Raw genomic sequence first — 144,179 nt, forward strand, 5'->3', positions numbered from 1 at the left:
ATCATAGGGGAGGTACAGGGCAATTTCAAATCTCAACAGTTTCCGCAGAGCCTCAATGAAACATAGCGTGTACAGGAAAACGTGCACGTCTTATGAGAGCAGCGCTATGAGTTTTCACAAGGGGAACACAGCTGGGTAACCAGTACTCAGATCAGTAAACAGAACCTTCCTGGTGCCCTTTATTCTCCCTTCTGGTCACACCCCCAAGAGTCACTGCTGCCCTCACTTCCGACAGCCTAGATTAGTTTTGCCTGTGTGTGTACTTAAAATAAACGGACTGAAAATAAGTGGAATCGCTGATACTATTTTAAAGTTGTTTCCAAAGCTGTTTTCAAGCGTTTTCCAAAATGACACATGAACTTGGGAAGAGAGAAAGCACGAAGACGTGTTGTTGAACTAGTTCACCCATAGGAGGGGCTCCTGGTTACAAAGTGTCTTTAAATAAAGGGAGTCACCTACCACGTGATCTCTAACTCCTGAAGCGCGTTCTGGCTTTAGGAATCTCATTTTGTGTCCCCCTCCATTGAAGTCTGCCCGTTCCGTTGTTCAGGAGAAGTAGAGCATGTTTGGGGGTCTCTAAACCCTGAACGCCTAGACTGGTCCCCGTGGGTGCTTTGTACTGGCGAGTTTCACACTTTGTCTTTGCAAAGCAAGATGTAAGAAAAGAACAACCACTCAGTGTTTACTTCATAAATGTCCTAATTCATTGTTACCACAATGTTTTCAAGTAGACATTACTATTACAACCTGCGGATGAGAAAACCAAAGCTCAGAGAGGTTAAATAATTTGCTCGAGTTCGCCTCGCTGGGAAACCCCGAAGTCATTTTGCTGCTTTAACATCTACCCCCATCAAACGACGTCAGCTCAGCGCACTTCTTCCATTTCCCTTTATGGAAGGATGGCTTTTCAAATACAGAAAACAATGAGGTAGATTGCATTCATCCAACAAATGAGGCACTCCCTCTTCCGGAAGCCCCTCTGTGTTCTGGGTGGTGTCCCATGTATTGGAGAAAAAAAATCGGGAACAAAGACAGACGTGGTTTCCGTCCTTGGGAAACTTAGAATTTAGTGAAGGAGACATAACAATAGTACAGCGACACAACCAAATGTAAAGGAGAAACTGTGAAAAGTGCAAGGAAGGTGAGAGAAATGGATGTCAGGAGAAGCTATATCTTTTTCCTTCCCTTTCTATCCCCAAACCCTTTGGATGCGTGTACACGCGTGCACACACACACACACACACACACATGCACTTTCTTTCACAACAGGGATGTCAGAAAAAACTCTCTAGGGGCGCCTGGGTGGCGCAGTCGGTTAAGCGTCCGACTTCAGCCAGGTCACGATCTCGCGGTCCGTGAGTTCGAGCCCCGCGTCAGGCTCTGGGCTGATGGCTCAGAGCCTGGAGCCTGCTTCCGATTCTGTGTCTCCCTCTCTCTCTGCCCCTCCCCGTTCATGCTCTGTCTCTCTCTGTCCCAAAAATAAATAAACGTTGAAAAAAAAAATTTAAAAAAAGAAAAAACTCTCTAGGGAACAAATGCTTTTGAGTTGAGTCTCAAGGATGAATGGGTGTTAACAGGGTGAAAAGGGAGAAGAAAGTACATCCCAGATAAAGTGAAAAGCATGTGCAAAGGCCCTGGGGTAGGAGGGAGCACTGTATCCATAAGGGGGCGAAAGAAGAACAGTATAGTTAGATTGTATCCGGGAAGGCAGGACGCATTGGGAGAGGCAGGAGAGAGGCAAACAGGAACCAGACCTCTCTCAGGGTTTGTGAGTCTGGAAAAGAAACTGAAGCATATTTCATAATGAGTTTTCACAGAGTAGCTGGAAAAAATGGAACCCAAGTTTTCAGCTTCCTTTATCATCTCTCCTGTTCTAGAGAATGCCTTGCTGCTGCTAAGTGTAAAGTCCTTTGGAATTAACATTATTTGTTTCCTTTTGGGAAGTATGTTCATCCCCAGTGCTCTACAGAACCAAATTAAAAATAAACACCTAAACCAAATTAGGCTGCCTAGAAACCCCGATAATACGAGCCAAACTGAAGCCGAGTTGACATGCTGAGTTCACGTCAGGTTAACATCACTGTGAACCTACTGATAATTTACCATATTCAATTCTTAAAAAAAAAAAAAAAGCTGGTCGTGTCCATCAATCAAGGAAGCTCGCGTTACGTGCATCACACAGCGAGAGACGTGGCATCACCCTCCCCGGTAGACCCAGCTCACAGTTTTTGAGGCTTCGTATCTTGAAGGTGGACCACGACATTTCAAAACACGTAATTTCAGGGATGTTCATTTTTCCTGATGACACATGGCATTTTTGCTTTCCTTGCATAGAGCTGTTAGCAGTCCCTCGATCACATGTATCCTATATTACCAGTTTTTGGCCTGTGGGTGTCACACTTCCAGGAACAATTGGAATTACTGTAAGTGAAATCTGAGACTCCAAATGGACCCGTGTGTTTTGCATCGACTGATACAAGGCAGGTCAGGTGTGGGGCGCCTGGGTGGCTCAGTCCATCGAGCTGTTAAGCATCCAACTTCGGCTGAGGGCATGATCTCGCCGTTTGTGGGTCCGAGCCCCGCATCGGCTCTGTGCTGACCACTTGCTCGGAGCCCGGAGGCTGCTTCGGATTCTGTGTTTCCCTCTCTCTCTGCCCTTCCGCACCCCCCCCCCCCACTCGCACTCTGTCTCCTCTCTCAAAAATAAATAAACATTAAAAAAAATTTTTTTAAAAACAATACAGATCAGGCAGAAACTGGGCATGGATGCTTTTGTGATTATATAAATGTGTTCTTTTCCTCCTATTTAGTTTTAAGCAGTGGAGAGTCAAAGTATAACCACTCTGCTGGAGATGGTCCTGGCAGGTTGTTAACGTTTAAAAAGAGGTCTCCTACTCAGAGAGTAGGAGTAGTTCTTGCCCGACTAAGGAATCGGCATATTCAGATTGGATAGTTAGTGAGTGTCTAGATAATTGATCACCTTCGCAAGAGCTCTGGGATGCTGGCGTGAGGGCCCAGCAAACTGATGTTGGGGACAGCCATGGGGGGCAGCAGTAGAGGCAAATGAATCGTTCATGGAGATCGGGTAAGGGGGATCTTCGTGCAGCTCTGTCATTGCTAAGATTTACCCCTGGCAGCTATGTTTTGAAAGTGCCTACATCTGTGACTAAGTTCCCTGTCTTTGTGTGTGAATGTACATGCATGTATGTGCAGAGTGGGGGGGGGGGTGAAATTGGGCAACCTTACAAGTGCACCCAAGGGTAGACTGAAATCAGCTTCTAGACTCATTTTCGGCCAAACACGTCCAATATCCCAGGTGGGCGGCTAAGGATCTGCGTGAAGTAATCTTCCCCCAGGGTTGGGGGGGGGGGCAGCGGGTAGCTTGTGGTGCTGGTGGGTCCCCGACTTCAAACCAGAAAGGTATGTTTTTCCTTTTTTTAAAAAGTTCTAATTTAGGGGCGCCTGGGTGGCTCGGTCGGTTAAGCGTCCGACTTCAGCTCAGGTCATGATCTCACGGCTCGTGGGTTCAAGTCCCACATCAGTCTCTGTGCTGACAGTTTGGAGCCTGGAGCCTGCTTCGGATTCTGTGTCTCCCCCTCTCTCTGCCCCTCCCTTGCTCACACTCTGTCTCTCTCTCTCTCTCAAAAACAAAATAAAGATAAAAAATTTTTTTTAAGTTTTTATTTAAATTCTAGTTAGTTAACATACACTGTAATTTTAGTTTCAGGTGTACAATTTAGTGATGCAACACTTACATACAACACCTGGCACTCGTCACAAGTACTGTCCTTAATCCCCATCCATTGCCTAATCCCCCACCCCTCCCCCACTCGCCCTCTGGTAACCATCAGTTCATTCTCTGTAGTTAAGGGTCTTTTCTTGGTTGGCCTCTGTTTTTTTCCCCCTTTGTTCATTTGTTTTGTTTCGCAAATTCCACATATGAATGAAGTCACATGGTGCTGTCTTTCTCTGACTGACTTGTTTCTCTTAGCATGATACCCTCGGTTCCATCCACGTAGTTGCAAATGGCAAGATTTCATTCATTTTTTATGGCTGACTACTATTCCATTGTATATGTCCAACACATCTTTATCCATTCATCCGTCGATGGACATTTGGGCTCTTTCCATACTTTGACTATTGTCGATAGTGCTGCTATAAACATGGGGGTGCCTGTGTCCCTTCGAAACAGCACACCTGTCTCCCTTGGATAAATGCCTAGTAGTGCACTTGCTGGGTCGTAGGGTAGTTCTATTTTTAATTTTTTTGAGGAACCTCCACACTGTTTTCCAGAGTGGCTGCACCAGCTTGCGTTCCCACCAGCAGTGATGAAAAGTTCCTCTTTCTCCGCATCCTCGCCGATATCTGTTGTTTCTCGTGTTGTTGATTTTAGCCATTCTGACAGGTTGAGGTGATATCGCATGGTAGTTTTGATTTGCATCTCCCTGATGATGAGTGATGTTGAGCATCTTTTCATGTGTCTGTTGGCCATCTGGATGTCTTCTTTGGAAAAATATCTATTCGTACCTTCCGCCCATTTTTTAATTGGATTATTCAGTTTTGGGGGGTGTTGAGTTTTTAAGTTCTTTTTTTAATGTTTATTTATTTCTGAGACAGAGAGAGACAGAGCATGAGTGGGGGAGGGGCAGAGAGAGGAAGACCCAGAATCCGAAGCAGGATCCAGGCTCTGAGCTGTCAGCACAGAGCCCGACACGGGACTCGAACACACAAACCGTGAGATCATGACCTGAGTCGAAGTCGGTCGCTCAACCGACTGAGCCACCCAGGCACCCGGTAAGTTCTTTATATATTTTGGATACCAACCCTTTATCAGATATGTCATTTGCAAATATCTTCCCATTTCCACATTGCCTTTTAGTTTTGTTGCTTCCTACTCTCTGCAGAAGCTTTTTATTTTGATTTAGTCCCAATAGTTTATTTTTGCTTTTGTTTCCTTTGCCTCAGGAGACATATCTAAGCATGTGACTTTTGATCTCAGGGTTGTGAGTTCAAGCACGGCATGGAGCTTTTATTATAATAATTAAATAAAGTCCTGGATGCTCCCTTCATGCTGGAAAGGTATTTTTTAATGACTAGCTCTCTAATCATGTATACTTTGCATAAATCATTGCCTTTTGCAAGCAAGATTGACTTTTTTTTTTTTTTTTTCACCATCCTTGCTTGGCAAAACAGAACCCCGGTATTCTCATGTTTAAGAGACAAAGATACCAGGGTCATAAGGACACTGCCTTCCGCTCCTGCTCGGGCAGTCCTTATACCATGGTGACCTCAGAGGTAACCTATTAGAAGTGGGGGAGGGGGGAGGGAAGGTAGCTAGCATTTGAGCGTCCTATATATGCCTGGCTTTTTTGTGCTTAGTCTCACGTGATTCCCGCATCCCAACAAGGGTGGTATTATTTTCCCATTTTACAGTTGTGGGCACTGAGGCTCAGAAAGGCTACATAACTTCTTCAAGGTTATTAATCCAAAGGAGGAGGAGGGATCTGAACCCATGTCTGCCTGACCCCTGTCAGGGCTGTTCCCTGAACACCTTGCTACCTGGCTCGCAGTCATGCTCAAGCAATGGAAAATCTGCTTCCCCGGGAAATCTGCCTCACCTGGGGGTTTTCCTCAGCTAGGAGGGCAGGCACTAGGTCCTTGAGCGTGTGGTTGCTGGGGTAACAGTGGCTTCGGGGTGAGAGGCAGAGAGTCTCTAAAGCCCCAGTGTGAACTGAAGTGTTAGCTTAGGCACAAGCATGCATTGGGACATCCTTGTATTGAATTGTCCTTCCCAGAAAGCCTGCCTGCCCCACCGGCCAGAGCGTGGCATTAAAACCCTGGTTGGGTCACTAGCAGTGAAAATTAATTTCAGTTCCCATTAACTTGAATACGTGTGTGCATACATCACCCAGTCTTTTTTCCCCTTGGGTGATTTTCCAAACTCTGTCATAAAAACAAACGAAACCAAGGAAGGACAAGCCCAGACAGGCTGAGAATCACCGGGGTACCAATGAAATTAGGTTTTCTTGTTGGCAACCTTAATGCCTCCTGCTTTACATGGATTTGTTTCCACACCCCCCCCCCCCCCCCACACACACACCTTTATTTTCCCTTTCTGTTGCGGTCTAAGGAAATGGAGACTTATCTCCTCGGGTCCCCGAAGACTATTATGTGCTTCCCTGCCCTCCCTTCTTCCCTGGATTCAATAATCCACTAAATCCTTCCTCCAAGGCCCAGGCCCGCCACTCCCATCCCCGTCAGGAAGGCTCGGATTAAATCGTGCGTCTTCTGGAAGATGCCAGTCTGCATAGGGTCGGCCTCCATGCTTGTACGAGCTCTTTTTCCATTTGTCCTTTTTCTCACCGCTGTGTCTCCAAAGTCCTTTTCCTTCCAGCCCCCTTCATCTCCACCCAAATAGTTAGAGAAGTTTGAAGGAGGCCAGAAAGGTCCTCAGCAAGGATCCTGCCCATTTCCAAGCCTGACCTTGATTCTAACAAGGCCTCGGAGCGGGATGAAGCTAAGCCAGCTGGAAGCTTGCTGGTTTGGGGTGGACAGCGGCAAGAACGCAGTGGGGGGCCACCGGCTTCTCCCCCGAGAGACGAGTCCCACAACACAACTGTCCTGGGGACGGTTACCCCGGGGGAGCATCTGCCGCTTAACTCCTTTTCATTTCTGCCACCTTCATTTTCATCAAGGAAGTATTGTAGTTTATCGGAAACCGGCCATGTGAGGATTCTGATTTCACGTGGGGTTTAGCGACGACGAATGAAGATTGTCACATGTCACATGTGTCGCTAGTCAACCGGCTGTGCGACTAGGTGTGTGTAACTGCTTCGAACTTGTTTCCTCTTCCAAAAAAAGGGAGCTGGAAACACCCACCTCAAGGGCTTCTGAGTATGAAATGAGACGATATGACACGATGACTGACCTGCTTTTGGGGTGACCTTGTTCTGCAGGCATCGTGCGCAGGCTCGGGCTGCTTCGTGGAGCAGTCTAAAGGGGGTGATATCTCGCCAATACCTGGTCTGAGGCAGATGTTTTCCGTGTGCTTCTAAAAATAGACACCACCGTTTTCAGGTTTAACCAGTCATAAACCGTATAAAATGGAAACGAATGAGGATTCCCCAAGTGTCTACATTGTCAAAAAGTTGTAAATCCGAACAAAGCATTAGCATTCAGTGTTATCCTTTTTGGGGCTGCCTGAAAGGTTATAAAATGTTCTTATCTCTCGTTTTTAGAACTTTCATGGGTATGATTTCATTCTGGAGACTTGTGGAAAATATTTAGTTTTGATTAAAGCTCAACCATTATACACACACACACACACACACACACACACACAATGTGCGTGCCCACAGCCCCTCCCCCCCCATACTTTTTACTAACAGGAAAAAATAAAAACCACTGTGATAATGACGAGATGTGTCTGCGTGCCACAAGGGATAGCTTGTGCAGTGCCTGTCTGCTTCTCTTTCAGAGTTTAAATCCTCAACCGTCTGCGTGTATCAGCAAAACAAAGGTCCGGTGAATTTCATGTTCTAACTGGATGATGTCCTAACAGGTCTAATGAAGGATGCTCGGGGCCTGAAGGGGCCGGGACATTGCTCGCCTGTCTGCCGGGCCCTTTGTGGGGTGTAGAGTTCTCTCTCTTGTTGGAGCCAGCAACCAGACAGCTGGGAAACAGGTATTTCACTTCCTCGATGATTTATTTCACACCTCTTGGAAGGCTTGGTTGGGGCTTCTGTGTTTTCTCCCGGCCCTGTGCCACCTATGACTCTCAGAGGGCAGCTCAGGGAGAATTTTATTCACATTGACTTTATGTGCTGGGCAGAGTCAACATCCTGTAAACTTAGCATCAAACCTGCTATCATACAGCTTGTGCTTTCCGTTTTCCAAATGTTAATTTTTGCTGTCGTTGCCCGAAAAAAAAACCCATTTTAACAATGTCTGCCTTCATTCATTTTAGATCTTTCCACTTTCTTACTCTGAGGCAAATCCTAGCCCTGGCAATAAATCTGACCTTGATGTGGAGAAACATTGTAGTGCTGGATACTGAAGAAACATTTTTAGGCAAAATTGTCTCGTGAAGCGTAGAGATGGGTGTACATTCTCGTGCATTTCTTCCCATAATACAAGATGTCTCAACTGGCAATCTATGAAAGCACATGCCACGTGTGTATTTTATGCCCTGCATGCATGGCCTGTAGATTTATAAGAGCATCATGACAAAGGGAAAGGGGTAGCTAGTTTTCTTCTTTCATTTTAAAACTTTAATAAAGTAAATAAATGAATGAATAATGAATAAGTATGCCATTTGTCTCTGTTCAAAAATTAATGAATTGCTTTAGTGACAATTTCTAAATGTATAGATCTGATAAACGAGCTTTATAAATATTGCATCACTATGTTATGAGCTGGAATTCCAGAAATATAAGGACATGACTATTATCCCATTTTTTTTCGTTTTTTACTAACTTTGAAAGTAAAAGAAAAGGGGTGTGATTTACTTACCTGATGAATTCCAAGCCCAGCAGATGGGTCTGACTGTCACCGTATTCAGTGCTCTCGTGGGACCGTCAGGTCATAGGCACAACACGGTAGGTGAGCGCAGGTGACTAGGCAGGGGTTGGGGCATTGCGGACCGTTGCTGTCCACGCCTTTCCGCCAAAAAGGAGCAAAGGCAGACTCATTCAGCTTGTCCTTTTGTTCTCCAAGTCCCCTCACTCCATCCCCCCAACCTGATCATTCCTTCTTAGGGTCCCTATCGCTAATAGGGTTGCACCTGCAGGACTTCACTCTGCCGCTGTCTTACCTGTTCCTCCACCCGGGGGCTCCTTGATGGCAGGGGCCACGTATTCATCACCTTTGTGATGTCACCAACACTAGTCGCCAACACTAACATGGCACCTGGCAGGCACATGACTGACACTGAATCACAAACCGTACTTTGTTGAATGACTGTATTCCATTTATGATGTATTAGTCAGGGTTCTCCAGAGAAGCAGCACCAAGAGAATAGAGAGAGAGGGAGAAAGAGAGGGGGAAAGAAGGAGAGAGAAATGGAGAGGGAGAGTGATTGAGAGAGAGAGAGAGAGATTTTAAGGAATTGGCTGTTGTGATTGTGGAGGCTTGATAAGTCTGAAATCTGATGGGGGAGGCCAGCGGGCTGGAGACCCAGGAAAGAGTTGCAGTTCGTGTCCAAAGGCAGTCTGCTGGCCGACTTAGCTTCTGCTTGAGGGAGTTTAGTCTTTTGTTCCAGACAGGACTTCCACTGATTGGATGAGGCCCACCCTTATTATGGAGGGCAATCCGCTTTACTCAAAGCCCACTGATCTAAATGTAAATCTCATCCAAACACAGAAACATCCAGAGCAATATTGGATCAACTATCTGGGCACTGTGGCCCAGCCAAGCTGACACATAAAATTAATCATCACTCATGATTTAGCTGCAGTTTAACAGGCAAGGACTGATTACTTTCTAGGTGACTCTGAAGACATTGCTGCCATTGAGGAAATATTTATCTAGCTGTAATATATTTTACCTAGACAAACAGTCTACGAAAAAAATAACATGTGACTGGCAAATTTTCATATCAGAGCAATAATAGATTCCTCTTCTGTTTCAACTCTATTTCCAAAAATGACATATTATATAAAATTGAGACTTATGCCAGGAGCACGGAGTTATTTGTGTGTGTGTGTGTGTTTCAGACCCAGAGCAGGAAAAATCAGTATGGGTAGAAAGTAGAGAAACAACTTGATTTGGAATTTTTAATTAATTTTTTGATTATATGCGTGTATAGTTTGATAATCAAATATTATCAAGAATTCAGTGGAAACCCTCACTCATTCCTCTCCCCACATTGACTGAGTTTTCCATTCTACTCGCTATAGTTAGCTTTGCAGATTAGTTTTTGAAGTATATTTCGAGAGTTTCTTGGTGCAGCGATAAAGACAAACATACGCTTTTATTTTCCACCTTTAAAAATTTAAATCTTTTTAACTTAAAGAAACAATTTACTCATATATTAAGCTCAGACTGGGGCGCCTGGGTGGCGCAGTCGGTTAAGCGTCCGACTTCAGCCAGGTCACAATCTTGCGGTCTGTGAGTTCGAGTCCCGCGTCGGGCTCTGGGCTGATGGCTCGGAGCCTGGAGCCTGTTTCTGATTCTGTGTCTCCCTCTCTCTCTGCCCCTCCCCCCGTTCATGCTCTGTCTCTCTCTGTCCCAAAAATAAATAAACGTTGAAAAAAAATTTTTTTTAAAATAAAAAAAAAAAAGCTCAGACTAGTGAGTTTAATTTACTAAGTATAAGAAAGTGAAGTTACAATTTAATTTTACATTTTAAATGTTGCCTGAGAACTCAAGAATGAAGTGGGGAGGAAGAATAAGGATTTGTTGAGAATAGTCAAACTTTTGGACAGGAAAATATGGATTTTCTTGTGTATAAACTTCAGTTGGTTAAAGTTCTCATTGCAAAGCCATTTACTGCATTTCCGACAGGAACTTTTAAATATTTGCCTTTGCATTTTCATGCGAGACTTCATGTAAGCAGAAAGAAAAAGGACAAACATTTAGCGACAAAAGATGTGAAAGCCATTTTATTCATGTTTATGCTATCATGATTGAGCACATCTAAAGAATTAACTGATCAATACTTACTATTTGAGAAGGATAACATTCTTGAATGAATCGTAGTGGGGCAGTTTTTACAAAAATACTGTCTTAACCAGGTAAACATTGAGGAAATCCAGATTGTGGGTTAATGTCTCATTCAGGGTAAGAATTTATGCTCTGGATTCACTCCTTGGGAAAAGAAAAAAAAGAATGTTTTCTGGAAGTCATTCCCGTGAAAACATGGTAGCATACATTTTCCTAAGCAGCTACCAGGGAAATAATATTACCTGGTCACACAGCACAGTTGCCATCAAAAAGCATTTCTCACGTGACTACATGGAGGGGTAGCTTTTGACTGCACAGGGTCAAAAGCTCTGAGCTCTGAGAGCCCGGCTCTGAGCCCAAAGCTTTAGTTTGTGGTAAGAGAGGAAGAGGAGCTGGGATTTGGTGGCATATTAGCTGCGTGACCCGGAGATGGTAGGCGCCCGGTGGTCCAAGGTTTTTCGCTTGGATGCTAGATGAGGGTACAGTGATACTCCCTTGGGCGAGAAAGCTGGCTCGTTAGCAGTCAGACCATTCTATAGGTTTGCAGGTTGGAGGAGTGTACGTCGTGGTCCAGAGCAGAGTCTTTGGAATCAGGCGGACCTAGATTTGCATCCTCTCCTGCCCCTTCCTAATTCTCGGGCGCTGGATTGGCACCTTGAGCCTCTTAGCTGAAGGATGGCGATCGTAACAGTGCTGGCTTCACAGGGGTGTTGTGAGAGTAGATACAACAATGCATGGGACACCTTTAAACAGTGCCTGACCCAAGGCACCTGGTGGGTCCTCAGTAAACAGCAAAAGCAACTCACGATACATGCAACATATGCATGGGACAAGCTGTGCAAAAATAATGCTGGCTGCAGCCCGCAGGGACCCGTGGGAGACCTGGGGTCCAGGGACGGAGGTTCTGGGTCAGGTGGCAATGAAGCAAATGCTGATTCCAGGTCAAAACTGTGAGAGAGGGGGGCGCCTGGGTGGCTCAGTCGGTTGAGCGTCCGACTTTGGCTCAGGTCATGATCTCACAGTCCGTGAGTTCGAGCCCCGCGTCGGGCTCTGTGCTGACAGCTCGGAGCCTGGAGCCTGCTTCCGATTCTGTGCCTCCCTCTCTCTCTGCCCCTCCCCCGTTCATGCTCCGTCTCTCTCTGTCTCAAAAATAAATAAACGTTAAAAAAAAATAAAAATAAAACTGTGAGAGAGGCAGGGGGCTAAGAAAGGAAGCTTCTGGAGCCCTATTGCCGGAGTTCAAGCCCCTGTTCTGCTACTCCACAGAAGCGTGGTGGAGACCAGTCGCGTCACCTCCCTGCCCTGCGAATTCTACCAACCTCGTGGAGTTGCTGTCTCTCGGGTTTTTGTGTATTTAGAACAGCACCTGGAAGCACATAAGTGTCAGTTGTTACTGTTGCTATTTTTACTGGAGTGTGTGACATTTCTGCCTCTCGTAAATTTGCGGAGCATAAATCGGATGTGTGGTGGTGAATCAGTATCCCAGGTCCACTCAGAATTGCTGTCATCGTGTGAGTTATGTCGAACCTATTCTATAAAACAGCGCAGGTCAACATTTCGGGCCTCATCACGGATGGACAACTGGGAACGGTGGAGACAAATAATTGACAGGTTGGAGCTTAGAAGGGAGGTTTGTGATCATTCAGGCTGTTGGCTTTCAGGCTTTTGGGGGCACCGATGCAAAGAAGCCCAATTAGATGGATAAATAACCCTTCTAAGGTGTACTTCTTAGTACAAGGGAAGTACAAGCCAGGAATCCCTCCCCCCCCCCCCCCCCCGGGTCACATCCCCCTCCCGGCCGAACGGGACAGTGCCTGCAGGGGCGGTGTCCCTAAACACACACACCCACAGTAGTAGTAATAACCAGCCTTTACTCTGTGCTTCCTACTAGCCGGGCACTGGGCAAATGGCCTTCTTTCTATTAGCTCATCTAATTCACAAGTCTTTGTGAGACAGTTAAATGTAAACACGAGGAAACTGAGAGAGTACGTAAGGTGTACAAAGTCATTCAAAGAGTGGCTGAACTTGAATTTGCAGCCGGTTCTGGGTTGTCCCTGAGCCTATGCTCTCAGTCGTGATGCTCCAGTGTGCATCCGTCCCGAGAACAATTAGGTGACGCCACCTTGTTTTATAAGTGGGGAGACAGCCCGGGTTGAACGGCTTGTCACAGGTGCTTTCTGAGGGCCTTACTGGTGGAACCCGAACAGCAGTGACTTCCTCATTCATTGTCACTTTGCAAGAGTCCCCCAAACTTACCTCCGCCAGGGGACTGGCCTGGCCTCCAGCCCTGCTCCGCTTCCTTTGGGCTGAATCCCCAGGGCACACTGTTTGCTGTGTGGACCTTGTCCCCATGCATTCGTGCGTTCTCTAATTTTTCCAACAAGTACAAAGACTGAAGAGTATATTGGCACTAAGATGCAAAATTTTACAAAATCAATGATTTTCAGCCCAGGAATTTTCATGATGGACTCTGTTTCTGGGACCCTGGACTTTATGCCTTACTCTATAAATATGATGTATATTTCCAGCTGGAGAGCGAGGCACTGCTGTGCAGATGCTTTACCTTCAGCTTAACAGAGGCAGAAGGTGATGAGAAATGCCATTTAGAAACGCTGATTGCATACCGTGTATACCCAGGACAGTTACAGAGAAGAGGATGAGGACACTAGGCTTAATGTATTTTTAAAAAATTCAAATCACTCACAGTTATCAAAACATTGGCACGAGAAAAGACAAACAGATCAGTGGAACAGAATAGAGACAAAGGCTAATTAAGTTTTAGCAACAAAAAGATGGTTCTGGCAAAATTGTTATCCATCAAGAAGAAAAGAAAGTGGTACCCCTCCCTCACATCGTATAGAAAAAAAATCCACATTAAAAAAAGAGAGAGTAAATATTTCAGTATGCAAGGATGAAGATTTTTAGAAGAAAATATACAATAATATTAGGTAACTTCAGGTGAGGAAGAGACCTTTTAACGCGAGACAGCAGTCTTAAAAGCTGTAAAAGAAAAGTATGTGTTAGGTTACATTAACTTACAAGACAGAAACAGGCACATGATCAGTTTTATGCTGTGAAAAATATGAATGAAGGTCAACATCCATAATATATAAGTGCTCACACTAACTTATAAAAAAATTTAACATTTCAACAGAAAAACAGACAGAGGGCATGAATAGGTAATTTACAGATGAGAAAATCCAAATGGCCAATAAATCTGTGAAAAGGCGAGTGATTTTCCCATTAACCAAGAAAAGCAAATCGACGTGGTGGTGTAATGAACATTTTTTTTTTCCACTAACCTATTTGCCAAAAATTAAGAAGCAGCACTGACACCCAGTGCTGACCAGAAGCGGGGAGAAAAGGGCATTCTCACGTATAGCCGGTGAGAAGGGGAGATGCTAGAGTGTCTTTTTTTATTTTTTATTTTTTTAACGTTTTATTTATTTTTGAGACAGAGAGAGACAGACCATGAACGGGGAAGGGTCAGAGAGAGAGGGAGACACAGAATCGGAAACAGGCTCTAGGCTCCGAGTCATCAGCCCAGAGCCCCACGCGGGGCTCGAACTCACGGACTGCGAGATCGTGACCTGAGCTGAAGTCGGACGCTTAACCGACTGCGCCACCCAGGCGCCCCTATAGTGTCTTTTTTGAAAACAATCTAGTAACATCTGTTTCACTGGCTTAGGAAGGCCCCGTCTAAGAAGCTATCTTGCAGAAACCCAGACTCGACGTTGACCGGCGCCCGAAGGACATTTCAGCAACCCTGTTCCTAGTGGTAGTATTTGTACTGGAAATAACCCAGTGACCATTAGGAGAGAAATGATTGAATACGTTGAGGTACACCGTCCTCCCTTACCTAGGGTTTTGCTTTCTGAGGTTTCATTCCGGCCCCCACGGTCAACTGCAGTCCAGAAAGGGGTAATCCTCTCTCTGACGTTCCGTCAGAAGTTCAACAGCAGCCTGATGCCGCGTCACAGCGCCTGCATCATTCACCTCATTACATCTCATCACGTAGGCATTTTGTCTTCTCACGTCATCACAAGGAGAAGGGTGCTTACAGTACAATAAGACATCATGAGAGAGAAAGAGAGACCGAGTTCACGTAGCTTTTGTTGCAATATATTGTTACAATTTTCTACTTTATTACCAGTTATTGTTGTTAATTATGAATTAAACTTTATCATAGGCATGTATGCATAGGAAAAAACAATGTATATATAGAATTTGGTATACTCCACAGTTTCAGGCACCCACTGGGGGTCCTGGAATGTATCCCCCATGGATAAGTGGGACCACTATGCACATAGCCATATAATGTAATGCATCTATGGAAAAGAATGAGTTAGAAGTATATCCATTCACTAGGACAATGTTCATGATGTGTTGTTAAGTAAAAAATGTCAGAAAGAAGCCCATGTTGTTTTAAAAAATGTTTTAGCATTTATTTATTTTTGAGAGACAGAGAGAGAGCACGAGTGGAGGAGGGGCAGAGGGAGACACAGAATCCGAAGCAGGCTCCAGGCCCTGAGCTGTCAGCACAGAGCCTGACGTGGGGCTCGAACCCACGAACTGTGAGGTCATGACCTGGGCCAAAGTCAAACGCTTAACCTACTGAGCCACCCAGGTGCCTGTATGAGCCCATGTTTGGGGGGGGGGGGGAAAGTACCCAAAGGAAAATCCCTACGTATGTCTGCTTTAAGCATTTGTATGTGTTCGTACGACTGTGAATAAAGATGTCTTCGACATGGAAAACTGAGAGAGAGAAGGGAGGGGTGAGAAGCATAGATCACTGAAAAGGGGAATTCACTCAAAACACAAGCAAATAGGCAATCCTCAACTGTATGTACTGGAGAGACAGTTTACCTACAGGCTGTACGCAGAAGACCCCTTCAGAAGGATGCCTGCTGGTGGTCCTTAGTGCTGGGAATCCTTCGCCCACACAGGGCTTCTGGATGTTTCTATTTGGACATCCTACAGTGACTCCAAATTCCCATTCTCTGTATCCCGCTTCTCTCTGTACTCAGCACAGTGCTGGGCACAGGTGATCTCAGTAAACGGACTCTCTCATGGCGGAGGACCAGGACCCAAAGCAAGAGCGCTGAATGCAGATGAGGGGCATCCCCATGTGGCCCTGTCCTCCGCTGGCTGGGGCTCCGCTCACACACAGAGCCTGCTGGGCTTTCTGCCTGGGGGCGCCAGAAAGGGACAGACAGGCCATTCCTGGACACCCTCTCAATAGGTGTATTGAGTCTTTGGACAAAAAGTGAATTTGGAGCTGGCACATGCTGTGTCCAGTGGCCTGAACAGAATGAGAGGGGGTGACTGGGCAGCATTTTTTCAGTCTGTGCTTTTGCCACAGGATGCAACAGCTTTGGATTCGTTTCCAGGATGGGGAATCCTCGAGTACTGGCATGCCTTTTATGTGCGCTGTGGGATTCAGCCCCGGGGCCGGAGATGGAGGGCTGATGGAAATGACTGTTGGCCGAGGCAGAAACCATCTCTGAGAAGCAGCAGGACTGTACGGGGATCTGCCTCTGGCAACAAGGTCGGGGCCCAAACCTCCTGTTTCTATGGCATCGGCCCCTACACATCCCACCACCCCATCTCGTCCACCCTCTCCCTCCTCCACCCTGTCCTTTGTGCAGCGCTCTGAGCTCGTTGGCTTGGATTCTTTCCATTGCAGACTTCAATGCAGCCATCAAACTGAATACTACATGAAGAGGGGGGAAGGAAGAGTACTTCTGGAAAGAGAAATAAAACAGGAGGAAAAGGCTGATGCCATGGGCTTGGGGATCCCTTCAAAGAGCAACCACGCTGGGAGACTAATGGTCCGTGAAGCACCTCTCTTGCTGGGTATGGCCCAATCCTAAGCCCTTCTTCTTTTGATCTGGTCCATTTACCTCCTGCCGTTCCCAAAGAGTCATTCCCTTTGAGACCCCACTCTGGGGGCCAAGTGAATGAAAAAGGTGGTCTAGTCCCTTCCAGCTGTATGGGAACATACATACCTATGACACACAGGCCCGTATAGGTCACACACACACACACACACACACACACACACACAGTAGTGTTATTGATTATTGTCAGCGTTCCAAGAGAGAATGTGTTCTTATCTCACACCTGGCCAGCGGTAAGGCAGATGATGGATTGAAAGTTCTTGACCCTGTTTGGAGATGACAGAGATGTAATTATTCTTTGGGAAGATCTTTTAAAAATTCTGTGTTCTGACTTCCCGTGCTTGGCTTTGGGATTGCTTGCACACGCACTCTGAGGTGGTTCAACAGAAGCCGGGGTGCTGGCAAGGCCACGCTCCCTCCAAAGGCTCCAAGGAGTCTCCTTCCGTGCATTTTCAAGCTTCTGGTAGTTCCAGGAATTTCTTGGTTTGTGGCTGCACCACTTGAATCTCTGTCCGCAACTCCTCTTTTGGCCTCTGTCTTCTCTTCCGTCTTCTATAGGACACTTGTCGTTGGATCCAGGGCCACCTGCTTAATTCAGCATGATCCCAACTTGAGGGCTTTAGCTTGATGACATCTGAAAGACCCCCTTTTCTCAATAAGGTCTGATTCACAGGTTTCGGGGGGTTAGGTCTTGGGCATACCTTTCGGGAGGGATCGCCATTGAACCTGCTTCAACATTCAAAAGCAAGACAAGGCATTCTCCGTTCAAAACCCAGCCCTGGCTCACCATTAACACTGAGCATTACAAAATCCTTGGTTAATGAGGAATAAGATCTTGGTTACTAAGACCTTGCCCAGCCCGGCCTTCTCCATAGCTGTTCAATACCATTCAGTGCACTCCAGCCACACAGGCCTTCCTTCACTTTTTTAAGCACACCAAGCACTATCCTTCAGGCTCTTTGTGGGTCGTGTTCTTACCTATGCCTTGGATTCCCTCACTTCTGCGCTTCTTTGGGCTGGCTCCATTTCTTCTTTATCTGTCAGCTTAAATGTCATCTCCTGGAACCATATGTAAAGTAGGTTTTAACATTATCCTTTATAGTGACAACTTCTTGATTATCTCCTTGTCATTCTTTGTAAAGATTTATGTGTTAGTTTCTTGTCAGGGCATTCTATGAGCCCTATCATGCCTGGGCTTTGTCCAGCTCAGTCATTAGCACATAGAGAACAAGAAATATGTATTGAATGAATGAATGAATGAATGATGCTCTTGGTTTGGGAGACACTCAGATGGCACTCAGCATGGTTCTCGTACTTCATGCACACATGGACTGTGTCAAAGGCTGGGATCCTTAACCGTGAAGCCATTTCTTTCTTTCTTTCTTTCTTTCTTTCTTTCTTTCTTTCTTTCTTTCTTTCTTTCTTTCTATGTTTATTTATTTTGAGAGAGATAAAGAGACAGAGTGCAAGCAGGGGAGGGGCAGAGAGAGAGGGAGAGACAGAATCTAAAGCAGGCTCCAGGCTCTGAGCTGACAGCTCAGAGCCTGACGGGGGGCTTGAACTCACGGACTGTGAGATCATGACCTGAGCCGAAGTCGGATGCCCAACTGACTGAGCCACTCAGGCGTCCTGAAGCCATGTCTTACTACAACAGAACAGTGAGGTCACGGCAGCAGATTAGCAACATGTTGAGAGATTTCTGCCTGTGTTGATATGAGGTTGGAAGAAACCTTTCAGACAATGATGGTCGGTGCTAAAGGGTGGTATTCTTCAACGCTTTCCCTTGCCGTCTTTCACAGGAAATAAGGGGTTCGTGGTTTCTGTGTCCAGAGGGTTACCAAGAAGGCGCTGCATTCTCCCTCAGAGAAAAGCATTCCATTTTAGCTGAGCCAGAAAAAACACAGGTGGCAGAATAAACAAGGGGATGTTTTCTGTTGCCTTAGATTTTTGCCTAACACCCCAAGGCTGAGGACAATAGGCTCTGAGGACAGCCTGCCAGGATCCCCTCCTGGGTCGTGAAGGGTCTCCAGGATCACCCTTTCACCCTCACCCCCCCTCCCCCATGGAGCCTATTTAAACAAAGTCCTAGAATTCGATGAGGAAGGGAGTTAGGAGTAATGAGGCATCAGCCTAGTGGGGAGTGTTGGGTTCTGGAGGGAGGGGCTCAAGGGACAAGGCAAGGGAAGGAAATGCAGGTACGAGGTGGGGTCAGGGGCATTCAGGGGCCAGGCTGGGCTGGAGGGGGAAGGGAGGCCTGGGATTGGGTGAGCATTCACATGTTGACATCAGAAAGTGAATCCTAGCTATTAAAATTGGACTTGCCCTAAGTAGGAGAAAAAAAGCTAAGGGATCTATAGCCTGAGATGATGTCAAGGGGAAGGAGGGGGCATCTGAAGGGGTGTGTTTCAAGGCTGTGGTCAGGGAAGGAAATAAAAGGCATCTCCTGTTTATTCCCCATGGATTTGGGTCTGTTCAATAAACCAGTTAGGTTATTATAAAGATTAGTCTGTTCACTATAAATCATATGAATAAAGCTTAATTTTTTCAAAATTTCGTATAGACAACAATGATTAAGTTTTGCTGAGCATTGACATCAGGCACTGTCCTAAGTGTTTTATATACCGTGTGTGTGTGTGTGTGTGTGTGTGTGTAGACAGCCATCTTCTAGCACACATATGACTTCTCATAAATTCCCATGACAAATGAACAATGAACTGTTACCAGTTCATTGTAAACGAGTTAATGGAGGCACGATAGATAAAATAATTTATCCCAAGATCACCCAGCTAGTAAGTGGCAAGACTAGAGTTTGAACTCTGGTCTGTTTTATGACAGAGCCACAAGATTTGAACCACTGTGCTCTGCCATTAGTGAAAAAAAATGCACATATATATTTTGCTTCCTTGAAAGGGAGAATGAAGAGGGGAAAATATTCTGGATGCCTTAAAAGTAGGTATAACTTGTGGGGCGCCTGGGTGGCTCAGTCAGGTAAGCATCTGACTCTTGATTTTGGCTCAGGTCATGATCTCATGGTTCCTGAGTTCAAGCCCCACATTGGGCTCTGTACTGACAATGCAGAGCCTGCCTGGGATTCTCTGTCTCCGTGTCCCCCCACTCACGCATGCTCTCTCTCTCTCTCTCTCAAAATAAATAAACTTAAAAAAACAACAAAAAAAGTAGGTGTAACTTGTAATTGGGCTCTGTGCAAAATGCATGAGAGATCCTTCAAGTTCATTCAGCCTAACTGTGAAAATACACTGGTGAAGAGCAGCACTGCCCTCGCCGAGGGCCACTTATAATGTAGGAGGCCCAACACGAGCCAGGACCCGCAGGGTGGGAGGATTTCTGGAGACTGTCCAAAACGCAAGCTTGTTTTTGCTCATGCTTGTGGAAAAGCCGGAGAAGGATTCTATCCCATGAGATGTGTTATAGAGTATGCGGGTCACGTGGGCTTTAAAGTGCTGGGGAAAAGCAGGGCAAAGGTGAGGTGGGGGTGGGGTGGGGGTGCAATGGCCTGTAGGTAAACTGGATGGTGGTGAGGGCATTGTGGTGGAGGGGGTCTGCCACTCTCTAGAAGCGCGACCTTAGCCCGGTCATTTCTCTTCACGCGGCTGAAATTTCCATGTCTGCAAAATGAGGCGGTTACATCACAGGGTTCCCAAGGTCCTTCTTCAATGCTCAAGTCTATGCATCTGTGATTCTGTGACATAGTGGCAACTGGTTAGAGCAAGGGAGGAGTAGAGTCGGAGAACAAGCAAAGTATGTAAAGGAAAGAGGAGCTAAAAAAAAAAAAAAAGGAAAGTTAGCTTTTGACTTTCTTACCCCATTGCTGCTCGACCTCCAAAAAATAAAAAGCAGACTGGGAAAAGTTGCAGCAGCCGACAGTGGAGCAAAGAGACTTAAAATAATCCTGGCATTAAACAACACGATTCGTGAAACCCAGGGGTTCAAGTGCTTGTTGCATCTTCAAGGAGACCCAGCGTGCTTGGAAAATCGCCTGATAAACATACCACACCGCCCCGCTCAGGTTCAAACACATCCCTGGTCATGTCAGCACTTTGATGCTTCCTGGGGTCCTTCTCTTTCTCATTAGCATTTTCAAAAGGTTACATGACTCAAATCTATTAGTGAGATACGCTCCCCCCCACCCCCCCACAAGTTGTGAGGGTCTGGAACGAAAGAAGGCAGGGCAGTGAACTTGGAGGAGACTCACCCCCAGCCCCACATTCTTCGGGAAAATGGACAGGTCTGTGTCTTTCATGGTGAAAGAATGGGTCATGACCCGTTCAGACACTGTCTCCGGGAGGGCACAGTTCGCGGGCTGCGGAGTAGGGGGCACTCATTTGGAAAGACCCTTGCTGCCGACTCCATCGCTGTCCTTGAAGGGACTTTTTCTGCTTCTCTGGACACTTGCAGGCACCCTGGTGAGTTGACCCCAGGGACTCACATCTCAATTCGAGACCAGCTCTCTGGCTGTCACATCCACTTCAACATAACCCCTCCTTTCATGAGAGTGACCTAGAGGTGACCCTCTGAAGGAGACAGCGTGTCTGTGGGATTTGGCCGAACAGATAACTATAGGCTATTTTCAAGAACGGCGAGGAGAGATGGTGGGGAAACACAGGCGCATGGGTGCCCCCCTCTAGCTCTCCAGGAGACGTGGAACGAAAAACGCTGGTTTAAGAACAGAGTAGCTCAGAGGAGAGCAAAGCTCCCACCCTGTTGGAGACGAAAGTGAGCAGGAAACAAAAGGCTTTAAGTCGGGGGCGAATTTGAGTTGATGCGAACTGTTGCTCCTTTTGGACCAACCCATACGTGCGTTTGAAAATAGAGACAGATTTTTTTTTTTTTTTTTTCAGAAATCTGCTTAGAATAACTTTCAGAAAAGAACAGCCTGGGCTTGAGCCCTTAATGGAGGTACCAGGAGGAAATTAAGTAGTTATTGTCTCCTCTTTTGGACAAGGCTGGACAAGATATTGATTCTCTCTATAGGCAAAAGCATGTTTATCAGCATGAACTCATTTATACCATGTGCACACGAGTTGTTTCCTTTTATATGTAAAATGACTCAGTACAGGCTTTGGCATGAGGAATCCGGTGCTGGCCAGCCAACCCTGATGGGTTTGGGAGGGAAGAGGGGCCAAGAGAAGATCCTTAGGTGGCTCTTGTGGTGATTTAATATTAATACGAGAGCTCGTGGGGCACCGGGTGGCTCAGTCGGTTAAGGGTCCAACTTTGGCTCAGGTCACGATCTCACGGTTTGTGGGTTGGAGCCCCGCGTCGGGCTCTGTGCTGACAGCTCAGAGCCTGGAACCCGGTTCAGATTCTGTGTCTCCCTGTCTCTCTGCCCCTCCTCTGCTCACGCTCTGTCTCTCTGTGTCCCTCTCTCTCAAAAATAAATAAACGTTAAAAAAAATTTAAGATGAGACCCTGACCTGTAAGGTGGCATTAGACTGAAGAAGAATTTGCTACCAATCAACAAAGTATAGAATGATCTTTCAGAAAAGTCCTTCAATGAGAAAAGTAAAAATAGGCAAAATGCGGGGAGAAAATACTTACCACAAATATGATGGACAAAAGTGAATATGCTAAATATCTAAAGTGTGTATAGGCAAAAAAGACATCAACGCCCAGCAGCCATGTGGACAGAGAAAGTGGATGGAAAATTCTCATAGATGAAATATAAATGAGCTAATGAGACCTGTGAAAATGTTTAGCCCCATTAGTAGTTGACAAACTCAAAATGTAAACGGTGAATTTTTCAGCAATCACATTATTTATTTTTTAAAAATGGCAATATTCATACATGGATGATGTGTGCCCTAACTGGCATCATCTTTCTGGGAGGGGGTCTGCTGATGTATACCAAAAGATTCATAATGTTTCCACTCTTTGATTCACGTTCTACTTTTCAGTGACTATCCTAAAGGAAGAATGACCTCATTGTTCACACAGGCTTCTTTGTCAAGATGGTACTTAGATAGCAAAAGCAAGGAAGAGGGGGAAATGACCAAGTGTCCAATGTTGGGGATATGCTGAGTAAGTGATGATGATGACATGTTTTATTATCTGATGAGCTATTAAGAAATCACTAAAATTCGGGGGACCTGGGTGGCTCAGTCGGTTGAGTTTTGGCTGACTCTTGGTTTTGGCTTAGATCGTCATCTCAGGGTTTTATAGGTTCCAGCCCTATGTTGGGCTCTGTGCTGATAGCTCTCTCTCCCTGTCTCTGTGGACCCCACTTACGTGCTCCCTCTCTCTCAAAATAAATAAAACTTAAAAAAAAAGAAAACACTAAAATTGCGTTTTCTCAAAAGTGAAAATATTTTTATATAATGCTAAGCCATACTTTTATGTAATGATTTATACAGTTATTTCACCGCATATATACATATATTATATGCATATGCATATAATATATGCGCATATATTATGGTGTGAATGTAAATAAAAGGAAGATCTGATCAAAACAAAGCTGAATCTTCCATTTTCATCATTATATAAAATTAAGCACCGACACCATTACCAACCGTGGTAAATGGAGTAGAAGGACAGGTCTTGGTGTTTTATGAACTGCAGAATGTCACTGGGACTTTTTTTCCTGATCTCTGTTAACTCCACAACTAACCTGCCACCTAAGGAAGCCAATGTTCTAGACTGGCTGCTACAGTACGTGATTGTGGGCAAGACGTTTCACGTCACGAGGCTTCAGTTTCCTCATCTTCACCATGGAATCTGTGATAACACACAGTATTTCCATTTTTGGAGCTGTAGCAACTGACATTTAAATGACAGCGTGTAAAATGCTAACACACCATTGTTTTTGATTGCTCGACAACCGGGTGCCTAGAGACGATCTTACGTGGTGTCAGCTTGCATTTCCTCGATTACTAGTGAGGTTGATACAATTGGCACGTTGACCGCTGAGTTGTAATTCTTCTGTGATTTCTGTCGTTTTTTATGATTTGAAGGGGTGCTTTATACATTCTGAACGGCAATTTGTGTTACGTATGTTGGAAATACTCTCTGCTCCTTTACTATCCTTCAACTTCACCATGCACAAGTTTGTGTCATGTACAAGTTTAACGTTTTTATGCATTGAAACCTGTGTGTCTTTTTCTTTAAACCTGCTGGAGAAAGAAATTCTTTCTTCGTTTTTCTTTTAATTGTAATTGCTTATTCATTTTATTTTAAAGTGTAGTCGGCATACAATGTTGCATTCTTTTCAGGTGTACAACGTATCGATTCTTCTATCCGTTATTCGGCGACCACGGTGAGTGTGGTCACCACCTGTCACCATACAACATTGTGACCGTATTATTGACTGTATACCCTCTGCCATACTTTTCATCCCTGTGCCTTATGACTTTAGAAGGAAATTCTGAACCCCGCCCCATTATAAAAACGTTCTCTACATTTTTTCTAGTACTCGCCTAGTTATGCTTCTATGGATTTATGAATCTATGTGTCTAGACCCTTGCCATGCAGAGTAAATATATCCTTGCTACACCATCGAGCAACACATCAGCGTCAGCTTAGAGTTCCTCCTAAATTCAGAACCTCAGGACCCGTCTCAGGCCTCCTCGAGTCTGCAGTCTACAACATCGTCTGATGCACAGTAAGGTTTCAGAGGCGCTGGTCCAGGAAAAATTTTGTTTGTGTGATAAGGATATAATCTTATGTTTTTGTGTACCCAATGGACCCAACACCGTTTCGTTCTGTATTTCTCTAGATCGCTGCTGTTATGCCCAGAATTCGTGATCCCCAAAGACCACCAGGGAGCCGAGTCCGATGCAAAAGCAAAAGAGCCTTTATTCGAGCTAGCTCGAGCTCAGTCCCCTACCTGCACCGACACAGCGGTGAGATACCAGGGAGAGAGAGCGAGTTTCAAAAGCACAAAGGTTTTATAGGGGTCCAGGGGCAGTTGGTGAGGTAACGGCTGTGGGCTCAGCCGATTGGCTGGGGAAGGGTTGTGGCCTCGGCTGATTGGCTGGGGAAGGGTCGGCGTCCTGTTACGCAGGTCGCTGGGCGTGTTTTGATCAGGAAGTTTGAACGGGTGAGCGGGAGGTTACTCAGGGGAGGAGGTGCGGTCTGAGGTTTCTTCGTTTTCCCGGAAAAGGGGTCATGTCCGGGACATAGTCACTCAAGGTGGAGGACACAGAGCAAGATGGAGTCGGCCGGCATAGGCCCACCCTTTCAGCCGCTCTTGTCCAAAGTCCTGGAGCGCTGAGGAAGAGAACAGAAGCCTGAGAGGGGAAGTTACTTTTGTTCTTCCAGTATCAATAGATCAACTAGGTAAGTCTAAAAACTGTGTCTACCGCGTACATGAATTCTGAGGACTCAGAAGGCAGAAGGGTGCTGTGTTGGGATGCATGTAGTTTGGGTCTGGGAAAAATTTTATTTATTTATGCGTTTATTTATTGTTTTAAAAGTTTATTTTGAGAGAGCTTGCGTGCACAAACGGGCGAGGAGCAGAGACAGAGAGAGAGAGAGAGAGAGAGAGAGAGAGAGAGAGAGAGAGAGAATCCCAAGCAGGCTCAAGCTCTCAGCCCAGAACCCACTGTGGGACTCCATCTCATGAACCGTGACTTGATGACCTGTGCTGAGTTCATGACCTGACCTGAAATCAAGAGTCAGAGCTCAACCCACTGAACCACCCAGGCCCCCTGGTTTGGGTTTTGGGAAGACTTTTAAATACATTCTTACATGTGGGACAAACGTTTCTCGGCTAGTGGTAACAATGATACATTTTGCCAGTCGTGTATCATGTTACCTTTCCAAATAAATGAGGGTCCTCCATGAGCTCAGTTCGGTGGGCACCCTCCTGTTCTTATGCTGTCTTTTTGATATCGAAAATGTTAAAAATCATAATGACTCATCACTCAGTTAACTGTAAGGTGCCGAGCTAAATAATACTGACCCCAAGCCCACAAATACCTCTAAAGGCAACATGACAGGGAACTCGCTGCCAATTATTCCACACCGCTCTGCAGGGCCCGATCACGAACTAGGTTTTACCAGTTTAGATGCTGTGTAAAAACATAGAATCAATGATTAAGTGAAATACAAAATAATTTTTTGTTTTAGTAATACATCAGTAGTTTGGGGATAACTTTCATTCCTGAATAGGGTAGATGTTTTGCTCTCCCAGAGACCAGAACAAAGGAGCACGTGGATTATTTTTGTTGTTTTTTAGCCTGAAATAGCACTTAATTTGTTGAAACCAGAAGTTTAGGTGAAAAGATACATTGTATGTATGGAGTAACTTTACCTCAGGTGGATGAAATGACTCAAAATACAAAGTGTACATTATCCCAGGAATCTTGTTTATACTTGGGATTTTTTTTTGTTTTTTTTTTTTTTTTAATTTTTTTGGCTACTTTGGCACGTGGGGACAGGACCTTTCGGACCTCAGGGACCTGTGACCATGGGATAATAATAAATTATTTTCCCACTGTTCTAGAAGCTGGAAGTCCAAGATCAAGGTCTCAGCAGGTTGGTTTTCTCTGAGGCCTCTCCCCTTCTCCCTGTGTCCCCACATGGTCTTTCCTCTGTGTGTTTCTGTGTCCTAAGAGGGGTCTTCTTTTAAGGACCAGTCATATTAGATTAGGGGCCACTGTCATGACCTCGTCTTAATTACCTTTTTAAAGGCCCTATCTCCAAATATATTTGCATTCTGAGGTCCTGGGAGTTAGGGTTGCAACCTATGAATTTGGGGGGAGACACAGTGCAGCCTGTGACAGACAGGGGGTGTCCTGGGAAGGGCGGGGAACCCGGAAGCAGATCACCTGAGTTCATCCAACCCAGCCACTAGCTGCGTCCCTCGCTTTTGGTCTCAGATCTCTCAGCTTCTGCTCCTGCGTGACATCCTTTGCCTCACGCTAAGATTCAAACAATAATATCAGCCTTATGAGGGAGCTATTTTATATTGTCCTCATGCAACCCAGACATCTCCAATTTCTGCAAAGATTTTGTGGTCATCCTTTGGGATCCGGGCAAGACACACTGAGTCTCCACCTTACATGTTGCGGGAAGTAATCTCTGCTACTCCTTGAGTTTTCTGAAGGGCTTCATTCTCCCAGGGCCTCAGAGCTACCCTCGGTCATGGTCATCGCCCTCAGCTTCTGAGACCGCTCTCTTCCCAGACCAGTCCCTTCTGTCAGAAGCACCCTATGTCGACTTGAGAACAGAAATTTCCCTGGAGGTTTTAGGGAAAAGGGTACGGATGCAAGGGTGTTAACATTACGTGCACTGCAAGAAAACTCTTCGGACAGAATTGTGGACTCTTCCCCCTTTTAAGTTTCTCCAGCCTTTTCTTATTTCAGGGCATTTCCTGCTGAGCCACCAACACCCACTTTGGCTCCTGCTTCGTGGCTGTCGTTCAGGCCCCTTTCTTTCCCTCAAATGTCCCTTCTATTTTCCTCCTTGGAGTCTACCCTCGTCTACCCAACCCCAGTGTCTTACGCTGTCAGTGAACAACTCCTAACATCCCCCGTTATTTTCTTATGCAGAAATGTAGCTCGTCCCGGCTTCAGCTTTCCCTTGAGCCGACCTCTGGGAGAAGTAGGTGGCCTGGGGCTCACCTTCCTCAACCAAAGACCCATTGAGAAACAGTCCCCGTAGAGTCACCTCCCCTGTGGTGCATCATGCCTCCCGTGTGTTAAGGCTGATCTCTGTCTAAAATCAGATTCTTGTCCTTTCTTCCACCTACCCCTTTTAAAGCTGTACAATGGTGAGGGAAAAGAAGACATACTTTCTTGTCCTGGTTATATACTCCTGATGATGGTTTCAAGTAGAAACACATTATAGGGGTCATTTGTTTGACTCCTTCTCAGTCACGAATGAAGTGGGTCAAGCGAGAAGTAGCCCATTTCATGTCTATTATTGGCGGAAGGTGCCTCTTCTTTTCTTTCCCCCGTTTTCTGTTTGTTTTTATTTTTTAAATGTTTATTTATCTTGAGAGAGCGAGAGAGCGAGCAGGAGAAGGGCAGGGAGAGAAAGAGAGAGAGAATCCCAAGCAGGCTCTGCCCTGTCAGTGCAGAGCCTGATGAGGGGCTCGGACTCACGATCAAGAACTGTGAGATGCTGAACCAACTGAGCCACCCAGGCGCCCCTCCCTGTTATCTGCGTAAAACAATAAATAACAGCAAACCAGCCCTGAATCTTCTGAAAACTCTGCAGCTGTACTGATATTTCAGCACTGTCACCTTTGGTTGTATCTCAGCCAATCTCAGGGCCACAGAGGAGCTCCATGGCAAGGGCCCAGACTCAGGAGACAGAGCCTCGGGTTTCAGGGCTCAGTCTGTGCCACACAGGTTATGGGACCCTCTCCGAGCTGGTCTCCCGATCTGTAACACGGTGAGGGGTCTCACCCCTTGCTCACAGGACTGAATGACACCTCGTTACCTGGAAGCACTTTTTTGGCCAGAAAGTCTGGAAGCCAAGTGTCTGAGCTGGGGGGCCGCTGTGACTTCAGACATGTTCGGGCACGTCTGGATGTTTAATTGGCACACCGGCCAGGTTTGGGCTCGCCTGACCAGCTCAGGGGAGGCCCAGTGACTGCTTTTATTGGATCTGACAGATGGCCCCCAAGAGGAACCACTGGCACCACGTCTGAGGGGGAGCTGGAACGCAGGTGTTCATGCCGAGTCCAGGAATGCTGGTTGGAAGGGAGAGATGGTTGTGTGCACAGGTGAGAGGATGCCTCCATATTGTCTTCCTGCCTCAGAGAACCGGTGCCATGTTCCTTGAGAGAAGGAACTGGAATGAGGGGTGGGCCCAGGGGAAGAGACCTACCCCTGGGCACGCCCTAGAGTACTGAGACAGGGAGCAGTTCCCCTAAGGGACCCGGTACCTCTGGGTAACCCTAAAGCTGATTCAGTGGGGTTCTCCCAGTTGCATGTTGGGGGGGGGGGGCGGGGACTTGGGTTCAGTGAGGCCTGAGGTTGTGAAATGTTGGTCATTCCTTTTTTCTTTTTTTTAAATTTATATTTTTTGAGAGACAGAGGGGGACAGCATGAGCAGGGGAGGGGCAGAGAGAGAGGGAGACACAGAATCCAAAGCAGGCTCCAGGCTCTGAGCTGAAAGTACAGAGCCCAATGCTGGTCTCGAATCCATGAACCATGAGGTCATGAGAACATGCTCAACCGACTGAGCCACCCAGGGGTCCTGCGTGTTCTCTTTACGAAAAGAATGCACACTTGCGCCTGGGTGGTTCAGTGGGTTAAGCGTCGGACTTCAGCTCAGGTCACGATCTCACAGTTCGTGGGTTCCAGTCCCGCATCTGGCTCTGTGCTGACAGCTCAGAGCCTGGGGCCTGCTTCGGATTCTGTGTCTCCCTCTCTCTCTGCCCCTCCCCTGCTCATGCTCTGTCTCTCTCTCCTTCAAAAATAAATAAACGTTAAAAAAAAAAAAGAATGCACAATTATAGGTGTAAAATTTAGTGTGAAAGGAAGTATTTCTTTAGAATAAAAAAGTAAACCATAACAACTTACATTTTTAAAAAGCTGACAAAGAGTACAAAGCCCAGAAAAATAACAACGTATTTTTTTCCAGTTACCTGACACGTCTCTCTAATACCTCTTTTCATATTTTCTCTGGTGACACACACTTTGATCATCTCTTCATGTGATGATGATTTTGACTATCACCTTCTATTAGAGAGAATGAAAACATAATTTCGTCTTTCTTCTGGGATGGTTAATCAAAATTAATTCTCCATTATTGATTGTTAGGATGAATAAAAGACTGAAAACAATACAAATGATGTCCTCTTCGTGGTATTCCTACTGCTTAAGCTCAACCAACCCAAGAATCCTGAAAGATCCTATTTTGAGTGATTCTCATAAAAAAAGGAAAAAAAAAACCACATGGCATATTTATAATTGTATGTACCAACAAAAGACAGTCTCTGTTTTGACTAGGTGTTGATGAGAACCACATTGTCTGCTTCCATATTTACATGTCTTAACAGCTACAGGGAATGCCTACAGAGAAGCCTCTGTCAGGTGCATTTCAGACCTTGTTCTCTACTATCCGCCCCTGTGGTGTCAGGTCTTATAAGACACGTTGAAGTGGAGTCTTTATTCCTACTCCTTCATGTTTGGAAACTAGGTGAGTCGGCACAGGGGATCGGAAAAATTCCTGGAAAGTCATATCTATATTGGTACAGCTAGCAATAACTTAAGCATACCCGGAATCGACTTTGAATCAGATAAATAGATCCCATTAATTCCCAAATAAACTTCCCTTAACCAGATTCCGGAAGTGCTCCCGGCCACTCCAGTGTTACTGGAGCCGCAGCGAGGTGCAAGGAGGGCAAATCAACGTGGAAAGGGAATGTGGTCTTGGCCACTTGTAGCTAAAACATTTCATTACTGCACACTTTAGAAAAATATGGCCCCATGAACCCGTTGCCAGAGACGGTTCCCGGTTCTTGGAAGGGGACCACGGAAGTGAGGGGTCTCGAAACTTAAGCTTCATTACCTTTTGAGGAAGCATGCCTCTGGCCGACAGGGATAAACTCATGAATTTCAGTGGCTTTACACAATAGTTCGTATTTTGCTGACATGAAGACCAGTTGGGGAGGGGTTGGTATTGGACTTGAATGGAGTGGTGTATGTGAAGGGGTGGGGAGAGGGGAAACCTTGCCCCAGGCAGTCATTCAGGGAACCCGGATGACAGATCTGGCATCTTCAACATGGGCCTTCCAAGGTTACCCTGGGTACCACCCTAGCTGCCAGACAGGCGAGGGGATGGAGACAGACAGAGAGAGAAAGAGAGAGAGAGAGAGAGAGAGAGCAAGGGGTCGTACAGGAGGTTTCCTGGGCCAACCCAGGAAGTGGTGTCTTTGGCTGGAACTCACCCACAGCACCATAAAACTGCAAAGGAGGCTGGGAAGTGTGGTACAGCTGCATACCTCGGGAACAGGGAAAGAGGAAACAGGTTTTGGTGAATGACAGTAGCCTTTGACATAAAGGGGGACAAGGCTCTCCCTCAGTTGGGATTAGAGTGACGCAAGTATGGCAGGACAATGCTGCTAGAGCCACAAGAGGCACCCAAAGGCCCTCAAGAGCTCCCGGGGGGACCCACCATATCCTCTCGAACCAGGGAGGATGTTCGCAGTTGTCCTAGGAGAGATGGGTCGCAGAAACTATCATTTTGTTATTGGTGATTCTGTTCTCTTTGTATCCAGGAAAACTGGCTGGAAATCAGCCTAAGGGATGACGATAATGTTGACTGTGAGATTTTTAGGGAGAAGTTTGGAAGGTCATATCACTAAAGGCTACCTACTGCCATTCACGGCAGGGATTCCCGACGACTATTTTTATCAGACTGTGAGCTCCAGGAGCAAATGTGTCTCATTTACTTTTGGGTCCCAGTGCCTAGCAGGGTGTTCTGTTGGGCTGTTGAAAGGATTTTCCTAAGTACATAACCATTTTATAAGCACTAAGCATTTTTTGATATATGGCATTGTACAGAGCCTTGACAGGATAGACATTAATGCCCAAGTTTAACAAAGTGTCTTCACTTTGACCCACAATTACCAGATGTTTCATAACCAGTTGGAAAAGGTGAGTTCTTCATTTCTTCTGGCAAATGGAAAATGAGTTCTCCCTTAAAGGTTTTGCCTCCACAGAAGTTAAAAATCCATTAGTAAATTAGGCTTAGCTGAGTCCATCCATTGATATGTGATCCTTGGAACCTCTCAAGGAAAATCAATGTGTGGCTTTTCAGTTAATTAACATAATGTTAGTAGGACGTATAATGTCAGCATGGCTGGAAGCCTCCTACTTAGTGTTCTGCTCGGCCTGAGTGAGCAAATAGGGTAGATCGATATTTTTCATAAGAGAACGTATCTGGACTCCTCGAGAGGAGATGAGCACAGGACTAGTCTTAGGTCGAAATTGCACCCATCTGCCCACTCTTGTGCGCTTGCCTGACGGCGGTTGCTACGGTGGGACGAAAGACGAGAATCAAGCCAAAATGAGAAGAATTCAAACTCTGTCCACGTAAGGACAATTGGTGGCAGCCGTGGAAGCTGACCAGAACACATGCAGCCCTCCGAGACACGAAGCTTGAAGATGGGCATGATGAGGAGGTGGGGGCTGTTGAATCGATGCCTTCCATGGTTTCTGTGGTCGGGGCTGTAACCACAAAAGATGGTGTCCCAGCACGGGGACCCGTCTCAAGGTATGCGGATGTTTTCCTCCTGTCCTTGCCCTTCCCCCCAAATGCTTAATTATAAAACACACAGAGCGGAAATTGACCACTGTAACCATTTTCAGTGTGTAATTCTCACCACTGTGCAAACATCACCACCATCCATCTCTAGAATGCTATCTCGCAAAACCAAGACTCTCAGTCAATAGCTCTCCATTCCCTCCTGTCCCCTGGCCCCTGGCAACCATCCTCCTACTTCCTGTCTTTGAATTTGACGGCACCAGGGACCTCATAGAAGTCTACAGTATTTGTCTTTTTGTGACTGGTGTATTTCACTCAGCTGAGCGACCTCAGGTTTCATCCGTGATGCAGTAGGTGCCAGAATTTCCTTCCTTTTTATGGCTAAAAAATACCCCAGTGTTTGGATGCACCACATTTTGTGTACCTAGTCATCCGTCAGCAGACACTTGGGTGGTTTCTGCCTTTTGGCTGTTGCAAATAATGCTTCTGTGGACATGGGGGTATAGATATTTCTTTGAGTCTCTGTTTTAATCTCTTTTGGGTATATACCCAGATGTGGAATTGCTGGATTGTATGGTAATCTTGCTTTTAATTTTTGAGCAACTGCCATACTATTTTCCACAGTAGCTGCACCATTTTATGTTCCCACTTAGAGTGCACAGGTGTTCCAATTTCTCTGATTGAGAGAGAAATTCCCACCAACCCCTGTTCTTCCCTTCCCTTTTCTTTCTCTTTCTTTCTTTCTTTCTTTCTTTCTTTCTTTCTTTCTTTCTTTCTCCTTCTTTTTCTTTCTTCTTTCTTTCTTCTTTCTTTCTTACTTCCTCCCTCCCTCCATTTCTTTCTTTCTCTTTTCTTTCTTTCTTCCTATTTTTCTTTCTTTCTTCTTTCTTTCTCTCTTTCTTTCTTTCCTTTCTTTCTTTCTTCCTCTTTTTCTTTCTTCTTTTCTTTTTTCTTTCTTTCTTACTTCCTCCCTCCCTCCATTTCTTTCTTTCTCTCTTCTTTCTTTCTTCCTGTTTTTCTTTCTTTCTTCTTTCTTTCTTCTTTCTTTCTCTTTCTCTTTCTTTCTTTCTTTCTTTTCTTTCTTTCTTTCTTTCTTTCTCCCTCTTTTTCTTTCTTCCTTTCTTTTTTCTTTCTTTCTTACTTCCTCCCTCCCTCCATTTCTTTCTTTCTCTCTTCTTTCTTTCTTCCTGTTTTTCTTTCTTTCTTCTTTCTTTCTTCTTTCTTTCTCTTTCTCTTTCTTTCTTTCTTTCTTTTCTTTCTTTCTTTCTTTCTTTCTCCCTCTTTTTCTTTCTTCCTTTCTTTTTTCTTTCTTTCTTACTTCCTCCCTCCCTCCATTTCTTTCTTTCTTTCTTTCTTTCTTTCTTTCTTTCTTTCTTTCTTTCTTTCTTTCTTTCTTTCTTTCCTTCCTTCCTTCCTTCCTTCCTTCCTTCCTTCCTTCCTTCTTCTTCCATATAATAACCACACTAATTGGTGTGAGGTTGTATCTTGTGGTTTTGATCTGCATTTCTCTAATGATTATTGACATTGAGTATCTTTTAGTATGCCTGTTCGCCATTTGTATATCTTCTTTGGAGTAAGTCTATCCAAATTTTTGACCCATTGTTAAATCAGGTTGTTTGTGTTTTTGTTGTTAAGTTTTCCCCCCCTATTTAGGATGTGGCATTCTGTATTATGACACTCGTTCTCTCTTTAGCCAATCTTGTTCAAGGCACTGAAGCTTGCTGTTGGGTCTCAGGATGTTTTGGAGCACTGATTTGCCAGTTGTGGCCCCGTCCTATGCTCTCAGGAGTTGACAGGGGTCGGGGGGACAGTGGGGGAAGGGAGACGAGGGCTGGTTTGGAAGAGGGGATGCCCTAAGGTCTACTCCTGCTTCAGGCAAAGAAGCTTTCTTTTTCCCTGCCTTACCTATTGGAACTCCCATCTAAGATGGCGTTTAATGTTTTCTCCGCTACAAAAAATTTCTGAAACCCTTGTAGGGATAAGGTTGGCCTCCATTACCTTTGTCTGCTCCAGCCTGTTTGACAACAAAGCCCGCCTCTGTGTGCGTCGAGTTGGTTTCTCAGGAGTGACTTGAGGGGAATCATGGTTCAGTTCACATCCATACATAATCGTCGAGTGCCCACTATGTACCAGACCCTTTCTCGATCTTGTGGAATTGCAGGCAGATGAACGGAACGGCTGCTCTGGGGTAGAATCGGCCTCCTTGGAAATAACCAGGTGACTGGAGCTCAGGGCGAGAATGTGACCCCAGCTCATGTGCCTGACCTGCACCTGACCGGGAGCAGTTCTCCCACATGGGCCCAGGGGACTTTCTACTCCGTTCCGGCTCCTTAGGTCGCCGAGGCACTCCCTCAGGGGCAAAGGCTCAGCCCAGACCCCGCGGGCTGGCCACATCCTCTCTCTCCTCTCCCTGTCCCCCCAACCCCTTCTCTCTCCTTCACCCCGTAACTTCCCTTTTCCCCTCCCGGCTCCAAATCTCACGCACCATCTGCCGTGACTAGTGTTCTCATTCACCTTCTCCCGCTTATCGGCTCTTCAGCAGGAAAGTGCTTCGGAGGCCGACAGCCTAATCTCTCCGCTGATCCTGTGTTTCTGAATTCATCATCCCTCCCCTCAGGCTGCTGTCCCTGCACTGCGGCCCTGGGCTGAGCAGGAGGAGGGACGACGGGGTTGCGCCAGACCACAAAGGAGAGGAGAAAAGCAAAGGGAAAAGAAAAAGCGGAGGAGGAGTCATCCAGGCACAGGGAATGAGGCTGCAGGTGCCCAGAGGCCCCGAGGTTCTGACAGGGGCTGAAAGACAGGCCGTCTGTCCCCCTGCTTCCAGGAGGGAAGCTCGCTCTGACTTTCTCAGATCTGCCCCTGTCTGGTCTGCACGTGGCACCTTGCACAAGGTCACCTGCAGAACCGTCTCTCTGTATTGCCATCCGGATGGTGGCTGTAAATCACTTTTCCTTTGTCTGTTATTTTTTTAAACTGACTTATTTTTTAATTGGGAGAAGATAGGGCTCATTACCTAGGGGAGAGGACAGGAAACTCATCCTTAAAATATAGACTTGTGGCGGCACCTGGGTGGCTCGGCCGGTTGAGCCTCTGACTCTTGCTTTTGGCTCAGGTCATGATCTCACAGTTCGTGAGTTCAAGCCCGGCGTTGGGCTCTGTGCCGACAGTGCGGAGCCTGCTTGGGATTCTCTTTCTCCCTCTCTCTCTCTCTGTCCCTCTCCTCTTCGAGTGCACTCTCTCTTCTTCTCTCAAAATAAATAAACTTAAAAAAACATATACAGACTTATGACCTATAAAGTGAGGCCATTTAAGCATATGATGCTGCTACAGATTTTCTTTAAGCGTACGTTTTTTATTTCTATTCTACCTTAAAGAGTGAGCTGCTGGCCTCTCCCCCTGCCTCCTGCACCAGGGAGGACGTGGGCAGTCCTTTATACACTACCCTTCGTAACACTTCACACTTACAGGAACTTTTAACGTTTCCAGATCATTTTCCTTTTATTTTCTCTTTCACGTGTATGCACACATTCTTCCCATATGCCTTCCCCCCCCCTTTTTTTTCTCCTTTTCATTTTTGGCTCCTTTGAGGATGCTGTGGTGTAGGGGACATCCGCTTCCAGCACCGTATTGAAATGCTGAGGAGTGCACTTTGGGGAAATGAAACTCAGGTAATGTGTCCACTCTCTGGAAAGGGGGAATTATGATAAAGTGTTAGAGTTTGTCACTGTTCCTGAGCTGGCACGTCTCGGAAGGAAGGAATTGTCATTACCACAGCTGTTCTCACCCCCCTGTCTCCCACCCTGATGTGGATCTTCTCATAAAATCTATTTCTGGAGCAAATGGAAGAGAACTGGACGTTAGGGGTGGCAAGTGGAAGCCGATCGAATAACAAAATGAGGCCCAGATCTTTTGTTATTTTTTTTTTAAGATGTTTATTTATTTATTTATTTATTTATTTATTTATTTATTTATTTTTGAGAGAGACAGAGAGAGAGAGAGAGAGAGAGAGCAGGGGAGGAGCAGAGAGAGAAGGAGAAAGAGAGAGAGAGAGAGAGAGAGAGAATCCCAAGTAGGATCTGCACTGTTAGCACAGAGCCCGACGTGGGGCCTGAACTCATGAATCGTGAGATCATGACCTGAGCAGAGATCAAGAGTCCAATGCTTAACCCACTGAGCCACCCAGGTGCCCCTGTTCATCTATTTTTAAAGCTATTCTCTAGGGCAGCTACATATCACTTGTTCGATTCAATTCTTGGCCCCCCATAAGTGTAACTTCATGAAGACATTGGCCTTTGTTATGGTTAGTGGTTTTGTCCATTGACAACGTAAAGGACCACTTTAGAACACTGAGGTTTTAGGAGTTTTCATGGTTGCTTCTTGTGACCACATAAATTTCACTCATGCATCGCAGGATACCGCAGCCGGCGGGAAGGGGGTTGAAGACATTCGCGTGTGAAGGCCATTATGGGAGTGAATGGCGGTCTCAGAGCTGCAGACGGACAGATTGCAATTTCATTCCGCTTCGTTGCTGGGAGAAAGCAATAACAAAGCAATCTTCAGCCAGAGGAATACTTGTCGAGTCCATAGAATCAGTCAAAAGGCAGCAGCAAGAAGTTTAGCTGTTTCTTATCAAGTTAAACCTATACTTACTCTATGGCTCACCAAACCCACTCCAAAGTATCTACTCAAGAGAAACCAAAACTTATGCCCACGAAAACCCTTCTACAAGAAGACCCTTAGTAGCTTTATTCACAATAACCCAAGACTGGAAACGTCCAAATGTCCACCAATGGGAAAATGGGTAAACAAATTACAGTATCTTTGTAAAATGAACTACTACTCAATAAGAAAAGGGAGTACACCATAGATATATTAAATAACATGAGTGACTCTTACAAGACATCACATTGTGTGAAAGAAACCAAACCCAGAATAGTGTATATTGTGTGCTTTCCCGTATGCGAAATTCTAAAACAGGCAAAGCCAATCATAGGTGATAAAAATCAGAAGAGGGGCGCCTGGGTGGCGCAGTCGGTTAAGCGTCCGACTTCAGCCAGGTCACGATCTTGCGGTCCGTGAGTTCGAGCCCCGCGTCGGGCTCTGGGCTGACGGCTCAGAGCCTGGAGCCTGTTTCCGATTCTGTGTCTCCCTCTCTCTCTGCCCCTCCCCCGTTCATGCTCTGTCTCTCTCTGTCCCAAAAATAAATAAACGTTGAAAAAAAAAATTAAAAAAAAATCAGAAGAGAGGTGGGCTCTGGGGATCAGAGAGAAGAGGTCAACTGAGAAGCAGCATTAGGAACTTTCTTAGGTGAGGGAGCTGTCTCCTAGCTTGATGGGGGGCGGGTAACATGGGATTTATATTTGCCAAAACTCAGTGAAATTACAACTTCACTGTGCATCTCATGGAATATAAACTTTAGCTCAGAATTAACACAAAACTATATGCAAATATTTTAAAAAACACTGTAGCCAGTATGGGTGTACTGTCTCACAACTGGGAGCTCTTCTATAAACATTCTCAAACCTGGCTGCACCTTAGCTGTTTATTGGGGTTAGCTCATATTCTGCCAGCTCCCGGGGCTGAGTTACCTCCAGAACTTCTGACTCTGGGGGCCTGGTCTTGGAATCTACATTTCAGAATGAATTCTAGGGCTTCTTATGGCATATGTGAGGGGTTAGATCTCAGTCAACATTTTTAGGAGGCTGCTACAATATTTGGGTCCAGCCACTTCTGCGACTTTTGGGCTGTGACATCAGTGAATTAAAAACGTTAGTGTGTTTGTTCAAACCCATGTATATTTTTATAAAAGAAGTAGGTGTGAAGTGGAAGACAGAGGAAAGGAACTAACATACGTTGAGAGCCCAAGATGTGCCAAGGAGGGTATTGGGCATTTGACGTAGATAATTTCATTTAAACTCTCTAAGAAGCACATTTATCATTTATTATCTGTCTTCCACTGCAATCACCATAGTCCAGGCCCTTGGCTATTAACAGTCTTGCCTTTTAAGCTCCAGCAAAACCAACTTTCTTGCAAATCTCTTAATAGGCTGAGCTATTTCAGGGCCCTGGGCCTTTGCGATGCTGGGGATGTATTTTCCCTTCGTCTGCCAGATGTATTTCTACTCATCTTTAGGATCCCGCTAAAGTACCCCACATTATATGTAGTCCTTCCTGCTCCTTCCCTTACTCCATTGGTAGAATTTTATTCTTCTTCAGGTAAATGTTGTATCTGCTATCCTAGGATTTGTAACAAAGCGTGTTTTGGAATTCTCTTACGTGAATCAGAGACAGTCATTGGTAACTGATGTAATGCTAAATGCACTCAAATGCAGAAAACCCTACAAATAAATCTTTGGCAGTCAAGTGTAGGCTTGCACTTGACTTATTTCTACTTCTACTATTTATCGAATGGAATTATAATTTTTAATGTACATTTCTCATCTGCTAGACAAACATCTCCTCCAAGACAGAACCGTGTCTTACGTGTCTTTGAAATCCCACGACCTTGCACAAAACCTGGCCTGTATTTAGTGCCCAGGAAGTCACTCTTGAAAAAATGAATGAATGAGTAAACGAGTGAATGAGATCACCGTGCTTCTCCTTAAATCTAGCCTGTACCGCAATAAATAGTGTATTTTCAGTAACTACCTACGGACCTCAAGATAAATGTAAACCCTCAAAATGGATTCCCAAGAGTTCCCCTAATCATCATCTGCCCTACTTCAGTTCTGTCTCTAATCTTACAGGCTAACAATTTTACCAAATTACATCTCCTGACCAGTATATATCGGCCCATTTCTTGAATATCATACACTCATTTTTCTCTCCGTGGCCTTGATTAAATTGCTTTCCACTCCATGGCTTAATGGGAAGAGCACAGAGTGTCCAAAGAGCTGACTCTGAGCCTCATACTCACATCTGCTGTGTGACTTTGGTCAAATGACCTAACATCTCTGAGTCTTGTTTTTCTCGTGTATGAAATGGGATACCACTGAGATAACATATACAGATTGCCCTGGAAGTGGTTCAAAGTTTATTTTTCTTCTTCTTACATTATTATCTTAGCTGCACACAGAACTGAACCGATGTTACTTACGATCCTGCATACCCTTCTGTATGAAGCTTTAAGGCGTCAATTCTCTTTGAACTTGGGAGGGCCGACATTTTTTTTTTTTTTTTTGTCCTGAACTGTCTGAACCACTGTGGAGCTTCATCACATACTATCTCAACTGTTATTTAACTGTTTCACGTGTGCATGGTCTTTCTCCCAGATTGGCAACCTCTCAAGGGCAAGAGTAGGGAACGCGTGTTACCCTTCTTTTTACGCCCCTGATCATTTAGGAGATTGTAACATATTAAATGGACTAATATTAAATTGTCTTGAATAAGGGGTATGGAAAATATATTTAGAATCAGAATTTAGAGTAATAAGTTCTTAAGCGTCAGTGAATACAACCTTCTCTTTCTATGGAAACTATAACTTATGTATGTTACGTGCCTTTCTTGTGTCACAGCTAATAATAGTTGAATGGTTGAAGCTAGCGATTCTTGAGAACATCTGAGAACCATGCCAAGTAATCTAAATGAATGACATAATTTAATGACGTTGGATTTATTATAATCCCCATTTTACAGATGGAAACACTGATGCTGAGAAGCTAGGATTCAACTCCTAGCTTCATTCTCAGGCATCATTCTCTGGAGCTCCTATCCTTGAACCTGCCTTTGGCATTGATGTTCTCGCTTCTCACGCCAGCGCCCTTCCTGCTCCAGGGTAACCATTGTTCTCTCCATGGAAGTCGTTCTTTGCACGTGGCCCTAGAGGAGCGGTTGCAGCATCACCTGGGAACTTGTTAGAAATGCAAATTCTTGGGTCCCACCCAGCCCTGCTGAATCGGCAGCTTGGGGGTGGGGAGAAGTGGGGAGTCCAAAAATCTGAGCCTTGACAAGTCCCCCAGGTTGTCCTGATTGTCCTGATGCACCTCTTGTTTGGGAACCACAGCTTGAGGGTAAATGTCCTTGTCTTTTTGCTTCTTACATTGCCCGTCCTGTGGCTGACTAGATGTTTATACAACGAGGTGTTTGTACAACAAGGGTGATGGAGTCTACACTCTCCATCAATGGTCAATGATTTCCGTGTTCTGTATAGGAAATGCCACTTGAAAGCAAACAGAACTAGCCTGAAGTCTGCTGGGATGCATCTCATAGTTTTAAGAGAGACTTAAATGGTTTTGTTATTTTACTTGTTTTTATGTATATTTTTATAGTTTTACTTAACACAATTATAAGAAACGATTTGGATTTTCCCCGCCCAGTGACTGGAAGTTTTAACCCAAACTGTATCTTCCCATGGTCCTTCCAGAAATTCTGTATTCTGGTTGGAATCCCTACCAGGGTGTTAGAACATTTAAAGACAGAACAAAAATGTCTCTTCATTAAAATTTGGGCCAGATTTCATTATGAATACGATACATGCAATATGTAATAATTAGGGAAGAAACTGAAACTTCATTTTTTGTATAACGTTCACATACAGACTGGTAAGAAGAACAAATTACCTTAGCCAATATCCATCGGCTTAGTTTACGTGAAAATAATGAGAGCAAAGGTTAAATAAAATATGTGATTTCTTCAGTCTTTTAAAGTTCTTGCAGTGATTTTTCTAGAATGTAGCGATGGGCAAATCTCTACTCACGACTGTCATGAGACTTGTATGTGGTGATTGTCATTCAAGCATTTTTAATATTAAAACAATTGCCATTTATGTACTGAAAATGTGTAGCTAACTTGGGGAAAAATCCATTCTATTAAAAAAACCTTATTTTTATTTTTATTTATGTATTTATTACCATTTTTTTATTTATTTTTAAGAGAGAAACAGGACGTGAGTGGGTGGAGGGGGCAGAGAGAGAGGGAGACGCAGAATCCAAAGCAGGCTTCAGGCTCCGAGCTGTCAGTGCAGAGCCTCACTCGGGGCTTGAACCCACGAACTGTGAGATCATGACCTGAGCTGAAGTCGGACGCCCAACCGACTGAGCCACCCGGCCCCCCCTCACCCCCGCCCCATGAGTTGTGATGAATGCATACAGTGAGGCAACGAGTGTCACAGTCAAGATATGGAACAGCTCTGTCACCCCTTTGTAGCCAACCCCACCCTTTATCTGCAGGCCCTGGCAACCACGAATCCATTTTCTACTTCTATGGCTTTGCCTTTTCTTCTTTTAGGACATCTTGATTACTAAGGTTCAATATTATTTTAGTTGGGGGAGTCCCCATTAGGATGGCACAAGGTGCATGAATTTTAAAAAAGGATGAGAAAAAGAAAATAAGTGCAAGAGAATTTGGAAAGAAAAGAAAGGATCTAGAGAGAGGAAAAAGACCCAAAGTCGGGTGTGTGGTTGTGATAGAAGGTGCCTCGGATGTCACGGTCCACATCTGTTTGAAAACCTTTCCTGTCATCGTTGTGGGCTGACCCATTGTGCTGATTGGAAACTTGAGGGGACACACCACAGGCTGCATGGGAAGAGAAGCTTACCCCCAAAGCCACCGTGCTCATAATTTTGCGGTTAATGATTTGCACTTTCCCCCTGGCTTTACTACACTTTGGAAGGTGCTCATGGCTAAGTGTCTTGAGATTTGAGTTCTTTTTTTTTATTTTTTATTTTATTTTTAATGTTTACGTATGTTTGAGAGAGAGAAAGAGAAACAGTGAGAGCAGGGGAGGGGCAGAGAGAGAAGCAGACACAGAATCCAAGGCAGGCTCCAGGCTCTGACCTGTCAGCACAGAGCCCGATGCAGGGCTTGAACCCATGAACCGTGAGATCATGACCTGAGCCAAAGTCAGGCGCTTAATGGGCTGAGCCACCCAGAGGCCCTGAGATTTGACTTCTAATCTCAGCTGTGCACCAACTAGCTGGCTAACTGCCCTGCCACCTCTCGGGGCTGAAGGGTTGGACTGTCAGGCTTAGCAAAGAAAAATATAGGCTGTCTGAGGTGCCTGGGTGGCTCAGTGGGTTAAGCGTCCGACTTCGGCTCAGGGCATGATCTCACCATTCATGAGTTCCAGCCTCAGGTCAGGCTCTGTGCTGACAGCTCGGAGCCTGGAGCCTGCTTCGGATTCTGCGTCTCCCTCTCTCGCTGCTCCTCCCCTGCTTCCATTCTGTCTCTCTCTCAAAAGTAAACAAACATCTAAAAAAAACTTAAAAAATATAGGCTTTTCAGTTAAATTTGAATTTCCAACAAACAACAAAGACTTTTTTAGTTATAAGTGTGTCTCATGCTGAGATAGGCTGTTAAAATATCCTGAAATATGCAAATGCCACGAAATGTCAAGTGGTCGCATTGTTTCAAAAGATATTCTTGACTGTGGGTGACCCCTAGTGATTTAGGAGAACAAATAGTATATAATCCTTGTCAGGGAAGGTCCTTTTGGATTCTAAGTACTGAAGGCAGCTTCAGTCTGTGAAATCATCCCGTTGTAGTAGTCCTTGTAGTTCAAGGGTGGGAGGAGGGAAGGTGTGCCCAAAAGACAGTGTCCACTTGGGTAAATGGCGAGGACACCTCTAAGGCTATTAATATTTAAGGTAACAGCACTGTTCCTAGTTCAGGTGAATTACATGTCCTGTGAGTTTTAAAAAATGTCTTCTGCGTCTCTTTATCTGTTTGCTCATCAGTTCTTTTCGGTCGCCCGTTTGTGCTTTAAATCTTTGCCGTTTATTTTAATTTAGGATGTCATCCCCTGAAAAATAGATTTTTTTTTTTTTATTCTGTGCCTCGGACACAGCACTGCTGATTTTTATTTATCTATCCATCTTTATCCTGCCTGAGGGAAAACAAGTATTTCAAATGTATTGTTCTCTTCATCTGTGAGTAGATAAATTTAGTACATATTTGCGATCGTGCCGTGGTCTACTTTCTTACTCCGAATTTGCCGTCGGCAATAACTTGGCCACAATCTTGACAGAATGTCTCTCCTCTGGGTATCTCTGTAGGGTGTCCATAGACATTTAGTCATGATAAGATGGGGAAGACTCTACTGAACAATGGGAGTGGACATTAGATTGTGACGGTTGGTTCTCACCAAAAAGTCAATTTAGCTCCAAGTTTTTAGCTTTTTAGAAAATGTATTAAAAATTTCATAAGTTCATCTGTCCATCAAAAATCTAGTGAGTGCAGATCAGAATAACAGATTAATGTTAAACATGATTTCTGAGTGGCAGGAAATTTTGTTCTAGATGGAGCTGATGTCTCATACGTACGTGACTGACAGGTTCATAATGGCACAGTACATTTACTCTATTCCTCTCGTGTGTAGATAAAAAAAAAATCACTTACAATAAAGGTAGTCACATTTCTGATAACTTACTGTTAACTCATCATATAATGGTAAGTTCTTTCAGTTAGTACTCAAGAATATATTTTACATTGATTTTCTCTCGGTGATGCCTCTGGCTCCCCGAACCATTAGGTGCTAACTAAAAGAGGTAAGCTACAAAAATGAGATTATGCTTTTCTAAGCACGGGTTACTCAATACTTTAGAGAAGAGAACCCGCTAATAAAAACTGGCCTCCTAAATGTCACCTGGCACTTACACCCCACAGAGCTGGGCAGCGCTGGATCTGGGAAGGTCACTGCAGAGGACTATTCCTCCAGAGAAAGCTCACTGTCAGGATAATGGAGACCCACACCCCTCTGCAGTGGGCAGTGACAGAAACAAGGACAACACATTGCCATGAGCACGGGAACACCCGACAGAGTCTGGAGCTGAGGCATAGTTTTTCTTTCTTCTTCTTCTTTGTTTTTTTTTTTTTTTTATTATAACCCCCAGCCATCAAAAGAACTTCAGTTACTTACTTTTGTTTTCCTTGTATAGAATGGAGAAATTTTGAGCTCAGAGGGATTTTAGAGACTCCCACCTCAATCATCTCATCATACCCATGAAGGGTCTAGAATTTGGATGGGGTAATTGAGCAACTCAGTGGCACGGATAATACCGGTAGAGTTAGGGGCAGGACTCGGTTCTCAGATTTTTAATGCTCTTGCAAATGTGGTCAACGGGCATGAGCTTGGTAGAATCATATCTGAGCTAAATGACCTTCTCAAGTAACAAGGTCCTGAACTCAGCTTCCTCCTCAGTAAAATGGGGGTAATAACAAGACTTTTTTTTATGGGTATCTCACGAGATAATAAAGTTCCCTCCCCCAAAAAGAGTACCATATTATTTTTTTTATTGCCACGCTAACAAATTACCCCAATCTCGACAGCTTAAAGAACCGACATTTATTATTTCACAGATTCTGTGGATCAGGAATCTGAGTCCAACTTAACTGGGCGCCTCTGGCTCAAGGTCTTGAATAAGGTTGTGGTCAACCTGTCAAGCAGACCCTTGGTCTCATCTGAAGGCTTGACTTGGGGAAGTGCCAAAGGAGCCTTTTTCTAAGGTCAGTTATGTGATGATTAGCAGGATTCCATTCCTTGCGTGTGGACCGCTCTCTATAAGACCACTCACAACATGGCGGGTGGCTTCCTCAGACCATGTCAGCAACAAAGTGAGAAGATATGAGCAAGATGGAATCAAGTCTTCTTGTAACCTGCTCTTGGAAGTAACACCCTATCACCTTCTATTCATTAGCAGCAGGCTACTGGGTCCCCACACTCAAAGAGCACGGATGATACAGGGCACCAATACCGGGAGATGAGGGTGATTGGGTCCACCTCAGAGGCTCCTACCGAGAGTATTATTCTCAATTCTGTGGTAATTACAAGAAACCATTAGATATTAGGTGTATGCCTACTTTAATAAACGAAAGTGGTATTAATAGCTTCAAAAGCAGAGGGATTAATATCTTCATTTATTACTATTGATTGATTCTCTGGTCCTGAAAGAGATTTGAGGTGGCATCCCCGTCTGTCTACTTAGTATACGCTCTGTTCCCCCTGCTTAGAATGCCTTCCTTCTCAGCCCTTGTGCCCCTGAGAATTGCTGAGTCATCTTCTGCAAATCCACCCAAATGTTGGCTCCTGGGTATGTTACTGTGGTTCAGTTATTATGCTTTCTAATGTGAACTCGACCACAGGACACTGTACAACCTGGAATACGGTTGCAATTTTTAGCTGTATCACATTCCATTGATTTGTCTTCCCGGAGGAACAGTAATAAATGACCACAGGCAGGGGACCTATGTCTCACTGGTTAGTTCCGTTTTGAAGCCTAGACCTTGGATTATTTGTAAAGACTGCTCGAAATCTTTACAGGTACCTTGCTAGAGCTGCAGAAACCTAACGAAAACCTTTTGTCAAAGTGGGAGGAGGGGATCACCTGCAGCCCAAGGATTGGAAGGTGTTAAAAGTCCAGATTCCCGGGCGTTGCTTCAGGCTTACCAAGTAAGAACCTCGAGGGTTGATCCCAGAAATTTGTATTTTGATTCTGATGTGACGTTTGATGAGCCTCGTTCGGAAGGAAACTTCTGAAGCTTATGAGTGACAGCATCCACACAGGTATTCTTATTTGCCTATATATTGGCTATAATTTGTGATGACAGTTCTTCTAAACACCACTGATTGGACGACGCACCGTTATAGTATGCAGTATTAAGAAAGAAAAAAGAAACAACTCTGTTGATTATAATCTTAAGGGTCCGTAAAACCCATTCAGCTGGAGAGATGGTTAAAATATGAGAAAATTTCAGAATCAAAGTAATGTGACAAACTATCTTTCTTTTCCGACCTGACCAGATCTGAGATCAGCGCTCTATATTCTACTTCCTGAAACTTATTTTTTAAATCCATGCATTCATCCACCCAACCATTCCTTCCTTCCTTTCACGTAGGTCACACAGAGTTGTTGACGGCCTACTGTGCCAGGCGCTGTGCTTGGCAGAGGCGATAGAGTGGCGAATGAGATGTGCCTCATGGGGTTTCCTCTATAGTGGAAAGACAGAAATGAAATAAGTAAAGACGCAAGTCAATATACACCTGCTAATTAAGTGCAATGAAGGACCAAGAGGAATTGTCACCTAGTAGTTACCTGGTAGATAGACACCATCAAAGGAATTGGCCCAGGTCTTAGGATGCACCCCTCTGTGGGGTTGATGGGAGTAAACGAACAGTTGTGTCTGAAGAAGCTGGAAGTAATGGCGGGTGGGAGGTGGTTTGCATTAGCTGGACTCACGCCAGGGACTTCTTCAGGCCCAGCACAGAGACATGACTCTCTGAGCGTCCAGTTGACTGACGTCCGGAAAGACCAGCCATCCGCAGGTCTCAGCAACTGAGCACGGGGGACACTGCAGTCAAGAAGACAAGGGGAGGGCCAGGGGGGAAGGGAAGGCTTTGACTCCTTGGCAGACACAGCCTTTCAGAACCGGCCGCGATGCTGGGTCTTGTCTTCCTTTCTTCCAACATTCTCCGGGCTTGAATTCCCTTCTGGGCTCACCACTGCCATTTGCCTTCCCGCCAACTGCACTTAATACCCCGGATCATCAGTGTCAACTCTGAGATGGATTCTTTACGATCCTTAATGTGACAAACTGGATTGATCCCCCGCCCGCTACCTGCCAGCTTGCTGCAATTTCTCCTTCAATCTCTTCTTCCCCCTCGCTCTCGCTTCCTACCCTGGGCGGCAAAGGGAAGGCGCTTTCCTGCAAAGGCTCCACGGCGACGCTGGGCGGTGAAGCAAGACGACAGGGTTCTGAGTTCTGGAGTCCGCTCTTACCCTCCTTTCCTCTTTGTGCCAAATGGACGTGGTAGAATTCTGCAGCCGTGGCCGCGGCCTCGACGCACTTCAGTCTTTATTTTGGGAGACTTTGGTTCAAAATCGAATCAATCTGGATGTCATCCGGCAGCCTAAAACAAACGAAATGGTAAAAATGTTTATCGTGATTTGAATACCCCCCTCCCCCACACCCGTTACAAAGAAGGGAGGCAGATCAGTTGTCTCTGGGAGATTTAAAATGAAAGGTACTTTTCATCTTAAAAACGGAACTCGGGACGTCGTTTGAGTGTTCTGTGCATTCAGTATTCACGGGGTACAACATGAAAGAAATAACACGGATTTAAAAAAAGATATTATTTTTCTGCTGCACGCTGCTTCTACCAAACCACCTGAGAGGTGATTTGAGAAGGGCATTTTGGAATAAAGACATTGTTCTGACAGCAAATACAAATGAAATAAAATTGGCCCAAGGCTTTGATGCTGGAACCCACATGGAGAGCTGAGACATAGCAACGCGCCAGCTTAATGCACTAGAGAGATAGAACCAGCATAATTTGTAGAAGTGTGTGAAGCAAAGATGAAAGAGGAAAATATTTAAAAAAAATTTTTTTTTTTTTTTAAAACAGGCACAGAGATTACAACAGACTTTTCTGGTTGTGTTAATTCCTTTACTGCAAGAACTTACCCATAAATATAACAAGGGGACAGAGTTAAGCTCTAATATTTTTGTCCCCATTGTCAAGGGAAGATATGTGAGTGGGGAGGAATAAGCTATTTTCCTCTAATTTTTCAGAAAGTGAATAGAACAGGGACGTCTGGCTGGCTCAGGTGGTGGAGCGTGTTGTGGGTTCAGGCCCCGCATTGGGTGTCAAGATTACTTAAAAATACAATCTTGGGGCGCCTGGGTGGCTCAGTCGGTTGGCTGTCCGACTTCAGCTCAGGTCGTGATCTCGCGGTCTGAGAGTTTGAGCCCCACGTCGGGCTCTGTGCTGACAGCTCGGAGCCTGGAGCCTGCTTCGGATTCTGTGTCTCTCTCTCTCTCTGCCCCTTCCCCGCTCACGCTCTGTCTCACTCTCTGTCTCTCAGTAATACATAAACATTTTTTAAAATCTTTAAAAAAAAAAAAAGAAAGTCAATAGAAGAAAAGAGAGGGTTTAAGTCTTTCTTTGGGTACTAATGAGATTCTGGCTTCTGGCTGCAGCATACGACATACTTTGAAACAAACCCTACACATCCTCTGAGTGGGGACCCCGATTTTCCCCACCTGTGAGCTTTGCCCTAAGAATCGGGAAGTTGCTTAAAATGGTTTCTAGTCAGTTAGGCATAAAACAAGCAAGAAAGGAACCAAAACAACAAGAAAATGAGACCAAAGCTATCTCAGACTTTCCAAGTGACCATGAGTTGTTCCTGATGAGCAGGTAGAAGAAGTTTAAGAAATAGGGACTTTCATGGCACACAGCTCTGAAGATGGTCATTTTCCTGTCGGTTTTAGACCCGTCCCCAGGTACGGTAGCAGAAGACTGAAGGCAAGATCCTGAGTGCCTTTCCGGTGTGTTGGTGAAAAGCATGCCGTGCAGTGAGAGGTGGTTTTGTCATTCGGGGCAGGCAGAAGGAGAACACGCTTGATAACTAACTGTTCCGATAGACCGCTAATTCTTTGGCCCCCGTTTAAACAGCTAAAGCAACGCTGGCTGAGTTTAGAAAAGACGCTCTTTGATGTGCTTTCCTGCTCTTCAAATCTCTAAACAAAACAAACGAAGGCAAGGCAAAAGCTCGAATTAAAATTGCATTTTTATCTCATTCCTTAAATAATTAAATTCGTAATTTTTTTCCCCTTCTTAATAGATGATTTATCCTGGAGTGGAGGTCACTTGAGGTGTGCCTGGCACAGGCCACAATGTGAAAATAACACAGCACAAGCTCCGGTAATTATTAGCCGTCTGATCTGGGGCAAGATGCTTTGCTTGAAACCTCGGAGTTTTCATACATAAAAATGGGATGAATATCTGCTTTTCAGGGTTGCCAGAAGGATTAAGTGAGATATGTTCAATTGCTTAGCATAGTGCCTTACACACATGGGCCACAAATAATTTCCCTTCTAAGGATTAATATTTAGATGCTTTTATTTCTCCCAGAAGGCCTATGAGAGGAAAAGTAAAAAGTTCCAGCTTTTCAAGTTTTCCAAGCCTATATTTTTTCTTCTCCAACATATACTCTTAGAAAAAATCAAAATACAAAACTTGAAAGAAAAAAAAGTTACTGTGTTTCTCCTTATCCCTGCTTTTTGCTTTGTACAGTTTTAGTTACCCAAGGCCGACACTGGTCTGTAGGCAGAGGGTCCTTCTTGTGACTTATTGTGACAGGGGCAATCTCCATCACAATGCCTGCGTCACCCCCCTCACTCCCTCCCTCTGTCTCATCACCGAGGCGTTTTATCATCTCATGTCATTACGAGTAGAAGGGTGAGTACAGTAGAATAAGATATGTTGAGGGAGAGACCACATTCACATAGTTTTTTACAGGATATGGTTCCAATGTTTCTGTTTTATTACTAGACATTGTGGTTAATCTCTTACTGTGTCTAATTTGCGCATTAGACTTTATTATGGGTATGTATGGATAGGACAAAACATAGCATATATAAAGCATGGTACTATCTGTGGTTTGAGACATCCTCTGGGGGTCTCGGAACGTGTCCCCCATGGATAAGGGGGGGACTGCCGTATTACCTGTAATCCCACCACTCTTACTATGTATAAGTTACACATTTTCTGCATTTATTGTAGTCTTTTAAAGACATTTTACCATCAGATACATAGATACATACAATTACAGCAAGAGTGTATCTTTTCTAAAATCAGCCAGCTTTTCAAATTCAAATGAGAGCTTTTGCAACTACATTTAACTACATAGTAGTCAAAACTTCGGGCACATATAATTTTTATTGGTTGTATATTCCGCTTATATCATAAACATGTTTTGCTCTTGAAATTGACATTGAGATAAGTATATTCATGTATTTTCAAAAATGTACTTAACTTCCAAGTGTCTTCCGTAAATACGTTTCAGGGCAAATGAATACTCACGTTTTTAGGACTTTGGAAAGATCTGCCAAACTGCTTTCCTATAGAATGGGGTCAATTTATATTCCACAAGCAACGTGAGAACCTCACTTTCTAGTTTCACCTCTGCCTCGTGAATATTGAGTAGCATTATTGAAAAAGTTTTGCAAAAGTGAAAAACGGTATTTTTGCTGTATTAATTTGCATTTCTTTATTACTGAGTTTGAATGCTTTCCTCTTTTGCGAACTGTTTGTTCACACCCTATGCCCATTTGGCTATGGGGACCCTCGTATTTTCTCGCTCATTTAAATGTACTTTCTCTATAGAAAAGAGAAACATTTGCTCATACTTGCTGGGAATATGTTACTAGCTTATCTTTTAGGGTTTTTTTTTAATACATTTGCTTTAAAATTGTATAGTTGTATTTATTCTTTTCTTATGGATTTTTCTTTTCTCTTAAGTTATCCCTTAAGAGAAGTTCCTGGGATTATTAATCATTTTTCTTTTGAAAATGTTGCCACTCAAAGGGTTTCTACACTGTACCAAAAAAAAGCCGATTATTTCCTCTGTGTGTGTGTGTGTGTGTGTGTGTGTGTGTGTGTGACTCCAGTTAGAAGGAAACAGTAGAATGGAAGAAAAGATCACAAGCACCAACCTCAAACATAATGAAAATGATACAAAAGTTTGTGTTTTTTCTTAAAAATTCCAAATGCCCATAAAATTTCATTGTGTGGTTTCAAGGCTTGGAGAGAATTAGAGTTACTGACAATAAAACGGAATGTTAAAACCAGCAGGCTTCTTGACAGATGCGAGAAACTATGAGTTCTATGAGGAGCTATTTGAGACAACAAGGGACGGTATAGTGAGACAGAATCTACCCAGACTTAGCTGCTCTCAAACACGTTTCCTATTTGCATTTGCCTGAGCCTCCCTGTGACAGATCTAAGCGAATCTGTGAACAGCCAAAGAGACACGAACGATTTCCAAACAGAAGGAAATCTCTAAGAATGTGATTCTTCCTCAAGCTAGCGGGGAAACAGTATGAAAAGTCTTTCTCAGTGTGTGGTCCCAATTAGGCTATCTCCATACTCTTTAAAGCAAATCTGTAACCCCACCCGCACCCCCACGAACGTAGTTGGCCACATGCACAAATTTCAATAAGCAAGACAGTTTTTCCGTCTCAGAATGTTCTCTATTTTAAAATTTCCTTTTCGGGGCGCCTGGGTGGCTCGGTCGGTTGGGCGGCCGACTTCGGCTCAGGTCATGGTCTTGCGGTCCGTGAGTTTGAGCCCCGCGTCGGGCTCTGTGCTGACAGCTCAGAGCCTGGAGCCTGTTTCAGATTCTGTGTCTCCCTCTCTCTCTGCCCCTCCCCTGTTCATGGTCTGTCTCTCTCTGTCTCAAAAATAAATAAACGTTTTGAAAAAAATAAATAAATAAAATTTCCTTTTCAAACATTAATCCTAGAGAGAGAGAAATCAAACCAGAAACTCTATACTTTTCAACTCTCTATGTGTCGCAAAGTAAGTTATGAAGTCATGGGTTCTGCATGTAGAGGTACTGAGCAAACCGGATTATACAGACAGCGCACCAGGCTGCAAGGAATGTACCGTGTAAGAGGGTCTGTGCTGATTGCACTGTGTAAGGGACATGGAGATGAAGTAAGATAAAGACATTAGCTCAGTATAGGAATGAACCAAGAACACCACACATGATGCATACGTCAGAAGAGATATACATTTATTCACCTAATATGTGTGAGTGTAACTGTACTACGGATCCTTTGTGACTAGCACCAGTCCTTAGGGGACTTTCTGTGAGGCACTCCTTCATGATAAAAACTCTCTCAGTAAGGTGAAATGGAAGAGAAATCCTGCAACTTGCCAACACCACACTTATGACCATGTGTGTAGGTGACTCTACAGAATCGCCAGCAGAGGTGCTGGAACTGATGATCCTGGGGATGGCAGGAGAAGGTCCATTTGGTCATCGCACACCACGCTAAAGACCTTGGGGTTAATTTCTAAGTGACAGGAGCCACGGAATACTTTTGGACCCAGGAGTAATTGGTCTGATTCTCGTCTGAGAAAACCCCTTGGGTCGGGTGCGTGAAGACTGGTTTCAAGGGTTTAATCCAGAAAGCAAAGAGAGCAACCGAAAGGACTTTGCAGTGGTCCCAGTGAGAAATGACACGGGACTGAACGAGGAGGGGGTGGATGGACAGCAGGGTGTCCATCCCTTCCCTCCACTGTACCTTCTGTACAAGGCAAGGGTATCAGAATGCGGCGCATACGGGAGCAAGGGAGAATGAGGAGTCAGGAGCAACGTTCAAGGCGTCCGGCATTGTTTGGAACCAAATGCGCATCAGTGCTTCTGAGCTGTTTAAAGCACCAAGAGAGGAAAACGGCACTTGGCGCAGAGGTGAGAAAGGAAAAACAATCAAAGTCCAAAGTGCATCTTTCTAAATGCGCTGAAATACACCGCGTCTCGTGATCTGAACACGCAGGCTGGGATTGTAATTCGTTAGTTTGTACCAAGTGATTTTTGTGTGCGTGATTTTGAGCTTTGGCCTCATCTCTGGGTGGGAGTTCGGTACATCTCCCGCACCCTCACGGAAGCTGATGTGAGGTTGGAAAGATTGCATTCTATGAAGATCTGCCCACACATGATAATGAAGTTTTCTTTCAGTAGGTCTCTGGGAAGAAACTGTAAGTTATAATGAATGGTAACTTACCAGGGGAACTGTTCCTACTTTCTGAAGATTAGCATCCGTAATGACTTAGAGTCTGAACATAATGGTGTCACGTTCTGAACTTCCATCCTTCATGTTTTCAGTTCTTTGCTGTCAAATGTGAAATATTAGAAGTATAAGAAGACACTTCGGGGTGAAAAAATGCCTTTGCTTCCAGGAAAGCTTGCTGTTTTTCCTTTTCATTCCTGCTCACGTGGGAGTAGATATTAGCCCTTCTTGTTCTGTGGCTATTATTTGGGGGGGGGGATTACAAATAGAAGCCAAGAGTGTATTTTAAAAATTGAAGAGCACCAAGACATCACAGCCCGAGTTGGCCATCAAGATTTACAATTACATTTCCATCACAAAGAGCCTGGCCCATCATATTTGGCCACGACCATTTATGTTTTGATTTCTATTTCTTTGGCGGGACAACATCCCAATTAGACAGATGATCATCCCGTTCTGATTTTGGAGCACATCCTTGCTGGCCTAGGTTACTCCAGGGCTCCCGTGGTTCTTCCCCCCACTGTTCCTGCTCTCCGTGAATTCTTAGCATATAAGAAGACGACGCAGGTGAATATGCTCAAGGTCCCTTAACCTGGGTTATGGCCGAATTACCTGGATGATAGGCCAGAATTTTCCCCGAAGTCTCCAGATTCTTATCTTTAAGTGCTTTTCACCTGTGTCGTGTAAATTGCGTGGAGGTGATAGGGGGTGGGTCGAAGGGCAAGGGCCCAGAATTTATTTTTCTCCCCTTGTATCCAGTAACTGGGTCATAATGTCTACTTTAGCCTCCCGGTAGCAAGCAACATTCTTTAAAATACCGCACGAAAATCGTAAGTAGAGAAGCATTATTATAAAGGGGGCGTTGTTGCCACGGATTCTGACTCGAGCGGAAAAAGAACCATTTTCGTTCAGAACTCCTGTCCTGCGAACACAATACGTAGCTCCCCCGTTCACCGTTGTATATTGTGTTGTGCGTGGCATCTTCAGTGAAGGAAATACAAAAGGAGAAACCACCGGACTTGTACTCCTTGTTGAGAAATGAGCCCCCCAGTCACAGGACTTCCCCGGTTCTTCAAACCATTGCAAGAAGGAAAAAGAAAAAATTAAAAGTGATTCCACGGACAGATTTTCCTGTCTTCAGGGTAAGAGCTGCATTTCCTTACTTTAAAAATGCTCGTTCATTTAAACAACACGAAATGCTTCCTGGTCTGGATATATAAAATTATTGGATGGCCACTGCTGGCCGTTCATCTGAGACCCCGATGTGCCACACTGGATTTTTGAGAACCGCTCTGCCACTTAATGTGACAAACACCCAGCCTTGCAGTTTAAGAGATCTTTGAGAAAGGCCATCCCCGCATGAAATGAATTTAACAGCGGCAATTTGTCATTTTGCCCTTCCTTTGCTAGGGAAAAAAAATGCTGGTGATTTCTTTTGACTTAAACTGGGCATTCAAAAAGCTGTTTTTATTAATGAATCATATTAAGCCACTAGTGAAAGGCTCGCTGACTCTGTTTAAATAACAGGCTATGATTCCTCTCCCCTCAAGCTCCCCCCTCCCACCCCCATTTGGCTCCGCTGCTATTAATTGAGGAGTTTCTTTGTTTCTTTCCTAATGAAGCTAACAGAACACATCTGTCAGGTGCTCGTATTCTTTGCCTGTCTATAGTATGTAATAGACCAGCTGGAGGCTATAATGCTACACAATACCCCTGGCCGTTACAGCAACTATTTATTCCTGGGTTTTTCCTCCGAAAGGGATTTGAAAAAAAAAAAAAAAGTCTGAAATTTGGGCCTAATTGCTATTTACCCAGCGATAGACACCTGTTCTAGCTGAGACATTGGCTCATGAATCCTACACCTGAGACCTTAGGGAGAGTAGAGGGGAAATTTCAAGCAGCTGGCAGTCCATTTAGATATAGACAGCTTTAGCTTGCGGGGTTTGTGTGTTTATACGTATAGGCATATATTTTTAAATACTGTATGCTTAGTATGCACACCCATAACCAGAGGGTATATATTAAAAGCCATGTACTATTATTTCACGGTCAATTGCTTATCTGACGGCTGTACGCATCCTGGCGAACAGCTACAACCGTGACCGCTTTCAAAATAGTGCACTGGGGCTGAATTCAGTACCCAGAGCTGTCACATGTCCTTCAAAAAGTCCACTGCAGGCCTCTGGGGAAAATGTCTTAGGATGAGTCTGGAGAGAAATTTAATTCAACGTAACTTTTCTCGGAGAGAGTCAACTTTGTTTTTTGCCATTCCCCTTGTCAAATAGCTCCCACTTCTCCCCTGAAAGCCCTCTGAACTTGTTTGTCTCTTCCTGTCTTGATCAGAGTGGCCCAATCTTCTGTGTGTGTGTTTACTTTTTGAAATCAGTAACGCTATTTGTCCTTCCCGCCTTGGTTTGCCTTCGTAACACCTCTTTCGCCCACTAGCGTGAAAGAGAGAGAGTTCATGGTCATAGCGACGACAATTTACCTCTTGGGAAAACCACGAAAGCAAAAAGCAATTTTTAATGGAGGCTCTATGTCACTTAAGTTAGAATCCTGCCTCATGTGAGGTGTAGTAGTTGGAAACTGAAGTGTATTAAAATGCGATTCGTTCACCAAAGAGTACTGCCTTGCATTTGTAAGAGAACGGAATTCCAGTAATAGCGTGGCCATAGGTGCATATGTGAAATATCTCCCGACATCACACACTCCAATCTCACCGCCCTCTTTCTGTTTGAGATACGTTTATGGGAAGAGAAGACTGGGGATACAAAGGTTTAGCTCAGGCTCACTGACAACAGAACAGAAATAAAAGGTTATTGCCCTGCTATTTTATCCTGCCTCTCTAACCAGAGACCATCCCTGATGCTGAGGGTTGGCAAGGGGAAGGCGGGGTTAGGTAGGAGGAAGGGAAAAGGAGGGGAGGTGGGTGTTTTTCCTCCCTTGTCTGGCCTTTTGTGTCTTTTTCCCATTCGGTCTGACTTCTGAGCTTTCTGAGGCACACTCCGTTGATACTGACGGAATAGCCTCCCATTTAGGTTCTGTTTTGAGAAATTTGGCCTTGCCGAGCTAATCAAATAATTGCTGCCAAACACCATCTAATTTGTTACCAGACGAGAAAATTATTTATTATTTCTCCCAGAGGATACGGGAGCTATATTGGATCCTGGGGTGAATTTGTGAGAATCCGTGAAGTGAAATTAAGAGGGTGTAAGGAGATTTAGAGGCGAGGCAGAAATACAAGTCGTAAAGGCAATAAAAATCAGCTGAGTGAGGTCACGTGCACGCACGCACACGCACACACGCACACACGCACACGCGTGCACACCGTGCTTGTTAAGAAATTCCCCTCAGTCTCCTCCGCAGCCAGAGATGACCGAAGAGTCAGAGCCTTAGGAGGTGGCTGGCGACGACGGGAGAGGTGGACAGTCCTCACATACAAATGAGCGCTTTGCCTCCGGGCTCACACGGTTGGATGGAGAGCTGATGCAGAGACGGAAATTCATTTCCCGGGGGGAAGGGGAGAAGTGCGCGGGGAACTCGGGGTCACACCGGAACAGGTGATAATGAAATTAGACTTAATGAAGGCTGGAAGAAACCAAGGCCGGATGGGTTGGAGAAACTGCCATCCGAGATGCACGCTGAAACCAGACGTGGTGTCTCCGTGCCGGGACAATCAATTTTGGGGGCGCACAGTCCAGAAGTTTGGGGCGAGAGAAGAACCCCACCCGGTCTCGGAGGCAGGTCGTCTCTACTTCCAAGTGACAAGATTTTGAGTGTGGACGATTCCAGGAGGCAGGTTAGGCGACTGAGGGCGAGATGGGTAATGTGTCTGAGCCTCAGTTTCCTTTCTGGTAAAACGGGGATAATAATACCGACCTTCCTCTTCTTGGGAAGATTAAATGAGATGGTCTTTGCAGAAAACACGGGTACACGGAGTTGGTGTCCAATATGTAACGTTTTCGTATTTCTTTACAAGTGGTGTCTATTCTTATAAAATTTCCAGTAAAGGCGATGCCAGTTAGCCTGCCTGCGTAGTTGTGCACTTTCTAGAACCCTAATAGTGAACATGCCACATCAGAAAAGATAAACGAACCCTAAATACTTCTTGCTGCACTTAGTAGGTTTTTATATCTGTGGTGTATTATGAAAGATAAGGATTTTGTCAGGAGGAGACAAGAAACTAAGTGATAGAGAGCTAATACACGGGACAGTTATTTAAATAAGGAATTAGAGTCATTGCAGGGATCGCCATGGGTTCTATAATAAAATGGATTTGGGGCTTGGTAGAGGTAATGATCGAGATAGATGAGCAGGCTTTTCCTTCCACCGTTCATAACACCACTCGATTAACTGTCGGGTGAGGTCTCTTGTGGGTTATCGGAGGCACAAACTCTCGTGTCTCTGGGCCGTGTTTCATTCGACTTCGAGTACCTTTTCCTGGACCTCCAGGAACAAGGAATAGTGTCCCATGCGATAATATGCAACACAGTATCTGTGGCTGTTCAAAATTTTCTGGATCCTCTCTTATCCTCAACACTTCCCACACCGCATCCTGTCTTCCCGACATCTACTCGGGACCACGCTACCTGGGAGCTAGGGTTCAGGCGCCTGGCCCGGGCTCTGCCAGTCAGACGTGTCCACATGAGACTTGGATGCCGGTGAAGCATCCTCGGAGACTGGTCTCGGGGCAAGCCTGGTGGCAGACACGTAGTGTTTTTCGGCACTGGTGCTGGCAATTTCTAACACCCAGTTCTGAATGTCGCGTTATCGAATGGCATTTAGAGTGTGTTTCGATGGCGAAAAACTTGGTGTGGTTGCATCGCTCTCTGGTCCAGATGCCCAGCCCTTCTGAAGATTCTGGGAGCCACGCAAAACCTCTTAACAAAATGCTTTTCTTTTTCCACCGGCCAGAGTGATTCCATCGTTTGCTATTAAGACTCTTGACCACTGCTTTGCTGTGACATATTTTTCTTTAATTTTTTTAAATGTTTATTTATTTTTGAGAGAGAGAGAAAGAGAGAGAGAGAGAGCACATGAGTGGAGGAGGGGGAGAGAGAGAGAGAGAGACAGGGAGAATCTGAAGCAGGCTCCAGGCTCTGAGCTGTCAGCACCGATGTGGGGATCGATCTCATGAACCATGAGATCTCGATAGGAGCCGAAGTTGGACACTTAACTGACTGAGCCACCCAGGCGTCCCAACGTGTGATATATTTTTCTAAAGCTATTAAGCATAATGCAAATTTTGCAGTTTAGTAGTGTTGTGGATGTAGGAACTCCCTCCCAAGCATCTATTTGCCCTTCTCTTGGTAATTACCCTGATATTTTGGGCAGAGGATGTTGTGATCTATGATTCTCTAGCATAGTCATCTGGCTGGGGACATTAACTCTACCCTGACTCCAGGGACAGGTCATGTGGCTTAAGGCTATGCCAGTTGATATAATTCTACTGTTGGCCATAGTTATGGAGCAGATATTTGGAGATATACGAGGAAGTGTTCCAGATGTTTCTAGGAAAGATCTCCTCAGAGAATTTCCAGAAACAACTCTTTCTCTCTCCATGCCTATCAAGAAAGATGTAAGTCATGGAGTTATTTGCTGCCTTATTTCATCCACAAGAAAGGAGCCAGCTCTAGGATAATATAATAGAATGGAAGACAGAGTGGAAAGCCACAAAGAAGCCATGTACTGGTGACATTATTGGGCCACCAAATCTACTCAGTCCAATAGTCCAGCCTAGATATGGACTTTCTAGTTACAGGAAGCAGTTACTGTCAGTTCTGTTTACCGCTTTGCATGGAGTTTTCTGTTACTTGCAGTGGAACGCACCCTAACATACCCAATGCTTTTTTTTTAATGTTTATTTATTTTTGAGAGAGAGAGTGAGAGAGAGGGAGAGAGAGAGAGAGGGAATGAGCAGGGGAGAGGCAGAGAGAGAAGGAGACACAGAATCTGAAGCAGGCTCCAGGTCCGAGTTGTCAGCCCAGAGCCCGACACGGGGCTTGAACTCACGAACCGTGAGATTATGACCTGAGTCGAAGTCAAATACTTAACCGACTGAGCCACGCAGGTGCCCCACCAAATACTTTTTAAAAAAAAAACCCAGCAGGATGCTACTGATTATATGACTCACCAGTATTTTATAAACTATTAGGGAAACAAAATCTTGCAGTTAAACTGACACAATGTTTCTGTTCCTTAGAATTTTTGTTCTGTACTCACTGCAACAGCTCTTCTATACGTATTTAGACTTTTGTGTTTGTCATTTATTACTTTTGCATATATATTCTTCAACAGGAAAATATCAGTGAGACAAATTTGTCAAATATTCCAAACTTCTTCACATCCTCTCTTTGTCTCTCCAGATCTGTTTGTCTGCCTTTCTCTGTCTGGCCCCGTGCCCTGTGGGGCTGACGCTATGGGCTGGATCTCCTGGGCTTTCGTATCAACTGGGTGCTGGTTGGTTGAGCCAGTGAAGGTGCCATTGTGAAATGGAAGTTGGGTATGCCTTCTGGCTGTGCCTTAGTGGCTCTGGGAGTAGGTGTTCCCTCTCGGGCTACTGCCTCTCCTGTTCTTACGAAGCTCCTATCAAGATTTCCTCCCCCTATTTCTTCAATCCGAGAGGTAATAATGGCTTCTTGGTGGGACCACACTTTTGTAAGAAGTCCTTCCCAGGGACACCCGACTGGCTCAGTTGGTGGAGCATGCAACTCTTGGTCTTGGGGTTATTGAGTTCGGGCCCCAAGATGGGTGGAGCGATTACTTAAAAAAAAAATAAAATCTTTGTTCTAAAAATTGTTTTGAGTTTATTTACTTATTTTGAGAGAGAGAGAGAGAGAGAGAGAGCATGAGCATGGGAGGGGCAGAGAGAAGGAGAGAGAGAATCCCAAACAGGTTCCACGCTGTCGGCACAGAGCCCAACACGGAGATCGAACTCACGAACCGTGAGATCATGACCTGAGCCGCTTCTACTTCTTTTTTGTTTTTTAATTTTTTTTGATGTTTATTTTTGAGAGAGAGAGAGAGAGAGAGAGAGAGAGAGAGAGTGTGAGTGGGGGAGGGGCAGAGAGAGAGGGAGGCACAGAGTCTGAAGCAGTGAGCCTGCTGCTTCTTAAAGGAGTGGTCACTCCCTCCTCCGGTGATACTTTCAAGAAGCAACTTTGAGAGGCAGCCCCATTCCTCGTAGTGACCGGATGTGCTCTCCTATGTGAAAATAAGTCTCTTCCGCTCCTGTGCACACGTGTGCCTCCTATTTCGACACCTCTCCTCTCTTCCGATCAGGCCTGGCAAATACTGTCTTCCGAAGGGCTCTGCCCCGGCTTTTCCATTTTTCTGCTTTTCATTTTTCACACCACCGTCACACTCGTGCCCCCAAACTACCCAGTACACCCCACCGTCTGCAAGATCAAACCCAACTCTTTGCCTGACGTTGAAGACCTTGTATAATCTCGCCTCCTCCAGATCTATTTTTTTTTTTCTTTGAAAAGCACACAATTTTCTTCTTTTTCAGTTGAGCTCCTGGCACGGACCAGCCACTATTCTAGGAACTCTGGAGGCAAACATAAGACAGATATTCTCCACGTTTAGAAGACAGTCAGGTAAGCGAATTATTACACCACAGTACAAATGCCACATATACAACCTGTTAGAGCACCCCAGTGTAGGGGCAAAAATTGGGTCACGTGGACAGTTACAGGTGTCATTATTATCTTTTACCGTCGTTGAGAAGGGTGACAAGGACCCCGAGCTATATCCTACCTGGCGTGAAACCCCTGGTTCCTCACATGACCTCGGCCGTGCGGTCTGAACTCTCTGTGCCTCAGTTTCTTCATTTATAACATGAGGGTAAGAGCCCGGACCATCTCATAATGTTGTGAGCATTAAATAACTTTTAAAATAGTCGTAGAGTACTTAGAGCCGCGCCTGGAATGCACTGATGGCTCAGTTAAAGTTAGCTGTTTTAGAGGGGGCGGTGTTTATTCGATTCTTCCCCACAGCAAGACCTTAACTTCTCTTCAAAGCCCTTCCTGCCACCATCCTGCACACACCTACATCTTGTACTTTTGCTGTTCTTGGGCTCTGGCTTTCCTCGGGCCGCCTGAGGAGAAGGGAGCTTATTAAAAAACGCATGAAGTCTGATACTGGTCCTCGGAAGCTATCTGATGACCTCAGGGAGGGTGGGGCAGCCGCTTCCCTTTTCACTCTCCTGTGGGCCCCAGGAATTCCACTCTGTGACATTTCTGCCTTTCTCTGCATGCCTCTGTATTTCTCTTATTCACTGGCTACTCCACCCTTTAGCTTCTGGAGAGAACCCAACCGACTGGCCCAGAGGTTAGCCTTGCCCAACCAGACAGACTTTAGATGTTCTATAGACCTCGTTATATAGATCAATAGCCAGCCCACGACTGGGCCCGTCAGGGTGAAATGCTCAACCTGGTCCAATCAAGGGCTCCCCTTGTGCAGGGACCACTCTGCTTTGTTGACTTGGGGAGCTTGGCTGGATGGTGGGAACTGGGATGCTATATGGGATGGCAAGAGTCATGAGACAGCATACTCTCAGTAGTGAGGCACAAGCTTTGCTCCCGGGGGACCAACATCTCACACTGTGGAGCGGAGTCCTAACCCCGGTTCTCCTGCCCTTCTACCATACCTGGAGAGGAAGGTCCTCTTTTATAACACGAGACCCCAGCTGCCCCTCCGGAGACCCTCTGTCCAGGGCCCACCCTCTACCCGCTTCCTGATGCTCCCGATGAAACTCTTAAAGCCTGCCCACCATTCTGCCCTCACCTGATCCATGCCAGATCCAAAACTTCCAGCAATCTCCCTCTTTAACCATCAGAGACGTCCCTGCGCTTCTTACGGACTGTGCTTTTGGAAGATTTTTTCACAGCAAAGCTGTGATGCTTTTAGTACATGATTTTTCCTTTGCACTGACATTTCTTTTTTTTTTTTTAAGATTTTTATTTATTTTTTGAGAGAGACACAGAACACTAGCAGGGGAGGTGCAGAGAGAGGGAGACACAGAATCCGAAGGAGGCTCCAGGCTCTGAGCCATCAGCACAGAGCCCGACGCGGGGCTTGAACTCACGCACCGTGAGATCATGACCTGAGCTGAAGTCGGACACTTAACCGACTGAGCCACCCAGGCACCCTGTGCACTGACATTTCTCATACTTGAAAGATTTTACAGATCATTTGGGTCATCCATGCAAAATATAGGCTCCTTCTCCCACCCGTAATTTCCAAATTGAGCTCTCCGTGAAAGACACTTAGGGTCTGGACACATGGCCCCAAATCTCATTCCATAAAATAATTTATTTCATAATTTTCTCTTTCCATAACTTGTAGGCATTTCAGGTGTGTTTGAGGTGGGAGTGGGTAAGAAGGGCTGGGTGAGGGAACAGGTTTGGGGGCCACCACTGGACCACTGGCCACCCAGAGTGTCATCCAGGCACCAGTTCTGCTCTGCAAACTATTAGTAGCCTGGGTAAGAGAAGTACGGTGTAAACACCGTCCCCACTTCCAGCAACCTTCCAGTCAGTAAGTGAACATAAATTGCGACAGGGAACGAGGGAGTGTTCTGGAAGTGTGCATCGGTCAGAAGCTCGGGGAAGGCTTCCCCAGAAAGGCCACATCTGAGCCTGGACCTGAACAATGAGCGTGTTACCAGGGCTGCGGGTGGTGGGGCGGGGTGAGCACCTCCCGGTGGAAAGCTCCAGTGGGGTCCGGCCCAGAGTGTGAGGCCAGCAGGTGTAAGACAGGCGGGAGGGGCAGGAGAGTTCAGATGACTGGTTGCTGTCTGTGATGGCGACATTGTGGAGGGTTCTACAGAGGTAGCGGTGAGGGAGGACAGCTCTCTCCCAAGCCGTGCTGATCAGAATGCAGTGAACAGACTTCTGGGGTGACTGGGGAATCAGGAATTAAAAAAAACAACAGGACACATGCACACACATGCGCGCGCGCGCACACACACACACACACACACACACACACACACAGGAAACAAACCACCCCCAAACGAAACAGGTAACTCTGACAAAGTTAGGGAACTTTGTACTTTAGAAACCAATAGCAAAGAGAATTCAAACAACAGATTCTGCTTTAGGGCTGTCTATACGTAATAGAAACCAGCGTATCGTATTATAACAACATTTATAGAGCTACTTAAAAAATAAAAAATTCAAGGCACATTTACTGAGTTTGGGAGCGACTACGTTAATTAGGTAGTCATATGGCTGGTGAACATAATGAAACATATTTTGGTTTTCTTCTTTCAACTTGCAAACACAACAAAGCAGGATTTTCGGTTTGTTTGTTTATTTTTGATCAACCAAACTGTTTTTCAACGCAGTGAAAGTAGTTTCTTAGACCTGTTTGTAAATTTTTAGGTCAAACTTAATTCAGCAAACTTAATTTAAAATTATCTCCTAGTAAGTGTTTCTCTTATTCTTTTTTTTAAAGTTTATTTATTTTTGAGAGAGAGACAGCATGAATGGGGGAGGGACAGAGAGAGAGGGAGAGAGAGAGAGAATCCCAAGCAGGCTCTGCACACCAGCACACAGCCCGACACAGGGCTCGAACCCAAGAAACCATGCGATCATGACCTGAGCTGAAGCCAAGAGTCGGAGGCCCAACCGACTGAGCCACCCAGGCGCCCTCTTATTCTAATCATCTTTCCCATTTTAATGGCCAAACTCAATCAGTTGGATACCTTTTTAACACAGATCCCTTCTCTATTTGTATGAGAGTCCCGGTTTTAACTTATTGACAACTGCTCTTGGACAGTGGATTTGTCTGGTAAAGTCTAGCATAAAGTGGCTCAGGCGCAAAGCGTATTGGCTTAGTGGATACGCAGCACCCCTCCCAATTGTACGAGTCCCCAAGGGTCCTCACCTCTATTCTGTGCACCCAATGGATGTGACGCTCCCAGGGAAATCTGACGTCGGCCAAAACGTCGAAGTCTCAGGTTCTTTCGGACTCAAACACTATGAATTTTCTAGATGTCACCATTTTTTCTGACCGATCTGTGGTGTTTGTGGCCATGGTGACGAATAGCTGCTACAGCATGCGGATACCATTTACATAATAATAACTTACCTAATGGAGCTTGACAGTCAGAGAGACTAAAAGGTGGGCAGGAAAGGGGAACCTAGCCCGCTGGGAGCTGTAGGGAGTTGGCACGACTGGCTTGAGGATGAGGGGACAAGGGAGACTGGCCTGGCTATGGGTAGGTAGTGAGATCAGCTTGCAATGGGAGGGGTTCAGAACAGGCTTATATCATGAACTGACGGGAGGAGAAAAGGTTATGTCACTACCAATGACTCTCCTTTTAAAAGTGATTGGAGAGGAAGTTTTAAATTGTCCTGTAAATACATTTTCAAACATGAGTGACTATGCTCTGTGTTCCTACAGTGGAAAGAATCACCTTTTAAAAATAATAGGAATATGGCACGCCTGGGTGGCTCAGTCGGGTAAGCGTCTGACTTCAGCCCAGGTCATGATCTCACTGTTCGAGAGTTGGAGCCCCACGTCAGGCTCTGTGCTGACAGCACAGAGCCTGCTACAGATCCTCTGTCCCCCTCTCTCTGCTCCTCCCCTGCTTGTGTGTTCTCTCTCAAAAATAAAGAACCATTAAAAAAAAATAACAAGAGGGGTGCCTGGGTGGCGCAGTCAGTTAAGCGTCCGACTTCAGCCAGGTCACGATCTTGCGGTCCGTGAGTTCGAGCCCCGCGTCGGGCTCTGGGCTGATGGCTCAGAGCCTGGAGCCTGTTTCCGATTCTGTGTCTCCCTCTCTCTCTGCCCCTCCCCCGTTCATGCTCTGTCTCTCTATGTCCGAAAAATAAATAAACGTTGAAAAAAAAAATTAAAAAAAAAAAACAAGAATATGTAAAGAACTACAGAAAGACACAAAAGGGTATTGTGTTAGAATTCTCTGGACAACCTTGCGTCCCATCAGCGATTTGGACAAAATCAGCACATTCCTAAAGCAACGGAATATAGCAATACATTAATAAGAAGGCAGGGGGCTAAGCTGTTTCATGTTATTGCAGTCTGATATTATTTACCGGAGAATATTCTTGATTAAGAAGGAAAAATCACTGAGGCTCAGGAAACATTAGAAGTCTGTAAAGGTTTCATCTTCTGTGTTTAATATTTTCCTTTTTGTTTGATTTGGTAAGGAGCCCCAAGAAAGGGGTGTGATGCCTCAGTAACAAAGCAGGGTGGTTGATAGAAAAGAGTAAAAAGTCGGTTGAAAGTAATCCTGGGTCATGTCCCTTGTTTGCCAATTGGGACTTTGACTTTTTTCCTGCCTCGGTTCTCATTCAGTTTCTTCAGTTATTTCGAATGCACGCTTTTGCATTCGATTGACATTGCGAGTGTTTATTCTCCTACACTGCAATCCAACCTATATTTTCACTTTTTCTAAAAGGATAGTGTTGGTTTTTCTAGCAGTGCCCATAGTCGATAAGTGGCTGTTGCTGTGTATCGCAGGGTAAGGAAGACATAGCCATATTCCGTGGGCAGGGGTGAGGACAGACAAACGAAGTAACTAAAGAAATCATCAACGTAGCTTGAGTAGGAAAAGCCCTTATTGCTTCCAGATTACCCTAAAGCAAGAGTCTAAGAAAGGGAATGTTAGTTCTGCAGGTGGGTGGTACATTCAAGGGACCACAGTAGGCATTTTTTTTTTCATGTCTGAGAAAGCAAAGTCTAGGAAAAGCATTCAAGAGACTCCCTTGAGATGATGTTACTAGAAAATGATGTCTGAGACCTGGGGAGAATTTAAAGTAGGCTACTATGGACACCTATAGATAGCATCAAACAGCTTCCATTTGGCTGCCTAGGTGGGAAATGACGACCCCTGGATGTGATCAAAGCCCTCCCTCCCACACTCCCCCCCCCCAGTTCTCTGGGGTTCCCCCATGAGTGGAACCATCGTAGCTCATTTAGATGCCACGCAGTATTTGGCAGGGGAAGGAGCTGCTTTCCTCCCGGTGCTTAACCTCCTTTCCCCTGGATACAAATGTCAATATTGGATTTAGTCTGGTTGAATGAATGTGTCAGAGGGGAGATTAGTGACTGGCAGTCACAAAAGGGTTTTTCAATTGGCAAAAGTAAATTTCTCACAAATGAATCAAAACAGTTTGAGGTGGAAAAGAAGCAAGGGGAAAAAAAAAGCCTTGCCAAGTTGAGTCATGATGCCTCATTTAATGGATCTGAAAACTTCAGGATGGGCAGTTTATCTGGAAGCTACTGGATTCAGCCAGCAGGAAGCGGGGGGTGGAGGGGCGATGAGGGAAAGAGAGCATAGACCTTCACATCCTCAACAGAGCATTTTCTGCGCGAAGTCTCAGTATATTATCTCTTTTTATGACATAAAACCATCCATTGCCTAGCTTTGGATGATCAGAGTGCCTAGTTTATTATAACAATCCTTAGACCACTTAACGTAATAAGTTAAAATGATGGAAGTTTTTATTTTTATGGATGGTTACATTCATGCCTTTAGAAATTGGTTATGCTGTTTGCCTTGGTGTTTATTTGTTTGCTTTGAGTGCTTTTTTAACAGTCATGCTTCTCTGCTTTGGTCGAGTAAATGTACGTGGTTCCCACTACAGAATCACCTTTCCTGTACAATTCACACTTGTGGCGTAATTGCTAAGGCCATTGTGTCTGTGGTCACGTTAATGCTTCCGGTCATTTTCAATATTAGGGGCATGTCGATTTCAAGGAATCTGTGTTCTAGAGTGGATGGAAGAAGAAAGACAACCTCTGGGGTGTAGTTATTGATTTACTAATTGAAAGCACTTCTGATTTATCCTTTTCAGGTTTAGCAAAACACATTAACAGTTATAAACTTAAAAGTTTCAAGAAGGGAATTTGAAGGTTATGGGAGGAGTGTGGGAAGTACCAAGTGTTCAACTCTGTAGATTCCTTGAGAGCTGCTGGCAGAATGTTTAGAAAAGTGGCCTCCCCGTCCTCAGAAAACATCACTTTCATACACTACCCACATGTATTAAATCTAAATTCAAGGCTATTGCCAAAGGACTGAAGAAAGAAATCGGTCAATTGGCTAAACTCTAGCGTTAGAGACTTGCTGCCTCCCTGAATTTTCTATATCAAAAGATAAACAACACCCGAGAGGTCTCTATGAGATTCATCAAAAAGACTTTGGAGGGTGGGGGAAGGGGCGCCTGGGTGCCTCAGTCACTTAAGCATCTGACTTTGGCTCAGGCCGTAATCTCCTGGTTCGTGGATTCAAGCCCCACGTTGGGCTCTGTGCGGACAGCTCAGAGATGGAGCCTACTTCAGATTCTGTGTCTTCTTGGGGCACCTGAGTGTCTCAGTTGATGAAGCGTCTGACTCTTGTTTTCAGCTCAGGTCATGATCTCATGGTTTGTGAGTTTGAGCCCCACATTGGGTTCTGTGCTGGCAGCGCGGAACTTGCTTGGGATTCTCTCTCTCCCTCTCTCTCTGCTCCTCCCCAACTCGTACTCTCTTTCGCTCTCAAAAATAAGTAACATTTTTAAAAAGGCTTCTGTTTTTCTACTAGTAAAGAATAATCAGGCCATACAAGTTAGCGTTAGATTTGGTCACGTATAACAAAACCCCACCAGCACTAACGTCTTTAACACACAAGGTTCATTCTCTCACCTGAAATGGGTCCCGAGGTTCGTGGGTGGAAGACCATTATGGAGGCTCCATATGTAACCGGGATCCTTGATGGTTCTCTCTTGGTATCTGCCATACTTTTTCCTGGCACCTTAACAAGGTACAGGTACTTGTAATTCTAAGTACTTTAAGAAGTTCTTTTGTAAGAGACAGGTACATAAAATTTAACTATAATGAATAAGTAAAATCATAAGGGCATAGCAATAAGAAATATTTTTTCTTTCTTAAAGAATTTAGGAAGAATAATTGCCATGAAGCAGAAAAAAAATATGCGTGGGAAAAGAGTTTTGTGTGTGTGTGTGTGTTGTGTTTGTTGTTGTTGTTGGCATTTCTTTATCTCCCTCTCTCTTATTTCTCACAATTAACCAGACAATAACCCTGGCAATTCTTTCTCCAAAGTATTGTTTCAATTTTTCCTTCTTTTTTTCACATCCCCACTGATACTTCCCCTTCCCTGAAAATGTCTGAACTACTGCAGATTTTGAAAGATTTTGAAATGGTGTTTTTTCTCCATTTTTTTCTTTGATATTATTCTCATTTTGTCATTTTGCCTTAAAAAATGTAGGAGCTCTTGTCAGCTATAGGATAAATTTGGAACTCCTTAGCTTGGCATCCAAGACCCTTCACAATCTTTCCAGTGTTTTCTACAAAGATCTCCCTGTCCCCAACTAAAATATCCCCTTCGTATTTCTTGAGCTCACTGATTCGGTATCTTTACACACATTCTTTCCCCTCTCTAGAATGCCTTATATGTTTATGTTAAGAATCTATCCATTCCCAGGGCACCTGGGTGACTCAATCAGTTAAGAGTCCAACTCTTCATCTCAGCTCAGGTCTTGATCTTGGGGTCACGAGTTCAAGCCCCACATTGGGCTGCATGCTGGTCATGGGGCCTTCTTAAAAAGAATCTATCCATTCCCTACCTCACACCCATTAGGACAGCTACTATAAAACAAACAAACAAACAAACAAACAAACAAACAGTAGCAGGTGTTAGACAGGAGTTGGAGAAATTGGAACCCTGTGACACTGTGGGTAAGAATGTAGAATGGTGCAGCCATTATGGAAAACAGTCTGGTGAGTCCTGAAAAATTGAAAAATAAAACTACCATATGATCCAGTAATTCTACTTCTGGGTATGTATCCAAAGGAATTGAAAACAGAATCTTGAAGAGACACGTGTACACCCATATTTATAGCAGCATTATTTACAACAGCCAAAAGGTGGAAGCAACTCAAGTGTCCTTTGACAGATAAATGGAGACACAACATGTGGCATAAACACACAATGGAACATTATTCACCCTTAAAAAAGGAAGGAAATTCAGACACACGTGATAACATGAATGAACCTTGAGGACATCGTGCTAAGTGAAATAAGCGAGTCACAAAAGGACACATACTGGATCATTCCACTTATATGAGATAACTAGAGTGGTCAACTTCACAGAGACAGAAAGTGGAATGGTGGATGCAGGGGTTGGAGGAAGGGGAGGGTGGAGACTTACTGTTTAACAGGTGTGGAGTTTCAGTGTTGCAGGATGAACAGAGTTCCGGAGATGGGTGGCGGTGGTGGTTCACAATAATGCAACAGTACTCAATGGCACCGAACTGAAAACACTGAAAAATGGCGAAGGTGGTGAATTTCATGTTATGTACACTGTAACACATTTAAGGGGAAAAAAATCGCATTCCTTTAAAAGAGCTCACGTTCTACTTGTGCTTTAAAGCTTTCCCCAACCCATCCCAAGCTGAAATGCTTCCTTTCCTCTCAGATCTATGCTGGGGGGGGGGGGGGGGGCATTTGACCCTGTGTAAAAATGGGAACAGGTCTGGTTTTTCCCCACTCACTGAGTCATTTCACTTCTGAGCGGTGAGTTTAGGAGAAGAAACTGGGCGTGTTTAAGACACATCTGATGGCTTCTACCTTTCTCATCGACCTATTTATGGAGGCTGCTCTCTGGGATAAGCTTCTTGGGGTGGGCTTTGTACCTGCAAGTACAGCTTGTCGTTGTCCACTGGGACAGGGATTCCGAGGTAAATCAGTCTAACTCTGGGGAATAGCAAAAGCATACCTAGCTACACATCTATGACCACATTGTTTATCACTTAAAAAGTTGATATTTTCATTTTTTTTGTCAGCTCCTATGTCTTATTTTTTTAAGTTCATCCAAAATCTATTGAAAAAGGAGTGTTTTGTACCGAGTTTCTAAAACCTTAATAATATACAGCATATATATCTATACATACATACATACATACATATGTGTCTGTGTATATATATGTATCTGTGTGTGTGTATATATAGATACATCTGCATGTGTATCTGTATCTAAGTTTAGGTATAGATATAACTTTCCTTCAGCATATTGCTATTCTAAATTCCCACTGGTCCCAGGCACCATGACCTTGCCCAAGGCTTTGTGCCGTGATGCATTACAACAGGGTCAGAGATCCCCGTTCTAAAACACAGGTGGAAATTGGCAGCCATGAGCCAAATATGACCTGTAGTTATGAGTTTTTGATCAGCTTTTTAAAAATTAGTTACCAACATTTAAAAATTGAGAGATTTCAGAGAACAACTTGACCTCTGACTTCTCTTTAAGAATTAGATCAGCCTTGAGTCTCTGTTGGTAGAAAGCAAAATGCCTCTGAAACTGATTAGTTGCAGCCCTGAGAGACAAGGCACTCTTTCTGGTTTCCCATGGACCTACCCTCTCCTTTGCATCTTATATCACTTACCTGGTCCTGCAGGCTCTTGTATTTGTAACTTTTTGGGGGGGGGCAACTGCTGCTCTAAAAATTAAAAAAGAATTTTTAATGTTATTTATTTTTGAGAGAGGGGGAGACAGTCTGAGCAGGAGAAGGGCAGAGAGAGAGAGAGAGAGAGAGAGAGGGAGACACGGAATCTGAAGCAGGCTCCAGGCTCCGAGCTGTCAGCACAAAAGCCCAGACCTGCATGGGGCTCAAACTCACGAACCTGTGGCATCATGACCTGAGACAAAGTCCCATGCTTAACCGACTGAGCCACCCAGGCGCCCCTCTGAGAAAGAATATTTTCACATATTACACTTAATTGTAATAAGACATTTCCTTCAGGTCAGGAATGATTTTGGATGCTGATATTGGAGATCCTAGCCTGTGTAGTTAGTTAAGAAAAGGAGAAAAATTATTTAAGAAAGGATAAGGAAGAAACAAAATTGACATTATTGATGAAGGGTATGATTTTCTAGGTAGAAAATCCAAGATAAAATACCAGAATCAATGAAAGAGTTCAGCAAGATTGTTATTATATAATATTCGTATTGACTCAACACAAAATCAATGTACCACAGCAACTAACTATTAGAAAGAGGTCTAACTAGCTAGCTATCGTTCTGAAAGATAAATCTAAAAAAATGCACAATAAATTTATGGAGAAATTTATAAAAATTTACAAAAGACACTTTAAAAGACCCTAATACGTTAAAAGGGACATGTGTTCATGAAAAGTTAAAACTCAATATTGTAAACTCAAAATGAATTTATGAATTCAAGGCAATGCTATTTAAAATCCTAAGAGGTTTCAGTTTTGTTTTTATGAAACTCAAAATGTACATTCTAAAATGTATATTGAAAATAAGGAGCCAGGATAGGGGCGCCTGGGTGGCGCAGTCGGTTAAGCGTCCGACTTCAGCCAGGTCACGATCTCGCGGTCCGTGAGTTCGAGCCCCGAGTCAGGCTCTGGGCTGATGGCTCAGAGCCTGGAGCCTGCTTCCGATTCTGTGTCTCCCTCTATCTCTGCCCCTCCCCCGTTCATGCTCTGTCTCTCTCTGTCCCAAAAATAAATAAACGTTGAAAAAAAAATTAAAAAAAAAAAAGAAAAGAAAATAAGGAGGCAGGACTAAGAAAAACAATTTTGTAAAAGAACAAGGGAGCATAAGCTTAAGAACTTGATATCGGGAGCTAGTATGAGGTTGAATCGTAAGAAATTTCTGTTTCTGTTCTAGTAATCATAATTTGTAGGATATCGCAACCTGTACTAATTGAGACAGCCTAATATTGACCAAATAATGAGTAAAAAGATCGATGGAAAAAAAATTAAAGACGAGAAGTAGACACCACATGTATATGGAGACATGACACTGTACAGCATTAATTTTCAGTGGAGAAAGGATAGATGAGTAAATAAATGGTTCCGGAACAATTTGTTACCCATGCAAAATAATGAGAATCCATACTATTGTCTGTAATAAAAATGAAAGATTTTTTTTCCTCCAAAGTTGAAAGACACTGATATGTATGAAATACTTAAATGTGGAAGGGAAACGATACAATAATATAATTAGGAGGCAAAGTGAGAGACTATGTATGTAGTATCAAGGAAAGGAAGAATTTGTTAAACAAAACACCAGCAGGGTGAACAATAATGAAAAGGATAGATACAATTACATTGCAATGAATGCTTCCGTGCATCAAAAGACACCATAAAAAGTTGAAAATATAATAGACTTGACAGAGACTTAGGTAATACGTATAACAATCCCAGGATAAATATTAGAATATATAAAAAACGTCTAAAATCAGTAATGAAAATACAAGCAACCCGATAGAAAAAGAGGCAAACATTTCAATAGGCAGAATTGGCCAAGTTGTTCATGAAGATCTGAGAAGATACCCAGTCTTCTCAATATTCAAGAAAACCCAGCTTAAGACTAAAACCAAGATGACATGCATTTTACATCTATCAGAACGAAAAAAGTCAAGCACTGTAGTGCCCCGAGAGGATGTGGATCATTGGTAACTTGCATTCTCTGAGGTTCCTCTGAGGAACCTAGAACCACTTGGTAAAACGTAAGATGCACACACCCAGCAGTTTTGCTTCTATGTAGCTATCTCCCAAAACTTATAAGTGTTCTCATGGAGTCACTCACAAGAATGTTCATACGACATTGCTTGTGGCAGCGAATGATTACCGATGTCTATCGTTAGGAAAATGGATAAGTATACAAGAGTCAAAATGAATAAACTAGTCCATTCTTAAAGACTTAGGTGAATTTTACAAACACCGTGTTGAGTCAAAAAGACAAAACAAAGACTACATCCAGTATAACACCATTTAAATAAAGTCTGGGTACATTTCAACAACACCACACATGGATAAAATAATAAAGAAATCCTTGAAAGTGGTAAACACCATGCTTGGAATAGCGGTTCCTTTCTAGAGGAAGGAAAGGAGTTGATATTTAGGAAGGATATGCCCTGGGTTTTAAAATATGTGTATAATACCTTATTTCTTTAGTAAGGTGGTGGGTATCATTCTCCATATGTTTTCGTATATCCAAAATATTAAAATAAAAATGAAGAGTGGATGGAATTGAGTAGAAAGTTTTTGACATGTCTGACCATGAAGCAGAGCAAGATGATAGAATCTGAAGGGAACTCTGGATTCCACAAAGATTTATTACTGTAGTTGTCTTATTTTCAGTTGGTGATGGGAAGATATTGACTCTCCTGCTGCATACAATGCCCGACTCCAGAGAGTGCCATTTGCATAGCTTGGAGCAGGTTTGGAGGCTGAGGAAGAGCTGGAGATACAGAAGAGAGACGAGGCCACAGAAAGAAAGGGTTGGAGAGGAGGGGCACTTTGAGGGACCCTTTGGGGTGTTAATGGAGACAGTCATGCAGATTCGAAGATGGGAAGATGAGTGAGGGCCTCAGGGAGTCAGCGAGTCAGTACTTCAGTGAAATAGAGACAGAGCCTGGGGATAAGCAAGTGCGAAGGTATGAAATGGTCCTCCCTGAGAGAGTGAAGTCAAGCCCAGCAAATGAATGTAGTTACTGGCAGTACTGAGTGCCGTTTAAAGGTGGTGTTCATAGAGCCATGGTGACAAAATCTTCTACATTATGGGCGTCTCTCCAGTATCATTTGGCTACATCATATGAACAGAGAAAGTCTTCAGTGGAATCCATCCAAGAAAGTCATAAAGGTCTAGGGTAATTATATTGTTGGACCATCGAATATGAACTTGAGAAGAAATTCAAAGAAAAGAGGAAGAGGCTGATGAATACAGAAAACGCAGGAGAGGGTTGAGGGGTTCAAAGATCTCAATGAGGTCAGAATTTTCTTTGTATGGAAAGTGAGTGGGAAGGGGGGGGGCAAACAGGGGAGTGTTTGCATACCCTGAGGGATACTGGGCTGCCTAGTGGTATTCAAAGAAACAGCATTCCAACCTGGAAGGAAGCATCAAAAGCATCTTAAAAATTTTTACTGAAATGCCTTGAAAAGGGGCAGAGAAGAATTACCTTCCTTGTCACAGCGAAGTATAAATTCCCCTTGCTCCTCACGTTCCCAGTGTCTCCCTTCTCACCTTCGTTGCAGCACCAGATAGAACTCCAGCCAGCAGATCCAGTGTTTTTCTCTCCACGTCACCGTCATCTTCCAGATCTCAGTTCTGCAGGGAAGAGCTTTGGGTCCCTTATAACATAAGTCAATCAAGCTCGCTTTGCTCTATCTTGTTTCTCAGCGGTGCCCATTTTCTGGGTCGACACAACCAAAGCCCTGTCGCTTCCATTTCTGGTTCCTATCATTTGAATTCACAATCTTTTTTTTTCTTTTTATGTTTATTTATTTTGAGAGAAAGAGAGAGAGAGAGAGAGAGAGCATGAGTGGGGAAGGGGCAGAGAGAGAGGGAAAGAGAGAGAATCCCAGGCAGGCTCTGTACTGTCAGCATGGAGCCCAATGCAGGACGTGAACTCACAAACTACAAGAACAAGATGTGACCGAAACCAAGAGTCAGATGCTCAACCAACTAAGCCACCCAGGTGCCCCTGAATTCACAGTCTTGTAAGTGGTGTGGTTTCTGTTGATAATGAGGCCAGAGGTGTAGCCAAGTGCAGCATAGAGAAAAAGGACATCGGAGATGAGAAGACCCAGGATCTGAGAGGTCAGGGTATTGGACAGATTATTCACATAGAGCTCCAGGCTACGTTCAAGTGATGTCAGAAGTTGTGGTGAAGAAGATCCATTTTATGTTTTATTGAGAGAGAGGAATGACCAACAAATTGCCAGATGATTCTTGTGAGGAAGGAAAAAATTTCCATACGTCGCAGAATGATTGTTATTCAAGATGGAGGAGGCGTAATGGTCTCAAAGGAATAAGTTGAAGACAAAAGCTTCCACCTAAGAGGGCTAGAGGAGAGCAGTATCCCCCAGAGAAAATCAACGTTCAGTTAAGGAAAGGAGACAGGCGGGGTAATGGTTCAGAGAGGAGGTTAAATTTCTGAGACATTAACGGAGAGAAATTTCCAAAAGGCACAGTGGGGGGCTGATTTTGTAATTTTTTAAATTTCATTTGATGAGGGACAGATATGGAACAGATTCAGGGATTTACTGCACAGTTTGGGGATGAGTGATAAGATAAACACCGGTGAGGTCTGTAACTTGCTGACTGAGGTACAGAGGGACAGGAGCATTTTGAATTTGGTTCTGATGGTCTTTTGGAGGCAAGTGAGTGCCTGGGACCCAGGATTGTGGTCCAAGGGTGTCCTGTGGGGAAGATGGCCCCGTAGGTCAGGCATATTTGTGGCAGGACTTCTCAGAGCTTCTCAGAGACATGCAAACTTGAGAACTTATCCTAAGGAATTAATCACGGTGGCATACAAATTTATGCCTGAGGATATTCACCACTCTCTTATTTTTAATAACAAAATCTGCAAGCATTTTAAATATCCAACAATAAGGAACTGATTTAAAAGGTTCTGACACATCCATGAGGGAATTCTGTGTAAACATAAGAAATTTCATATAGAAATGTGTTTAGTAAGATGCGGAAACAACAGAACGTATTTTTAAGTGAAAAATTCTCACTGGGCCCATAGGTAAATGTAAATTAGTTTTATTCTCATTCTTGGGTTGGAAATTGTGTTCATGGGTATACATTATATTCCTAAAAAGAAAACTAAAATAAGAGAGGTCTGTGGGTAAATAAAGGATGGGTGTATGTCACGATCCAGGAATTATGATTAATAAATAATGCTTCTGTTTAAAAAGAAAAGAGTAATTTAGGGGTGCCTGGTGGCTCAGTCAGTTAAGTGGCTGACTTTTAATCTCACATCAGGTCTTGATCTCAGGGTCATGAGTTCAAGCTCCGATTTGGGTAGGCATGGAGACTACCTTAAAAAAAGAGTCTCTCTCTCTCTCTCTCTCTCTCTCTCTCTCTCTCTCTCTCTCTCTCTCAAAATAAATAAATAAACTTAAAAAAAGTCATTTTCAAAGTAATGTATACCATGATCCTAATTTTTGCTTAAAAAATGTGAGCCACATTTGGTCTTGTCCCTCATTTCCTGGGCCTCTGCCTTATTGTTCATTCTCTGTATTTTAGCTCAGTATCACTGTTTTAGCGATCTCCTGTTGTGTAACACATTTATCCCCAAACCTACTAGCTTAAAACATTACACATGTGTTATTTCAGTTTCTGTGGATCAGGAATTTGGGAGCAGCTTAACTGGCTGGTTCTGGCTCAAGAGTTTCCATCAGGATATTGCCAAAGGTCGCAATTATCCGAAGGCTTGACTGGGGCTGGACGTTCTACTTCCAAGATGGCTCACTCACAAGACTCTCAGCAGGAGGCTTCAGTTCCTCACCTCATGAGCCTCTTCACAGCTGGCTCGAGTACCCTCATGACACGGCAGCCACTTTCCCCCAGAGTAACTAATCCAAGAAAGAGGGAGAGCAAGAAGGAAGCCATAAGACTTTTCATGACCTAGTTGCAGACATCAGGCACCGTCACTTCTGCCACATTGTATTCACTAGACGGGAGTCACTGTGTTCACTCAAGGACAGAGAAGCAGCTGCTGGAAGTCGGAAGTTGGGTGGGCAGGCACAGATGTAACAAGGCCTAGGGGGCTGTGGCTGGAGCAGCGATGGCTCTGTCACACCTCCCACTCTTGAAAAACTCTTGAGATATTAATCTGTCATTCCAGTCAGCTTTGTTTTTGTGCCTTTTCAGCATTGCCTCCCAGCTACAGTTCACGTCCTCTTCCCTCACCTTCCCACTAATGTCCAGATGCTCTCACCTAATTTATGTATTACTTTAATTTAATTATTTTCATTGCACATCCTCAGTAGTTACTAGCATCCACATGTCCACAAGTCAACCCTCCATCTGCTCTACACATTCTTTTAAAGTATTTCTCACAGGTGGTTATTCCGGACCTGCTTCCATACTTCTACTGAAAGGGGCTCACTACCTTACTACCTTACTGTAAAAGCTCTTGGTCAACAGTGATTCTTTATTTTAGAAACCTGTCATATCAAAGACAGCAAGCTTACAAGATACATTAATAACACTGTGGCAGCCCGTGTTAGCTTGAGCCACCATAAAAAATATTGCAGAGTAAGTGGTTAAAACAACAGAAATGTATTATCTCACAGTTCTTGAGGCTGAAAGTCCAAGATCAAGGGCCAGTGGGATTCAGTTTCTGACGCAAATTCTCTTGTTGGCTTACAGTTGGCCACCTTCTCCATGTGGCCATCCCACATGGCAGAGAAAGCAAGAGAGTGAGCAAGCTCTCCAGTATCTCCTTTTATAAGGACACTAAACCTCTAAATCATAAGGCTCCCATCCTCATGGCTTCATAAATACAATTACCTCTCAAAAGTCCTTCTCCAAATATTATCACATTAGAGGTTAGGGTCATAGCATATGAATTTTACGGGGGTGCAATTCAGTCAATAGCACAACCCATAGCATGACTCTAGAACTGCTTTTTGTATCTGAGATCAGATAAGAGATTTTTGCTCTTTGTCTTTTAGGGAGCTCATCCCTGATGCCTTTATAAGTACTTTGGCCAGAAATGATCATGAAGTGATGATTTTTTTTCTGCAATCTTTGCAACCCTGGCACTGACTTTAGGGTGAGGCTATGCCCTGGGTCAGTTTTCTCTTCTCCATGAGACAGAAAAAGTAGGAAAAGTTCTCATTCTTGGATGCTGGCCCTGATTCTTCAGCATATGAATAATGAGTCAGTAGTATTTACCTAGGAGGTTTATAATGATTATTTCATGTTTCAAATTCAATCCTGATTTTTCTGCAAATGCAGCATTCAGAGGAAAAGAAAGAACTCAGCTGCCTCTACAAACATATGGAAATCAATGATAAATGGACAGAGACTGCACAGTATATTTATTAACCAAGCTCATATAAATCATAATTTTTCAACCACTTATTAAACTAATAGGATTGTTTTGGGAACATCAAAGAATTCTTTATTAGGTAAATAATCATGTTTATCCACTCAGTTATGGGGAAAAGCAAATCATTCACACTGCATTTACTCTGCCTCATCAGATTTCATTTCTCTTAAATGTCAGCCATTGATAATTTTTACCAAACAACCTGGTAAAAAAAAAAAAAAAGTCCAAATTTTTTCGGGCTTCCACCACCTCTCTGGTCCTAGAGAGTTCCACTGCTTTCTTCCCCAGTTGGGTAAATGCCCCATCAGGCTCAAAATGGCTCTCCCATACTGAACTCAAATTTAGGTACTTGGTTACTATGGCCAACTATCTTTTTTTTCTTTCTTGATTCATCTTATGCTAGTCTTTTTATTATATGACCACCCAGGCACATCTCTGTAGCCCGCTTTGTTGCTTAAACCTGAGCTAGATCCCCTCAACACCTGAAACAATCCCCTCTGTTTTCACTCTTCTTCTCCATCACACAACCAGCTGATGGGGGCTCAGAGGACACTGATGTTTTCCAGCGGTAATAGGAAGACAACACAATTAGGAAGTTAAGTCAGCTACCCGAACAAGGAAGACGTACTCCATATTTGTCATTTTGATTTGTAATATTAATGTCCCGAAAAATTATTGTCATAAATCAGAATTGTATAAATAAAAATGTATTTCAGCCATATTTAGCATGTCCCGGGGGAGTTAGAAATTGCATTTATTTAGGAAATATTTATCGATCACTCTAAGGCCAGTAATTAGGCATAGTGGGAAATATGAAGATGTATTGATTTATTCAATACACATTTACTGTGTTTCATCTATGTGCCAGACACTGGGGATACAGAGGTGAACAAAAAACAAGACTCCTGATCTCAGGGAGCTGCTACCCCAGTGGGAAAAGACAGATGATAAACAAGAAAGAAAGCAAATAAAAATGATCGCCAAGTAGCAGCAAGTATTATAAAGAAAATTCAACAGAATAATATAAAGATGACTGTAGCAGTGAGGGAAGCACTCATTTAGATGGAATAGTCAACAAAGGCGTCTGGAAGGTGACATTTGATCCAATATAAATGATGAGTAGAGTAGGGCACATTCCTTTTCCTGGAAGAGTTTACAACCAAGAAAGAGTCTAAGATGCATTCAGTTTAGTGCAAAACCCCAAGCAGATGTCTATAAACTTTATGTTAGAAATGGCATAAAATCACACAACTCAAAGAATAAAATAAGTATCTACGACCCCACACTGATATAAATAAATTATTGAACAAACAAACAAGTGTGAAAGTGTGAAAGTAGGCAAACATTCCTATGGAAAAATTTTAAATAATATATATAGATACTCCTTTATCCAGAAGGGAGAGAATAATTCCATTCCTTTTGAGTATGATCTGGACTTTGTGACGTGCTTCTAAGGGAAAAAGAGAGGTAGAAAGAGAAAAACAAACTTTACAGTGGAGGAACCTGACAAACACCACTTTATTGAAGTGATCAAGGTTAACATCACCAGGGATGAGTTATGTTGATATCATGGACCCTCTGATATGATGTGACAAGAAGGGCATTTCCCTTACGTGTTATCCATCCTGAAAACCCATAACCCCAGTTTAATCACAAGAAAACATAAGAAAATCCAAATTGAGAGACATTCTATAAAATTCCCAACCAGCACTCTTCAAAACTGTCAAGGTCATAGAAAACAGTAAAATGTCTATGTCATTAAGATGGTGATACAGGTCATTCTTGACTTTAGTCATTGTCACAAAAAAGACCAGTTAGCAACTATCCATAAGTAAGACCCCATTGTGAAAATCCCAGAATCCGAGAATGAAGTTGAGGCACCCCCTGGTCCACAGAGACCAAGGAGGACCACATTAGAAGGGTAAGAGTATCAGCGTCACTCTGGAGGCATCACCCCTCCTCTAGACCAGCATAGATGCCACACTGAGAGAAGTCTCCTGAGACTATGGTTTCTCCAGTGGGGAAAAGAAAACCCAAGGTGGACATCCAGCTTCCTCAGTGTCGAAAGATTCTCTTCAAGAGGCCCATTCAGGTCTCTTCTCACAGAGATCACTGTGGGATGGATCACTGGGGATCACCAGAGAGGGGAGTGGGGTTTATGGCAACCAGAACTCAAATCTTTGTGCACCAAGTGCCTGTTTCCAGGAGTGCCAGAGTAGAAATCTTAGCCAGCCACTCTGCCCATTTGCAGAACTAAGCCAGTGTGGTCCTGTCTGGCCAGGGAGCTCAGCTCACAGTTCTACCTGACTTAAGTTTCAAGCCAATGGGCCATGACAGCCATGGAACTTATTCTAGACCCCATTCAGGCAAAGGAACAAGTTCAAAGCCTCGCACAATGGCTGAACATAGTGTTCAGTCCCATCCCAGAGAACCCAGCAACTGTGGAGCTTATCCTACAACCTGCTCGGCCGGGGATTCAAGCCAGCAGCCATGCCAAACTGCAGAGCATAGTCTCTATCCCTGCTTAATCAGGGAGTCTGAACAGTAACTCTGGGCTGCCTTAAAGCCCAATCTAAGATACCATCAATTCATGGAGCCCAGCCTGCAACCCTGCCCAGCAGTGGAGGCCAGCCAATGACTCTGTCTAACCATGGAGCACAGTCTCAAGCCCCAGTTAAATTCAGGGTAGAGCTGGAGGCCTTGCCCAACCAGAGAGCCTGGCCAGCGACATCATCCAACACCAAATACAGCCATGGTCTACCTGATTATGAAGCATAACGTGTGATCGTGCCCAGTTTTGGGGCACAGGCTGTGGCTCCACTTGGTTGCAGAGAACAGCCTGAGGTCCCATTCAATTGCAAAGCCCTGTCTTCATCCCTGCCTGAACATGGAGTCCAGCCAGAAGCACCATCGGTTGGGGAGCACAACCTGAGGTGTTACCCAACCAAGAGTGGTTGCAGAGCCCAACTAGTGGCTCCATCTGACCACAGAGCACAGTCAGTAGCATCCTTCCACACCCCCCACCACATCAGAGAATAGGCAATAGCATAGCCACACTAGAGACACTGATAGCAAACCCCACCTGATCATGGATACTACTAGCCGATCTGTCTAGTACCCCACACTGAGCCGAATGGTGAAGATCTTTCCCTTTTGGAATGAATCTGTAAAGTCTGGAAGAGGTAGCTTACTCAAATGCACAGATACCAATGGAAAGATACAAAGATCATGAAGAATCAGATAAACATGATAATAAAACTTGTAATTGACCATAAAGAAATGGATATCTGTGAATTGTCTGACAAATAGTTCAAAATAATCTTTTTAATGAAGTTTAGTGAACTATAAAACATGCAGATAGGTCACTAGACTAAATTAGGAAAACAATGCATGTACAAAATGAATTCAAAAAGAAATAGAGGGGTATCTGGCTGGCTCAGTCAGTTAAGTGTCTGAATGTTGATTTTGACTCAGGTCATGATCTCATGGTTCATGGGATTGAGCCCCACACCAGGCTCTGTGCTCTCTCTCACTTTCTCTCAAAATAAATAAACTTAAAAAAAAAAAAGAAATAGAATCCATAAAAAATCCAAACAAAAATCCTAGAACGGAATAATTCAATAGAGAGAATCAACAGCTGACTTAACCCACATCCAACAGCAGCTGAATACACATTCTTCTTAAGCACACATGGAACTTTCTATGATAGATCATATGTTGGGCCACAAAACAAGTCACAACAAAGTCAAGAAGATAAAAATTATATCAAGTATCTTTTCCAACCACAATGGTATAAAACTAATAACAATATGAAGAAAGCTAGAAATTTCACAAATACATGGCAATTAACACACTCCTAAGCAACCAATGAATCAAAGAAGAAATGAAAATCAAAATTACAAAAATACCTTGAGACAAAAGAAAATGGAAGCACAACTTACCAAAATACATAGGATACAGCAAAAGCAGTTCTAGGAAGGAAGTTTATACCTATAAATGTATACATCAAGAAAAAAGAAAGATCTCAAATAAACAACCTAATATGATACCTCAAGGATATAGAAAAATTACAAACTAAGCCCAAAGTCATCAGAAAAATGAAATAATAAAGATCAGAGCAAAAATAATTTAAATGGATAATAGGAAAACAATAGCAAAGAAACAAAACCAATAATTGGTTCTTTGAAAAGATAAGCAAAATTGACAGACCTTTACCTGGACTTTTTTTAAGGAAAAAAAAAAAGAGATATAAGTCAAATAAATTGAATTATAAATAAATGAGGAGACATTACAAATGATAACACAGAAATCTAAAGGATCATGAGAGACTCCTATGAAAATTATATGCTAACAAATTGAACAGCCCAGAAGAAATGGTTAAATTCCTAGAAACATACTACCTACCAGGACTGAATCATGAATAAACAGAAAATCTGAACAGACCAATAAGGAGTAAGGAGGTTAAATCAGTAATAAAAACATCTCCCAACAAAGAAAATTTCAAGATTTAATGGTTTCACTGGTGAATTCTACAAAAAATTTAAAGAAGAATTCATGCTAATACTTTCCAAATTTTTCCAAAAAATTAAAGCAAAGGGATACTCCCAATCTCATTTTACAAAGTTGTAATTACCCTGAAACTAAAGTGAGCTAACAACACCATAAGAAAAGAAAACTATAGGTCAATATTACTGATAAATATAGACGTGAAAATTCCCAACAAAATGGCAGCAAACCAAATTGAACAGCACATTAAAAGGATTCACACACCAAGATCAAGTGGAATTCATCCCAGGAATGCAAGGATGGCTCAACATAGGCAAACCAATAAATGCTATGTACCACACTAATAGAATAAAAGATAAAAATCATATGATCATCTCAATTGATGCCAAAAAAGCATTTGACAAAATTCAACATTCTTTCATGATAAAAATGTTCAACAAATTGGGTACAGAAGGAACATAATAAAGGTCATATATGACAAGCCCATAGCTCACAACACACTCAATGGTGAAAGGTTCAAAGCTTTTCCTCTATGATCAGTAACAGAACAAGGGCACATGTTCTCACCACTCCTTTTCTGAAAGTCCAGAAATAAACCCATGGGTACACGGTCAACTAATATTTGACAAGGGAGCCAAGAATATTCAATGGGAAAAGAATCGTTTCTTTGCTAAATAATGTTGGGAAGCGGGATATTCATACACAAAATAATGAATCTGGAGCCTTATCTTAAAGCACACTTCTGTGTCCAAATATCACCAAAAAAGGGGGAGAAAACATGGAGATGGCAAAACGGATCTTGAATGCCATAGTCTAGAGGTGACACATATCACCTCCTCTTATATTCCATTGTCAAGGGCTGGTTATATCACCACCCCCAAACCCAAGAGGATAGGAAATGAGGTGTAGCAACATATCCAGCAAGAAGTAGGGAATATACATATTGGTGAGTCCTAGCAGTCTTCATAGTTTTGTTTTTTTCCTTAAACTGTTGTGGATTTTTGCATATATGGGGCCTCTTCAACTATAAGCTCCTTGAGAGCAAGAATTGGCTTCTTTAAATCTACTACAGGGACTTATTAGAGTAGCCATCTTCCAAGATGACTCCCAATGTTCCCTATTTCCTGTAGGCATATTCTCATGTAATTCTTTTCTATTTTGAATAGGCCAGGCCTGTATAGCCAAAAGGATCTTCAGGAAAGACTAGTGGAAAAATCATTGTGACTTCCACCTTGTTCTCTCTTGGATCCCAGGCTTAGGGAGGAGCCAGGAGCCATGTTGTAAGGGCACATAAGCAACCCTATGGAGAGATCCATCTGGCAAGAAATTGAGGTACCCTGCTATCAGCCAGCACTAACTTGCCAATTATGTCAATAAGCCACCTTGAAATGGATCTTCCCTCCATCCTCAGTCAAGACTTGGATGCCTGCACTTCAGTCGTCAAAACTTTTTCCTACAAGATTCACATCCGTTCAGCCATTCAGCAAATTCCTTTCATTTGTTCCTCAAAAGATACGGCTGCATAATTACCTGAAGACTCCACCCAAGAAAGAGATGGGGAATTGAGTTCTTCCCACAGTCTCCATTGGTTGCTTGTGACCGCCAATATTGCTTCCAAGCCTCTGAGGTTATGTCCAAGAATAAAGGGTACAAGCCTTGATTCATCAGTAATACTGGCTAGGGAAACAGTAGTAGGGAGTTTGTAAACTATATATTTGCCATCTGTGGTCTAGGTATTCTGACTCTTGTTTTTCAAGGCTGCATCATCAGCTAGGAGCCCATAGAGCCATTAAGTACCACTTGGCCTAGACAAGGGCCCTGGAGCTTCTGGCCTGATAAATGGCATAAGCAGAAAGCCGAAGCCAGATGCTTTTTGGTCATAAGTCAGTCAATTAAATCTGGTTTGACTTACTGTTTGTTTATTTAGTTATTGTCTAACATGTGCCTTATACCATGTTGTGATACAAATTGTTTGCTGAGAATCATGTGGTCCGTGGATTTTGCAAAAGATCCCACGTCTCAGCTCTGACTTCATATTCTTGTGATTAGATTTTTCTAGAACCAGAATCAAGGGCAAAAATAGTTGTTAAGTGACTACTGGAATTTGAAAGAAGCAGGAGAAACATTCTATCCTATCAGGGCTCATTTATATTCTAAGCAGAGTCTGGTGGCCATGTTCGCTAAATGCATAAATTTTCAGGTACTTGCAAAATGCCAGGGTCATAAATCTTTTTTTAAAAACAAAGCTTATTTATTTTCCTTGAATATAAAGAGGGTTTTTTTTTCATGGAAAATAGAGAAAATCTCAAAGAAGAAAACAAAACAAAAAAAAATCCCACTATCCTATGATTCCACCTGTCAGAGCCAACCAATGTTTTTCTGTGGTACAAAGTAGAAAACACATATAATGGGGATAATGTCATATATATATAATCTTGTTCTGATTTCTTCAGTTAACTGCATAGAAAAAGCAGTTCCTGCGTTATTACTAACTCTTTGCAAGCATCACTTAAACTGTTTTCTATTTTATTATATTCCTTTATCAAAATGTATGGATCTATTTTCCTAGAATTAAGTTATTTTCATGGAGGGAAGGAAGGTGCTAAATGCCTATAAATCTTCAAATAAGCAAAGACAGTACTATTTCAGAGTGAGATTATTCATTGACTCCTGCAGTCTTACACCTGCAAGGTTACCTTAAGTGAATGGATTATAATGCTTTTCTTTTGTAGAGGAAATGGAGGGCACTGGTTTCCAACTTGTGTGTGATTATCCCGCCCTCCAACACCACAACCACATTTAGAGCCTCATGCTTCTAGCAATTATACAGACATCAAAAGGAGAAAGTACATTTCATTAGTTAGGTGAAAGTTTCCCCCACTTTCTGAGAGTAGAGTGTTTCTATGAAAACTTCTATAAGCTGAAATGGAATAAAGCAAAAGGTATCTCCCACGGTTTGAAAGTGTGTGTTTAGCCACTTTGCTTTTTTATGAAAGATCTACTTAGTACAGTCACGGTTGTCTTCCCAAAAGGGGAAATTCTTTTCAGATTTCTTTTTTAAAAGAAATTTACTTATTTATTTACTTTGAGAGAGGGAGGGGCAGAGAGAGAGAGAGAGAGAGAGAGAGAGAGAGAGAGAGAGAAAATCCCAAGCAGGCTCCATGCTCTCAGCGCTGAGTCCAACTCAGGGCTCCTTCTCGCGAACCATGAGATCGTGACCTGAGCCGAAATCAAGAGTTGGACACTTAACTGACTGAATCACCCGGGCGTCCCAGATTTCTTTTGTTTTAATTAAGTTTTTATTTAAATTCCAATTAGTTAACATACGGTGTGATATTAGCTTCAGGTGTACAATTTAAGTGATTCATCACTTACAAACATCAGCCGGTGCTCCTCTCGGCAAGTGTCCTTCTTAATGCCCATCACCTATTTCCCCCATCCCCCCCCCCCCACCTACCTCCCCTCTAGTAACCCTCGGTTTGTTCTCTGTAGTTATGGTTTTCCTCTCTCTTTTTCCCCCTTATGTTCATTTGCTCTTTAAAGTTTGTATATTTGTTTGTTTGTTTGTTTTGAAGGGGGGGGCAGAAAGAGGGAGACAGAATCTTAAGCAAACTCTGCACTATCAGCCCAGGGCTGAGCAAAATAGTTCTATCACCTCCACAGAGGACATCTCATCTGCCTCCATTAGGGTTGGTAGATCAATTGCTTGAGGTTAACTCAACTTCAAGGCATGACTAGCAAGTGAATTGTAATGTTATCTGTGGGCAAGACTTGATCGTAACAAAGCTTTGTTCTGTCTTCTGCCTTGTTCAATTCTCCTTGATGCTTTTAGCTTCAATGGGAATTGACTCTGATGTAGTTCCTCGTGTGTTTGAGTGAAACATATTCTACTAGACAGTCCTTTGTAAAAACAGAGCAGAATATTTGCATGTCTGGGGGCTTCTGAATTCTCGGTGCTCTATATAATAATAGCACAGGACCACCCTCACCTAACCAGCTTTCTTTGCTACCTCATGTGTCCTCTACACTGGGACCGGAAGTGGCTGCCTTTAGAGAGAGGAAGAAAGGGGTACTAACTGATGCTAATGACATTAGCAATAAAGTTACTTGAGATGTTGATGATGCGCAGGAAGGCACGACCTTTCTTGCCATCCCTGTTGCTATTTGGCTGTGTACTGCTGAGGTTCCTGTTACACGAGTATCAAAAAACGATCGAGTAGGCATGGCAGGGATGAAGCATGAAGCGGAGTGAAGGTAGCCGTGTGGCTAAAACCCTCCAAATTCACTCTATGTAAATCCTCGGAACGTCAAGGAGGTGGTACTGGAAGAAAGATTGGGCATTTCTGTGAAGGGAATACTCTCCACTGTGGGATTCTTTTTCTTCATTTAATAAAGGCTTATTGAGCCTGGCAATGTTTGAAGCTCTAAGGATTCTGCCGTGAACAGAAAAGCCCCTGCTCTCGGGAGGGAAATGCTCTTTAGGTCATGTTCTTAATCTTTTAATTTTTTTTTAAGTTTATTTATTTATTTTGTGTGTGTGAGGGAGAGACACACACAGAGGGAGAATGAGTGGGGGAGGAGAAGAGGAAGAGGGGACAGAGGATCTGAAGCAGGATCTGTACCAACGGCAGAGATCCTGATGCAGGGTTCCAACTCCTGAACCGTGAGGTGGTGACCTGAGCTGAAGTCGGACACCTAACCGACTGAGACACCCAGGTGCCCCTGGATGTCATGTTCTTAATGTTGGAGGGTAGAGGTGGTGCAGGGGTCTTTGAATAGGCTTATCCCCCAAACTTACTCCATTTTACAGAATCAGCTGTGATCCGCCCACTACCCCTTCTCTCACGTTCTGCCTCCAAACTGTCAGAAAATTCTGTTGACTCTTGTTTGCAGGTCCAACCAGAATCTGACCATCTGACTACTCGGTCCCTATTGCTACCTTCCTGGTTGAAACCACGATTATTGCAATAACGACATCATCTCCTACTGTCTCTCCCTGCTCGCTCACTCCAACGTACCAGCCCAATTTAAGGTTTTCATACTGGCCCTTTCCTCCCCCTGGAATACCTCTGTGCCAGACACACACTTAGCCAGTTTGTTCACTTCCTTTAAATCATTGCTCAAAACTGACCTTCTCAATGACACTGATCTGAACTACTCTATCGCATGCTGTAAATGGAATCCCTAACAAGTGCTCTTTATTCTTCTTGGTCTGTTCTTTTTCTTCAGTGCATGAGCATTTCCCTTTCTAACATAATAAACCTCCATGATTTACCATGTTTATTTTTTATTATCTGCTTTCTCTTATGCATGTAAGATCCAGCAGGGTATTGGCTTTTGTCCACTTTCTTCACTGATGTTTCTCAAGTAGTTGGGCCAGTGCTTGGCGATAAAGAGTTATTTCCTACATCCCGAGGTCCACAAACACCTTGAAATTGATTGCAAAATGTACAGATGTGATTGTCCACCAAGCAGTATTATAGCTTTTATTAGATAATCAAAAGGAATTGTGATGAAAACCAGTTTTAAAACCACTCTGTTAGGCTTACGTGTAATGTGGTTGATTTTGGGATTTCTTGGAAATAATTTAATTGGGAAAAAAAACCCACATGAAATTGTAACAATGCGTCTCATCGGATGGTTTCTTGACTCATGTACTAGCATGCCTAAAAATCTTCCTGGTGAAGACCAGTTCTAGAAGAAGACGAGAGAGAAAGAGGGAGAGAGAGTGCACACGCACAAGAAATACTGGGAGTGTCTTTCTTAGCAAAAACCTCTAGAGCATGAATGATAATGATGCCGGTATGTTAATAATAATGCTAATACTCATAATTATTGTATGTGGAACTTTTCATTTGAAAGTCTCCGGGTGCTTTATAAACATTAATTAGTGACACTTCACGACACTCTGGTGAGACAAGTAAGGATTATTATACCTATCTTATACCTTTACATAAAAGAGTTTCTAAAGGTTGTGTAGAAAGATCAGAATAGAAAGTCAAGTGATACTTGGAAATCCCCCTCCGCCAATTCCCCCTGTTCATCTACTCGCGCCTGTGGGGTTTGAGTCCCTTTCTGTAGAACAGACTCATGGCCACGGATGTGGTGATGATGGAATGTTGAAGACAGTCACAGAGAAAGACAATGTTCTATGGTGGCCTCGGAGGGTTTGCTGGAACTCAGGGGTGGGTCTATTGTTTTGTTTTTATTTTCAAAAGAACTTTTCAAAACAGGTAATATTCCCTTTGCTATTCTCTTCCCATCATTATCTTTCCTTTTGTGGGTTTGACCTGCGTTTCACTCTTTGGGCTCCATTCTATTTATTCCTTCTCCAGCCTCATCCGGAGCATGTATGTTCCGACCCCAGCTGTCAATGCCACTAAATAACTGTGTGAAGCCAGGCAAGTCCCAGAGCCTCTTGAACCCCAGTTTATTCATCCATAAATGAGCACCCTGGCTTTGGCATCTCTATGTTTCCTTTAACAATAAAAGACCATGGTTTGATACGGGGAACTCCTTTGAGAAGATTGCTTCAGGACAGCATTCACCTTGGAGGTGTATTATGGCAAAAAGCTACCGCAGGGATACTTCTTCAATCCAGAAGAGAAGACTCAAATGTCTTGTTATTAAAAATTGTGTGAGGGGCGCTTGGGTGGCTCAGTTGGTTGAGCGTCCAACTCATGATTGATTTCCACTCAGGTCACGATCTCACGGTTCATGGGTTTGAGCCCCTGCGTTAACTCTGCACTGTTAACACAGAACCTGCTTGCGGTTCTCTCTCTTTGTTGTCTCTCTCTGCCCCTCCCCTGTTCTCTCCCTTTCTCTCTCAAAATAAATCAACTAACATTAAAAAATTTTTTTTAATTGTCTGAAATAGATTTTGTGCCCTGTTTTATTCCCTTCGGAGACCCTTTTAATGTTGATCACAAGCTTGGATTTTGTCATGGACTGGTTAGAGAAAGCAAGGTTGCTCCCTTCTTCTTCTGTTTTTGGGCTCTGAGAAAAGAGTGCCTTTTCTTAGGAAAGGCTTTCTTATACTTCACCCACTTCGGTTTTTGCTTCCTTAGGAACCTCCCTGTCCCTCCCAGGGAGTGTCAATTCACATCTTAATCACATTGTGTGTAATCTCATTAGAGATAATCCCATTTGCCAGCGTTGGTATCTTTCCTTGGTACTGAGGCAGGGATTTCCATCATTTGTTTTGGAAACCCAAGACAGCTAGAGTTATAAATAGAGGAGTCATAGCTGAATTCTTCCCCTGACTTTTGACATTGGCATTGAAATATACGAAGTAATTCTTTAAACCTATCACACTAAGTTTCTATCTGTCTTAGCAATAGACAGAAATGGCATAATAAAAAAAAAATGGTTTTTTTTTTGCACTTTAAATGAAGGAAATATTTTGTTCACTTACAAAAAAACCTAAGACAACTTTGATAGATGAATCTAGTAATTATGTCCTCTTCTGATTACTCTGTTTTTCTTTGTGGGAATAGAAGTTATTAAAATAAGCAAACAAAAGAACAAACAAACATGACGTGCACAGACACACACACACACACACACACACACACACACACTTGCACACACATACACACAAACACCAAAGACCTCCTTTCCTTTGTTGACACTTTGGACACTTGCCTTATAGGGATTCTCATCAGGCAGTCCTGAGAGGGCAAAATTCCTGATAATTCAAGCAACCATATTTGGTGATTGAACGCTTGTTTCAAGGAGGCCCAGGATCGCGTGCGCTTGGGAAGCGCGGCCACGTGAGCCAGAATCCATTTTTGCGGGACATGCCAATCCGCCTGGCTCCAGGTTTTTCATAACATACATCGCATTAAATGTGTGAAACAACTCTCGCGGAACCCCCATCTCGCTCTGTCGCTCCCCTTCCCCAATATGCAACAAATTCATATCCTCATCTTCTTCAAGTGGGGCAGGGTGGGGGGGGGAACAGCAGTCATTCCCATTTGACGGTTTGAAAAAGCAACGACGTCGGCACCACTCACTGACTGGCTAATGAATAATCAGATTTCACAGCGTGAGCGCTGGGGTGGTAATTTGGTTGCACGCCATGCTCCAAACCCATGCAATAGTGCTTCATTAATGTGAAGACCTGTATAATCAAACAATTAGCAGTCTCTCTGCGACGAAAGCAGCTTTTCATCAGCATATATACTTCACCGAAAGATGAGTCCCCAATCGGTGGGTCTGCCAGCGACTGGTCTTCCACTAACTCGGCGACAGTAACGTGGAAGGAGATGTGGGTGGTTTTCACCCATACCTTTAGCCAAGGGTCCTACCTGCCACCTGTGTTTCGACATCACTACAGGGGGGCAAATATTTGCAGGGAATATGAGATGGGGAGAATATCTTCTAATTTTATGTATATACTCTCCTGTTTCATGACTCCTGTGTTTTTCTTCACTTCATACTTATTAGGGTCAAGAACCTTGGAAAGATACTTTGAATTATCAAGGGGGACAAGGAAAACTCTGATCCTTCTTTTATTGTGCTTATTCACGTCGGTGATTTGTGTTATCTTCATTCTGATATAGCTGATTAGCCTCTTTGGAGACTTTCTGGAACCATGGAGAAAGGATGCTGTTTTATGGTGGGCTCTCTCGTTTGCGGTGTTGACTAATTCACATCAATGGATACCCAACGGGGCTGTTCATAGAACCAGGAGGCAGAGACTTTGGGTTCCCGGTGCCCTATGGTTTTGAGTCTCTTTTTACACGCTAAACAAGCCCTGAATATATTGGGTCGCTTTCAGCATATTTCTCAGCGGCAAGGAGATGAGAAGTACTAACTCAATACTTTTTTTTTTTTAAAGTAAAATGTAAATTATCAAAGAAACTTCAATGGATTTGCAATAGCTGTATGATTAGTTTGGCTACTCTAAATCAGGGATAGCAAACTTTGTCTGCAACAGGCCAACTAGTAAATATTTAGGCTCTGCAGGCAAAGAGGAAAAGCAGAGTTATCATGTAAGGACTTCTGTAACAATTCATTGAAAACCATTCTTGGGGCGCCTGGGTGGCTCAGTCGGTTAAGCGTCCGACTTCAGCCAGGTCACGATCTCGCGGTCCGTGAGTTCGAGCCCCGCGTCGGGCTCTGGGCTGATGGCTTGGAGCCTGGAGCCTGTTTCGGATTCTGTGTCTCCCTCTCTCTCTGCCCCTCCCCCGTTCATGCTCTGTCTCTCTCTGTCCCAAAAATAAATAAACGTTGAAAAAAAAAATTAAAAAAAAAAAAAAAAAGAAAACCATTCTTAGCTCTTAGGTCTTACAAAAACAGATTGTGTGCTGACTTTGGCTAGCGAACCAGTACCTGGTCCAAATCACAGGCTTTAAAAAACCTTTCTTGTCATTGAGCAAAGCAATAGCCTTTGGATATCTTAATTTCCTCACGTACGTTATTGTTGTTTTACTGGGGATAAGAAAATTTTGTGAATATTGTGTGTTTGTGCAACAGAAATAGTTAGCAATAATAAACAGAAATGAATGGAATGGCTAGAATTTATTGTGGTGAGAGAAAATGAATAAGCCTGACATACTTTCTTAGTGTCTTTTCATTGGCTGAGCTTAGCAGCGGAGCAAGATATAGCGTTCACTTGGGTCTTTATATGGATGAATTCCAGTTCACCTGATGGATCAAGGTTTGGGGTCTAATTCATGGATATGTATGGTGGTTTCACAAAAGGAAAAAAAACACTGTTGCATGGCCACGATCTGTATCTTTACTCGTTAACTCTCCAAAAAGCTGGACAGACTGTCCCTGAAAATATGGTTGGACCAAGGACGGCTGGCACCAATCTGGGAAAGAGCATGCCCTTCGTGAATAAAATCCGAGATCAGATTCTAGATTTAAACATTAACATGATTCTTTGCAAACCCAATTACACAGCAAGTTGAAGCCAGGGTTTTCCGAGGGCAAGCTATCTACTAGCTCCAAGGTGGATTATCCAGTAGAAGGTCAGCCTCCAAAGGATGCTGGCTACCAGTCTCATACGGCCACAGATCGAGATGTCTAGTGACATGCCTGTTGGATGTTCTCTAGCGTGTTCTGTTCTACGTCTTTTATTAAAAACTTGCATGAGGACAAAGAAGGTATTCTTATCAAGTCTGCAGATAATGAAAAACCTAGAGAGCTCACATTCAGTGGATTACGGGGAATCAACAAAACCTCTACCATTTACAAACACCATGAGCAAATCGAACAGAACACAGTTTTGCCAGGGTAAATCTCCAATTTGTTATTTGAATTAAAGACAACAACTATAACTAATTATGCAAGCCCTGGATGGGAAAGTCCTTAGGAAAACACCAACGGAAACTTCAATTTTCAGTCGTCTCAATGAGCCCGCAGGGTGGTTAACAATAACTATGACTATGTTCAAAAATTCAATTATCGAACCAAGTTCACTTAGAATGCTAGGTTTTACTCTGTTCCATGCATGGCATATTTAGATGGTGTGTAAAAAAAAAAAAAAAAAGAAGTAGATAAAATAAAAGTGTATTTGAAACGGGTGCCTGGCTCAGCAGGTTAAGTGCTTCTGACTCTTGGTTTCAGCGCAGGTAGTGATCTCACGGTTCATGAGTACGAGCCCCGTGGCGGGCTCTGCAGTGACAGCATGGAGCCTGCCTGGGATTCTCCCTTTCCCCCTCTCTCTCTGCTCCTCCCCCACTCACACATGCTCAAAAATAAATCAATAAACTTTAAAAAGAAAAAGTATTTGTGATAAAGAACTGCCAAGTCAGGAAAGCAAAATTAAGTTGTATTACCATGTTGAATCAAGGACTATTGAAGAACTTGTGACTCTCTTCCCAGATTCCTGGGTTCTACCACAGACCTACTGAAGCAAAATTCCTGAGAGGGTGCCAGAGAATCTGCAGTTCTAAAAAAATCTCTCCAGATAATTCTTTTTAAAAAAATTTTTTTTAAACGTTTATTTATTTTTGAGACAGAGAGAGACAGAGCATGAATGGGGGAGGGTCAGAGAGAGAGGGAGACACAGAATCTGAAACAGGCTCCAGGCTCTGAGCAGTCAGCACAGAGCCCGACGCGGGGCTCGAACTCACGGACCTCGAGATCGCGACCTGAGCCGAAGACGGCCGCTTAACCGACTGAGCCACCCAGGCGCCCCTCTCTCCAAATAATTCTGATGAGAAACCCGACTGGGGAGACCAGATCTTTAGTGAAAGAACAATCCATCAAAATAGGTGAAATATGTAGTTAATAAACTTATATCTGATTCAGTTCTATTTCAGTAACTGTGTCATTTTTCTTCCATTTGTTCTGGAATCTTAACGCCAGACTGTGGCTCCTTTATTCAGGGGCCAAGAAGCCAGGGTTTAGAATTCTTTCTGTATGTGGACCAATGAACTGCTTGTTGGTGGGCTCAAACTGCACCCCTGATGGTAGCTCCTTTCAAAAGAGAACTACATAGGAGTTCCCAAGTCTAAGATTTGGGTGCATCAATGTAAATCTATCACCTGCTGCTGGGAGAACAGTTCACAGTTATCTTCCCCGCAGATAGCTAATCAGAAGTAACACAGGAAGGGAAGTACATACAGGGAGACGCAGTACTGAAGGAAGGGCTTTACCGTTCTATGCTGCTTTATGTGCAACCATATCCCATATACGCAATATCTAAATGATCAGATTAATGTCTCTTACGGCAATTCCCTTTTTAATAGTCACCTAAACTCAAAATCTAAGACTTCTTTCTTTACTTGCTCCTTATAGCTAGATATTTACAATTTCTCATGATTCCACCTCCAAAGTGTATTTCGAAGCCGTCTTTTACCCCTCTATTCTCATTGCTTTTTCCCTTAAAAATCTAGTGGATTGTTATGTTAGCCTTGAATCTTCGGATTCCCCCATCTCCCCTTCCCAAGGCTGTGTAATTTATCTCTTCAAACAAGGCCCTGACCCTGTTGTATCAGAAACCTACAAGATGAAGTCTGAGCCCCGAATGATGCTTCCAGGTCAGGATCCTAACTTTTGTTCATTAATTCATTCCAAAATAATTTGTTGAGCACCTACTTTTGGCGAGGCATCAGGGTAGCAAGGTTGAAAAAGCAATTTTACATCTAATTACACGGATCCCATGTTCTTGCTCTAATTCCTTTGCAAATGCTGGGTCTCTCCTACCTCCTGGTCTTTGAAGTTCATAAGTCCTGGTCCATAAGGTCTCTGGTCCTTTACAAAACATTCCCTGATTTCAACAGTGAGAAATAACCTATTCTTCTTTGAATGCCTACAGTGCAATGGTTATGGCAATTATCTCTTGTTAGTAGTTTGGATATTTCTGCCAGGATGCAATGGTCATTAAGAGTGGAAGCTAGGCCTTGTTTATCTCCACTGCCCCTAGAATGGTGGCCAATAGCTAAAACATACTTAGTGGTTGAAGGAAAAAAACGGCAACAAAAGCAAAAATTATCAAGTGAAACTATATCCAACTAAAAGGCTTTTCTGCACAGCAAAATAAATGGTCAACAAAATGAAAAGTCAAACTACAGAATGGGAGGAAATGTTTACAAATCATATATCTGATAAGGGCTTAACATTCAAAATATATAAGGATATTATACAATGCAACATCAAAAAACAAATAATCTGATTAAAAATGGGCAAAGAATTGAACAGACATTTTTCCCCAAAGAAGGTATATACACACATGAGCAGCAACAGGTACGTGAAAAGGTAGCTTGACGTCACTAATCATTAAGAAAAAACAAAACAAACTGCAATGAGATATCATCTCACATCTGTTAGAATGGCTATTATAGAAAAGACAAGTGATCACAAGTGTTGGTGAGGATGCGGAGAAAATGAAATCTTGTGCACTGTTGGTGGGATTTGAAATTGGTTTAGTCACTGTGGAAAACAGATGGAGGTTCCTCAAAAAATTAAAAATAAACTACCATGTGATTCTGCAGTCTCACTTCTGGGTATCCATAGGAAGGAAATGAAATCACTATCTTGAAGAGATATCTACAATAACACGGAACTGATCTAACTGTCCATTGACAGATGAATGGATAAAGGTAAATGGATACACAATGGTGTATTGTTTTCCTTAAAAAAAAAAAAAGGAAGGAAACCTTGTCATTGGCAATAATGTGGATTAAACTTGAGGGAATTATGCTAAGATATTAAGTCAGACAGAGAATGATAAATACTGTATGATGCTACTTATACGTGGAATCCTAAAAGACCAAACTCACGGAAACAGAAAAGCAGAGAATAGATTAGTGGTTTCCAGGGACAGGAAGAGGTAAGAGGAATGGGGAAAATGGGTAAAGGCGATGAAATGTGCAAACCTCCACTTGATGAATAAGTTCTGGGAATCTAATGTGCAGGAGGGTGACTATAGTTAACAATACCATACTGTATTCTTGAATGTTGTGCTAAGAGAGGAGAACTTGACAAGTCTCACCACAGACACACACACACACACACACACACAGTGGTAACTATGAGAGGTGATGGATGTGTTAACTAACCTTATTGTGGTAATATCACAGTATATACGTGTATCAAATCATCACCCTGTATACCTTAAGCCTACACAATGTTATATGTCAATAATATCTCAATAAAGCCGGCAAAAACTAAAAATAACTTGTTTTATACTAAAATAAAAAAAGGGGTATTTGTTCAAATAAAGAATGTTTCAATTGGGCTAAAGACAGGGGCTTTATGTCTTTACGACATATGGTAACTGTGAAAAGAAATGAAGGATGTAAAAACCCTTCATGATTTAAATAAACGTATGCCCGAGTTGCTTGTTGAGGCCACATCATAACAGAAGGGTCCCTCTCCTCCCGAACACAGTTAGCTCTGTGTGTTGCCAGTGGTCAGTTTCTAGAAAGGCTGGAGGTTGACCCCTCAGTAGGTTTCAGCTCCCTGCACTCTAGGCTCAGCAGAAGGTGTATGTGGGACAGTTGGAATTTCAGTTACCTGCTGAGGTCCTGCATTTTCCAGCCCAGCACAAAGGCCGTTTGAATGCATCAGACTCTACTTTTCAGTGATACGGAAAGGGTTACATTGGAGGAAGGCAAACACGTAAAATGGACATTGAACATTTCTGTTCTTCAAGGTCCTTTAAACACCTGCTTTGTCAGGCTCCAGCCTTCTGCTGTGTTAGTTCCCCTTTTCTATTTTTTTCCTTCCCCAAATTCCTGCTCCCTCCTGATCCAAAATTGTGAACTGACTTTTTTTTTGGTCTCTTTACATGCTATGTTTTTTCCTTCCCCATACAAAGTCGAGATGGAAAAAGATTTTATTCTCTCAAAGGTATCTTTGCCAGTCAGTCAATGACATTTTCTTCCCCAATTACGAGGAGTTGAAGACAGGACTGGGACCCTGGAAAACCTTCAAGCATCACGGGATTGGGGGCCGGTCTTCCAACCAAGTGTGTGACCCAGTAGTGGGTGGTCCAATCAGTTTAGCTCTGCAATGGGAATAGAATAAAAGAGGAAATATCAGCATTGTCCCATCTTTACAAAGGCTAAGTGCTTTGTGAAATTCATTTCAGTTGTGGGTTTCTGCGTGTGTGTCCTGGGTTGGAGTATGGAGTATTTCTTAAACTTTAAAAAATTTTTAAAAAAATGTTTATTTATTGAGAGAGAAACAGAGAGACAGAGCACGAGCAGGGGAGGGGCAGAGAGAGAGGGAGAAACAGAATCCAAAGCAGGACCCAGGCTCCGAGCTGTCAGCGCAGAGTTCGATGTGGGGCTCGAACCCACAAACTGCGAGATCGTGGCCTGAGTCAAAGTCAGACGCTTAACCAAGTCACGCAAGTGCCCCATATTCCCTACACTTTTAAAGTTACTTCCTTGACTTTGCTGAGCCTTGATTTCTTTATTGTTCAGCTAATGAGAAGAGAAGGTGAGCAGAAACATGGGAATGTTCTTGCCATATCCTTACAAAGGGCGCTGCTTACTGGGCTCAGACCAAGACCCAGATATCTGGCAGAGAAGTGTTGCTAGCCAATTCTAGTTTCTAGTTCAAAAGTGCAGGTAACGTAGCTTTTAAAAAAGTCATTAAAGGAGCCCCTGAGCGACTCCAGTCAGCTAAGCATCAGACTCTTGGTTTTGGCTCAGGTCATGATCTCACGGTGCGTGAGTTCAAGCCCTGCATCGGGCTGTGTGCGGACAGAGCAGAAGCTGCTCGGGATTCACTCTCTCTCCCTCTCTCTCTGCCCCTCCCCTGCTCACTCACTCTCTCTGTTTCTCTCTCTCAAGGTAAATAAACTTAAAACTTTTTTATGCCATTAAATAATTCTTAAGATTTTTGCAGAACTTAGAAGAATTATTCTTTTTTTCCTATCCGAGGACAAAGGGGAAAACAGAGCCTGTGATGTATCTGAAGGAAGTGGGCGTTGGCATAGCCACACAGAGCCGGCCCTCCTGGAAATGCAGAAATCTTCCCGAAATATAGGCTTGTTTATTTTTCTTACCAACTGACTTGATTAGAGGCGACAAAGGAGGAACATTCCTTGGTTGGCGGCACGATGATGAAACTAAAAGCCAGCTCTTCCCCTGTGTCTTACTGTCCATGTTTTCTGCTCTCCGCCCCGTCTGCCCACTCCAGCCTGGGAAACCGAGAAACTGAAGCTAGACGTTCCGCGGTACTGACTGCGTTAAACCCAGGCACTGCCGAGCCAGGGACAGTCTTCTTAAATCCTTATCTTTCTCCCTCCCAGACTCTTACCTTCTGGAAGGTTCTACCCACTCTCAGCGCAGTCCTTGCCAGTGACGGACCTTACTCCTTAGGCTGCCGTGTTTCAGAGGTGCTGAGAGGGAGGCCACCGAGGGCACAGGCACAGGATTTTCTAGGTTTCCTTCATCTCCCACAGGTCTGTCGCCTCCAGTCATTCACCCAGCACCCTGGGGAGAAGCAGGGCTATTTCCCGTCTTCCCCTAGCAATCTCTGCCATGTCACAGAGAGGCCACTTCTCTGCAGAAACCAGGAAGGGAAGAGCGAGGGCAGCTGTCCACACCCTGTGCGCACCGTGGTCTGACACGTGTCCCCTCTGGTCCTTTTCGTTGTGTCCGTCCCCAAACCCAAGCTGTGAGAAAAGGCCCATACAGCCCACATGAAAAAGACTTAATTTCGCTGTGTCACGGGAATGTACCACAAGGCTGAAAAATAAGAAGCAAAACTCGAATCTTGGGACCCCCCCCCTTTCAGCAGAGGGGACACTTCAGAGCTCAGAGACCAATGACTGGCTGACCTTGAAGAAACTGAGTTCGAACAGGAAGCAGGGTGAAGAAGAAACCAAGGCCCATTGTTTTTGGAGTACCACCACAGAGGATGAGATCCTTCGAGGCAACAAAGGCTCCATAATCTTACTAGAGTGTTACTATAGGGATGATGCGCGCACAGTAACAATCACATCTCACAAGATGCCTTTGTGAGCACACCCGGCAGGTGCACCAGCCATGCCCTCATGTGGACACTGGCCCAGTGTCCCCCTGGAGCAGCAGAGATCAGACTAGAAATCCATCGAGCATAAGAAAGCGGAGAAAGTGCCATGATTTCCCCTTTTGAGATTCACACGTGAAAATCGGGCTTGACTTGGGTCCAGAAACGACGGTTTGGGCGATAATATTTAAACTTATTTTTTAAAGTTCTGTTTACATGTAGTTCTTCTAAAAATCGTTGAGAGACAATAGAAAGATTGGAAATCTAAGAGTTTCTGTGATATCAGTTTGCCAAGCCTCAAACACCAAACCTCTCTAAACTGGATGATTCTATGTTGACATATCCATGAATATAATTCTACAGTATAAGAGTTTAAGAAAAACAATGGGTTTAGATAGCTTCAGCGTATCACTGGAGGGAAATGCATTATTATTCATTTATAGTTGATAAGTATTAAAACCTAGAATAAGGTTAAAGCTAGTCTTTTATCATAAAATCCATCATTTTCTTTCTCCCCCCCCCCCCATAAAACCTAGTAGAGGTTCATTTAAAAAAAAAAATTATAACTAAAAGAATTTTTTTTTGCAAAAAACTTAGGTTTAATAAATCATTGCCATGAGCTAACCCACATTTGAATCTAGAAAATGCACTTGGCATTATCCTTCTCTGTTCACATATATTTGAAGTAAATTACATCAAATTGTATTTGAAATACCAAACTGGCATTAATGGAAGATTTTTTTGCTCCAGGCACCATTTTAAAATAGATGAGCATAAAAATGCAGTCTGCATCATTAAGTTTATATGAAACTAGTGAGAATAAAAATCACCATGTAAGTTCTAATAAGATGTGTTTTTCATTCCAGTTTAATAACCCAAGACTGTATTCATCTTCCAGTATAATAAATACACCGAGAGGAATGTATTCTTTTGTGGGCTTAACATGTTGAGGTTCCTTTTTTTTCCCCCAAGAAGAGAGAGTTTTCTGGGAAGCTGGGTGAAGAAAATTCTTTAATATGGCAGTGCAGAGTATTATTATCATAAATAATTAATGTGCACAGCAGAAGAAAGCCGAGCCTCATTAATAATTCTTATTTTTAGTTGGCATAAGCTAGAGGTGCTGTATCTTCTTTTATCCTATCTGTGTCAATTTCCTTGATTTTAATTTAATAGATGTTAAAATTTTTAAAGGTATGGTACATTATGCGGTGGGTTTTTGTTTTTGACTAAATAACATCCTATCGCTAATTCTTACCTGCCAGGCTGTTTTTAGAAACAGGCAAAAGGAAGGAGGGGGAAAAAAAATGTTGGGATAAGGCAAGGTAAAGTGGGCATCAAGTCAGCGCCTTTCATCCTCCATTTCCCTCCGGGGCCAGTTAAGACGTGCCTTTGATTAGAAACCTCGGGAAATATGAAGAGGTTCTGCCATGAATTTCAGCTCATCAAACCCGCCTGTTTATTTTTCCAATTCAGGGCTGATCCGCCGTCTACACCCTGAAAACACAGGTTCTCCCTGACACCACCTTGCATTTGCGATCAACTACATCACTTGTCAAAACCTCCCAATCTTTGATAACAGGCATTTGTAATTTATTAATTCAGCGTCGGACCAGGAGAGCGGCTAAGTGTTTCTGATTAGCACAATGGAGGGAATAAAGAGCCTGCTCCGGAGGGCAGCGGGGTTGCGCTTTGCAAGGAACAACAAGGACCAGGCACGACATTCCATCTTAGGAGGATTGATAGGTAACCTGAGCGACTGTGAGCGAGCCCGTCAACGTTCTTTCACGGGGGAAATACAGCCAGGATGAAGGGGTAATTGCAGCCAACCTCAGGGAAAAATAATTCTGACGTGAAACAACCCGAAGCCCGGGTCGAGGCGTTTTTTTGTAGCCCTCCCCGCTGGAACACCGGGCTGAGATTCTTAGGTGCCACTACCAGGATCCCCAGCCGGCCTTCGCCTCACAGGCACCGAGTAGCTGTCCCTACGGTTCAGCCAAGGTGAGGGTGGAAATTCAAGCAGCACTGGTGATAGGATATGAGATAATCCCACACCCAGTCTCTTGTGACAGGATAATTCAAGCGCTCAGTTTAATACCATTTACCTGGGGATGTATTGTCGGTCCTGGAAGTCAATGCCAAGGCTGGATGAGCACAGCAGGCCACATGCTTCCTTCAGATCGCCGCAGTCCCAGCTGGCATGTGGCCTCCTGCTTCGAGCTGTGCCATAGACACAAAAAGAACCCGGGGCTAACTAAGCAACGTCCTCTACCTGTTTGCCGGCCGGGTTTCACGTTTTCCAATTAACTGCAAGTTTTGGCATCAGGGATCCTGGGTGGCGAGCTCTCTCCAAGTTCATTGTTACCAGCTGATGGGACTGAGTAATTAGAAAAATGCCTTGCATTTATTGAGCATTTACTATGTGCCAAGCATCACGCTGCTCAACGCATGGCATCTGTTTCGCATGGCGAGCCTTTGATGGGCAAGTTTCACATTATTAAAAAACAAACTGCTTCATCTATAATAGGAGCAAAATATTAATTTACTGAGAGGTTACAGAAATTTCCATAGTCCGTCCGAGTTGTCAGGCTCAGAACAGAAGCCAAGCCTATAGCCATATCTGTATTGGTATTTCTCTCTATACATCATATTACATATAGGTATATCTCTGTCTACCTGTCATATATGAAAACGAATTTGTGTTTAGCATCAGTGGCCTTTAATTTTTCTGTTCATTCATTATTAGCTGAATGTGAAGCATTTACATTTTTTTTTAATGTTTATTCATTTTTGAGAGACAGAGAGAGACAGAGCGTGAGCAGGGGAGGGGCAGAGAGAGGGGGAGACACAGAATCCAAAGCAGGCTCCAGGCTCCGAGCTGTCGGCCCAGAGCCCGACGCGGGGCTTGAACCCATGAACCGCAAGATCATGACCTGAACCAAAGTCGGACGCTTAACCGACTGAGCCCCCCAGGCGCCCCTGAAGCATTTTCACCTGCTTGTCAATTTTTCTTATCATGCAGCCTTCAGCTGGACCACTTTTCCTTTGCCATGACTTGGTGTGCTGAGTATACAAGCTTATCTTAACATCAGTAGGAGGTGAGTATTTAAAGAAAAGTTCATCTGATACCAAAAATACACACCATGCCATGAATTTCAAATGCACTCTCAGCACGGCCTGCCAAGCCCCGTCCCGCCGCCCCCCGCCTCTGTATACCTGCGAGTGTGGGACCGGCTTTAACCTGGGCTTGAGGTCTGTGGAGCCTTGGCGCCCTGCAGCAGGAAGTCGAGTTTGGGCAGAGAGCACACAGCCTCTGCGGTTTGGCGACAGGCTAGCCATTCTCAACTCACCCGACCTCTCTGACCTCGCAGACTCTCAACCTCACCAGTGGTCTTCGTGCCCTTAGAGGTGCTCCCACAAACATAGCTCGCGGACTGGACGTGCTCTGAGCTCCTCCTCCCTCCCCACCCGGTACCACTCACCTTGCCCGTGGAGCTATTACTCTCTTCGCATTTCTCCCAGGGGGGGCCTGCTGTTTGCAATTTGATTTCTGCTGACCTGGATTCCTGAGCTAGGCTCTGCATTCATTGAGAGCGGGTGGGGTGGGGGTGGGGGTGGGGGGTAGCTCTTGTCTTGCTCGGTGCTTGGACATAGATGGCTTTCACTAAAAAGGTGTTTATAGGAATGAGTAAGTGATGGCATAAAGACTGCACTGTGGAAGACGTCCCATCCCTCCGGGCTAGCTGTTCTCCTGCTCCCCATCCGTGCCGCACCATCCTGGGGTTATTACTGCCCGGACCCTTGAGCGATGCCAATTAGAAACAAATTGAGGTCTCCACTGTTCGGGCTTGGCCTGGCTGCTTCGGTCTCCCCCGTCAGAAAGGCCGTCCCCTTAGGCGATGCCTGTGGTCAGAGCACCTGTCTGACACATTGCTGTGCAGGTGCCCCTCCGGAGCCGGGCACAGTGCATCCTCAAGGGCGCGCGCTCTGAGACGAGTGTCTCCCTTTAGAGCTCCCCACGCCTCTCGTTTGGTGACCCGGGGAGGTTACGTTACTCTCCCGGGGTGACATCTTAGAATTTTTGTGGCAAAGATTCCAATGAGATAAACACACCTGTGTTTTAATTGTGTGTTTGCTTCAAGAACAGCGAGGGAGAAAAGTTTTTGGTGAACACTCCCAGGGCCGATAATTGGCAGAGGAGACAAATGATGTAAGAGGCAGAAGTTGCCAGTCGCGTAGTCTCGGTATCCACACTGCAAAACAAACAGGAATTGCAGCCTGGCTCCACTCTTCCCCCACTTTCTCTGGCCCGGCGGTGATCTCTGTGTTGCAGAACATTAGGTTACTCAGAGTAAACTCGCGGTTGAAAGTCAAGGGGTTGACCTGGGAAAGAGTCCTTGTACCACATGTGAAAATCCTGACCTCAGACACACTGGTGTCACGAAAGAGGATGTATTCCTAACGACCCAGGTCAAAGCAGGCTGAAGAAATGCTAGGGAATGCTACTGTGAACAGGGGAGTGTTGTTTAATTTAATAAAAAAGTTTTCTGGCTTGGTCGGAGAACGGTACATGCTACTCAAGACATTATTTGTTGAATAGAGATTTTGCCTAGTAATGAACAGGATGGACTGCAGACCTAAATTGCCAGGGTGCAAATCTTGACCACGCCTTTTACTAGCTGTGTGATCCTGGCCAATTTATTTAACCCCTCTGTGCTTTCATCGTTTCATATGGAAAACGGGGATATTCTTAGGGACGTGGTAAGGACTTAAACAAATGATACACATTAAAAAAATGAAAAGAGGGCACAGCACTTAGGAAGTACTTAGCAATCAGGGGTGAGTATTATCAATATTTTAATCATGCTTTTTAAGGAATTAAAATACAACACAATTTCCATTTGACATTATTTCACTTTTCTTGGGTAATGACATCAGAAGCACGCAATGCTTTGATTCCATCACTGTGACTGTATTAGGGAGTCAACGTCCATTTACGTGGATCCTCACCACGTAGTGGAAACTGAGACTACAAGTCTGCACCTCACCCAGTGGTCATCCAAGTTGTACGAAGCGAATTTGTACCTAAAGGTCAACTTACTAACTTCTGAGTCAGCATTTACCGCTAAGTTGAATGGATATATTTGCTGGGCTCAATCAACTTACTCCCTTTTATGAGCAAACCAAATTAAGATGCTGTGGCTGGTTTTTGAACATAGGGAATTGAGGGATCTCGAGGGTATTTCTTGGAGCTGTGGTGATCTACAGAATTATCCGCATGCACCTGTCACACACCACCGCGTTTCTGGTGCTCCGGTGAACTTTATCCTTACACTGGAAAAGAAGCAGTAAGAATTTCTTATTCTAGACCTCTGTCTTTTCTGGATTCCACTTTTTTAAAAAAAAAAATTTAATGTTCATTTTTGAGGAGAGAAAGAGAGAGAACAAGTGGGAGAGGGACAGAGAGAGAGGGAGACACAGAATCCGAAGCAGGCTCCCGGCTCTGAGCTGTCAGCACAGAGCCTGACGCGGGGCTCGAGCCCATGAACCGTGAGATCATGACCTGAGCCGAAGTCAGTCGTCAACTGACTGAGCCACCCAGGCGCTCCTTCTGGTGCCTTTCAGGTCTGTTTGCCATGGCAATACCCCATCACGTGTCACCCTACAGGGCTATTCTCTCAAATAGGTACACCGACTAAAATGCCACTTCCTAATAATACCTAAAGGAGGCCCCCTAAATGCCAGTATTTAAACGCCCCAGAATCACACTCTAAAGTCCTACAATAGGAGGGGAGAGTTTTCTTCTCTTCAAAGAGTGTCATTTTCTGACGTTTCCTGTTCTGGAGCAGCCATTTTGGATGGTGTCTGACTTTTTGTGGCTTAGAGCTCCCTGTGCTCCGTCTATCATTGTTACAAGTATCAGCTATCATTTTGCTGGTCAGCTCAGAAATGCCGTTTACTAGATAATTTCGGTCAATGAAATGGCAGATAGACCGTAGACTTCATATATCTTTTAAATCAGTCAATTTAAAAGGCCAGACCAGAAACGCCACCAAAGAAACAGACCTACCAAAGTAAAAAGGGGCAACGTGTGATTCTTAAGGTAACTGGGGTCTGTTAATCATTCCATTTACATCTATTTCAGCAAAGAAACATCATAAGCACTGTACCTTTTTAAAAAAGTACCTTGCTCTAGAAAATTTGTTCCAAAAAGGATGTAGTTAAAATGGGGTTTTGACAATATTTATGCCATAAAGTGTTTCATTTTTGACTAAAACGTATCACACTTGAGAAATGAGTGAACAACTGGTTGGAAGTCACAAAAATATTAACTATAATGAGCTCATTTAAATAGAAACAGACGTGCTATCCCGCTGGTTGTCAAAAGTTTTCAAAGACGGTTTCTCTCGAGTAAGCAGGGTCCTGCAGACTGGGTCCATCTGTCTTCACGAAAGAACATTTTACGTACTGTGGAAGGAAGTGCTCCTGTGAAAACACCATTTGGAATTACTGATCTCTTGATCACTTGTAGATCTCAGTGGGAAATCAGAACAGCGATGGGCTCAGAGGGGGAAACACCAGTGCCAAGAACATTAAAACAACAACAACAACAACTTTTGGATTCATAGGTGGCTGGAATAAAAATAAAATCATATGTATTAAAGAGGGAACATGTTCATTTCTCTCTTCGAATCACACAAGGGATTTTTTTGAAAAGTTTTCCCAAAGCACTCCTTGGTCTTCCCTTGAACAGAGCGAAAGAAACGGAAAAGAAAAGTGTGCTGTGTACGTCTGTCCGTGTGTTCCTGGTTCGCAAATTCCTGGCCTCGGCTGCTGAGGTTGCACAGTCTGAGGCTAAGTAGTCTTGGGGGTGGGGGGCTCTAAGACACACATTTTACCTTCTTACTTAATTGTTCGCCACCGGTGAGTTAGAGGATTAGCGAGAAGCGTCATGACTCATCAGGGCAACCATAAGACGTCCGGCAAAATGGTGTATGTTATGTTGCTACTGTTTCCTGAAGCCTAGAGCCCAGAATTCCAGTGAAGAAAGGGAGCTTAGATATCAAATTCACCACTTCTTCACTTTACACAGAAGGAACTAGAACCCAGAGAAGCGAAATGAGATCTTGGACTTCACGCTCACTTTTTCCTTAGGAGAAATGTCTCAGTTTAGTGAGGCAGAAGTCTGACTCTGCAAAATGAATGAAAAGGGAAGGGGTTGGTTTCAAGATGGTTGAAAAGCCACCGTGGTGTATTATCCTTCCGCACCTTCTTTGTGATGATATATTTGGGTCTCTCCTATGTGGAGGCACTCATAAATATTTGTTGAATGATTAAGTAGACGAGAGAATGGGTTCGGAGTCTATATAACAAAGACCAGCTTCGCAAATGGTGGGGACACAGGCATGGAAATGTACAAAATAATGTTAAATTTCAGGGGGAGAAGACAAAATAATTTGCGTCCAACAATCACAGCTGTGCACAAATGTATTTTTGAATGTTACCGCAGCCCTGAAAAGGATGTGAAGCGACGTCTGATTTAAGGCTTTCCGAGATGTTACTTAAGCTTATGTTAAAATGAATTTGGCTTCAGGATTAAGTTCTTTCTTGGCTTCACGGTAGCAGCCGTCGCTTTTCTGCACAATTTTCTCTTTTCGTTTTGCTTTAGAGGATGCGTATTGAGGGAAGACAAACCAACTGGGACAGACTTCGCTCCACGTTGCTTTTGAGGAATACAGGAGAAATTCCTGCATAGATGCCCATGTTCACCTCCATTCATCTCCACCTGCAAAGAAACACACGGATCTGGCTTCTTTGTGGATTCTCTTTGAGTCCTGTGACACTCCCAGGAGTGGTTCCTACGTGAGGGCATGTCACTCATCATTCCCCAACCGCCACCCCGGGGTCAGCTCAGAGCTTGGAGGAAGTAGCCTCTGAGTAAGAGCGCCACCCGTGGTAGACATAACCCACAGCTCCATCAGCCCAGATCACTTCCTGGGTGCAGCCCAGATCACTTCCTGGATGTAGCCCAGATCACTTCCTGGGTGCCTGTGTGTGCCTCCTTCTGATCCCAGGTTCTGTTCACCTCACCTGACACTTTCAGAGCCAGTTCTCAATTCAGATGATAATCTAGCACGAAAAATAAAACGACCCTCACCTAAAAGGAGCCACAGCGACAAAGGTGCGTTAAACAAAGCATAGGCACTTTGAAAAAAAATTGGTAACTGGTCGAGAGGAAAGAATATTCGGTTACTATTTTTTTTTTTTTTTTTTTGGTTTTTGTTTTTTCCTGCTTGGCATCGGGCTGTCTATGTAATAAGGATGAAATGGGCTTTAGAGGGACGAGGACCCAACAATGCTTGAGAGGCTGGCTGGGGGGACAGCCTCCAAGGCAGAGCCATTCAACTGCCTTCAGTCATTTCCTATTTTTAATATTAAAGGAATATGGAGAGAAACAGGACAGAACATAGCGTTCTGGGAAACCAGTAATCAAATGGCCTAAAGCTAATGTTTACTTTTTGGAATGTTTTATGAAGGCATTACTTGGAGATGTAAAAAAGAGAGAGAGCACCTAATAATAGCCTTTCAGTGGCGGAAACAGAAAAGCAGCACAGACATGATAATTGAATTTGGTTTGGATGGTCAAAATCTGTGTGATCCTACAGCTGTATTTTCTAAACCATCCGCTTGACTTTTAATACATGTTCTACGTTTTGTTTCCTTTGCCCATCGCTGCATTTGAAAATTGCTAATTACCTTACAAGCCTATTCAATTTTCCTTTGCTACTATTTTTTTCCTTCCCTCCTGCAAAGGAAGACGCTCGGCCATCATTTCTTCTCAGCCCTCAGTTCCCTCACCCAGCCGTCCAAGCAGGTCAACAGAGGATCAGAGTCAAAGCAGATCCTGAAAACCTATGAGCAAAAGATCAGTAAGTCCAGCTCCATCCCTAGGAACACCCCCAGGAACGCAGGTTGGTGACCACCAACACTTTGCCCCACATAATTCAATGTGCACACGACAGGCAAACAAAATGAATGGGAGCATCTGTGTGGCACTTAATTCAAGGTTAGGTACCATCTGAATGATAGAGCCTGGGTTCCAAAGTTGTGATGTAATTTTACTTATATGTTTCAAGTCCTTATTATGTCTCATATAACCACTTATATCCCAAAATCCTTTTCGGAATCGTCCAAGAGAAGAATCTCCATGTGTCCCAATCGATGTTTATTTGACCTTGGGTTACGATAAAGAGCAGTGCCATATTCGTGCTATAATTTAATACTGCTCTCAGCTGTTTCTATTATGAGTTCTGGACATCCGGGAGCTCATAAGATGACTCTGGGATTTGCAAATTCTTCCCATATGTGTGGACTTGCATAGACCTCTGATGTTAAGAAAATAAAAGCTCTATTACAGCTGGACTCCGAAAAATTATTGACCACGTTTTCTTCTTTACTCGTTGTTTCTTAGTAGCCCAGAATAATAACCTTTAACATTTGAATAAAATGTTCATAAAATATTTCCAAATATATTTTCCTATTTGATCTACACAATGTCAGGTGAGTTAGGGCCCTGTCTCTTCAGAACACTGTGACTCCGGTAGGTGAACTAAGTTACTCAAGGTAAAATTGCTAATAAGGGATAGAACTGGGTTGAAAAAATACTCAGTCATTCATTTTTTCATTCACTCATTCATTCACCAATACCTACTGAGCACTTATTACAGGAAGGGCGTGATGTTAGGTGCTGAAGATACAACCCAACCCCTGTCCTTCAGGAGCTTGTCATCCAGTGGCGATGATACATATATGCTAAAAACTAAACAATGATTTATTTGCAGCTGTGAGGTATGCTATGAAGGAAAAGTACGTGAACAATAAAGGTGTAGAGTAGGAAGTCTGTATTCATCAGATCATTGCAAGAAACTGAATCTGTTCTAGCTAACTTAAAAAGAAAGGGATTTGTTAGAGGGTAATCGGTTTACAGGAACTTCCAGAAGGACTAGTGAACCAGCTAGGATGGGACTCCCAGGAAATACTATAGCAGTAGATGGGTTTACTCTGCAGAGCACAGGCCATATCCAGATCTCACTGCAAGAAAAGTTTAGGAAATGTATGTTTGTTTGTTTAGTTTTCTAATATCTGTATATGGGAAAGGCCCCTTGGTGGGGTTTGAGGTGGGTTTTAGGCAGCCAATCCAACGTACTATGTCAAGAGCCTAACCTAGTCTGGGGTCTGGCTTCCCTGAGACTTGAGTTCAGCTGACATTGGAAGGTGGTAGAGGAGTTCGAGATGATCAGGTGAAGGCACACGGGTCTGGAGGAAAAAACCTTGCATGTGCTGGGGACAGCCTATAGGAAGGTCCCACTGCTAGACAGAACGTTAGGCATTTGAATTGTTGAAAGAAGGCCAGTGTAGCCAGAGTGTATGAAGGGAGGTAAACAAGGGTCATCAAGGACTTTGGGAACACATTAAGTAGTTTGGACTGCTTCCTAAAGTCAGTGGGAAACCATCATGGAGTGACCTAGGTCCTGTGAAGCTCATTCCGTTGATCCTTTCCCTCTTCTTCATAGACCTTGTGATCTTATGATATCAATAATCTCTAACCTCATCGCTGGACTCTTTGCACAGAAAGTGATCTAATCTGAAAGTAGATCTATTTAGAGAGTTTCACACTGAGGGAAAGCCACAGACTGACTCCTACATCTAGCAGTTCAGCCTCTCAGGGGGGATACTCCCAGTAAATGAGGATCGTGATTCAGAGCAAAGCACCTGAGACATGATTTCATTTCATGTGGTTTGCCATAGGCCATGGTGCGGGGTGGTTATGGGGTGGTGGTTATGGGGTGGTGGAGGCTCTCAGGTTCTGTGACCACTCACCATTCTCTGTATCCCCTCTCACTAGGTACTTCTGATAAATCATCTCCTTATCAGGAGTTGGCTGACATTGGCATTTTTGCATGTAGTTGTAGGGGGATTGGACCCTTCTCTAGACTAGAGGTGAAGGCAGTTTAATACCCACCTGGAAACCCATCAGAGCCTTGACCCACACTCCTTCCACTTACCAATAACCTACCAGAATCCTCACTGTCCCCTTTTAAAATAAATGGAATTGGAGACATCTTAAAAAAACATGACGTGTAACCTATTATCTAAATTTCCTAAAACTCTTGTTTTTTGTTTTTTTTTTTTCACTTTTCCCTCTGAGTTCTTAGCTATCTCTAAGGAAATTCTCTTCAACGGAATGCAAAGGTCATCCTGGGTACATATATTATGCGATCATTTCAAGTGAATAGTGTTCTTCTTTACTACTATGTCCTAATTCCTCTTTAATTTTATGAATCCCTAAAGTTTCCTTACATGGAGAATCTGTACCAATAAAGTGTAGTTCTGAAGGAAGCCAAAGTCTGCAGTCTTTTTTATTTTAAAATTCTAACAATTTCTTTTGGTCATTATTTGGGAAATTTGCCAGAAGTAGACAACTTGATGATTCTCTCATAGATCAATGAAGGGAGTTTTAAACACATTAAGCCCTAATGAATTGTCTTCAAATATGTCAGTTATGTATCCATACAGTATATGAAGGCAGAGACAATTGTCTGTCCTAGGAACATATTCCATCTTCATTGAATGAACAACAGACACTCTCAGTACTGAGTATCAAGCCAGGAAAATAAGACCGTATTTCTCTTTGAATAGGATATCTTTGTGAAGTTTCAAGAATCTTACACCTTCTAAATGGAATTACTCTTGGGGGTCCAAGAAGTGTCGGGAGAAACTGTCACAGATATTTAGAGAAGTAAACTTGGCCTCCAGAAAGTACATTAACAAAAACAAAAACAAAACAAAACAAACAAACAAAAAAAGCAAAACAAAGGGAAACATCAGCAGAAACAAAGGTATCTGTGTAACTCTTCACCAGAACTCAAACCAGTTCTTCTTTGGGGGGACAGCATCGTGGACTCAGTTCTCTTCTTAAAACCATGGGGAAAAGGCACCATTTTCTGCAGGAAGAGAATCAGACGCCCTTGACCACAGTGGGTTTAGAGGCCACAGCAGAATGGAGAGTTTGAATCGAAGAGTGGTCTTGAATTGAGTCATCTGAGGGTGGACTGTCTCATCCTTCAGCAAGAGACACACCTGGTCTATAGATCCAATCCTAACGGATTTCTATGAGAATCACTGGAGACTGGATAACATTCAGAATGGAATGAGATAACAAGTAGATAAGTGAATGTAATTCATTATTCTGATCTTCATAAGTAATATTCTGTTGCTTTTGTTTTTCTTATGTAAAGAACTTTATCTCTGCCCATTATGTCCTGCTTCTAAGAGAGCTGTTTTATCGGGTCTGCAAATGACATCATGGTACTGGACCAAATAACCAATAAACCCTCCAATGCCTCTGGGAGGTTCCTACTGACAAAAGTTTCTCTATCTGGCAGGGATCGCTTCTGCGGGAAGTCTCTTGCAAGGGAATTTGCTGGGGATTTTTTTTTTCATGTTTAATAATGATATGGACACACTTAGTCTCTCCTCCTGGCCTCTTACCCTCCATCAAAAGAAAAATACAATCCTGTCCCAATTTGTCAGATATTTTCTTCTACTGAGACAATAATATCCACTTGAGACATAATTTCACTTCATTTGTTAACTATGAACAAATGTTCTATTTGATTTATCATTTTGACAAGGAAGTTGTATCATCTTCTTCATTGGATGAATGAATCGATGCGTTGTGATCCATGCCTACAAGAGAACACAGCTCAGCAACTGAAAGGGGCAAACCATTAATTCACACAATCACATGGATGAATGTCAAACGCCATTTTGCTGAAGTGAAGGAAGCCAGACCCAAAGGCTACAAAATGCATGAGTCCATTTAAATGACATTCTGGGAAAGCAAAACTATAGGGATGGAAAACGGGTCAGTAGTTGCCAGGGATTGGGACTGGGGAGGGATGACTTGATTATAAAGAGGTGGGGAATTGGGGGTGGGGGGCAATGGCACTGTTCTATACCATGACCATGGGGACGAAGGCACACCTCCATGCACTTATCCAAACCCATAGAACTGTACTCCACAAAGAGTGAATTTTATTTTATACAAATTAACAGGAAAAAAGCTATGTAAAACAAATCTACAATCAAGTTAGACATTATCAAGAAACGAGGCAGTATTATGGGGCACTGGTGTGGCTCACATCATGATCTCACAGTTCATGGGATCAAGTCCCAAGTTGGGCTCCGTGCTGAGCATAGAGCCTGCTTGGGATTCTCTCTCCCTCTCTCTCTGCCCTCCCCAGCTCTCAAAATAAATAATAAAATAAACTTAAAAAAAAAAAAAGAAAATAGGTTGCTTTATGTGCTGATCATTCTTTGCATAAAGTAGACAAGAAGACTACCAAGGTATATAAAGATGTAGTCTACAGTAGTGTTTCCCAAAGTGTGCTGTGTGGAACACAAGTGTCCTTAAGTATGTCACTCAGTATTGCTAAAAAAAAAAAAAAAAAAAAAAAAAAAATCTAAATGGCTTCTCAATGGTGTCAAATGAATTTGGGAAACCTTGCATTCATGATCCCATCCCCCTTTGGGAAAGTTATGGTCTATATTAATGTTAGGAGAAATTCTCCCACAGAACAAAACACACAAACCTAAGTGACAATCGCAGACACAAACTTTAACATAGTAGTTCTCAAACGTGATTAAAGGTGGAATTCTGTTCTTCATAGAACATCGATTGACATCTAATGGACACGGTTTGAGAAATGCTGATCGACGATAGAGCGGACATTTTACCACAGGAATCACACAATCTTAGTACCAAAAGTTCTTCCTGTCCTTTGGATGGAGCCCAACTTAGCCATTTTTTAACAGAGGAGAACATATCCTCTTTTCAAGCGTGACCGGTTCGTAACTTCACAGTTTTTTCTTTTTTTTTTTTGGTAATATGATCCATATTTAACAATGTTTTAAACTTTCCCCCCTCTCTCTCTCTGCACCCCCTACCCCTCCCACCTGTGGAGTTTGGAAACAACTCCTGGCCATATGCTGCTGTAACAAAGAGGGAAGAAGAGTGCTGATCTCTGGGGACGCTCACCCGGATACCCCTCTTCTCTGGCACTGCTCCTGAAATCTAGGAGCGGATGCCCAGCCAGCATGCCCTTCCTGTGTCCCTGTCCCTGCTTTGGCCTCACGTGAGATGCAGGTCTGCACTAGACCCACCAGATCCTTTCTCCCAGGTGCAAGGGAGACAAGTCTTAGAATGGCATACTCGAAGCTTCTTAGTGCCAGGGCCTCACAGACGAGCTTTATAGTTTTGCCCTTCCTGAAACTTGTTTTCATTTCATTTGTTTGGTTCGGCTTCCTTTTGCATTCAGCGACTTACTGCCCTATCCTCAAGCACGTTCCTCTTTGGCTAACGTTAGTCTTTGTCACTTGCAGCTCCAAAAAACTTTAGTATGCAGGGAGAGATCCAGTATCTTCCGAAACTTCGTCTGCCTGTTGGCAGGGTGGGGGGGGGCCACATGGAGCAAAGATTGGCCAAATTGCCCCAAATTTCTGGAGAAAAGTACCAGGGGAATGAGGACCCAGTCCAACGTACCTACAGATTAAGTACAACATTGGATTCGTGCTCTGTTCTGCCAACCAGCTCACTTCAAATTCTTATTCCCTGCACTTGGAGGCCATCTTGCTCCCCCCTGGCTGGGGGGGGGGGGGGGTGGGCTGGGGAGGTTTAGTTGAAATCCACCCTTGAGGAGTTGAGATTTCATTTTCAGTTAGCTCCCTCCCTCCTGTAAGTAGGATGGTTTCCTTGTGACCCCTGTCTGTAACTCTTCAGCCATTTCCAGCCTCTCTGAAATTCTCTCCCAGACCCTTCACACTCCACTAAATACTTCAGGAAGTGACTTAGTCCTGCAGAGATGTGTATGGGCTTCTCTGGTATGGAGTCTAAGCGAGGCCTTAATTTTATCTCGACATCTGGACAGGCACATTTAACTAAACTATGCATTTTGGACGGGTTCCAAAGCACCTGAGGACAGTTGCAGTACCTTTGAGGTTTGCAGTAATGCAAAGATTTATATGCGGCATTTACCCCATGCTGGTCTGGAGTGTTATTCTTTTTCATCATTGATTTATACGCTTGCTCAAAGTTTTTCTAGTTGTAGGTCGGGATCTCTGCGTCGGCCTCGGCACACGAGTGTCCGGGAAGGCACAGCTTGCCTTCCGCAGCCCAGCAGTGCCCCGCACGACACCGGGCACGGGAGTGGGCATAAGGAAAGGTCTCCACAATGTTCACTGTATTTGCAAAGGGGGAAAACCTGGCAGCCGTGTCCTACCCCGGGGGATGGGCGCCTTGTGTTATCACGCGTCTCAGGGCTTCCCAGCCCTCAAAAGAAAATCACATATACTCACACACACGGCGAAATGTCTTTAGATAGGACCAAAGCTTTATAAGGAAACTTTTTCTAATCTGTTTTTGTTTTTGTTTTTTTTTGATTTTGCAATTTGATGCAAATGTTCTCGATTCCCACCGTGAAGCTCACATTTCCCTGGCTGTGCCGGAACGGGCCCTCTTCCCTCAGCCGGCCCCATAGCCAGGTGAACCAGATTCGTGTTTTTGGCGATGTTGGCAGGTCCCAGCACGGCCTCCCCCTCTGTGCCTATCCATCCGATTCCATCTCCGATTCCTCCACCAGGATGAACAGAGAAAGTCTCCTAATCCTCCCATCCAAGTACTAACCAGGCCCGACCCTGCTTAGCTTCCGAGATGAGACGAGATCGGGCGCGTTCAGGGTGGTATGGCCGTAGACGAAAGTCTCCTAATCCTGTTGGGGACCGTGTTTTGGAACCTTGTAGGAAATTACCAACAGCCCTTATTTTCTATGCGAACTCTGCTTAGGTGCTTGAGTGGCAGGAAATTCTACAAATAGGTCAAGAGAAATGATCAAGGACATTTTGGGGAAATGGGCACTCTCATACAAATAGAGCTCAATCATCAGATGCCAGAGAGGAGCAGTGGCCAGGAGGACCATCTTTCCTTCTTTCCTGTACCTTTCCCAGACCCCGGTCTGTTCTGGAAGCCCCTTCCCTGTGTTCTCCCAGTGCTCTGCGCCCTGGCTGGAGCCTAGGCACTTGTCAGTCTTCCTGACTTGACCCTGAGCCCCTTGTGGAAGGGGCTGTGGATTCTCTGCATCACGGATGCCCATCCCAGGCCCTTAATCATCATGTGGTGAATGCTGGCCTCTCCGGGCATACTCGGCTGGCTCCATCAGTCAGCTTCATGTGTTGTTTGCGATTGAATTATCGCCTGCGCGATGAAGAGAAAACACCCCCCTGTGCTCTGAGTCCCAGAATAGCTGCTCTCTCCGTCGTTGAGGGCCCTGAGGGACCGAGCTGCAGAAAGAGAGGGTCGGATTATAAGCAACAAGCATCCCAGCTGGCAGCTCATACCTGAAAACTGTTCTTTCATGGTCCATTAGACTCTGGCCTTGAACCGGTGGCATCTCTTTGGCATTGAGGGTAGAGCGGAATAAATGGGAAAGAAAACTCACCAAGTTCTCCCGTGGAGGTAACGCATCAGAGAGAGAGCCCTGGACTCCCAACTTAACCGTTGGTTAGGATAGCTATTGCGTACTGAGTCCCGGCTGCGTGCCAGGAGAGGGTAAATCGCATTATAACACTGTCTCATTGAATCCCGACAAACCCGTGAAATCAATATCCCTTTTTTGCATATGTAGAAACTGAGGCACGCACATGGAGATCAGAGAGTCCGTAGGCTGCTCAGGAGTGTGAAACTCCTCCGAGGTGGCCCACTGTTATATTTCTAGCCCAGAGCCAGGACCCAGATCTGAGGAGGAACCCCAACAACTCCTGACCCACACCCCTTTTAGGCCAAGGGGGGTTACTGATAAACTCCATGGCGTCGGTCAGGCAATCTAACTTCTCGGAGCCTCATTTGACCGGAATGAAATTTAGGATTGGTGATGCCTACCTTTCAGGACACTCGGGAGGCTTCATGAGGTGACGCATGTGAGAGCGGAATTGTTTTTCAATTGTTTTTCACCTCCTTAGAGCTGGATATGCCTTAGGCACCTGAGAAAACTGAGTGATAAATACACCGGCAAGGAGACAGGGACAGAGGCATCATGACTATTCCTGGCTGCCGCGGAGCTGGCTTGGGCCTAGGGATGGTTTTTCGTGACATTTGGGCGGCGCTGGTGTGGGGAGGCACACACACATGTAGGTCAGAGGGTCTGGGGGCTGCTTAGGAGTGATGTGACGGTGGGTCATGACCGTGCGCCATTGCTGTTCACCTGCCTCTCCCACTCACAAATCTGCCAAATATGTGCGTGCAAAGAACTGCGCATGTGTGTGCATGTGCGTGCGTGCACGTGTGTGTGTGCATGCGTATGTAGAACCCATTTTTTCCATTATTAATAGCAAGATTCCCTCATCGGGGACATTTGATGGCTTTGATGCCACTGAACTCATTATTATTTTCTGCTAGACATGAATTCTGCATAAATTTAAAAAATTAATTCAAGTTCAAACAGAGGAAAATCCCGATTTCACTCTCACCCTCACCTAGGGACTAGGAAGGCGTTGATGGGACAAGTTAACCCACTGTTTTGCTCAGGGCTGTACCGCTGTCACCCGGAACAGCACCTGGCACAGAGCAGCTCCTGGCATACAATAAATATGAGAGTCAGAGCATCAGCCAGGCCCATTTCCCACACTGTCATTACAATTACCTTTCTAGAACGCATCTCCCATGGACATATTTACAGGCTCATACCTCACTCAATCACTAGTAGCTTCCACAGAAGCCCACACACTATCATGACTATGGGACTTCCCATGAGCTGACCTTTCTTCTTCAAGTTGCCCTTGGCACTATCCACTTACCAAGATCCTATTTATTCTTTCTCCTTTTAAGTTTATTTTTTTTTATTTTAAGACAGAGAGAGACAGAGAGAGTGCAAGAGCAGGGGAGGGGCAGCGAGAGAGGGAGAGAGAGAGAATCCCAAGCAGGCTGTTGGAAGTCTGACGCGGGGCTCAACCTCATGCGCCGTGAGATCATGACCTGAGCGGAAACCAAGCGTTGGCCATTCAACCGACACTGAGCAGTGTCCCCACACTCCTACTCATTTTAAGGGCCCAGTACAAATGCAGCCTCATTGGTGGAATTTTTCCCGTCCTTCCTTGGTAGAATAAGGGATCCTTATTTCCTCTGCCCCTGAGGCACTTTCTGTCTGCCTCTCTTCCAGTGCTTGGCTCTGTTCCTGATGATACTGCGATAATCTTATGTTGGTTTCTTCCACTTGACCATCACCTCTCAGGGGGCCAGGAGCCTCTTTGTTTTTCTGTTCCTTAGGGCAATACTTACAGATACTGATGGAAACTGTTGAATGAGTAAACAAAAAATATGCGCAAAAAAGCAACAAGTTAGATCGGAAATGTAAAGGATAGGGGATATTATCAAAGAGAAACAAATTGCATAAGTCAAGAGGCTACCTCTACTGGTCTTCCTTGTTCACAAACTCTGATGAAAAGAACACATACTCTATGAAATTCCTCTTTGCTCTGTACATAACAAGGCCAAACAAACGACTCATGCTTTAGGAAAGCTAACTACAGGCCAGTCACAAAAGCAAGTCACGGCTTTATAATTCAGACCTACCCGAAACAGAGAACAGAGGACAGTGAAATTAGACGATGAGCCTCTCTTTTGTTCTGGTATCAGGAGGGAAAGGCTGAACTGTTGGTAAAGAGAGACTATCAGAGAAGAGTGAAAAATAGAGTTAAACAGAGGAACCATCCTCTGTTCAGAATTTTCTGAGCAATGATTAGACAAGTAATATTAACATCTAAAGCTGTATGAGTTGGACAGAACCTGGTGCCCTGTGCATTTATCGCCTCCCTTTTCCCAGATGCTACAACTCCAAATCATGCTAATTTCTACAAAGGCCAATACCTACAGTGAATGTGAGCCGGCTGAAGTCCTGGGCCCCACCCTGGAAGCTGCTGTGATTCATTCACAGTGACTTGGGAACCTGGCCTAAGGCTGATCCCTCGGGCCCAAGGAGGCCCTCGCAGGCCTGAAGAAAAACAAATGGTAGACCAGATGGCCAGACATTAGTGGGCGCTCACACGCATAGACTGGATATAGGATTGACTGTATCCTCACATGGACTCCTATCAAAGGAATCAAAGACAGCTCAAAGCTGAGCAGATCCTAATTTGTCCATATATCTTTGAGATGTGACTATGTTCCTCAGCTCTCTGGCAGTCTGCCTAATTCTCTGAGGGAAACTCAGTTGGCCAGAGTTCACCTGGGTTTATCAGTCCCCCAGGGGAATCTGTTTTCTCTGTGTGCTTCTTTTGTTATTCTGCGGGAACTGGGTCAGCTTTTCAAGAGTGGAAATGTCAGAGGAATAAAGAGGCTCCCTTGAAAAGATCTTTTCCACCACAGAAAGGAAACATCTCAGCATCTCCCTTAAATAACAACATACAGCGTGACAGCCTTGCTTCCGACCCAAAGAAAGAAGAGAGGCCGAGAACACTGGGCAACATTTACACACACCCCTTTGCTGGGGAGACAGCTGGGCTGGGGCTGGATCATCCCAAACACTGAATTAAAGGAACGGAAACATCAACTCTGTGGAATCTTTCGGATGGCAAGCGAGGCTAGGAAACAGACAAAGGAAGGCTTTCAGCAAAAGCCCGATTTTTTATATTGCAGCGTACTTGGAACGTAAGTCTGCTGTCCGGAGCAGCAGGGATCTGACTCCTGGGGAGAAGCCCCATCCAGACCGCTGTCTCCCGCAGACCCCAGGAGCAGACAGAAGGTCCGTTGAGGAGGGCAGCGAGCTGTGGCTGCACCAGTCCGTTCGTTTGTTCTAGAAAGATGCCACCGTGGTGAAATAGATTTCACCCTACTAGTCAGGCTGCTGGGGAGATAAATTTTGCCACAGTCTGGCGTGAAGCATCCCGGGAAACCTTAACCATGAGTCCACCTGCATTGTGGAAACGGGCATTCAAAAGTCGTAAGCCCGATTCACAGCGTGTATACGCCAAACCCCTTCAGGTGACGGCATCGCTCACCAAGTGCCCCCAAGTTTAGCAGCACCCTCAGCCAGATATACCATCACCCAAACAGTCGACACCCCGGAACAAGGAAAACTGATTACTATTAAGCAACCAAGGGAGGGCACATCGGTGCTTTAGGGTCTTAGCGAGCGTCTGTTCTCCCTCTATGAACCCCGATGTGCTATGAAACGCTGTAGTAATCAGTGGGGGCTCTGCTCAAAAACGAGCGTGCCTGGCCCCCCCTTGCCCAGTGTCCATACATCGAAGATAAACAAACACCAAGGTGGCATAGACAGAGCAAGTAAGGGGTAAGCAAGGACTCTCAAGTTCAACGAAATTCTCTGGGAGAAAAAGGAATGGCAAGAAGTCATACCAAATCCTGGGAGGCTGATCTGAGAGTCTTGCCCCAGACTTTTGCCTGGGGCGCCTAGATTCCCATTTGGGCACCTCCTTTCAAGACACCTCACCATTGCCTGCTCTTAACCCAGGTTTGATTAATCCTGGATGACGTGCTACTATTTCAACGGCTGACCAGTGGAGCATCTAAGGAGTGTTTTTCAAAGCTAGATTCATGGAAGAATTAGCCGAGGAGCTCTTCAACGGTAAAGATTCTGGGCTGCAGCTTCCGGATGGGATAGGGACCAGCAGATCTCAGATGGTGCAGGTGTTTGGGGACCTGCGCTGAGCAGCAGGGGCTACACCAGAAGCACATCAGATCCCGAGGCCGTGCGAGGGGCCGGAGATGGAACCAGGCTCTTCAAGAAAAAGAATTCCATGTGATTCTGAGATGCCCTTTCCTTCTGCAATTCCCTCTCCGCATCTGAGAACACTGGCACTTTGTTTGGGTTAAAAGTGCCTTGGAGTGATCCTGGCTCTCCCGCTCGTGAACCCCCGTGGCCTTGACATCACTTTATGGGCCTGGGTGTCCCTACTTCGCAAATAAGAGCAGCAGTCAGCTCAGTGCTTGGCAACCATCACGGGGCATCAGACTCCACTGGGGAGTCTTCATAACGCACAAGTGCCCGGGCCCCATCCGCCGAGAGTCTGACCTGCCTCCCGGCCTGGGGCCCTGGCTTTGGGTACCTCACGCTCCCCAGGTGATGTTGCCGTAAGCGTAGCTCTGACGTTGTGTGACTCAGTGCTCACTTCTTATCTGGAGCCTTCCACAGATGATGAGCAGTCTTGCGGGCGGCACGTCCACGATGCTGCGTTAAGGGCCACACGAAGGAGGCTGGAGTCCACCTGCCGTTGGAGAAGCTCATGTGAACACAGAAGAGCAGATCTGCTTTACCTGGTGAGGGACGGCGCAGCCACAAGGTGTTGCCTGGAGCTTTCTGATCCACTTGAACCCATTCAAGACCGACGAGCGCTGTGGCTTCTCCCCGAAGCGTTTTTCCTTGGACAACTAGGTCCTGCTCTGATTCCAAATCCATTTCTTCTCAGAGAGCAGGTTAGCGCCCTAGGATTCTAATCGAGTGTGCGCTTGGGTGCGTGTGGGTGATTTTTCTCGCTGACCGGATAAACCGGCTTGTGGGAACCGGGGCTCTGTCAGGGCCTTAGTGTTTTACGCAGCAACGGTTTCCTGAAGGGCACCCGCAAGGAGTCACTGAGCACTCGCTGTGAGCTGGGCACGGCTCCAAGCATTTTAACTGGTCACCTCAATTGTCCCCACAGCAGCTCTGACTGCTAGGCACTGCTAATGTCCCCACTGTACAGATGAGGAAACTGAGAAATGCCACCTTTCAATAACTTCGCTGAAGTTACCAGTCAGTGACCGAGGCGGGATTTGAACTCAGGCATTTTCGCTCCTGAACCTGTAGTCTTTCTTAGGAGAAATTACTCTGCGCCATGGAATCAGTAGCTCGTGTTTGTCCTCAAATGCTGGTCACAAGCCCAACATTCCTCATCACCCTTTGATATCTTAGCTACTCTCAGCTAGTCTCAGTAGATGAAAGGCACAAGGCTCTGCGACAACCGGCCTTGCCCCTGAGTTTGCAAAGACCAGGAGACATACCAGCTGTGGGTGAGAGGCTTTTGTGCCCGCGCACTTGCAAATTCATCATCGCTTCCCTAAACCCGAACGAGACTGCGGAACGGCTGATCGGCTCTCTGTGGCCCACCCCAGAGCTCACACCTGTTTCGGAGGCCCCGGGTCCCCCGGGTCCCCCCCCCCCACCTCCCTCCCCCTACACACACACACACCATCCATCCCAGGGCGGCGGCTGGGGTGACTCAGCTTTACTGAATCCAGTTCTGCTGGTTGCATTTCTCCGGACTTCTCGAGCTGGAAAGCCCCAGACAGAGCAGGTTCGCACCCCTCTGTTCACCGATGGCAGCGGTGCTGTCAGTTTTTGGTTTTTTTTTTTAATTTTTTTTTCAACGTTTATTTATTTTTGGGACAGAGAGAGACAGAGCATGAACGGGGGAGGGGCAGAGAGAGAGGGAGACACAGAACCGGAAACAGGCTCCAGGCTCCGAGCCATCAGCCCAGAGCCCGACGCGGGGCTCGAACTCACGGACCGCGAGATCGTGACCTGGCTGAAGTCGGACGCTTAACCGACTGCGCCACCCAGGCGCCCCTGGTTTTGTTTTTTTAACTCAGAAACAACTGGAGTTCTGGGAACAACGTGACAACGTAGGCGCCTCCCTTGTTTTGGAAGGTTTTGCTCTGTTCTTTGCACAGCGGACGCAGCCCCAGTCAGCAGCAGCTTGTTTCCGACTTTTTTTTTTTTTTTTTTTTTTTGGTAATGACCCCATTCCCTGTATGTCCCATTAACTTAAAAGCTCCATATTACTGCATATTATCATTTTATAAATTGCGTATTTTTCTTGTTTCTTTAGCGTACAAGTCATAAAATGTAAAGGTGGGCTCTCACTCATACTGAAAATAATTTTATGATGTGCTCAGTTGAGCCAGGGGAAGCTGTTAATGGATAATGTGGAGCGTGGGGTCATTCCGTGAAAGGGGGCAGTTAAAAGAACTTGTGTCATAAAAGTTAATGAGAAAAAGTCAAGAGTTAGGTGTGTGCTTAAGTGTAAATCTTGATGAACTGTGTATTAATTTCTCCCTTGGGTTTAAGCATCATTCAGTCCGGAAAGCAGCTGTGGAATAAATTCCGTTCCTATAACCCCCCCCCCCCCCAAATTGCCACTTTCCTCCTAAATATGAGAGGTTTGCATCTGCTTCGCAGTCCGTATCCTCAAAAATAGATGGAGACTTTATAGGTTAGGTAAATTTCTTAGAAGCCCTGGAGAGAATCCACCAGGGGGAAAAATTATACCCGTGTAATCAAGGCAGATATTCCTCATAGGATTATATAAAGCTTATTGTATATCCCTTATATATTATATTACATATAACATGTTCTACGACATAGGAGCAATAAGGAAAAAAGAAGACCGCACCTTCTCTATTTGTCCTAATCTTAGCACCTTTGCATCGGTAATTTCCCCTGGTTGGAATGCTTTTCCCTCTAAGGAAGCTTGGAGCCTGGATTCCTTTTTCTGTCATTTAGATCCTAAGTTCAATGTTATCTCCTCAAAGAAGGCTTTCCTACCAGTCATTTAAAGTACCAGGAGCACTCCTTCATCATATTCATTGTCCGCACATCAGTTATCACACATCTGACCGTCTTCTTGATTTAGTTGTATATTGTTCATCTCCACCTTTCTAGAATGTAAACCCGGTAAGAACCGCAACCTTGCATGTGGTATGCACTCCTGTAAACCCAGTTCCTTAAAGAATGAGTGCCCGCGGTATCGCGGGAGGTCATTGAATATTTACTGTAAGAAAGAGAAGGAAGGGAGGGAGGGGCGGAAGGGAGGGAGGGAGAGAGGGAGGGAGGGAAGGAGGAAGGAAGGTGGATGCTGACCTCGGGTATCAGATGTTGACTTGCACAGTCAGGGAAAACCAAGATTGTGACCTGAGTTAGATCTTAAAAGATGGCAGAGGTGTGGTTCCACGGCTGGAGGAAGGAGAGGCGGATTTTCTAGTTAGAACCTCTGAACAACCGGTTCTGCGGGCTGAGTGTCCTGGACAGCACATAGTGGTGTTACCCCTGGCTCAGAAGGTGAGCCAGCAGATGCTGATGTGCAGTTCACACAGAACTTGAAGAGCTGTCACAGTCTCCTCAGTTCCTTTAGGAACCAAGGTTGGTAGGGACTTGTCATCAAAGCTGTTTATGCGTGCCACGGCCGGAGGGTTCGTAACACGTGACCCCCCACCTCCCGTGGATCCCGCTCATTCTGATCTTCTAATCCGGACTTAGCTATTAACCTAAGAAATAAGTTCCCCCAAGAAAGAGGCCTCCACGTCTTAATCTCCTTGACTCTTTTTTAAAAATCTTTTTTAAATATTTATTTTATTTTTGAGAAAGAGGGGAGGAGGAGGGGCAGAGAGAGGAGGGACAAGCATCCAAAGCAGGCTCTGTGCTGACAGCAGAGAGCCCCATGCGGGCCTCGAACCCATGAATCATGAGATCATGACCTGAGCTGCGGTCTGATGCTTAACCGACAGAGCCACCGGGGCCCCCAAATCTCTTTGATTCTTAATATTCTCCTGGAAACTGATCTTCTCCATTGGATTCTGAATTGCCCTTTACGTTGACTCTTGTGTCCCAGCAATTTTCCAGTTTATCTCGAACAAGACTCTACCTGGCCTGTCACTCAGCTACCAGCAGCTTGGGGCTCTCCCTTAGAATCTCCCCCACCTGCACCCTGGCTTGGTTCTTGGTCTAAACTTGGCAGTCAGGATAGTCATTCAGGCCACACAGTCAACTGACTGTTAATTCTTTCTCGCAGTTCTTTCCCAACGCAGTCTATTCAGGCCACCACCATTGAGAGAGTCTGCTCTCGCGTCCTTTGTCACACTCCCCGGGACACACAGGGGCCTCTTTTGTTACCAGTAGCAAATATCAGCATTGTGTCCTGAGACCGTGAAGCCCTCTCTTCGTCCCGGCCCTACAAACCCAGGAAGGGAAAGAGAAAACAACTTCTCAGAAAAAATCCACTCTCATAGCACCAGTTCCTTTCCCTATTTGCTCCAAGTCGGAAGCCTCCTGCTATCTCGCTTAGATAAGATGTCGCTTAGGATGCAGTGATTTATTTACACCAGCTCCAGGGCATCCCCCCCAAAGGGGGCGATGGGAGATGCCGTTTGTGACACAGAGAAATGAAGTCTGTGTGCTTCTGAGCACACGTGGCCCTGCTAACCGTCGCGCAAGGTGCCATCGGCTCGGGTTCCGGGGGTGGGGGGAGGGGAAGCCGTGCTGCCGCCCACACTCGGGCCTTGGCAGGTCGCGGGGCGCTGTGCACAAGGCACCCGAACCGCATCTGCACGGCTCGCTGCTTATCAGGGGCGCACACTGGCTGCCATGCTGTAGGGCGGCAAAGGAAAACAAAACAACAATAAAGGGAGGCCTTTGTCATGGATTAAAAGGGTTTAGAAACATCTGAGCCATGCAGTTTTCCAGCAGCCACACTGCCAATGACTTCACGACAGAGCGCGAGAAAATGTGCTAACGGGGTTAGCTGGAGTTGGTGGGGCGGCCAACACGCGTGCTTTGTGAACGGCTCCTTATCTGCCGGCGTGTGCCGATGCACGATTCACGAACGAAGTGACCTTTCACAGCGCGAGAGGAACAGGGTTAATGACATTACAGCATTGCTGCTTGTGATTGTGGCTGGGGGCTGGGGGCTGGGGGCTGGGGGGGGGGGAGACGGGGTGTCCCTAAAGAGTGCCGTTACTGGACGGGTGCTTCCTGTTTCAAGGGGGTTAGTCTCGTGTGCATTCCCAACTTGTTTCGCGAGGAAACTCCTCACCTGCGCTGATAGAAGGGTCCATCTCGGTGCAGGAGTGGAGTACTTGGCCCCCTAACCAGTGTTCTTCTGGGGCTTAGCAACGATTGCCTCCCGCGCCCCCAATTCTATAGCTGGTGACTTATTTCTTGCTGTTAACTGATACCCCACCCCCCCACATTCTTTCTTTAAACATATAATTATGTGGCCCTCTTCTTTCATTCGGTTGCTCAGGTTTGCCTCCAAGCGTCTTTGGATGAATTTGTTTCAAAACATTCAGAAATTTCAGTGTCTGTCTGTCGAGATTTGATAAAAAATAATTAGAAAATCAGTGAGGATATTGAGTCTTTGAATAACGCTATCATCCACCTTGATCTAATTGACATTTATAGAAAACTCCCTTCAACAGCCACAGAATAAACATTGTCTTTAAAGCACACAGGGAACATTTACCAAAATAGAATGTATTCTGGGCCATAAGACAGATCTCAAATTGAAAAGAATTCAAGTCATACTAAGTATATTTTCTAATTGCAATGGAATTAAATTAGAAATCATTAAACAGAAAGACTTCTAGAAAATGCCCCAAATATTTAACTTTAATTGAAATATTTAATATTTACAATTAAGTAATAGAGCTCTAAATAATCTAATGAGTCAAGGGAAAAATCAAGAGGGGAAGTAGAAAGCATTTTGAACTGAATGAAACAAATATAGAACATATCAAAATTTGTGAGATGCCACTAAAGCATCATTTAAGCAGACATGTATTTATAGCAACAAATGTCTGCATTGGAGAAAGAAGAAAGGTCTCAAAACAAATGACCTCAACTTCTACCTTAAAAAAAAAAGAGAGAGAGAGAGAGAGAGAGATGAGCCCATGACCCATGAAACCCAAAGTAGAAGAAAGGAAACAATACAAATCACAGCAGAAATAGAAAACAAGAAAAAAAAATTAACCCAAAAGCTAGTTCTTTGAATGAATTAAAGAAAATTGAGAAATCTCTAGCCAGATTTATTGGGGGGAAAAAAGAGTGATGTCACAAATTATCAATAATAGGAATGAGAGAGTTGACATCAATATAGAATCTACAGATATTAAAAGAATAATAAGTGAATATTATGAGCTATCTTATGCCAATAAGTTTGACAACTTAGATAAAATGGACAGATCCCTTGAAAGAAACAAACTACCAGAGTTCATTCAAGGGCACATAGGTAAGTCGACTAGCCCTGTATCTATTAAATAAATTGAATTTGTAATTAAAAACCATGTTCCAAAGAAAATTCCAGGACTTTAGGACTTCACTGGTGAATTTACCAAACATTTGAGGAAGAAATAACACCAAATCCTAACAAAGTATTCCAGAAAATTTAGGAGAAGTGACTACTTCTCAACTCATTCTATGAAGCCAGCATTACTGTTACCCAAATCAGAGAGAGATGTGAGAAAAACCGACCAAGCAGCCAAGACCATTATCATTCATAAACATAGATGAAAAGCTTCTAAACGTTTTAACAAATTGAATCCAACAATATATGAAAAGCATTATGATCAAGTGGGGTTTATCCCAGGAATGCGAGAATAGATTAACATTCAAAAGTCAATGTAATTCACCATCTTACCAAACTGGAAAAGAAAGACCATAGTGTCTTCTCAATAGACACAGAAAAAGTGTTTAACCACATCCAGCATCCATTTCTGATAAGGACTCTTGGCAAAACCAGAAATAGAAAGTAACTTTCTCAACCTGATAAAGGACATCTACAGAAAACTTACAGATAACAGTATACTTAATGTAAAAGACTGAATGCTTTCCCACCAACATTAGGACCAGCACGAGGATCCCTGCTTTACCACCTCTATTCAACACTGTAGAATAGATTTGTTTTTTCTATTTTATTCAAGGCAACAGGCAAGAAAAGGAATTAAATCATCCTTATTGGGAAGGAAAAATAAAACTATCTTATTCATAGAAGACCCGATTTAACAAGGTTGAAAGAAAACACGATCAATATATAATATGCAAAAGTCCGTACGCAAGAATCAATTGTGTGTCTATATCCTAGCAATGAACAATCTGAAATTGAAGTTGAAATTGAAATTGACGGAAAATACCTGTGTGCTGAAAACTACAAAATGGTGTTGAGAGCAATTAAGGAATAACCTGAAGTAGAAAAATAAAACAAATGAATAACAAGTACAGTATGCTCCAATTGTTAGGAAATGAATTCTGTTAATCGGTCACTCCTTTGTGTGTTACATGCAAGAGAGATGTCTGGTAGGAAGGGCACAAAATGTTAGCTCTTTCTGAGTGGTTGGATTTGAGGTCTTTTGTTGATTTTTTTTTTATTATACTTACAGTGTCATTTGCTTTTAAAAAAAAGATGCACAATTTTTTAAAAGAATGGTAATTTTTTAACTTAAAAATTTCTAAGAGAAATTAGAGTTGGTGGAAAAAATTCAAATAATTATAAACAACGAGTTGATATTTACTCTATATATGGTATATCTGAATTCAAATTAGGCAACTATCTTTTTTTTTATTTCTAAGAGATTTATAAAGAGATATTATGGAGGTTATTTGCATTGCCTATGGCTAAAATGTGGGCTAATTTCACCTAGAACCTTATAATTTCCTTTGTTACTCTACACTGTGTCTATTGATTGTGAATCCAGTTGATTTTGAATACATACTTGTGTCTGCAAAGAAATTGAGTCAACTCAATCATTCCAATGAAGAAGGGGAAAATTGGCATGGATCATCAAATATGACAGAGATATAGCCCAATCGCAAGATGGCACCTTGGCAAGGGGAGTTGCGCCACGGGTCTGACAACTGCATGCTAAGGTCTGAGCATCGCCAAGACGGAGAGCACATTGCTACCCTGAACATTGTGAAGTTAAAAAACAGGAGTCAGATGAGCAGATCAAAGATCAGTGATTTTGTCCCCAGTTGGGATAAGACCCAAGCCCCAAATATTTATCCGAAAAGTGAAGATTAACTGAATGCATGGCGGAAGACCCCCAGCTACATATGGTTATCAGGTGGCAGTCGCGTGCTGATTCAGCTTCTCCCCTTAGTGGAACTCTTCTCTTTGGTACTTCGTAAACACCTGGGATCTTAGTTAACTATTTTAAGCTCGCAGAAAGTAAATAAATAGGCTAAGAACATCTGGCTTTGAAGTTTTTAAATGTATATAGATATTTAGTATGACTGTTTCAATTAATGGGAAGGAATAAATGGCAGATCACTCAGTCACTTGGATTTCCTGTAGGAGCTTATGTTAGACAAAGGCAGAATGAAAGCCTGGGTAGTGGTTACAGTATCACACCTTTGGTGTTAGCAATGTATCACTCACTGCAGTGCTAAAAGCAGCTAATTCCCTCATTTCTATACATCTGCTATCCATATGTAACGTACATCTACATCTATATCTATCCATTTCAGTATCTATCTATAAATGTTAATGTCAATTTAGTAGCAAAGAAGATTTGTCTCCGTAGTTGCTTTCACTGTTCAGCCAACAGTTGAAGATCTAGGAGAGAATTAGGAAGAGAGAAGAACAGACAGATGGATGGACGGATAGTTAAAATTGTTTACTTGCCTCTCTCAAGCAGCCCAAGATGTCTGGATAAATCTAGCAGCTCCATTCATGTTTGGATTAAAAAGCCTGGAGCAAGGAAGGTGTTGAACCGACCCAATCCTGCAAAGGTTGTGGGTACATAACTGGAGAAGAGGGAAAAATTTTTTAATCGCTACAATTTGTGTGGATGGGGGTTCTTAGTTGCAAACAATAGAATTCACTGAAGCTACCTGAAGCAGACAAGGAATTTATTGAAGGATCTTGAGTAAGTCCCAGAAGACTCATTTGGACCAAAAAGCCAGATTTTGAGGCTATACAGCCATGAGTGATGCCAACCACACTGAAGCAGCTCTCGTGAAACATGCCCACTGGCTTCTGAGCAAACACAACTCTTAGCACTGAGCACTGTTACTCCAGAAGAAAAAAATATTCCTTGCCCCCAAATCGATATTCCTGCACAGCCGCTCCTTCGTGATGGTTGGTTCTGAACCCAAGTCTGTCATCAGTGTTCCAATTGGCTGAAGGCAGGATAATCATTAATACTAGGTATAAGGCATTAGGGGAATATGAATTCTACATAGCTTCCACCTATGTAGAATATTAACAAAACATGAGAAGGGTGCTGGCAGCCAAAAATGATGAATGTTTACCCCACTAGACAAAATTTTCCAGGTGACTTCTATTTCAAGAAGCTATTCAAAGTCATCTCCAGTCATCTATTCTTCTATGGAAGGTAGCAAATTATTTGGTAATGTCTATGAAGTGCTGGAAAAGTGTTACTTATCTCATCTTCTCTGCCATTGGATTGGGAAAATACTTATGAAGATCTTTCATCAGGTCTCTCAAGGGTTTCTAAACAAAGTTGAGCACATTTTCAGCAAATATGACAGATGAGTACATAACCAGGTGGTTCAGCCTATGGAGAGAATCCAACTCACCCCCTTCGGGTATATACTCTACAGCTCCAGGTTAGAACTACTGTGTTCACTTTGACTTACACCTGGAATACTAAAGTGAGCTGGCTTTGTAAGGATAGGTAAAAGATGCTAGTTTGCAAAGCCATTTTCAGCCATGCGTACAATCCCCAGGTTGAAGGCTTTTTCCAGAAACACTTGAAGTTTTTTCACTGTGACCCAGAAAAGTGAATGATAAATTTTCTTTGCCCATGAGCATCCATAGGAGACAATGTTTTTACAGATACTGCTCATCTCTTCACCTACCGAAAAAAAATTCGAGAGTAAGTTGCCCTCAATTGATTAACGATTGTAACAGCTTTGTTAAGTATTCCTTTTAAATCTTCATTCGTGCCTCAGGTGACAAGGACTTCCTTGCGCATTCAGAAAAAGAACAGATTTTGCTTCTGGGAAACATTTTTAATACCTGAAACTAGTCCTCATTTTAAACCATCCTGGCATGATCACATTTCTCATCTATATTATTCTTATCGATGTTATTATATTGTCCATCTGATTTTTCACTAAGTTATCAATATCATCTATTTTCAACTTCTCTTAATGTTATCATTTTATATAATCATAGTATATTTGTCAAAACAAAGTTGTTATATTGCTATTCACTAAACTCCCAATTTTATTAGGATCTCATGAGTTTTTCCACTAAAGCCCTTTTTCTCTTCCAAGATCCCATCTGGGATGTCACATCACATTTATACATCATGTCTCCTCTGGTCTGTGACAATCTATTCAACTGTGCTTGTTTTCCTGATCTTGACTGGTCGCGTGTGGTAGAATGCGCATCGATTTGGGTTTGATGTTTTTCTCATGATCAGATCTGGTTTATGAGTTTTAGAAAGAATGCCACAGGGAGAGGTGCCCTTGTCATCACAGTATATCAGGAAGTATATGATATCAACATGATCCATCACTGATGGAGTTAAAATGGTTAATTAGTTAAAAGAGCATTTGTCAGTTTTTTCCACTGTAAAGTTTCTATTTTCTCCTTTACAAACTCTACTCTTTGAAAGCAAGTACTAAGTCCTCCTGCCTCCTGGAGGAGATGTATGTACATATGTTATTTGGCAATTATTTGGCAATTTCTCTAGGGAAGATTTATCACTTTTCCCTTATTTATTTATTTATTTACTTATTTATTTATTTATCCATTTGTATCAATATGCTGTCATGTATGTTTTATACTTTAGATTGTATGTAATTCAATAAAATGCTACTAATTTTTTTTTTTTTGCTCAATTTTTTCTTGCTTTGACCTTGAGATATTTTTCAGGTTGGCTCCTATCTTCCTTTACATGCTTCTACCATTGTGTTTTGCTTTGACTTGGGTGTTGTTGTTTTCTTCTGTTTTTTTGAGCACTTTCTTATTTTCTGGCACTAGACCATGCTCCAAGCTCACCTTGTATTTTCCTTGACCTAACTCTAGAATCAGCCATTTCACGAAGGAGCCTTGGTTCCCTTTATTGGAGATTGGTATTTAGAAACTAAGATATGAGTGCTGGGCACATGAATCAATAGGTTTTTAAAGCACACAGAACAAAATTATGCAACACAAAATGTTTTGTTGGACTTTTAAAATTATACAAACACCAAGGTTAGCCAAGTTCAAAGTAATTTTGAGTTCATCAGTTTGCATTGAATAGCATCTGGTTGGTTGTACTTGGGATAATAACCATTACTTATATTTTCTGCAATGATTTTATTACATGGAGACCATAGGTTAATGGGACAGAAGGGGAAGAGTGTAAGAACCCTGTGTGTCAGTGGGAGGGGAAGTGTAGTAACCAAGGTCAATGGAGAGAAGGTACTCTCCATGGGGACAGCAAGGTTGCCCCCTTCAGCCGTCATGCATAGTACCTTTTTTAGACAGGGCTAGCCCTCATTAATGCAGTGGGGATATTTATAGGCAATTCTAGGCTTGTCCAGGGAAACTAATCAATTAAAATTTTGGCTTTTAGCCTATATTAAATTATTAGTTACTTTTCATTAGTATCAGGTGGTTAAGACAAAGAATCAGTTTACCAGTAAAGAGCCAGTTATCCTTCCTTCAGCTCTACTATGAGAGTCTTCTTTGTTTCGAGCACGTCTCTCAATCATTCAGCATTTCTGGTGTCACAGTAACGTATCTGTTGGCCTGTGACTCAGGACCATGTTGCTGAGTGTCGAAGGAGACAAAGAAGAAGGCTCTGCAACTTGCAAGGTGTGTGAACGGGGGCAAATTATTTCCCTTTTCAAATCCCCAGATTCTCTACTTGTAAAAAAAAGATCATAACAATAATATTTAACTCGTAGAATTGTTGTGGGGATGAAATTAAAGAATGTTTGGTAAGTGCTTAGTAAAATATTTGGCACATAGTACATAATAAGAACCAATTTTCATAGCTATATGAGAGAGAGAGAGAGAGAGAGAGAGAGAGAGAGAGAGAGAGAGAGGTCACAAGCAGGGGAGGGGCATAGAGAGAAGGAGAGAGAGAGAGAATCCCAACCAGGATCCCCTCTGTCAATGCAGAGCCCAATGTGGGGCTTGAACTCATGAACTGTGAGATGATGACCTGACCCGAGCTGGTCATCAAGATGATGACCTGAGCTGATATCAAGAGTCGGGCGCTCACCTGAGGGAGCCACCCAGGCACCCCCTAGGTACAATTATTAAGGTTAATTTTTTTTTCCATCTCAGGGGTTCGTGTTATGTTATAGGGTATGTCATTTTGGTCTTCCTGGTCATTTTGGTTCCTGCCTTTTGTGCTTCCTACGAAGATGTGAGGGCGTAGTGCTCACTCTTTCCTGGGCGGATGAGGTGGAGGCTCTACGCCTTTCAGATGGACTCTCCGATGTCCCTCTGCCCCTTTCTGCTGACAGGAGCCACGAGTTCTCCCAAAAGTCAAATACTGAACCTGAATTTTATGCAGAAAACATCCACTGGTCCTTCAAGATGAGTTACTGTATAGTTTTCAAAATATCATGTGACTAGGCTTAAAATTCAGTCCATTCTTCCATAGCAGTAATGTCCAAGGATGGAGGTGGGTGGGATTTTCTAGATGGTCAATTTGAGCTGCTACAGTTCTAACATTTATGATAGCTACGATTCTATGGGTTTTCTTCTGTTATAGGATAGTAACTCACTATGGTAATAAACACAGAGAAGTATCTTACTTTTTTTCCCATCGCGTCGGAAAGCTTATGGGTTATTTTTATCTTTTTATATGTTCCGTGTATATGTGTGTGTGTGTGTGTGCGTGCGTGTGTGTGTGCGTGTGTAAACATTTATGTGTGTGTGTTTCAACATCTTCTAGTCCACTCTTAAAACCTTTCCACTTTTTGCCTTAGGAACTTTGGCTGGTACTGGAGGGGTGATGGGTCTGAGAGATTTGCAATGCCCTCAGGTAGGTCTGCTCAGGCTGCCTCCTACACATGCTAAACACGCTTTAAATCCTGAGAGCGAATGAATGCATTGAGTAGCTATCCAATCCACATTCCGTCTGAAAGTGTTTTACTTCAACATGTTAGATTCAAAGAGACAACTGCTCTCTGGCCTAGACAATGTCAAATAAATTATATGCTTGAACCTGCCACTTGTCAACAGCTCATTTGAGTGTCGTACAAGCTCCGCCATACAGTCTCGAGAGGAAGCAGGCACTTCGAGTCCATTCTTCACTTCTAGGAGGGCACCGTGGGTGTCCTTTGAGAAAACAAAGAAACACGATTCCATTTGTTATCTTTCAGATTTTCTCTTTAATCTAGACATATGCCAGATTCTAGAAGGAAAAGTGCTAGTTGCCTTCTAGGTTACTGATCGAAAGAAACATTTCCCAAATCGAACCAAACTGGCTTAAACAGGCAAAAGTAATATATGATACTAGAAGTCAGGATGGTGGGGAACGTCTGGGGGGACATCAGTGGTCTTCTGTGCTGAAACAGGTTGTTTCTGGACGTGTGTGTTCATTGTGTGTTTGTGTTCATGGGAAAATCCATCAAGCTGTGCACTAATTATTTGTGTGTTTCACTGTAGGTATGTTATGCTTTATTCAAGAGTTTACTTTTGTGGTAAAACTAGACAATGGAACATTATTCAGCACTCCAAAGAAATGACCTATCAAGCCATGAAAAGACATGGTGGAAACTGAAATGCATATTATTTAAATGAAAGAAGCCGACCTGAGAAGGCTATATATCACGTGATTCTAACAATATGACATTCTGGAAAAGGCCAAAAAAGCCCGAGAGGTCATAAAAGGATCAGTTGTTGCCAAGAATTAGGGGGCAGGGAGGGATGAACAGATGGAACACGGGATTTTTTTTTTTTAATGTTCATTTATTTTTGAGAGAGAGAGAGAGACAAAGCATGAATGGGGGCGGAGCAGAGAGAGGGAGACACAGAATCTGAAGCAGGCTCCAGGCTCTGAGCTATCAGCACAGAACCCGATGCAGGGCTCGAACTCATGAACCATGAGGTCATGACCTGAGCCAGTCAGACGCTCAACCGTCTGAGGCACCCAGATGCCCCATCACAGGGGATTTTAAGGCAGTGAAATTATTAGAAGATAATTTCTAATCTTGTGGATAGATACCACAAGGGTGGATACTTATCATTATATAGTTGTCCAAATCCATGAACGTACAACCTTAGGAGTGAACCCTAGTGTAGAATGTGGAGTCTGGGTGATAATGATGTGTCAATGTAGGATCATCTATCATGACAGAATTACCACTCTGATGGGGGATGTTGATAACGAGGGAGGTCTGGTGGGGGTAGGGGGGCAGAGGACATGTGGGAAATCTATGTACTTTCTACTCAAGTTTGCTGGGGATCTAAAACTGCTCCAGACATAAAACTTATTTTTTTTTAATCATGCCCACACACATACACTTTACTTTTAAACCAGAGGCTTTCTTTTTTATCTTAAATAGAATTGCCTACTCGTCATCTCCCAAACATCTAGGTCATGCTGTACAATGTGTTAGGAAGGGGATGGGGAGAGGGTAAAAAGAAGCCAATCAGTAACTCTTTTTGGAGCGCTGACCTATTAGAAGTGAACAGACATCTTCTTTTTTAATTTGTAAGTGTTTATTTATTTTTGAGAGGGAGAGAGAGAGAAAAGAGAGAATGAGAAGGGGAGGGGCAGACAGGGAGAAAGCATGGGGCACAGAGGATCCCAAGCAAGCTCTGCTCGGTCAGCACAGAGCCTGATGCGGGGCTCGAACCCATGAACTGTGAGATCATGACCTGAGCCAAAGTTGGACACTTAACTGACTGAGCCACCCAGGCATCCCAGACATCTTTCAAAATAAGCATTATTTTGCTATCGAATGGCTTACTAATACTTGTTATTCAGAGCAAAAGATTGGGTCAAATCGACATGTCTCTGTATGAATTATTAGATACAGAATCCCCAGAGCTTTATTTGCTTTGTAATTATTTAACATAGTTTTAAATTGCCTGGAAGACAAAATGGACAAGGAAGTCACTACATACGCACATGATCTTGAGCTCTTATGCCTAGTGAAATGTCGGGAAACTTGAAGACCTATTTTTAAGAGCTGGTGGGAAAATGTAGCAGATGAATTTTACTGTGGGTGAATTTTGATGGAGTATGAGCCATTAACTCTTCATTCATTCGTTTAATATGTACAAATGCATAGTATATGTCAATTATTGTAGAAAGTACTGGGGTTCCCGTCCCAAGAACTCACAACCCTTGGGGAAAGTCAATAACCGACTGATAATAGCGATAGATTATGATATGTACAATGACAGGGCAGGGTGTTCTGAGAGCCATTGGGCCCCTGAACTAAGCTGGGAGAGAGGTCTTGACAAGCCCGTGGGGGGGTGATGGCAGCCGACGTGGGCCTTGGCGTAGAGAAGGATCTGGGGGTAATTGCAGGCTGTTCCCTCAAAATACCAGAGCAGAGGCCTAATGACTTTGCGGGCACGCAGTTGATGAGAAAGCAGGAAGTCCTGAAAACCAGCAAGTTCCCCTGTGTGTGGCTCCAGTCGGTTCAAGAAAGATACAGAAAAGCTGGAGACGTGTCAGAGAAGAGTAATTCAAATACGAAAAGAGATTAACTCCCCTTTGGGGTCACTGCATATTTCAAAGTATGAGTCCATGGCATGGGCTACATCTGTGTATTTGACCCCTCCTCCCCACTTCCTCCCACCCCCCCCACCCCAATTACCAGTTGTTGCTGCTGCTGTTGCTGCTTCAATTACCCACGGGTAAACATCAGCTAGCTGCGACTTTGTTTATGCAACGTTCTGGGAGAAGTCATCCATGGGTCAGGTCCTAGTGGCAAGACTCATGTTGATCTATGTGGTGAAGAGAGGCTGCAATCGGAAATTTCAGGTTGGAAATCTCACGTCCATCTGAATGTACCATGCATCTCATGATGTTGTGCTAGAATAAAAGGAAATTCATGCTGTTTTTAATCTGACGCTTTTAAAATGAAGGTGTCAAGGGGAGATTTGGGTTACATTTTATGAACATCACGGAGAAGAAAGCTAACCTGTGTTTCCACGTGGCACAACTCCAGTGGTACCATGCATCATTTGCATCATGACCAGCACTCCCCGGCCGCTGCAGTATGGCGCCCCTGGAGATGGCACGCAGTTGGGTAGCAAATCTCAGAATCCTAGCACTGCAGCAGCCATTGAAGCTGCGAAAATATAAATTTAAGATAGATGAAATAATTTCTATCTAAGAGAAAATCCTAGTTCTTAGTTTCTGAAAAAGTGTGCAGGCTGAACATATAAATAGCACAAAGTAAACAATGATCATATTGGAGGATAGCCCAAAGAATAAAATAAATACCCGTGATTCTACAATGATAATAATAAATGATGGTCTAGTTATAGAAGTAGGAAGGAAGAGACAAATCTTGATGCTTTCTCCCGTTGAAAGGGGAGTTTATGAATTCTCTTCCTCTGAAGTGTGCATGGACTTAGTGAGTCACTTCCAAAGATTAAAACGTGAAGGATGACCAACAAAAACTCCACAGTGGAGAAAACCGGCAGGCCCAACCTTAACTAAGCGGTCAAGGTCAACAACACCAGTGATAAGCCACAACGACATCATGTGCCTTTAATATGATGTGATGAGGTGGGCACCTTGCCCTTTGGTATTTTTTCCAGAACCTCACAACTCTAGTCCCACGTGAGGAAAACATCAGAGAAACCCAAATTGAGGGTCATCCTACAAGGTATTTGACCAGTGTTCTTCAAGACTGTCAACGTCATGGAAAACTGGCAAGTCTGAGAGACTCACGGGCCAGAGGACACTAAGGTGACCTGACAATTAAATGCAATATGGTATCTCAAATGTTATCCTGGAATAGAAGAGGGGCATTGGTAGGAAAACTGGGGAGATCCAAGTAAAATCTGGAGTTCAGATAATAGGTCTGCACCAATGTTAATTTCTTAGTCTTGACAAATGTACTTTGGTCATAATAAGATGTTAAAATTAAGCCAAGACGAGTGATGGTCATACAGGCTATTCTATGCTGTCTTTACAACTATCCTGTCATCTAAAATTATTCCAAAATAAAAAGGATATTTGAAATACATAAATAGATTCTAGAAGTATTTAGTTGGGTTAGTAAGTGATGGATCCACCAGGTGGACATTACTGGAAGCCAGAGGTATTTGATGCAAAGCTTTTAACTTTGGGGTATTTACCAAGATTTGAAATCAGCCCAATCTATCACTTACTAACACACGCTCTTACACAATTTATGCTCTTTCCCTGACCTCAATTTCTACATCTTTAAAAACTTGAATACCGCTATCTACTTTATCGGATTAAGTGGCTTAAATGAGATAAGGTATATAAAGTGTTTAGCATAGAGCCTGGCATGTAGCAGTCACTTAATAAACAGCGCTTTCCTCCTTTTTCATAATACCTATCTTAAGCAATCACTAGCAGAGAGAATATTAAGTTTTTTTGTATGATATAACTAACCCCAAATGACAATTTTTATAGAAGAATATTTTACCTACAGGGAAAGAGATCAACACAAAGAGGTTTAGTCTTTGAAAAAAAACCTTTTAGTGGGACAGACTGAATATACACACAAATTTCATTTAAAATGTAAGTGGAAATGAACAGAAAACCAACTGAATGATGACATGTCAAAGACATGCATTGAAAAATAGACTAAGTCAAAGAAAGCTTCCTGGAGGAGGTGAGATTGGGACACAGAAGAGAGGGATGCGTTGGTGCGGGTCTTGGGGAGGATCACGCTGGAGGATGGTGAGTCGCTTCTGACGCAAGAGGTCTTAGGTGTTTGGGCCGATACCCCGTAGACAAAATTGCAAACAGTTGAATGTCACCCTAGTTTGTTTTCTCTTCCTTAACAAGGGCCTTCCTCAGTACCCCCCTGATCAGGCCTTTCTCTCCCCTCTTAGTTTGAAGATCTCTCTTGCCACCTCCCACCGCCAAGGACCATGCCCCATGGAAAGTTATTTTGCTTTCAAAAGCCATTCCACACGCAACCTTCCAAGATCTCTGGCCATTCATCCCAAATTATCAGCCAGGTATCCCATTCCCCAGGGCTTTTCTGAACGTTGGAAACCAACCTTCCTCAGGAATCCCTGGGAGTGGGTGACTATGCTTTCCTGTGCAGAGAGCACTTATCTTAAGTTGTTGTTTTTGTGTTGACCTCCAAGCGTGATTTAAGCAGACCTTTTAGCCACTATGGTATAGCCAAAGGAAAAAGCTTTTGTGCAGGGACCAAATGTGCATGTACGCACGGAGTCTGGCTGAAGCCCGGATGGAAGAATGGAGAAGTGATGTGGTTAACGACAGCAGGAGCCAGGGAGGGAGGGAGAGAACAGGGGCAGGAAGTGAGTGGAAACTTAACCAGCTAGTGAGTGGAGCTCACCCAGAGGAGGCTTTCCCCACCTCAGCACTAACGACATCTCGGGCTGGATAATACCTTGTGTGGGGGGAGAGGCTGTCTTGTGCACTGCAGGATATTCACCAGCATCCCTGGCTTCTACCCACTAGACGCCTGAAGTACCCTCCAACCTGGGACAAGCGGAGATGTCTCCAGATATCGCCAAATGCCCCCTTGAGACCACTGGGTTAGAGCGTCAGGCTGTTGTCACTGTGGGTGTTTGTCTATTTGTTCTGCGGATAACGTGGAGGCAGTTTCTGACAAGATATCCTGCTCAGCTAGGCTGTTTCTTGCCTCGGTAGTTTTAATCGTATAATCTTAGTTGATTGCACGTACTCATGTTTTTCTAGGTAGAACTAGTCAATAAAGAGGCGTGAGGCAATTGGGGAGCCTGGCTGGCTCAGTGGGTTAAGCATCTGAGTTCAGCTCAGGTCACGATCTCGAGGTTCGTGAGTTCAAGCCCCGCTTTGGGCCGGTTGCTATCAGCGCAGAGCCAGGTTCAGATCCTCTGTCCCCCTCTCTCTCTGCCCACCCCCCACTTGTAGTGCTCTCTTTATCTCTCAAAAATAAACATCTTTTTTTAAAGAGGAGTGAGGTGTTGGCAGCTTTCCCACGCTAACGGGAAAGTAATCACACAAGACCTCTTGTTATTTTCCTCCCCAGAAGGGAGAGCTCCTGGCTGCCTTGTGGGTGTGGACGAGCTGTGTGTGGAAAGGACTAGAGATATGTCCTGCTAAAGCAGGTCTTTGCTTTGGAGTTTCCTGAAAAGCATTCTCCGCATCTCCACGGAGGACAAACTGTAATCTGGTAAATCGAGGAGGAAAACACTCAGATTTTGCAGTGAACAAGCAGACTCGGATTGGGGGACGACACAGGTTTAGGGAAATGCTTATCCTTTGCTACTGAGATCGTGACGTTCTCATAAACAGCGGACTCTCTCCTGCCTGGGGGACAGGACGGGACATCAAAATGGAGCCATGGCCACAGCATCCCTCCATGGGGTTTCTCTTGCCAGTTATCATCTTGTCTTCCTTTACCCCCATCAATATCCAGGAGACCTGTCTCTGAAGGGGACTATGAAAAAGTGGCATGACATTTGGAGATCTGGGGAAGAATTTTCAATTTATTCGAATTCTTGGCAGGTAATAACTATGGTAACACCTACCACCCTATCTCCTAGTGACCTCTGTCCACCTTTTATGCCTTTCTTCTTCTTGTTCCCTATCTCTTTTCTTTACTATTGTCACATTATTTATTCAAGAGATAATTATTCAGTGTCTATTACATGCAGAGCCTGCCAGACCAAGAATGGTCAGTACCCGGGGACTCTGGGCTGCCCTCCGGCCACCAGGTGGGACGGGTCACCTGGGCAGGTGGTAGCCGCTGGAGAGGGAGGAGTCCAGGTGAGATGTGCAGAGGAGGCTGGCCGCTGGACGTGGGCAGAAACCCCAACCTCAGTTCTTCAACCTGAGCTGGGGCCCCTGAGCTCTAGCCCCGCTATGGGGAAAAGGACCTGACAGGGACCCCTCCTAAAATAACCGAAGTCCTAGGCAACTTATCCCTGTACAGACGGAGCAGAACAAACCAGATCCCAGTGACCAGGACCGGATGGGGCCAGTGCCCAGCTGGCCGAGACCGCAGCTCCCTGCCCGGGGTCAGGACACTCTGGCCAGAGGTAAAAGTCCTTCCTGTTTCTGCCCTGCTCACTAGCCATCATTGGGGCTGATTAATACTGAATTCCATCAGCTCCTGGCCTACGCTTCCTCCCATTCCATTGGGTCGGGAACAGGACTGGCCTCGAGGCTTCAGGAACGCGGCGTTCAAGTGTACCCTTCCCTTCAAGGTAGAAGAGGAAAACGGTGTGGAACAAAACGGGAGAGAGAAAGAACACTGATGGCTCGTGGTTCTCAAAAAAACTCTGCTGTCTAGCTCACCTGCGTCCTTACAGATGATTCTTGGGTCATCCCGTGCGCATGCGCGTGGGCGCGCACGCGTGCACGTGCGTGTGAAGGGAAGGGCTGGAGTGATTTGTCTTCGGTTCTCGGGAACAAGTGTCCTTGCCTTGGGGTCCATGGTGGGCTTCAGGAAGTCTGTGACTCTGTAAAATGATACGCACCGGTGAATTTTCTTGTTCTTAGCAAGGAGGTCGTCAGCACCCCTCGGATCCCCAGTGCGATGCGTGAGCCTTCGTGCCGAGAGAGACAGCTCGCTGGGAAGCTGATGTGTGACCGAGGGAGGGAGGCCTCTCTATTCAAGTCGCCGCCTTTTTCAGGTTCTCCCTTTGCAAAAGCGCCCGCCCCTCCCCCATTCGCTCCTGCACCCAGGTATTCTCTCACAAATCCGTTTTAGAACACAGGGGAGTGTAGACCGGTAATCCAGAGTCTGTTTCGATTCAAACAACACTGAGCCCTGGGACACTATACCAGTGCTTTCTCTTTAAGTTGTCTTCAATGTCACAAGTGTCCTGAGAGCTAGGTGCTATTCCTCCTTTTACTAAGAAACTGAGACTCAGAGAGGTACAGTGGTTTGCCGAGAGACGCACAGCAAGTCAGTCAATATCGTGCTGAGACGCAAACGTTTCCGTCTGATGCCGAGAACGGGCTGTCTTTCCACCACCCCGGGATCCTGCCAGGCTGGAGCAAGAAGACAGAGACCACAGCGACCAGAGGTTTGTACCAGATGGGTACTTCCTCGTGGCCACCAAAGTCCCCGCGTCTCCTTAGAGCTGCTTTTGACCAGTATGGAAACTGAGGCCAACAAGAGCCATTGTCAGCCGTGTCAAAAAGTGCAGAGAGCGGGTTTCTCCACCTTTGTTTCTTTCTCCCGAGGCCTTTAAACAAATGACAGTGATGGAGAACGGTTATTAAAAGGAAAAATCCAGTGTACAAAAATCTGCCTTGATAATCTCGGAGTTGACTTTCTTGCGTCTCGTGGGGCTTGCAGGGATCCAAACGGGCAGTCTACCCAGCTGGGAATTGAGGCCATTAATCAGATTATTCAAGGTGAAAAACACTATTGCTTCTATTACCTGGAGACTTCAGGCATTTTGTTTTTCTTAAGAGACGGTTTCTTTGGTCTGGCTTATCTGGCTCATCCCCTCTTCCTCAGCTTTGTTTTGCTCACTGTCACTCTGATCACACAGGAGCTGATATTTTCGCAGCAAAACCATAGACGAATTTTGTGTGCGTGGGGCTGGGGGGGATCGTGCCGTAAAAAAACAATTTTCCGCAGGGCAAGGACTTCCGTTAAATAGGCTTTACACACACACACACACACACACACACACACACACACACACACACACACGCAATTAGGGATTCTTTCGCTGTGTGCAAAGAGCATCTGTATTTTTATCTACAGACTTTAAGGCTCCTATCTCCTCACGTAGGAATGCTGCATAATATAAACATAGGTCATGTTTATGATCAGCTCATTGTGCCCCTGTTCGGCGATCGCTCTCTCTCTCCCTCCCTCTCTCTCTCTCTCTCTCTCCTTTTCTGCCTCCCGCCGTCCATCTCTCTTTCGCTGCTCTCGGAAAGCCCCGACAGGTATCTGAAGAGCGGCGGCACCCCAGTTAAGTCTTCCTTCTGCGATGGGCTCGCAAGACACGCGAGGCCAGCGCCCCTCAGTGATCTCCTTGCCAAGCCTCCGTCTCCACCTTCCAGTCCCCATCCCGGGAGCCTATTAAATTAATGAGATAGAAGTCCGTGCTGCCGCGGTCGACGTGTTATTCGTGTACAGAGCCAGTGCTGGTACAGTGTGCCTGTTTACTCTCCTGGGACCTTTAATTTCCGCTCCTCGAATGAGCTGCGAAGCTGTGAGGCCTGGCAGCGTTCGTTCTCGGCACTCTGTGATGCAGATAATGAGGGTACTGATAGGAACCTAGGAGGCTGGGATGGCTCCAAGAGCAGCCATGGTCTGATAACGCTCTCTGCCAGCGGTGTCACGGCGGAACCACTATCATCCCTCAAGGAGCGGTTCATCTTTATGTGTAATACAGCAGCTGTCACCTAAATGGCTAATGGGGAAGCAAAGTGGAACCTTCGTGCCAGTAATCTTGGCCACTTAATAATTCTAAAGGTATCGCACCGCAGCGTCTCCTGCAAGTTCGAATAAAAGTGCACTTGCAGGGTTTACGTGGTCTGTGGCGGAGTCGAGGTAAATTGAGAAATCGGCGGCGATGCGCCGTGCAGATCTAATTTACTATCGTTTGAATGGCCAAGTAATTAAAATGTATTATAGGTGGAAGATACTGGGACGGTGGAGTGCCTGCGTTTAAGAGGAAGATTTATTGGACTCGCGGCATCCACTGTGAACCTTCTACAGCCGCATTAGCTAACATCTGTTGGAAAATGTCAGGATGCGGGGCTGAAGACATGCACGCAGGATGTATGCTTTCGGGAGCTGGAACAACAAACCGGAAGCATGGGCAGCCCTTGCAAGCTAAATTAATTAGCGATGGGACCTGTGTCTGCGCGGGCACATGCCTGCATGCACGGGGCGGGGGTGTGCGTGTGGCTGTGTGAAGGGGCACGCGTGTGTGCACGTAGGTACACACAAACACACGTCCTTCCTAATTAACATCCAACCCCTGCCGAGCAGGAACTGAAGTCTGATTGGATTTAAGGAGCAAGGTAATAATAATGGGACAGTTAATACAAACAATGTCTGTGTTGACACTGGCCCATTAGTATTTCCTGGCAGATTGTTTTGTTTGCTTTGCCTAAGTGCACAAGATTATAGGAGGTGATTTAGTAGGCCAGGGCGCTGGGTTCTGAAGGCGAGCCAAGCTAATTTCAATCGCACCTACAACCAGACTGTTAATCTTTGGGGAGTTACTGCACCTGGGCTGGCAAAGGTTAAGAGGCGAGAGATTCTAGAAGGCACAGATACGGCAATCGTCCAGGGGAAGGGGGTAGAGATAGGAGGGGCCCGTAACTCTCTTAGGGGATAAATCGGTGGACGTTTCGAAACCTGAAAAAATATGCCGGTGGATAACTGCCAGATATACCACCCAAACAAACACAAAACACGCTCCAAGAAAATAGTGGTCGGGCGGCCGTCAAGAGTGCTTGCTAACCCATGAAAGATTGTCAAATGCGCACGAAGTATGTTTAAGCAACACCACGTGTTACAGCCAACTCTCCTCATCGCTGAGCGGTTTGGGCGCACTGTCCAACTGAGGCTCGCCAGGAGAAGAATCACCAGGTGGGACGGGGAAACGAGGTTCTGAACGGTATTTGACGTTCCCACCTCACCTCTGCCTTCCAAATCGCCAGGCTACCCTCCTCTGAAAACTCTGCTCAAAGGTGAGCCATGCAAATGAGAAACTCCAGTGCTGTAACCCACTTCCCTCCACAGGCTGATCTTCCCCGGCTGAACCCATTCAGCGTGGCGCCCTGCCTCCCGGGCATCGGGGTCCACGGGTGTGAGTGTGTGTGTCTGTGTGTGCGTGCGTGCGTGGCTCGGGCCCCTCGAGATTCTACCATATTCATATTCCTCTCAGAGGATGAGTGACAGCTGATCGTCTTGAATGAATATGTAGTTTTAAATAAGGTTTTGAAAAGCACCCTCTGGCTTGTGATGTCTGAGCCAAAAACAGGTATTGACACAAGTGTTGGAAACATTTGCTAACACCTGCAGTCTGTCTCCTCAGTCATGTGTCTCTCGGCAAGGAAGAGAGGCGAGCGCAGCAGAGTCATCAAAAAATGAGGCCGGCAAGGCAAAAATGAAAACATTTGCTTTTGCCTAATAGAATAATAACACGGTGGTCAATGTATGTTCCGATTGGTAAAAGTGTCTTCGGTAGTCATTAGAAAATTATGAATCACCAAGAGCTCTCTGGGAGTCCTTACGGATATAATTAATAAGCTGTCCGCCAAATCCAACCAAATTTAGCCTTCATGAAGGTCCTCTTAATATCGGATGTCATATTTTAGGTCAGGTCTTTAATTCACTGCCGTTTCTGTGGAAAGGCCTGTGTTAGTGTTTTGAAAATCATGGAAAAAATGGCTTTTCCGACGTGGAAGTTTGCACGTCAATATTGGCAGCATTAAAAAAAAAAAAAAAAAAGGAAGCTAACATCAAATGTCTGACTCCTTCTTCCCTCATTTATTCAAACCAAAGGTTTTGTTCCACATAGAGCACAGAGGTAATGATCAGGCATCTGTTGCCATAATACAGCGAACTGGGGAGGACTAAGTACGTGCAATTCAATAAAGTATATTTAGCATATTTTCATTGCACCAAATATCAGCTGATCCACCTCTTATTAGTATAAATGGCATAGATTAGTGTCAGGCATTTTCAACAGTGAAGAAATTACAGGAGTCTGCAAGGCTCATTAGGCTCTGGCTGCATGTTAACGAGGGGCCAGGCCTTATTAATAAGAAGAGGAAAAGATAAAAACTCAGCTTCGAGGAAAATAAAGGAACAGAGCCCTCCTTTAAAAATTCTCCGGGATTTAAAAGCGAGAAGGCTGCACGGGGCGATTCCTTTCCTTCCTGATTTCCCAGACATTGGTGACGACGGGTATTTTCCTTGATGGAATTATTTATTTTTTGCAAAATGTATAAAATATATGTATTTGCATATATATACGTATTGTGCCGAAAACTATGTTATTTTACTGATTTTACTTTATTTATTTATTTCTGTTAGAAGCTACGTTATCAAACATTTGCTTTTGCTTTTGGAGAGCTGCTCTGGGGTCTGAGTTCGGCGGGTGGGGGGGGGCATTTCAGTCTTCTCTGCCTTCTCCCACACGGTCAGTCAATGAAGGTGGGAAGTG

General features: G+C 44.0%; 2 long non-coding RNA genes across 4 annotated transcripts; one reads left to right on the plus strand and one right to left on the minus strand.

Annotated features, from left to right (window-relative positions):
• Positions 1-24,581: 24,581 nt before the first annotated feature.
• On the plus strand, positions 24,582-107,474 carry LOC111560578. Of its 3 annotated transcripts, XR_002742593.2 has the most exons (6): positions 24,585-24,857; positions 28,144-28,254; positions 59,767-59,854; positions 101,074-101,149; positions 105,721-106,233; positions 106,866-107,474. It is a non-coding gene; the product is annotated as an uncharacterized LOC111560578 (long non-coding RNA). The 3 variants fall into 3 exon arrangements; XR_006597510.1 differs by having other exon boundaries at positions 24,582-24,857; positions 105,721-107,474; XR_006597511.1 differs by lacking the exon at positions 101,074-101,149 and having other exon boundaries at positions 24,584-24,857; positions 105,721-107,474.
• LOC109499524 lies at positions 95,890-97,989 on the minus strand. The gene is made up of 3 exons (XR_002742167.2): positions 97,341-97,989; positions 97,087-97,221; positions 95,890-96,078 (listed from the first exon to the last, which is right to left on the minus strand). It is a non-coding gene; the product is annotated as an uncharacterized LOC109499524 (long non-coding RNA).
• Positions 107,475-144,179: the final 36,705 nt, after the last annotated feature.

This window comes from Felis catus, chromosome B2 (assembly GCF_018350175.1).
Source record: "Felis catus isolate Fca126 chromosome B2, F.catus_Fca126_mat1.0, whole genome shotgun sequence".
In the NCBI taxonomy this organism is placed as follows: domain Eukaryota; kingdom Metazoa; phylum Chordata; class Mammalia; order Carnivora; family Felidae; genus Felis; species Felis catus.